The sequence below is a fragment of the Pogonomyrmex barbatus genome, unplaced genomic scaffold (assembly GCF_055798465.1).
Source record: "Pogonomyrmex barbatus isolate J1 unplaced genomic scaffold, ASM5579846v1 scaffold2, whole genome shotgun sequence".
Classification (NCBI taxonomy): domain Eukaryota; kingdom Metazoa; phylum Arthropoda; class Insecta; order Hymenoptera; family Formicidae; genus Pogonomyrmex; species Pogonomyrmex barbatus.
In genome coordinates, this window is record NW_028297116.1 from 22,745,526 (window position 1) to 22,884,233 (window position 138,708).

The following is a 138,708-nucleotide window of genomic DNA, read 5'->3' on the forward strand; positions in this document are numbered from 1 at the left end:
CGACAATAATACGACAGTGACTGTTTTCACTGCTTTTTCTGGAGATTCTAATTTCTGCAACAAATATGTATTTTGTGTCTGGCAGGCGAAAAAATATGATTTAAGAAACCTGTTGAAACCTGTTTTGATCATTGTTGCGATCCATTATCTTGATAAACGTTTAATGTCACGTCAACACGTTACGCAAAATTTCATTGAAATTAATTAGTCGAAAGAAGATAAATTTTCAATAAAAAGCATGATTAAAATTTCATTTCCCGCAAATTACATTTTTCAATTTTATTTTTACCTAAAATAAGGACGATTTCCTGTTATTCTGATATCGATTAATAATCGATTTGATAAATATTACAAATTGATTACAATTATATTTGCGATAAAAATTTGTGATATCGTTTGTTTCTTAGGTCTAAGCGCCTGTGAAAGGAAGTCCTTCATATTCCTGAGGAAGGAATTGCCGGTACGACTCGCCAATATTATGAAGGAGATTCACTTACTGCCGGAAAATCTGCTAAAGATGCCTAGTGTGGGTATTGTGAATAATTTGTACGCCACCTCCTTCGAGGAAATCCTACACTTTGAGAAAGTCGATGTCAACGAGACCACTTTAGACAAGTGAGCATGTGACTCAAGTATTCTTTTCTGAACGATTCGCAATGTTTTTCAAATGACACTTTACATGGAAACCTTGGACTTTTTACAGATTTTGCCAAGCTCTGATAAAGATACGGAACAGACATACTGACGTCGTTCAGACAATGGCACAAGGTGTTTTGGAGCTGAAAGAGTCTCACGACGTGGATGTTCAGACTGAGAACAGCATTCAGTATTTCCTGGACAGATTTTTCATGTCCCGCATTTCAATTCGTATGCTGATCAATCAACATAGTAAGTTTATTAAATGTTTTACGAATAAATTTTAGTATGAATCGCAAATTTTGCTTTATTAATGGGATTCTCTTCGTAACGTTTCAGCGCTCCTTTTCGGTGGGCAATTGAACGGGCACAGTAGACACGTAGGATGTATAGATCCGTCCTGTGACGTGATCGGCGTCATTAAGGACGCTTATGAGAACGCACGGTTTTTATGCGATCAATATTATTTGGCTAGTCCGGAATTGAAAGTTAAACAGCATAACGGCAAGTTTGAACAAAGTTGATTATTGATTATTAGTGTTAGTAAGTAATTTGATAAATGATTTTCTATAAAGGTAGACCAAGCATTATGTTTGGGTACTGTACGATACAAATATCAATCATCAAAAAATAAAATTGTGGAAGTACTGGTCATAATCGTCGCGCGGTTCGTTTTTCCAGAGCTTGAACGCAGTAGTGAAATTAGGATTATTTATGTGCCGAGCCATTTGTACCATATGCTCTTCGAACTCTTCAAGAACAGCATGAGAGCCGTGATGGAGCATCATGGAACTGACTCGGACAATTATCCACCGCTTGAAGTTTTGTTAGTGCGCGGTAAAGAAGATATTTGCGTAAAGGTAGGACAATGGCTTACGTCAGACGCGTAATTAGAATAATGGATAATGGACTGAATAATGGATAATTATCTCTATTTCATCCGTACTTTAGATATCTGATAGAGGTGGCGGCATTCCTCGTTCAGAAACGGACCATTTGTTTAAATATATGTATAGCACCGCTCCACAGCCGAGCAAATCGGATGCTCATACAGTACCGCTTGCAGGATACGGTTATGGGCTACCATTATCCCGGTTGTATGCCAGGTATCTCCATGGTGACATCGTATTGCTCAGCTGCGAAGGTTACGGAACAGATGCTATCATCTATCTAAAGGTAATTTTTTAAAGTTAATAAAAATGCACGCATTTAATGAGAAATTATAACATTTAATTTTTCTTGGATACATTTTATTTATGAGCAATGTTCTAATTGAAAGCTTATGTCCTCAGGCATTATCTACCGAGGCGAATGAATTGTTACCGATATTTAATAAGTCCTCATCGAAATTTTATCGCACACCGGTACCCACTGCGGATTGGAGCAGTCAGTGTGGTGGTGGGATGGCGACGAGGCAGCTTAGTATGAGTCATGCTCAAGGCCACAGGCTGCCACATGGGATGGAGATCACTCATTTATAGCAGAGCGCGATCGATGCGGATCAGAAAACTATTGGGTGAGTAATTTATAACAGTGCGACGTACACTCATCGATTCTTCGTTTTCTACGCTGAATTTACTCGGTTCTTTTCTAGGGAACTCAAGAAGATTTTCTGTTCGCATGTTGAAAAGGATACTTTAATAGGAAAGCAAGATCTGCATTCAAAACAAGGGCAAATATTGACGGAGTATACTCTACAAATACAACTAATTATATTGCAGATGAGATATTACACGTATTGGCCAAAGACAATATTGATAATCTCTTCCTTGTGCCGTAATTGCATTACATATCAAATCAATTATACAGATTTGATAATCGAGGCTTTTGTTTTTCATCGACACAAGCAAAGAACATCAGATTACCTACTATATATTTTAACAAAAACATTATCACAGGGTTTACGGTTAATATTAAAAAAAAGGAGAGAATTTTTTGACAAATCTTGAAATAACATTACTATTTGTTTTATAATAAAGCATTGCATCCAAATAATTGGATTACGTTTATATTAGGCTTTCTATAAGCATATTTGATTTAAAAATGTTGATTAATGTTGATTAATGTTGATTATTACAGACAATATCAGCATTTGAATCTGAAAAAGCATTTTTTGTTATATTGTAGCAATGTCGAAATATATCCTGGACGGCGTTCTATATTTGAAAAAATATAGTTTTCATTTATATTATATATTAATAATATTTGTAAATTATATATTTGTAAATTTTATTATATATATTTTTTTCTTAAAGATTTTAAATGAGTATTGAATACTTGTTTATCTATTTTATCTTTTTTTTGTTCTATATCTTATTTCTTTTCTCTTGATTTTAGAAAATAAAGAAAATAACTTTTTTATTTTATTAAATAAAGAAACAAATGTTCTTGGAAATATTTAAATATATTTATTTTATTAAGTAAAGATACAAATGTTCTTGGAAATATTTAAATATATTTATTTTATTAAGTAAAGAAACAAATGTTTTTGGAAATATTTAAATATATTTACATTAAATATATTTTAGAACGTGGTCTAGGAGAAACAGGTATCTACTTCCAATCGGCTGTATGAAGCACGTAACAAATCGCAGACTGTGATGTAACATGAAGTTTTGATTTAGCTGCTAGATAAAGATTAAATATCTATTAGTATACACGTGCACAAAATAGTTTATAGTTTATAATTTCGCGCGCGTGTACATAAATTAAATTTTATGGCTATGTTTACGCCAATTGTTCCGAACGACTACAGAGAGAACTGAACGAAGAGAAATACTCTCCATCTCCCGAGAAAAATATTTTATACCGTGTGTGGAAAAACTATATAATCAACTTAGCCAGTCAGCTAATTTTTAATTATATATTTTCTATGAACAGATCATATTTATATACAAATCAGAAAAAAATTCTTTTTTCACGAAGAAAACTTTTGGTACAGATCTCACATATTCTGAGGTATTTGTATCTCTTCTGAAAGCATTATGTTTTTTTTTTGTGCGAATAGTACATTACGGAATGGAAGAAAGAAATCAATGTTAATAGTATAATATTTGTTACATTTTCTAAGTGCAGATTACATTTATACTATAAAGATTGAAAAGTGGCGCCCTCTAAATTTATAAACATTATAGTAAGATAGAATTATTTAAATATATATATATATATATATATATATATATAAACTCTATACTTTTTTATTTAATTTGTAACATGCTTATGATCATGATGATTTCCTAATCAATTGGCGAAGAATATATTCGATTACCCAGATACCTCGGAGCGATAAACATTAATTTGTAAGTTTATACTGTATGATATGTGTTGGGAGAAGAATGTTGCAAGTGGAATGATAAGTGAATGCTATGTACGTTTTCTACGATGCAAGTTTTTTCAAACGTAATGTCGAGAGCGTAGAAACTTATTCCTAATGGAGCTAGTACGTTGAGCATGCTGTATCGCGCGTGACATATATAACGTCTCAGAGAAGATAATATTAACGATTAGCAAGGATCTTATTTCTCTGAACGTGACTCTAAAAATAAATTAAACGAAGAATGTTATGTATATATAATACTACGTTGAATGCGCGAGCGATGAATAGGAGTACATAAAATTTCATTAGATATTACAACTTGAAGAAGTATATTCGTGCACGCGCGACACGGATGAAAAATCTTGTAAAGCATTGTTAATAAATATCTCGCAACAAACGTGAGGCGTACGGATTATTCTGAACCATGACAAACTGGGTCAAACCACTTGATCCTTAACGATGGGTTTTTGCTAATCCTTAAGTACGCGCGACATCCAAACTGCGTCAGATAAGGGATCGTATGTTATCAAGGCAAACGATGAATCTAGGACATCTTAGTATACGGTGCTGACGGTTCCTAAATTATTCATTCCGCGTATGTAAATTAATTGCCCGTGTCCCGTTACTCATAGCGTGTACTGTGATTCTGGAAAAATACGGTGCGTATATAAAAGCCGAAAGATGACTCGTCGGAGCGCACATTTCATAGAACGCAATTCAGAAAAACGGTACAGGCGGCTCATCTCTGCTCCAGAAAGGTGTAAGTACAAACTGATATCTTCTAAATATTGCAAAAATTTATTTTTCGATTGAGTTGATTTCTCTTCTTAATTCTCTTTGAAATAAAGAAGAAACTCCCGCTCTTTTCTTTTATTTATCCGTTTTCCGCAAATAATCAATCAGAGATCCGAGATTATAAAATACAATTAATAAGATAAATATAATTAAGATTTATAAGATTCGCTTCTTATTTACAAACAGAATCGGAGAACAAAGAGAAAGTACGTAAATAAATCGTACGTAGAAGATAATTTAAAAAAAAAAGTATTATCTTAATTTATAATTAACTGAAAAATCCGGCTTACCAAGATTTCATTCATTGTCTTCTGTCAAGAGTTCATGATATGATTAAAAACGATGCTATCAAGCGTGAAATACCTAATTGACAAAGAATTTACGATAAGATGATAGAGAATTAAGAGTACACACTCGATAAGAATATAAATATACATATAATAATTCCGTAAAATATATACAAAGACAGTTGATATTTGACCAAAATAATACAAAAGTCTTAAATAAATAACCGAAGAAATTCAATGTTATTTTATTTACACGGATGATTTTATTTATTAAGTAATATAAAGATATATCTCCTGATTTTATTTATTAAATAATATAAAGATATATCTCCTGTAAAAAAATATAAAGCAAAATTGTTTATCAGAAAGTAAAATTATATATCGATACAAATAAAAGCTTTGTTTGATTCAGCGATTAACCACATCGATTTCATCGCACCTATATTACTGCATATTATATTAAAAGCATTAATTAACACACTAAAAGAGAATTTCATCTTTCTTTAAATCTATATATTTTTTTAGAATTATGAAAGTATGAAAAATTGTGTTATTCTTAGAAAATCGATAATACTCTTCTTGAATATACGGGATTAAAATATTTTGTAAATATTAACAAATACATTTTTTTTAAATACAAAGCAAGTTGACATTTTTTTATATTAACTCTAATAAAATATATATAACATGTATTATTATTACTATTATTATTATTATTATTATTATTAGATTTATAATTCACCATTTATTGTACCATTCTTGTTTCATTTATTATAAAATATTTTTTCGTGATACACGCAAAGACGCAAATAAAATATTATTTAGAACGTGGTTCACACGCGTATTCGACATGCACAATCAATTTAAACCTTTGATGAAAGCTACCGGATTGCTAATTGTGACATGCCGTCTCGTGACTTATTGAGCGCGCCGCGCAGGATCGATGTATGATAACACGATTCTTTTTTTCAAGTTAATCCGATAGACGAGTGGTAAAACCCAACGTGATCTTCATTTGATCGATTGGTGTGAATTTTTCTTAAATGTAATGTCCTAGATATATGTATTGATCATTGGTGCCGTGTGCATACAGTGTTTAAATACAATGGATGAAACAATAACTGCAATCACTGTTACTTGCGCTCCTCCTGTCTCGCAAGGGGTAAGCTGATCTTCTCGAGAGACAAATGACGACTATCGTCGTCGACTATCATATTTTTCTACAAAAAAATTATTGTTTCCCAATAATTGAGAAAAGTGTTTGCAGCATTTATTAATTGTGTCAACCAAAATTAATTTTGCACGTTGAAATTATGTGAAATATTTTGTACAGAGCCATCATGTGGAAGATAATAGTGTTGTGCACGATCGTGGGCTTGACGGCTGCCCAGAAGGCTGCCTTCAACAATTACAAAGTCTTCAGACTAATCCCAACTTCGGAGGCGCAGCTTGAAATTCTACGCGAATTGGAAGAAGTTTCCGATGGAGTAAGTAAATTTCTTTTTAATTATAAATACGTTTTTAGCAGATACGAAGATAAATTAAGAATGTTTGCTTCTTGCTTGAGGTACATATCACACGTAGAAACCTACTTGAAATTTACGCGAAATCAGTTTTACAAAATTCACAAGAGATATTATCGAACTTTCAAAGGGGAATTTCAAAAATTTTACAAATTTAGAAACGTTTAGAATCATTTATTAGATGGTTTGCGAAATTAAGAAAGAAAGACAAAGGAATAATGCTTTAATAGCGTTTTAACTTTAAAATTGATTTTCAACTCTAACACTAAATTCTTTAAAGTTCTCCTTCTGGGATGCACCGAGTTTCGTAAACAAACAAGCGGATCTGATGGTCGCTCCACACAAGTTGCCCGAATTCTACGAGAAGATGGGTCAGATCGGGATCCGCTATCAGAAGTACATCGACGATGTCCAAGAATTGATCGACGAGACCACCCCTATGACTCGATCGAAGTCGTTCGATTTCACCAGCTACCATACCCTCGAGGAAATCTACAAGAATCTGGATGATTTGGTCAAGCAATATCCCGACAAGGTGCAAATCGTCATAGGCGGCAGAACGTACGAGGGTCGTCAGATCAAGGGCGTCAAGGTTTCCTTCAAGGCCAACAATCCTGGAATCTTCGTCGAGGGTGGCATTCACGCCAGGGAATGGATCTCGCCGGCTACCGTCATGTACATTCTCCATCAGCTGCTGACCAGCAACGACCCGGAGGTCAGAGCTCTGGCCGAGAGCAACGATTGGTACATCTTCCCCTCGTTCAATCCCGACGGATACGTGTACACGCATACCACGGTAAGCCTCGTTAATGCGTTTGTTAATGCGATTATGCAGCGCGGTCTATTAATTTGCGAATTAATTTTATCGCCATACTTTTTTCGGAATCGTGAACCAGAACCGAATGTGGAGGAAGACGCGTAAGCCGTACAGTCTTTTCTGCAGCGGCAGCGATCCCAACAGGAACTGGGACTACAGATGGAACAGTAAGAATTTGTAGAACTTAAACTTTTTTGGAAAAGAGAAGTCTTTTATTTTAAATATATATTTTTTCTTCGTATATTCTTCATTTTTGTTTAACGTTATTGCAATTTGGCATTTTTCAGCCGGAGGTGCCAGCAGCAACCCGTGCTCCGAGACCTACGCCGGAAGTGCACCGTTCTCTGACATAGAGACGAAAAGCATGTCCGAATACCTCAAGTCTATTTCCGATAAATATTACGCGTATTTATCATTCCACAGCTATTCGCAATTATTGATGTTCCCGTACGGCCACACGACGGATCATCTTGAAAACTATGATGAATTGGTGAGAAATTTAAACACAATAAAGCAACATTGAAAATTTTTCATTTAAGATAGCATATAAATTAATGAAATAATCATTTTTGTATTTTATTGTCGAATTAATTAAATACCAAAATTTAATTCTTAGATATGAAACATTTTAAGATAATAAAATTTATGAACAACTTAGCGTTGTTTTATTACACAGAATTTACTTAATTTTTATGTTTTTTTCAGTACGCTATCGGCACAAAAGCGATTACGGCACTTAAACAAAGATATGGCACTTCATATGTAACTGGAAATATTGCCGAGACGATCTGTAAGCAAAAAGATTTTAATTCGTACACTTTTATTTTGTAATTATCTAGAGTGATTTACTGGAATTAAAAATCTCTTTGTTTCTATTATTTTAAATTGAAGCTCTACTCTATTAATTATTCCGATATTAAAGTTTTAATTTAAATTATATAAAAATTGATATTTTTAAAAATTTCTTTTTGTTTTTATTAAATCTAGACATAGCTACTGGAAGTACTGTGGACTATGTTAAAGGCATTTATGGCAAACCTATCGCTTACACGTACGAATTGCGTGATCAAGGCCGGTATGGCTTCTTGTTGCCTCCTGACCAGATTATCCCGACTGGAGAAGAAACCATGGATTCTCTCGTAGCAATGTTTAAAGAAGCAAAAGCACGTGGAATTCCTAATTAAAACTAACTTAATTTGTAAATAGTTTATTATTTCGACGAGATATTCTTTTCACAAAAATTGCTAATCTCTCTCTTTTTCATTCTGTTTCAAAATCTAATAGTAATGATGATAAATTTTAGTAATTTTGGTATTTTTATAAAAAAAAAAACTTGAATTTTCTTTAACGATATTATTTTTAAATATTTTATTAAAATTATTATATATGTAATTTAATTATCACTATCAATTTTATTACGCTTTAGACGAAACATTTTTAATTGTATTATAATTATATTGTATTATAATTATGTACTAAGATTCAATATCTTATGCGCTAATTCAATTATGACATATCGCAGACATGAAAAGAGAATATAAAAATTATTTGATAAATCGATATATTAATAATTTAGTGCATACATAATTTTGACAATGACAATTTGATATATTTGTCAGAAATTTTATGTAATTATTTTTAATAGGCAAAAGATCTATGTATTATGTATGTAAATATATGTATAATAATATATATTATAATTTTTAAAAGTATAATAAAATACGTATTACAATAATACAATATACACTGATATTATAACATTCCTCCAGACATTATTATGTGATTTTTACCCGAGCTGATAAAGGCAACATAACAGTAGCGCTGAATAAAACTAATTATATCTCTGAAATGGAAATGGTTGTGTCTCAGATACAACCATGTATAAAACGGTCAAAAAAGACCCTATCAAAAAACTATCCAATGATGTTCGAACACTTACCTCTAAATGGAAAAACAAAAAATACATCGATATTCCAAATTATAGAATTATAACAACTAGCGATGATATTCTACCGAGGGCGTATGAGTTGCTAAAAATTTATAAATCGGGCTACGAATTATTATAGCCTCTATTAACAATCCACTATACAAATTAGCTTGCTTTATACATAATATTGTTACTAATAGCATAAATGAATGTCCTAGTTACATTAGAAATAGTTTCCATTTTGTCAACAAACTTAATGGTTTCCATATGGAATCAGACCACGTTCTTGCTTCTTTGGACGTTATTCACTAATGTTCCAACAAACTTAGTTTTAGAGAATATAACTAAAAGATGGGATCTGATTTCTAGAAAAACATCCATTCCGTTAAATGAATTCATTTTTTGCTATTAAGTTAATAATTAGTTCGACGTTTTTCACTTTTAATAATAAAATTTACAAGCAAATTTTTCGCCTCCTCCTATGGCTCTCCACTATCATCATTGCGGATTTAATGGTGCAGGATTTAGAGGAGACTGCGATACGACGTTTATCTCTCCAACTACCCTTTTATTATCGGTATGATATAGTTTTCTATGCACCATCGTATATGCTAAATACTGTATTAGGCATTTTTAATTCGTTACACGAACGTTTAAAGTTTACGATGGAAAAGGTCGATCGCCGTCTGAGCTTCCTCGACACTTTACTCATTATCGAGAATGATAAAATTGTTTTTGATTGTTATCACAAACCCACTTTTTCAGGAAGATACTTTAATTATATTTTCCACCATCCCTTAGAAAAAAGATATATGTAAAAGGTAAAAGGTATATATGTAAAGGTATATATGTAAAGGTATATATGTAAAGGTATATATGTAAAATTATATATGATCTCGTAGACAAAGTGGTCTTATTAGCACATCCACAATTCCATTCAAAAAACTTAGAAAAGGCTATATATCCGTTTTATTGAAAATCCTCTAGAATTTATAATAAATACTGTCAACAATAGATTAAAATATTTTTTTTACAGTAAACAGAAACCTATTGAGTCCAATAAATCCGATAAATTAACCGCGAAAAAGAAAGTCTACTTTACCGTTCCCTATGTAAAAAATGTCTCTGAGAGTTTTCGAGCACTGGCTAAAAGATCTCACAGTTGCTTTTTCTTTGCCAAATATACTAAAAAACTTTATTATTATTGGCAAAGATAAGTTAGACAGATTATCACAATGTGATGTTGTCTATAAGATTAGTTGTAATGACTGTGATTCGACTTATGTTGGACAGACGAAAAAACAATTGCAAACGAGACTCCACGAACATATCACTGATAAATAAAAAAAGTGGATCTCCTTCTGTTATCTCATTTTTGACATTCTTTTGATTAGAATAAATGTTGAAATCTTAGATAAAGAACCTAATCTCAGAAAAAGATCTATCTCCGAAATGATGGAAACATATAAAAAAATAACGGCAAAATTTAAATAAGCAGAGTGACACGGAGTTACTCTCAGATACATATCTTTCTATCCTTAACTTTCTTTCTCTTAACTCCCTTCCTCTCTCTTGTTTAGTTCCCTATTTCATTTCTTCCCTCCTTTTTGTTGTTATATTCTCCCACTTCTCCCCCTCTTTTTTCCATTCGCTCTTTCTCGGAGCCAATTTTTCTTTAGCATTCGCTCGCGCTCGCGCATCTACAATGTATTGAAGAGATCCAATTCCACAATTTTCTAATAATTTCTCTCCATATTTACCATCAGGTATGACCGAAATCAGATATGACATCATATATAATTTAATCACATACTCTTTATTTATTTGTTTATTTATTTACTTTTACTTTTTATTTATTTATATTTATATTTATATTTACCTTTTATTTATTTATTTATTTACTTAACTTACAATTAAACCATAAATCAGTATCTGACTAATCTTTTTAGAATGTATAATTTCGTTTTATTTATTTATTTTTTTTTTTTACTATTTTGATTAATTTCAGAAAAGTATTTGTCAACTTTTGATTAATTTCAAAAAACTATTTGTCAACTTATAACAATCCAGAATAATTTAATTATTGATTACATCTTTCTATATTCCCTTTTATATTCCCGCGTCATTTTTTAAGGTTTGACTATTTTGACATAACAAGTTCTTTTTATTGTTTGCATCAATTTAATTTTTTAATATAAAAATCTTTATTATTTCTTCCGTATGTTTAAATCCAGATTGAAGATGTTTTTAGTCACACCTGATTGTACAATTGCCATATTGAAACATCCCCCATGAAGATTCTTGTTTGCGACTATCTGCGCTATGTGGAGTAACAAATTTATATTATCGGAAACTATAAGGCCTGTCATTTTTTTATTTTAAGTCACTCTGAATATATAAATGGTTATTGTAATTGAAGCTTATATACTGATGAAGACCAGAATAAAGATCGGAACGTTTGTTATGTTTATATTTATAGCGTTCACTCTTGTATTTATATATTAAAAGAATAAATTAGCAACCCAGCTAATGTCACCCAGCTTGGCTCGTATAGTCCTTTTTTGTATATATTAGATGTTTATCTACTGAGTCCGATTTGTAATTTTTGAATCATTATTATGTATTAAACAAAAGAGAATTTTAAAAGTAACAATTCTCAGAAAATTTCAAGATCGTAAAATTTGAAGATTTTAATGCAAAAATTGAAATTTACAAAAGTTAACAAAATATCAAAAGAACATAATCGGCAAGAAGGTTACGTTATTCAAAATTCTAGGAATTTTTCAAGATTCTAAGAATCTAGGATTTTAAAAAATGTCAGAGTTTAAAAATTTTCTAAATTCTCCTGAGAGAAACATTTTTATGATTCTTGCAAATATCAACAATTGAAAAATGTTTTTAATAATTATTTTATAATATATCGTTAAACATGGCAATCGTAAAATTATACATTAGGTTTGTCGCGTTGCTTGCATTTTCTGCACTCGTATTTCTCATTCTTTTCTTTTCTTTTCCAATAATCGTATATATATCCATCTTACTTTAGGTGCAAAGTACTAGTGAGTACAAGCAACGAGAACAAGCATATTTATTCCTATGAATATCCACATTCTCAAGTTGGTCACAATGAAATCACCTTGCAGGAATTTAGACTTTAGACTTTGAGCCACGTTTGAAGGACTGTTATAAATTTATCATTGGCAATTTGATTAGAAAGAATTAATTAAAAATAGTTGCATTGTATTAAGATTTATTTATTCTTGTTGAGTTATTCTTGTTGTATTAAGATGGCACGTGTGCTCGTAGGTGTAAAAAGAGTAATCGATTATGCAGTCAAGGTAGAACATCTTTATATCGTACATCTTAAGTAAAAAAAAAAAAAAAAAATGAATATATATTGTTCTTAAGCTTTATATTTTTCTTCGGCAATATCTAATAAAATGCAACAAAGTTAATAAACTTTTTTTTAAGAGAGATTCAAAAATGCAGGGCTGTAATATTATTAAATTAAAAATATATATGTGAAATATAATAAATCAAATATGTTTATATATTTTCACAGATTCGTGTCAAGCCTGATAAGACTGGAGTAGTCACAGATGGTATTAAACATTCGATGAATCCTTTCGATGAGATAGCTATAGAGGAGGCAGTCAGAATGAAAGAGAAGAAGCTAGCTCAAGAAATAATAGTTGTCAGCTGTGGCCCAACGCAATCACAGGATACAATTAGGACTGCGCTCGCTATGGGTGCAGATCGTGGAATTCATGTAGAAATATCTGGTCCAGAATATCAGACATTACAACCTGTTCATATCTCAAAGATACTAGCCAAGCTAGCCCAAGACGAGAAAGTGGATTTAGTCATACTCGGTAAACAAGCTATAGATGATGACAACAACCAAACTGCACAAATGACCGCTGGTGTTTTGGATTGGCCATCTGGGACTTTCTGCAGCAAGGTAAAAAGAAACAAAGATTTCTCTCATATCACAATGATCATCTAAATCTTTTCTTTTTAATCAGATTGAAAACAATAATGGTGAATTAACAATCACGCGTGAGATCGATGGTGGATTAGAAATCGTCAAGATGAAAACTCCTGCAGTTTTGAGCGCTGATCTTCGCCTAAACGAACCGCGCTACGCGACTTTACCAAATATCATGAAGGCCAAGAAAAAGCCTATTAAAAAAATTACTTCAAAAGATTTAGGAGTGGACCTGACGCCGAGAATTGAGATACTCTCTGTCGAAGATCCGCCAGTTAGGCAAGCCGGTGTTATTTTACCAGATGTGGACACCTTGATAGTCAAATTAAAAGAAGCTGGCCACATTTAGGAATAATTAAGAGAGAAGAAAAACGAAAAATGTTTTAATCTTTATATTTTGATAACTTGTTTTGTATATAGCATAATGCTTTTGTACATCATCAGAAATTTGTATATGATATATATATTTCAATATAAATTTGTACCACTGTGTACGCGCGTGTGCGTTGAGGAAAGAAGACAAATGTAATTAATAATATATATTTAATAAAATGTCTATATATATATATATATACACACACATACACACACACACACACACACATATGTATGTATATATATATATATATATATAAATGCTGGCGTTTTTTTTTCAACATGATTGACAAACGAATATTCTATCTATTTTAAAAGCGGGATAACGTTAAACATATTTCTAAAACGGTATCAGATCTAAGTATGTACATATAAACGGTAATTTTCTGTAAAAGGTAACATCGATAACGGTATTATAAATATATTTTCATTTTGTGCATCAGAATTTATTATGATGCAACGCAGATATTATTGAATTAGATTCAACGTCACACTTAATTGACACACGTTATATCCCTAAATTCTTCAAGAAATGGTAATATAAAGCTCATGTGTGTAATGTTTATCTATCGACAGAAATGTGAACAATATGTATAGAAGCACCTTATTGACTCCTCTGTACATGTCTATCTCAATATATAATATTACGTTAAAGAGTAAAATATCTTATATGTGCAACAAACATGAATACTACAATCAGAAAATATTATTATATATTTAAATATATAAATACTATCTTTTTTTCTTTGATTAGTGCCTCATCTAAGTCTCGGCAAGAAAATGTGTCCAATCAAGACTAGTATATCGCCTATATATTAGATATTTAGCAGATTGGTATAGCACGATACCAGTAATATACATTGGCTAGTATTCGTTCTATATTCATAATTAAAACATAGACTATACCTTGATTGATCTATACCCGTATTGATCGTAATCTGAACTAAATATTCAACTGTCGTGCAATCGACTAGCTTTTATCATATTTATCAATATCATCGTATTAACGATATATCTTTCCAAAAAAAATTTGTTTCCTGGATTCGTTGAATATTGTTGCAATATCATTGATATTAGATAAAATCCTGCGTAAAAATTCATTGTATCGTAACAGTCTTTTATATTTATATAGGCTTTGTGAGGTGATAAAAGCTCGCGTAGCGTAATTCTTTACATTAAAACTTTCCAATCGAATCTGCTATTACTGGTATGGGTAATTGGTGGGAAGGGAGGAGGATGAAGCTGCCAACCATCGATATCTTGACGTGCAGTCAAGCACGCTAGATAAGGTACCCTTTGAACTAATCTAGTGACTTCAGCTGCCGGAGGTATCCTACCACCGGTCAATTGCCTGGTGCAAGCAGCCAAGGAAGCAGCATGTGCTACTATCAAAATATTGCCAACTGTACTTTCTATAATCTTCTTGGTCAAATCGTAACTGCGTTCGTAATACTGCGCGGCATTCTCTTTCAGTGGGAGATCCTTAGCCTTCACGATCGGATCGTAATCAATGTCTATGTTGAAACCCGCCTTTATCAATTCCTCGGAGGTCATCCAGACAGGTATTCCGTTCGGATACCATGCCAACCATTCTATGAGGCCTGGCTCTACTTTGATTGGAATGTTAGATTCGAGTCCCTTTAAGATATGTGCGAGCGTTTGGACGCAACGTAACGACGGTGACGTGAAGGCTACATCTATCTTAATATTGGATGATTTCATGGCTTCGCCTACCAGACTCGCCTGCATCTCCCCAACGGTCGTCAACGGACTGTCATTTTGAAAATCTTGAATATTTCTGGATGGTACTTCCTTGGGCATATTCAAATCACGGCGCACATAACTTCCGTTCGATTCGAAGCAATACGGAATCCACGAGCCGAAGGTGAAGTCCACCCTCTCCCCGTGTCGACATATGAAGATTTCTCTGGACGGTGTTTGAGGCGCTTCTGACGCTGCCATCTGTTCGAAAGCGATAAATTAAAAGTCCGCTGACAATTTTACGACGAGATATATCTTCAGAAAATAATTACCGGCTCTTCCGTGATGGATATCCCGTCGGGTGCATCGACGGAATCACTTGAAGATAGAACTGGCGGTGGTCTCCTAACTTTCGGTACATCCTCCTCTTCCGTGCTTTCGCATTTATTGTCGGCAATGATCGGCACAGTGGCATGCAACGTCCACGAATCCGATTCCGCGGTCCTTTTGGTATGATTCAACGGTAAGTGGCCCGATATGCCGGTCAACCAAGAGATCCCTTCCACCCAACCGTCCGTGGACGCATTGCACGCTCCTTCTGGAATATAAATATAATCGCCTACTCTTAATTCTAATTCGTCGTGCTCCCGTGGCACGTGAGCGTGCGTTACTTTGTGCACATGCAAATTCTGCAATCTCGAGTCTCTCGAATATAATCTCAGTTCCCAATTGGCCGATATGTTTGGTCCTAGTTTCTCGACCATCAAGCGGAGAGGATGAAATAACATGTTAGGAAACTGGTAAGCCAGTGTAAGATGCAGAGACTTCACTCGTGGTTCGGCAGTGATACCTAGAGCAGCGAGTTTATTAACATATCGAACAGCGATGTTCTTTAGCCACTCTGCATTTACATCCTTGACGAAAAGACCCATAAAATTATGCGACACATATGTCTCCAGCTCGATATGTTCGTGCAATCCATCCTGATGGACCACATTTTCAAAAGCATTTGTCAATTCTTCTGTGAACTCATCGGGAGCCTATGGAAGTATTTAAGAATAACAAAAACATATTCAAATGCAGATTTTGTTCAAGACAAATAGTCTTAAATATTCTAAAGTAGCTTAAATATTATAAAGTGTACATATAAATCAAATGTCTTACATCAAAGAAGGGAACAAGAGTAATATGCGGTATAAAATTGTGCGCGCTGTTCCATCTTAGATCTTTACTCTCCGACCAAAACACCTCAAGCTGCTCGGCTAATGGTCCAGTGGGACAAGCGTATAAAACGTATTGCCGCTGTGTATCAGAATCCAAAGTCGGATCTCTCACATGAGCGAGTAACCAGTCTGACGCTAATTGCACACCACGGTGTCCCGTCGCAGCCAGCGCCTTCTCCCTAAAAATTTTATCAATGATACCGAGCATAGATATAAATTATTGCAACATTCTCTTTTTTTCTATAATATTCTATAGTATTCTACATCAAGCGTGCATCTTCGAGTACTCAGAACCATTTAAATCCTAATGAAAAAGGAATTTCGTCCGGACTCCGGGGACAATCCGTCTCGTCCAAACGTTGAGTTTAGGGACAAAGTGTGTCTGTTTGATCAAAAATTAGTCATGCGAAATAGCGCCAGCCAAGGCGACGCTTGACAGCTGTTTGTTTACGTGATCGGGCGACGCATAAAATGACGCGCCACGTGAACGACGCCGTCAGCCACCGACCCTACATTCCGCGTGGCGATACGTACGCCCGGTGCTTCGGGAAGCCCAGCTGCAGAAGCGTTTGCAACGGCGTCAAATGCTGCTTCGAAATTTTTGTGGGAGTTGGATTTTTCCGCGGCGGCAGCGTCGCCATGACGGCACATTACTGCGTCCGCCGCCCAGGCTGGCCAATCCGCGCGACTCTTCGCGATACGAAATATGAGAGATCGAATACGAAAATTTTCCGAATGCTCGGTCGTCTATCATTCGAGGCGAGTAATTCGCCAAGTGGAATGTGACAATGTACAATATTCGGGGAATACTTCAAATTGTAACTCGACTTAAAGAATTCTTGGATCGCTCATATTGAACATTATATCGCTGATATCGAAAAAAATATCGGATAACAATAATCTCGTGGAACAAGCAAGATATTCCTCGCTTATCGTGAATTTTTGAACGAAAACTAAATTCGATTTTGATAACTAGACGGCAATCGAATATTAAGTGACAAATTTTCAATGTAATTAAAGATTAAACAATTAAATTAATTATCCTGCGATATAATCTACGAAATGTTCGATATTTATTAAACAAAATTGTGATAGCTTGTGAGAGTTTTATCAAATTAAATTTTAATAATATTAAACGATTTCAGAAATTGAATATTATTTTATATTTAATATTAATTATTATTAATAGAATATTCATAAAAAATTATTTATAAAAAATTTATTATTAATTATATATATAAAAAGCTATTATTTTTCATTTACCAAAATGAATACTATGAATATTATTTTTTTTATATTTTTAATAATTGAAACTTTATGTTCAGCTCTTCTTCTTCTTCTTTCATCTATAAAAAAAATATGTAAGGAAATGTGAAGTAGTCGATCAAGATATCGAATATCATAATTTGTATTTCGTTCTTCTTCCTCCTTCACCTCCCATTCCGCAACAACTTTAACAATAGCACACAATCGTCGCGATTATTATCTAGAGTTAGTGTAAAAGAAAGAGAGAAAACAGTGACACGTAGATTTTATATATATTTTTTTTTTGTTTTGCATTCGTTACGGCATCCTGTTACAAACACTCTTCACGCTGCGGTATTTCAGTACAGAAGTAATAAAAAAGTTATAGTGTATACATATATATATCTCTCTATCTATATATATAATATTTATATATAAAATAGGTAAAGTAAAACGTAATATACATGTTATTGTTCGTCTCTCATGGGATTCTTCGCTCGCGTTCGCAATTCATCGTACATTCCTCATACGTGATGTCCCAGAAAAATTGATTTGGACTCACGATTGTACGCCGTTCGATCAGATTCCAGACATCACTGAACGGTGACAATATTAGCAATTTGCAATTTGCAATAAGGAAATCTTTTCTATACTTCTTAAAAGTTCTTATGAATATTTCTTAAGCATCTCTTATCCTTTCTTCCTTCCGATCAATACAGTTAAACCATAAAGATTTTACTTATTGTTACAATGCTATATATTTTAACACAAGCTTATGGCTCAAATAAAACAAACATTTCGTATAATTCGTGGCGTGTTAATTAAAGCAAGGAAGAATCGAAACACATCTAAAGCTTACATGTAATGTCCTGATGCGATATATCCATTAAAAACAAGCGAGTAGCATGAATAAAATAAAGGATCTTTTCATTACTTTACGCGTATCGCGTATCGCGAAGTATGATTTAAGTACATAGAAATATTTTTCTCGAGAGGTTCTCACTTTAATAAATTAAGAGAGAGAGAGAGAGAGAGAGAGAGAGAGAGAGAGAGAGAGAAAGAAATATTATTTAAATAATAAGTATTATTAATTCAGATAATAATAATTAAAAATATAATTATTATATTTTTAATTAAATATAATAATAATTACTTAAAACTCATCTCTTTATTTAAAAATATTCAAATTTCATTCAACAATGTACTTCGATACTTCATTTTATTTTATCCATACTGTCATGCGCATCTGTTCACACAACTAGATTCACGCTTATTAAAACAATAACAATTGCTTTCTGACTTGACAGTTTTCAACATTGCACATGTTAAGTTGTAAATCCCTTTCTGCAACGGTTTACAGGTTTATCAAGATTGCACAGCAAACATAAATCACTCGCAATCTAACAATCAACAAACAAGTTTATTTGCACATTGTAAGTGATCCATCACAAGATCACGCGATAATGGCGACCGTCGCCCAAACGCGATCCAAGCGTCCTCCTCGTGTTATATTTAATTACTTCTAATATCTCAAGTTTTTATCGCAGATTCAATATTTCATAACGATACGATGTTTTTCATCCTCGCAAATCGGATATTAATTTCCCGTTGATCTGAACATCGCTTATTGTAACGTAACTAATCTAGCAAAGGTTGCTTCCGATCTGCTTTCACCTGAGAAGATGAATCGAAGCTGTATACCGCAGATTCTGATTATTCGCCGAGAATCACGTGTTTCTCGCATATTTCTAACGTATTGCGATGAAATCTATTTAATAGATCGTAGTACATAATTAAATAATCCTTTTACCGGCGACAGTGAGATGAAACGCTAAAACAAAGCGATAAATTATATTCGCTACTTTGTAATTATGTCATTAATAACATCCCCTTGTTTCATCATGCGCGAGTACTCGAGACTGTTGTGTCATTATCCACAAGTCAGTGGGAAAAGTCTGTATTCGCGTGAGAAAATGTGCATCTACATTGGAGAAAATTTTGGTTTTTTACACATTAAACTTTTCCTATAAATAAAGATTGAAGCTTACTCAAAGAGTTTCATTAAAAATATATAGAACACTTCAAAATCGTTCAATTCTTTACTTCAGATTAATCTTCGTGAAAATGTAAAAAAAAAAAAAATTTAATAAAAATTTTGAAACGACAAAATAATAATATCGGAGAATATTCTCTGTGTGAAAATAGATTTTTAACATATTATTATACAATCCTAAAAAGGAATTAACGTAACTACATTTTTGCACAAAAATATTTCGATGTGTACTGTCGTTTCAAACTACAAAAAAAGCTAACGCGCGTCATCAGCATGCGCGATACGTGGGCGAAATTGATGTCCAAGAAATGATGTCGATAATTCAAGGATTATCAATTAAAGAAGAACTGCTACTTCTCCATTTTGGTGGATCTCCGATCATTGCAAGATGATGCGACGGAGATTTCAGACACAAAATATACATTTTCCATGTTCGTAATCGACGAGTGTCAGCACTCCAGTTTTCAAAACGCACTGATAAGTAACAATGCCGTGATAATCGCAAAATAAATTTACCTGAACTCATAAAATCCATATGTAGAAATATCCACGATATTAAAAATGCAACACCGTTCTACTTCTAAAAAAATTGTGACGTAAGATTCTGATTTGCTGTATTATGATCTGCTATATAAATATCAATTTGAATAATTACACATCTCATTTCTTCAGTAAGATCAGGATACGTAAAGAAATTAATTATTGTAGAAATTATTCGAAATTAAGTTGCACGGCATCGTTCGGTGTAATTGAAACCGAACACTCGGCGCAACTGTCTAAATGAGATAGATATTGCATTTGTATGCGGTGTCAGTCTCATAATTGGCAGTGAGCATTCTCGGAATACGCTACCGTTCAGAGTGTGAGATATTTTTCGTTCTGGTTATTCGGGTATTTATAGTGCGATTCAGATTAGAAATACTATGATAGTGAGCACATGGGGGTGGCGCATCCGAGGGTGGCGGATGTCACAGACATATATATATATTGTGTATATATATATATATACACAATAGACTTGGATTACGGTGTATATATATATATATATATACACCGTAATCCAAGTCTATTCCGCCATACAAAACGATTGACTCGAATATCCGAATATGCGTATTGACCAAACTGTTCATTTGCCGCGTAACTGGACACTTGCCAGATATACGTGCTGCTTACAAATGCGATTCGGGCATCTAATGCTGAAGTTAAATTATGTAGAATAATACTTCTTCGAAGAATAATATATTCCTAATTTTGTGGTTTAACTATTTAAATAAAATCTATATTGTGTACATCTAAAAAAAAGTACAAAAGTTGAATATCATATAAAAAAAATATACAGAGATCTTGAAAATCTAAGAAAAACAAATTTAAATGATTTGAAGTAACGTAAACCAAGAAAAAGTGCAGTCTCAGTCGTTCTTGTTTTGTCTAAACGATGTCTTAAAAGTTTAGATATTAAAGTTTTATCATTTAAAATTTGATTAACACTTATATTGAAGTGATATTGAATAGTCACAATTGACAAATGTACACAATGGCAAATATTTTTTATATTCATCATTTTAATCATTTTAATGTTTTAACTTGAGGGAATGCTGGACTTGTCTGTACCGACAAAACGCAGTAATTTTGTATTGCTTTCATTTTTTATTAATTTTATTGATTTGGAAATTCACAATTAAAGTTTATGCATTAATACGTATCTAGCATATGAATTTGGTATCAACAAGAAAAATTTTTTAAATTTAGATTTTTTTTATTATTTGATACTTTAAAATGGCGTCCAAAGCTGTCAAGTCGCATCAATATTTGCTTTATATAAAAATTTTACAGCCTGTACCTACTGATATTGCTAGACTAGAAGATTACATGAAGAAACAAAGTTGAATTCTTAGAACTAAGCTAGATACCTAATGTAATGCAAAAAAGCAATACAAAATTTTGTTCATGTGTGTACAAAAATGTATATATGAATATATGTATGTGTGTATACATAAATGTATCTATGTATGTTAGATGTGCATATGTGTGAACGTCAAAGTTCGCTCGTCAGTCCAGAATCCCCTTAAATAAAATATTTCATCATTGACCTAGAATCAACGTATTCTATAAATGTATATTTTTTTCTAATAAATTTTGTTACTCAATCTTTCTATCTCCTCTTTAAAAATATTCTCGCTTAGTCGTTAATTTAATTTTATACTCTCAACTAATTGAAAAATGCGCGATTAACTAGCCGATTTCCTTTCTCGATTTTCTAGTTTTTCTCGTACGAAAGTACATGAGAAGAAGAAGCGAAGAATCCCATCGCGATGTCATAGGGGTCATAGTTGTTTGTAATCCGCTCGAAAACTTGAATTACTCCATCCGGGATGTTATCCCGGATGTGGAAGTCGGATCACAAGTCCGGAGATATCGCGCACGCGTACACGCGTGTGCGAGAATCCGATTTCCGTGATTTATTCGACAGATTCGTGCGACGATTTCCGTCTGCGCCGAGCGAGAAAGCGGAGACTCAATTACTACTTTCGTCATCGTTGTCGAAGACTCCGCTCGGAAAATTCCCGTGTCATTCCCGATCTTTGCTCAAGTCGGAAGGCAAGTCGCCGCAGGCGGACAATGTCGCCGCCGTCGCCGTCGTCGTCGTGGGCGACCTGGAAGTCATCCTGGAGGTCACCGGTAAGGATAATCCCGCGCTCATCGCGACATTTAGCGGTATCGTGATGAACGGCTGATTCGACTGCGACGAGTTCGCCACCGGTGCTATTGTACCTACAAGAAAATCGCAAAGGGAAATCAAAGATAAGACATACCGTCGCAATGAGAAAGAAGCGCGACGCTACGTTTCTTTTCCCAATCAATCTTTTCTTATCTCTCTTCTACTCCAGTCGCTTTTTTCACTCCGATCCATCCGCAAACGCGTTTTTGAAAAACCATAGCGTGCGCTATATTCGCGCTTTGAAATCAAAGATTAACAAGGAGGATGTATTTATACTCCGATATTTTTCTTTATATCGCACTAGTTCAATTAATACATCTCCACACGTAAAAGCAAGGAAAAATGAAAATTGAAATTTCGATGCAGCCGCAAGTGTCACACGTAGCATTTACTAAAAATTACAGCGTAAAGCTGAAAGAAATTAAAGATAATTATGTCGCGATAAAATTGATCCTTGGCAAATAAATTGGATCGTGTAACGGTATTCCTCGTTTCGTCATGTACCGTTTGTACCTCTACCGTGTTCTCCCCCTTCCCCCCATTATTTTTGCGTCATCTCGACATATTAACATGCGCGCGAGATATGCGTATCTTATTTTCACGCCATTGGTCGTAACGAGCAGCTTGCTCTTTTTGGTTCGCGTTATGCAAAATTGTTAGTCATAATCTCGCGTCCGATACGCAATTATTCCCCGGTACCACCGCCGGTGATTCAGACGAGGAGGAAGATGCGCGCGAGCGATTTCCGCGAATTCACGGCAGCCTCCGACGAAGAGCCGATCAAAATCCGCGTCCCGCGGAAGGGCATTTCGAAATGCGTGTCGCGCGACATTGCGTAAGCTTCGCGTTTGCGTTCCTCCGCAACGGCGGCGACGGCGACGGCGACGGCGACGGCGACGGCGGCGGCGGAGAAGGAAGCTTTACCTCCGTCTTGAGACATCTCCGTCTTGAGATGCACCGGTTGCCCGTTTTGTCCTATGCCGAGCAGGACCCCCGGACTGGGCGAATAAATGACACTCTGAGGCACCTGGTACATAATCCCTGCAGAAAACGAAGGCACATTTCCTAGGAAATCAAAGAGGAATTGAGCGTGTGAGTGCCGTGGTTGCAAGCCGTCGGTGATGACCGCGGCACATTTCTCGCGAGGAAGTCTCACGAAATTCGCAATTGCAAACGTACCCTCGGTACAAAAGTACACGCGTTATTTTAAATATATTTTAAATATTTTATACAGGTTCCACTATCGCACAAATTGCGAGATGACTATTTTTCTGAGCGGAGAATTGTCAGCGATATACGTGACGAATAATAAAGTGACGAATAATGTAAAATAGAAAGAGGCTCAGTGTATATTTGTACCTTATTTGTATCGAAATTGTGAAATGCATCGACGTTAAAGTTAAACTTGTTTTCTGTCCCTCGGTACAGACGTATATCGTCGAGAAAAACTTAGGAATGGCGGCCGAGCCGAAGCTTCAAACCAGACCACCCAGGTGCGAGAGAATCTGCGCTCTGATTCATCATATCTCCATGAATTATTGCATTACGCGTACCTCTTAGCAATATGCGATAATTTTTCAAGGATTGAATATTGAATCAGCGAAAAAAAGCAATAAAAAATAAATCTAATTTGCGCGTGAAATATGAAATCTGTTGGAAGTATCATTGGCAATCCTGGTATCGCTCAAGTTGATCTGGATATTCGATAATAATAAAATGTAAGAATTAGCGTCAGTAGCAAACCTTAGCAAAGCATTATTATATCATTTGTTAGAAATAAGTAATAAATTCTCCTAACAAATATCTCTTCCTATAATACGATCCCTTTCTTGAATTTTCTATGCATAGCCATTTATTGGTCCTTATAAAATCATGATAGAATTAGTATTCGCTATTCGCCACAAAAACTGTGCGTTAACGCCGCATCCAAACACGCTCTTGAGAACAATCCTATACAGATAATACATTTACGCGGAAAAAACGTCTCGTAATGCCTCTCGCACGCGCTTTCTACGTATTCCAAACAAAACAAACGCGCCTAATTAAAGAAACAGGTAACTCGCGCGATACACCATCCATCCATCGTTCATGATGATGGAATCTCTCGCATGCGCACCTTATAACGCAAGGATATATTATGCATTCGTCGTCCTCGGACGGGGTGCGTAATAAGTTGGCGGTGATTATTATCGAATTCGCGTGAGGATGGCCGGGAGCGACGGCCGTACCGCCACGTGAGGAGGCCGCGGATTCGCGCGCGTGGAAAAAAAGCGCGATCGCGAACACGGCCGCGGATCGGTTAAGCAGCGCGGTAGAATGGCATCCACGCGACGCATTAGCATCGATATTTATGTGTACACCTGCATCCGCGCAAAGAGCGCGCGCGGACGAACGGAGCGGCTTTCGACCGGATCCTACTTCCCAGTTAGGCAGCACGGTTGCCGTCTAAGTTTGGTCATCGCCGTGCCGCGCGCGACTGCTTGCGTACTCCCTACACGGATAACCCCGTCATCGCTCGCACGCCTTTCGCATTTTAAACATCCTCGCTCCCTCTCTCCCTGTTCTTCTTCTCCTCCTCCTCCTCTTGCTCCCACCTCCATCTCCCTCCCACCTTTTCTCACGCTTCGCTCCCTCTTTCTCCGTTTTCTCCCCTCGCGTCTGTCCACCACCGGTGGTATGCACGCGGCGTGCTTACTTGCGTGCGTGCGTGCGTGCGTGCGTGCGTGTTTACCCTGTCCGCTCGCTCACCTCCGTCTGACCAGCTGTTCGTTATCAGCGCGCGATGAGGTCAAGCGCGACGCAAATGGTATCGACGACAATTAGACGCGATTAGCATACATACGGCACGAAGGAGGGCAGCGGCAGATCGGGAGAACTGCGAACACCCTCGATTTCACGTCGGGGCGGTCTCGGGTCGTTTCTCTTTCTAATCACGATCTTGATAATTGTCACGAAATTATTTTCTATTTTTCGAAAGATCGATAACACGTCATCTGGCTACGAAGAATTTGCCATAGTCAAGCGTAAATCTGTGGTTTATGTTTTGTATGAGACATATAGCGCACCTTCGCGGTTTCCAACATAGTACAAAACGCGTTGCATTAAAATTTCTAAAAATCATTACGTGGGAGGCCTATCTCTCTCTATATGGAACAGCGAAAGATATTATGAATAATCGCAGCCGTGAATGACAGAAAATCGACGTAACCGCAGAATTTAATCCAACTGAAAACCTTGCACGAACTCGGCCGGCTAATGATTGTCGCGAATGATATAGTTTACTTCGCGACTAATGGGACTGATATCGTTCGAAAACATATATTTCATACCTGATTCGCTTCAAAGACAAAAAGAGTTCCCGCTCTGTGACAAGACTAATCCTAATTTTTTTTTTGAAAGCGTACTCATATCAGGACCCAGAGAGGGGGACGAGAAGCCAGGTTTTGAGAAGAATTTTGATTCAAGCGCATCACCGCCGTACCCCAACGATCCTCGCGGACTTCACGACGGCCGCGTGTGAGACTCACCCGAGTGATTGTTCTTGATAGGATCCTTCGAGTCGCCGTCACTGCTCTCGCCGTCGCTCTCGTTGATGCAGACGTCGGATCTGGGCGACGCGTTCTCCTCCTGAAACCAAGAAGAGCGGCGTTATTGTGCATCCGCCTCGAGTGCGAGTCGTCGTCGCGCGGAAGCGGGCGGATATCGGCAGGGGATCTCTTTTTCTCGCAAAAGAGGGGCGGGAGGAAAGGGGTAGTTTGAATGCAACGTACAAGCAAAAAATCTACCAAATGTACAAACGTGTATACAAACGTGCGTGCGTGCGTGCGTATCTACCTACCTACCTACCTACCTACCTACCTACCAACCTACCTACCTACCTACCTACCTAGCGGACGCAAGGAAAGAAAGAGAAAGATGCGCGAGCATCTTGTCTGCGCTCCTTATATGGTCATCTCTCGCGGACTCCACTCGTGCGATGCACTCGCGGAAAAGAACGTCCTCGCGAATTCGTTCGCGACCCCCTCGACCGGGGGAGCGCTCGTCTCGCACGGATCTTTCCCGCCCTGATGTTTCTTCCTCGATCTCGCTCCGCGGCGAGATGATAAAACAACAGTTCAAAGATATTCCCAAGTTTCGAATAACGCAACATTCAGTTTCTTTAATTCGATTAAACTACTGACGACGATATAATTTTGTTTATTTTTTTTATGAAAACTGATTACTACATATGTGAAAGCCTAATGATACATCTTACGGTTGTAATTCTTTCTTCAAGGTTCTACGTAGTTGATGGATTAGACCGCAAAATGTTAATTTTTCTCGGTTGTATCGTGTACTCTATTGTTAAGAATAATTCTAAGTTAAAAAAGGGCATAATGATCTCCTCGCAATTTATGCCAATCGCCGTCTAATTCAACGATACACACGGTTGGACAATACGCGCGTGTGAGAATCGCGTATATGCCAGCTCGTCAAGTCGCCTTCAGGAAGTCGGGAAAGTGCGGTACCAATTGGAAAGCTCGAAAAGCCGCGATGACAACGGCTCCGCCGCGCTTTCTCGCTTCCGACTACACGCGCCGTTTCTCACACCGCTTTTCCTACCCCGCCATTTATCGCGATGCAGGCAGGAGGATACGCGTGTATGTGTAGAGAAGGCGCGACAAAAAGCAACATTCCTGACTCTTAACTCGGGCTCTATATAAGTGTCTGCCATCGCGAACATTGCCTGTATATGGCGACAACCGGGCTTTGACAAAGGTGACCGTATATGGAACTCCGCTTCCACCTTTCGTGCGTGCGTACGTGCGTACGTGCGTGAGTGCGCGATCTTTCTCCCTCTCCCTCCCTCTCTCTCTCTCTCTCTCCTGGAGTCTCCCTCGCGGAGACATCTCGGTGCCCGTTCTCTATTCCTCTCTCTTTTCCTCCCTCCCTCGCTTTTGCCCTCACTCTTCTTCTGCTTCTTCTACTCGCGAGAGGTGCGATATACCTGGATGCGCGGCCTCTTCCTCTGCAACCCTACCGAACGAGCGAGCGAACAAACGACGGCATCTATTAGCGTTGTTACATCCGTTACATCATAAATCGTGCTTTGACCTCGCGCGGCATGCGCTGCCTCCGGGATACCAAAAGTTCCGCGCACATTTCCGGTTTTGGGAGAATACAAACGCCATCTGTGCGAACAAGAGCTTGAGGAAGTATACCCCTTCGTGATTGAAAAAAAAAAATGAGTCAGCGCGACCGAATGTCTCGTAAAAGATTCACCAAAAGACATGTAATAGGTACTCTAAATTAATTTTCAATAATTTAAATTAATGACACCAAAATCATTTTTTTCTCCTTGAAAATGGAGAACATTCTCATGGCGGACGGGGCCATTTGGTAATAAAGAATGAGGATCTTCACAAGCTGTCATGTGTGCCATCATGTACCATCTTGACTTGCGTTGTTTATCCTTTAACTTTTACTTCCGTTTTCTTTAAACAGGTATCAGGCGCTCGTTATTCAACTTTTTCCCTCGATGATCGTAACACAAGGAAAAGGAGAGAGAGAGAGAGAGAGAGAGAGAGAGAGAGAGAGAGAGAGAGAGAGATATCTCTTTGTGCGCGCGCTTGATCCAAACTTGTATCTCTTGTGTTTGACAAGATAGAACAGTCAGAGAAAGATGTCACATTGATCGATGTAAAATGAAATCATGGAGACATTCAAACACATCATCATTATTTTGTATTTTGAAATACAGTATTCTGTTTTAATTATTACTTACTATTAATATTATCTTTATATGTGCTAAAAAATACGATAAAAATTATCTGCATCCACTGCGCATAATGTGATGCAACGCTCTATTATAGTGGACTTTTTATAGTCTCGATCTTCGTGAAAATTCCTCTTAGCATATTTTATTTTGATCGATTATCATCGATACTTCGCTACGAAATCACATTAGAATCGTGCACATGTATCGTTATTATTAATTAATCAGTAAAAGAAAGAAGTACATCAGGCAACCGTATATATCTCTGTTAAAAAGCTATCGAGTGTATATTAGTTGGAATTGAAACGCAAACCTACCTTGCACTTCTGTCCTCGCGCGCGTGTTTCTGTTTCATTTCCGAACATTGAACGACATCGTTATTTGCGAGAAGAATAGAGCCATGCAACAGCGATACTGGACTATCAATTATAACTTGCACGGCGGTCCTAACGCACCGTTAGAAATAAAGGAATCCCTAACACACCGCGGAATGTTTCTGGACCTCTAAATATATCCCGAACCAGATTGTCAAAAATAGGCATATGTCGGGCCCGTGGCCGAAACGCGAAATATAAGATTCTAACATCTTCTCGTTTCCGAAGCTCTTGCTCCGGAATCTTTTATCACGAGAGAGATTCAACGAGGGATTTTAATAAAATTCGCAGACTGTGAAATTATTTTACAACAATGACTATTCACATTCTCGAAGAATTATCAATAATTATCCGAAAATCTTTGATATATATATATATATATATATATATAAATTTATATATATATTTTTTCATAAATGTTCTTTTATATTTTTTTCCTTTATTTTCATGAGATCTTTTTAATATTTCTATTATTTATTTTAAAATTGAAAGCATATATTATCTCGCATTAATACACACAGAGATTTGATCGCATAAAGTGTCGCATGGACTAATTAAATTAATACAACTTGCAAAAGACAAAATTTTGAGAAATACCTACCTGGTCCGCGAGAGTAAAACGTGACATCGGCAACATCGTGCACAATCAAAATCTATCGGTAGAAAATCAAATCACTTGATTGCAGAGTCTATATTGTCAAAGACGAAAGTGTATGTATGAGTGTACGTACGTGTATGCGTGTGTCCATGTGTATACGCTTATAGGCATAAAAATATATAAATATTATCACAGTATTTTTTACAGTTACTATGCTATGTACAAAAATACTAAGATACATACTAATAATGTAAAAGAGCCGCATTATTCGCAAATTTATCGTTAAAATTGTAATCGATATTATTATTATTATTATTATTATTATTATTATTATTATTATTATTTGTACTCTCTGTATATCGAGACGCGCGGTAGATTACAGTTTCTATTTCTATATATCTATCTGATCGGTGCCCAAAAACATTCGCTCTTCTTTTTACTCTTTTATCTTCTTCTCTTCCTTTTTTTTTACGCGGATACACGATATAATACAGAACATGAACAAACAATACATACACACATACGCATGCACAGTGTTGATAAACGGATATCGGTGTGGGATGTTGAGTGTGGAGAGGTTTGGGAAACGGTGGAGTAAATTAAAAGGTAATCTAAATACTAACTACTTATTCTGCGAGAAAAGACAATCCAAATAACTACACATGCCAGTTACGGTTGCGATATACCACACGTTACACAGCAAACAATATAAAAAAAAAAAAAAAGAGAGAGACGATGGATGAGGCACGATGCTCCATAAAAAAAAAAGAATGCATAACAGTATTAAGCGTGCACCGCCGGAATCGCACTCACACCACCGGTTCGACGATTTTCTTTTAGTGGGGAATTTTTTGTTCCTCAACAAAATCGATGGAGATAAATAAATTGAATTTCTCTCGTGAAAATAACGAGAGAAAGAAAGAGTATTTTTCGCAACGCATACTCGTACAAAATACGAAAACGAGTACCGACGTCGCGATTAACGTCCGCTTACAATAACGACATACGTACACGTTGCTCTTTTGCCTTTAATAAATAAAAAAAGATATCGCCTTCAATAAATAATACAATTTAACTAAAAAAAAAATAATAATAATAATAATGAACAAAAAACGAAAGATAAAATGTAAAACAGAGAGCTGTTGAAACGAACGAGTACAAAAACGAAGTACTTGATTATTCTATTCCCACTGGGTCGATCACACGATGCCTAACGCTAATGTACACCTAATCTACGACATAACTAATTAATAACAATATCTCTTTTCCTCGCACTCGAATATCTTTCTATCGTACGGTGATTTTTGTCGATGCATACCACCGTATTTCATTTAATACGCCGAGCTTTGGACTTCGTCGAGCACAAAAATCTACTCATAGAGAGACCGACATTTATCTCATGGAATCTTATAATTCGCTCGTGATCTGGGATCATCGATGATGGATCAGTCTGTGATTTGCCCCGAGATGTAGCAAACTTTGCGTTTCCTTGCTACGCGAACGTTTCGCGAAACGGAAACTATCCTCTCCCTTTTTATGTTTCAACGATACAACGCGCCTCTGTCGGTTTCGCACACGAGAGCAAAGTTCTTAACCGCGCAATACTTGATGGGAAAAAAAATTTATCGATATGTGTATATTGGATACTTTAGATAACGTATCCATATATAACATATGGATATTATGTACACACATATCATATGTTATGTATGAATATTATATATCATATATAATGTTATACGTTACATATAATATGTTATATATGTATTTATACTAAAAACATATCGAAAGATTGGACTAGATTTACGCGTACGAGATTGGCTGTAATCGTAAGCCTATACGATCCCCTATCGCGTCCATCGTATTCAATAAAATACTATATGTGACTCTACTACACGCTCGCCGGCGCGATACAGCGTCTAAAGGGAAATTACGTCAGTGGTACACGCGATGCCCGAAGAGAAATTATTTCGGTATCCATAAGCCACGCGCGGCCTTGCATCGACGTACGTTAAAATAGTTATATCTCGGGAAAGAAGAGTTTTATAAAAAAAAAAAAAAAAATATTAAAAGCAAATATTCACAAGAAAACTTGCAATGATAAAAACATTAAAAAAAATATATACATATGTAGGAAATTAAATATAATTGTACAAGTATCTGCGAATATAAATGTATCCGTTTTCCAAATAAATCGTTAACTTCTTAATTTCGCAATATTTCGCAAGGATGTAACGAGCATGTCTATGTCGCGAACTGAAGCAAACAGCTGATCGGAAACAGCTGATCATGTATTGTTCTCATGATAATCGAGCTCGTGTTCTCTTGTGATTAGCGACGGATTTCGAGGAAGACACGGTCGAATTCGGCGAAGTGCGAGATTCGGTAGATACTCCGTAGAAAATCCGCTGCTAAAAGGAAAGGACGATTCCGAGAGCTCGCGCATTGCATTATAACGTCGTCTTGACTAAAGTGGAATAAAGTTCGATTATTGTACTTTACTCGATATTCATTTCCTACATATATTAAACATTTAACAAAAACGCGATTATTTGAATTGAATAATTTGGCCCCTTTGAATTCTGGCTTCCCTCAAATTAGAATTTTGTCTTTGTTTTAAGAACAAAGACTTATAATTATTCTTATTCGAATCAAATTGAAATAAAATTCGATTAACGCGTGCCATGCGACATTCCACACAAAAATCGCAGTAATCGTTTTTGTACATATCGCAATAATTACCTTTATGTACAAATTATGTACAAATTGCACAAAATTACTACATAAAGTTTTTTTTACACCGCTCGCATCGCTCTATCGGATCGAGAATCCACGGCGAGAATCGGCGCGAGACAAGTCTCCCCTTTTTTCCGAGTGTGTATCCGGATTTATAGCGAAGACGCGGGTTAGCTCGCAACGCGATCTCAATCTTTCGACCTTTCGACCTTTCGACGTTTCAAAACGTGAAATGCGGCGGGAACGGGGGACGGAGCGCGACGGGCCGACGAGCGGCAAGCACGTACTACCGTTGGGGGTGCGAGTGCGACATGTGAGGATGGTAGGCGGCGTGATGGGGCGGCAGGGGCGAGGGGCATGATTGCTGGTATGGGCCTCCGGCGAGCATCGGGCCCGGGCTCGAGCACGGCACGAGGTGCGAGCTCGGCGAAGCGGCTGCGGCCGCCGCCGCGTGTGCATGCGCTATGAGGTGCGCGTGCTGCGCGTGTGAGGGTGGCGCGTGCTGCGAGCCCGGCGGCGGCGGTGGCGGCGGTGGCGGCGGATGGGCCCCCGCGGTCGGGCCGCCCGCTGGCCCGCTACCGGGCCCGGTACCAGGATAGCCGGCGTGCAGCGAGCCACCGTGCGGCGAGCCGTACACCAGTTGCCTTACTTTCTGCTCGTCGTCGGCGATGTTGTACGTCAGCTCGGTCTCCTCGAAGCCGGTGGCCGACATCCTCTGGTCGCCCGACGAGCCCGACGGCGGCGGATCCGGGCTGTTGAGGCACGTCTGAATCAACGCCTTCCCGGCATCGCTGGTGATCATCGGTTGCAGTTTGCGCGTCGCGAACGTATACACATGGCCGGTCTCGCTTGCAACCAATAGCATTACCTGCGTGCCGGTCAGCGTCGACAGCTCGTACGCCTGCAAATATCGTCAAACCGACATCTCGTTAATTCTCTTTTGAAAAATCTTCTTCTTCCCGTAATATTTATTTCATATTTATTTCAGGATTTTTTTTCTTTCTTGATAAAGTACATATCATTCGTAGAATCAATTACTCGGAGTTCCACCTTCATACATAACAGAAATACAAAGCTAAGTGTATTTATTTTACAAATTTATTTATTAACAAATTTATTATAAACACGTTCTGTTTGATGATAATCTAGTACTTTGTTGTACGAGATATTCTTTGCGCTTTACGATAAATTATAATTATAATGTTTACTGATGAAATAATAAATATTTAATTTATTTCTTAAACAAGAGATTAAAATTAATGATATCACAAATATCAATGTAAATTAAATGAAAACGTGAGAAATGATTTTCAAATTAAACAAAAAAACAATACAAGTAATGACAATAAAAATTAAACGTTGTAAGCCACTTAGATAACATCACACGATGATTAGATAAACTTCTCAATAATAACCGCTGTACATTTTTTACTTTCATATAGCATTTTCAATATGTAATTTTTGTTGGCCTTAGTACCTGTAAATATTTACAAAAAGAAAATCGAAAAGTTTTAAAATTATATCTTTATTATATAAAATTATATCTTTTCGATATAAGATGAAGAGCAAAAACGGAATATTTACTAATTTCTTTATTGACTTTTACTGATTTACTTTCTTTTCTCGAACAATTGTTCATATAAGCGAAAATTCCGATGTCATTAAAAATTTAACAAAACATAATATTATCAATGTACAAAGTGATTTGATGCGTGCAGTTATTAAAATGTATACAAACAAAATACGTTCGACATGAATATCTAATTAAAATCTAAAAAAATTAAAGCTAAAAGTACTAATAATTAGTCACGTTCTTATATATATTTCGTTAATTATATATTTTTTCTAAACAGAGTAATCGCGTGTTAAACATGTGATCATAAATTTCATTATTTCCGGACCGATGTGAATCACTTTAATTCGAAGCTCTTAAATAATATAACTTTATGTCTTAACGGTTCTCCTTTTCGGCATTTTAAATTATAAAAAATTTATAACATTTCATTTAGCAAGATTTGTATTTTTATTCTATATATATTTTTCCGAAATATTTGCAAAAGAAAGTAATTGATAATTTGATGATATAAAAAATAATCAAAATAAGCATTGCTAAATTATATTTTTAAGATATTTGGTAACATAAATTATATCATAATAAATCAATTGCTTAAGTGAGAAAAAAGAGTAATTTCCTAAATAATCGTACAATTGATTCTATATAACCACATCATGAATATTTATAAATAATGTCAAAAAATTATAATAGGTATATTATTTGTAGATTATATATATATATATATATATATATATATATAGAAAAAATATTATTTCAGAATATTACATTACTGAATATTGTTTTTTAAGAGAAATTCTTCTAAGTTTCCTCTTAAAAAAACAGAAGGAAAAAATGTTTGTTTAAAATAATAAAGATTATAAGCCAAAGCAAAAGAAAAATATAGTTTAGAATTAACAGTCGGTTTTCTGTAGATTTTACTTAACAATCGAACAGTCAATTTTATTTAAATCTGTTTAGCATTTGAAAAATATAATGTATCATAAAAAGAGAGATATATCGATTGGTCTAACAGAAAGAATAAAAATTTATTTCATTTTGTACATGTATATTTATTTCTAATAATCAGACATAACAATTTGTAGTGAAGTACACTTAATTTTACAAGATTAATAAGAAAAATAGTATGTTAACAGATGCATGACAACAACTAATGAAGATAAAGGAAGATTTGAAAGATCTTGTTAGAATATCAATCTTTAGAGAATAGAAAAGTGTTATAGAGAAAAAAGGAGGAGATGGATGTTTCGATTTTGCAAAAAATAAGAGATCGCTTTAATAATTATATAAACATTTGCATAATTACAAAAATAAATAATAAAATTTGGCTTACTTATATTTAATTAAATGTGTATATTTTACCAACTGTAAAAACTAATAATAAGTGTTACTTTAACATTTATTTATCTATCTATAATAGTCGAGAATTAATTGCTCGATTATTTATGACCGACAAAAACATATTTCTTCGAATGTACCAATCAATTTCATGCAATTAATTTCATACTGGAATTTAGGAGATACATTCGAGATGGAACAGAAATAACGTTATGTCGGCAGAGACAGAGACGGAGAGAGAGAGAGAGAGAGAGAGAGAGAGAGAGAGAGAGAGAGAGAGAGAAGACAAAGATTAAGAACAGAAGCAATTTTGATTCAATTGCATTTTCCTTTTGTCTTCGATTAAAAAGAGAATTAAGATTCGCGCCTCCCCTTTGGATTGCAGTTTTCAGTGCGGAGATACATAAAAAGTTAATCGGAGTGAACGCAAAACTGGTAACTTGAAGTGCGAGCAATCGGCCCCCTTTAGCAAGTGCGTAATAGCCGCGAAAGAATGCACGAGTGCGAAACGCTGTCACTCGTAAATCGCGGGCGGGCGGGCGGGCGGGCGTGCGCGCGCGCGCGCGCGCACACTGGAGCCCCGGCGCGCAGCATCCTGTGCCCGTCCGTCGTTGTCGTCGCGACACAATCGGATTGGAGAGACAACACGCGAGAAACGCGTTGCACGTTGCGCGTTTCGCGAGAGTTCTGTCGGTGTTGGCCACTATTTTCACAGAGTTTACATACACGCGTGCGCACTCACCTTTTCCTCTCTTTTTCTCTCTCTTTCTCTCTCGCGGAAAACTTGAAAGACGCAAAAGAGAAAAGAGGTACGCTGCGCCCACACGAGCCCCCACGAGCGGTCCCGCATTACGCGGAGTGCGCGGAAAGCCGGTACGACCAGAGTAGATCAAAGTTTGCACGATACAAACCTTCTTCATGATGCCGGTCTTCCTCTTGGAGAAGGTCGTGTACCTTCTGAGCTTATTGTCAATGTACTCCATCTTAATCTTGACTCGACCCTTGGTCTTCTTGCCGTTCGAGGGGGGTGACTTTTTCGGCTGGCCCAGACTCGTGAAGGATTCGTCGAGGTTGTCGGGGACGCAATCGCCGGGCATGCCACCGCCGGCGGACATACCTTGCGAGAGCGACTGCTGTCGCGCGGCGACTTGGTTCGTGCCGTCGTCGCCGCCGTAGCAGACATCGGATGTGGAGCGCTTGATACCCCGGGGAACGGGGCCGACGCCTGGCGTCGCGGCGCCCGCAGCTGACATCATGGTGGCGCCGCCGCGGCCTAACTGGGAAGCCGCCACCGCTGCGATTTGCGAGGTGGACGGTCGGCCGTAGATTTCCGTGCCAGCATCGATCATCCCCATGCTGTAGCCGAGACTCGCGTACCGACCGTCTCTTCCGCCGCTAGGGTTGTCCATCACGGCGTCGGCGCGCACATTTAATCCCTTCCCCACGACGGCGGCGCGTCTTCGCCACGGAATCGCGTGCGGAACTCGGCGCAGGGTCTACCGCCACGTGATCGATCATCTAGAGGAACACGGGACAACAACGCGCACTGCACGAGCGCTCCCCGCGAACTGAATGCGCGAAACCGAGTATCGTAACTTGACCTAACGTGCCTAACCACGGCGGTGGCGGCGGCGGCGGTGGCGGCGGCAGCGGCGCGGCCTCCGCGTGTCGCCGCGCTGCGCTGTGCGGTCCGACGTTCCCCCACCATCGCCTACGACGCCGTAAAAAACTAGTCCGCCGTAACGCTGTGGCCGCGACCGGGTGAGGATCCGTGTCGAACGACACGCCGAAAAATCACCCGGGTTCCCTACCCTCCGATTCGCTCGGCGGTTCGCCCGCACGCGGCTCCGTTTCCGCGATATTCGCCCGCAAATAAGGCCGCGCAGTGGTACATCGCGCGCCGAGAGGGCGTCCCCTGTTGCCATATTTAGAAGTAGACGTTACCATATTAGGGAAAGTTTGCCAAATATGGTGAACAGAGGTGGTCCTTCCTTTTCGAATGATTGTACGGCGCGCCGCTACGAAACACCAATCCAACTGACAGTAGCGGCTTCCTGCACGCCTTTCCGGCCCCCCCTGATCCGTATTTCTGCACTTATACGTGACCGCAAATCGCGCCAGCCAGCGGTCCCAACCAGATAGCTGTTATGGGATGTATATATACATAAACGTGCGCTTCCGAGTTTATTGTCCCGCCATCCCGTGACGACGCGTCCTACCCGCTCTACGTGCAAACTTTCGGCACCACATTAATCAGGGGAGGACGGAGGGGGGCTTGGAACGCGTGCCTCTAGGCGATATCTCGTTCACGGGAATTCTAATGAGACGTTAACGATGCTATGCTGTCACATGCAAACCTGCGATCGAAACATTCGATACGTTTCGTAATTGACTTGAGATTCGAATATTATCTCGTATAATGATTTATATCGCACACGGAATTCTCGAGTCGTGACACATGTTTACGACTTACTGATGACGAGAGTATAACTTATGACTTTTTCATAAAACAGTATACTTGAAAGTATATCAAGTATATATACTAAAAATAATATCAAACGATTTAGTCAGACTCAAGTCTTGTTATTACAATATAAATTTCATCCATTTCTAAAATGAAAAAAATCCTTATTGTTTAAACCTCACTTGATGATACATACATACATATTAACATAGACTATCTTAAAATACTTTCTTACACATATCAATTACAATAACTATGTATTTTGTTGGCGCGTGTATAATTAAATAACAATATTTATATCATTAGACCATGAAAGGACAATCAATTTGGCTTCTTCATTTTTGATGTCTTATTTTGTCAGACACATATTTTTCTAGAATTTATGAGGATTGAGGATGCTGATGTTGATGTTGGTGTTGATGTTGATGTTGCGGCTGCTGTTGTTGTAAAGCTAGGTCACCATTCGTTATCACATCGGCGCAAGCCATAAAAGCTGCATGAACATCAAGAGCATACTTCACTTGTGCTCGCACCGTCATGAGGAATTGTGGATAGGATAGCGCTGGTCCTTCCTGTGTACTCACTGTGTCGGTGCGAGTCGTTATAACTGCCATTGGTAGATACCGAATTGAACTGGAGTTCTGTGACAGACACTCCATGGAAGTCTTTAGATGTAGCTCAATTTGGTCACAAATGGAGTAAAATTCTTCCATGTTCTTGTTAAAACGATGATCCGGCTGTTCTATACCTTTTCCTACATCAACCAAACTGTTTTGATGTAACGTCTGTGCTGCAGTTTTAAGAGCTATGGCTAGTGACTCCCTCAGGGGAGCAACCAAAGATTTCACTTTGGAAATATTATCCAGTTTGTCCTGTGTCTGCTGTTGCTGCTGTTGTTGTTGCTGCTGCTGCTGTTGCTGTTGAGTTTGCTGTGCCTGCTGTTGATTCTGAGCCAATTGAGAATTCACCGGCTGTCCCATTTGTGCTACTCCCATCGTTCCCGGCTGTTGAATCGGCGGGATATTCATCTTGGTCCTGTCATATTTACAAAATCATTTTAATGATTACATGTTCAATATATGTAACTAATATATAACAAAAATGGAGACAAAATAATAGCAGTACGAGTTAACTGACATATAATTTTGTCAATTTTATTTATTAAAAAACACGTGCTCCTCATGCTGTCTTACCAATTTTTTTTAATTTGTTAATCGAATATCAAACGAAATTAGATTTATCGGACAACAGTTGCAAGTTCACAAGTATACACAAGGTATTCCAACTTAGGTTATTAGGTTAGGTTAGACGCGTGAGTTCACGGCGTACTCGAAACTGCGCGCATTCGGACGCTCGGTCGCGCCGCTGTGTATCGCGCCTTAGGCTCGCATCGTCCGGTGCGAAGCCTTATTGGCGGCTGCGACGACCAATCGGCGCGCGGCAGCGAGGGACCGAGTCGAATCACGCATGGCGTCCGGGGGGAACCGACGCCATCTAACGACTGGCATTCCTGCTCGCTCCCGCTGGTAAAGCCAGGGCCATCGTCGAAGAAGCGCGGAAGCTCCTCGTCGCTCTCGTCGGTTCTGTTGTTCGGCGGATCGTGTGCGCGTTTAACCCGTGCTCGCCTATCGTGCGCCTATCATCCGCCTTACGTCGGCTACGTCGTCGCGTTGTCCCGTTATGGCGCGTGCACGCTGTGTGAAATGATAGGCGTGGGACGGGGCTGATTTCAGTGCCGGCCAAAGCGTTTGAGCGAACGATCTAACCCGTGTGTGCGTTGGCAATACAACCAGCGGCGACGACTAATCTCCCGGAACACGGGGGACCCTGCATCGTGCACTGGCGGATTCCTGTTACACGGTCGCCCCCACCCCGCTACGCGGTAGGATCGCAGGTAACGTAGCGAACGCCGAGTGCGAGCGCGATCGTACGATCACGAGCGCGCCGTCCCCAAACCGCCGCGGCGCCGCGCCGCGCCACACCGCGCCACACCGCGCCACACCGCGCCACACCGCGCTGCATCGCGCGCGCGTTCCGTCCCGCCAGCTGCGTCCCCGCGGCGAAAATTCGCCCGTGTTTATGTTTACTCCTTTAATTACCCCCTCTCTACCCTCCACCCGCCCCCCTCGTGTCCACTCGTCTCCGCTAGTCGCGCGTATCCCGCCTTTCACGATTTTCTCGTCACTTCGCCATGCGCTTCCTCATCCCCGCATTTCTCATTATCTACCTCTCTCTTTCTCTCGTTTGCTCCGTCTGCATTTTTTCCCTCTTACCCCGCGTTCCTCGGGTTATTAGCGGAAACAAACGTTTCCATTTTTTTTTTTATCGCCAGATTACGTCCGCGGTAACGCGCCTAGGTATCTACTCGGCCTGCTGTGGGAATGTACAGAGAGAAGTGTCCGTAATGTACTCTCGCTGTGATAATTTGTGTTATATAAACTTTGTATTATCATACAGACCTTTTTTTTTCTTGTTTCTTAATTGCTTCGATACGTTCATGAATAGCAATATGAGACTTACAGCATACTCAACGGAATAATCATCAAAGGCAAATTATCAATAATTGTAACCACAATGATTTTGTTATGCACAAGTTGATTGCACGTTTAAAAGGATTATAAATATACATTTCTGTACAATCAGCAGTACATCGTTGAAATACAATTCGACATAAATAAATTGCAGAAAATTATATATTTGGTTATAATTACTAGTTTTCGCCAATTTTATATGTAAGTAGGAAAAATTACTGCAAGCACATCTGTCTTAAATCAATGATGTCACAGGTACATTGCTGTAATCTATCAGCTACTCCATGCTTCCTATAAATGCCATGGCACAGAAGGTGGTACCGGGATCAGAGTCAGGATCGATGAAGCCGTTGACTGGCAGCGGACTAAGCTATGTCACGCTGCAACCACCCAGTCAACCGCTTAGTCTAGTGCAAGATCACAGACCCTCGGTATATCAGACCCCGCCATATATAGGAAGTAATATGGAGAAGGAACCGGAAGCTGAAAAATTGATTCCAAACGGCGTAGAGATCACGAAAACTGAAACTGAGCAAGACGTGCCTGCTGTTGTAAAGCAAAGTGAGTCCAACAGAAACAACAATCTCAGTCCTGAGACTCCTGCTCAAGAACAACCATGTGAGATGCAATCGGAACAGGTGCTAACATCCTTAATGGAGTTTCCATTGAATACTCGTAAGTAGCACATTATTTCTCATTCTCTTTCCCCTCTTTGTTTTGAAATTGAAAAGTTTTCATTTGAAATGTATAGGACCTAATGATATTACATGCACAAATCAATATTTTATATCAATAAATTATTGTTGCTTGTGGCTTGCATTATGTGCGATGTAAATAAAATTTGATATTACGTATAAAACAAATAATCATAAACTCATATTTCTCTATACTCTTATCTAGCGGTATGTACACCAACACAAAATAAAGTTGAAGAAAAGAAGATTCCTGTAAATAATGGATCAAAGGAATCGGATGGCAAAGCCGTTAACACTCCTGTACATATAAAACAATCTCCACATAAAACAGAAGATACACAAGCAAAGAACGAGATTCCAAAGCCGAAACCTACAAATCAGAGTACGAAAGTATCGAGCGATAACGCCACTGCAACATTAACTAGTACATATAAACCTGACGCAAAAGTCACTACCTCCCCGAAAACAACTAAACGAAAATCTAGAGAACTGAAAGATTTGAAAGCAGCATCTACTGTAGTTACTGACGGAGCAAGTAAACCTAAGAGAAACCGAGTTCAAACACAGCCCTATCAAAGTCCATTACCGGAGATTGCTTTATTGGTTAAAAATCTTAATAAGACTCCTGGTTCTAAAGCTACAGATGATAAACTCATTATGTTCTATAAGTAAGCATTTTATTCAATAAAAATTTTATCGTATTTTATATATATTTTAATATAAACAATTTAATATTTTATGAGTGCGAATTAATTATTGAATATTTATTATTAGAAACGAATTTTTGGCTGTGAGGAATGCAGAGGGAAGTTTTTATGTATGTCAAGCGATGCAAAATATTTACAAATCAAGCAGACGCATTCGTATACGTTGGTTATCACAAGATACAAATAATGGTGAATTTTATTCACCCGATTTCTATGATACCATAGGTATTATCACATATTTTCATTTATAGCATTATTTACGGTGATATATATCATATTTGTCATTTTTAATTTTAATTAATTTTCAGATTTCGATTGTATATTAACAAATCTGAACCTAAACAAAGTCGATAAGCAAAAATTCTGGTTAACCAGAATAGAATTACTACGCACAGAAAACATCTTGAAACGAGCTATCGATGTTGAATCTGGACTATCTGAGAAACCTCGAGTTACAGAAGAACATCCCGATGGATGTAAGTAATCATAACATTGTTTTTACGATACAATTTTATATCGAACGAGTAATATGTAAATCACAATGCGTATTTTATTTTTGCAGTGGATCTGTCGCTCTATAAAGATGAGTCGCAGCTGAAGAGAAGAAAAGGCTTGCAAAACGAAAAACCGAATCGTAAAAAGTCTAAGCGAGTCGCGAGTTCTACGGATGACGACGGCGACGAGGAAGAATCGGATCGCAATCGGAAAACATCCAAAACGAATCGCGCCAAGAAACGATCGGTCAAAGCATTGGCGATTGCTAAATCTGTCGCGAAGGGTAGCAGCAGGGCAGAGAGAGCACTAAACAGAAGCACAAAATCTGGCAATAGTTTAGGCAATGATCTTGCTACTACTGCTGGTACAACTACCGCTGCAGCTACTGTTACCGTCACGACTAACGCTACAGCTGTTGCTGGTGCTGCTGCAGTAGTCGCTACTTCTACCACTGCTAGTGCTCCTGCAACCGCTGTTACTACTACGACTACAACAATCACTGTCAATCCCGCTATCAACGTTCCCACTGTGGCGGATACCAAAAATAATGTAGAAATGAAAAAATTGGATTTAAAAAAAAACGGCAAGCAGCAAAGTAATAACGGCACCAGGGGAGTTCCAAGAACAAAACTCGGAGGTATGAAATGCGTATTATGCATTAAAATAAATTATCTAAAATAAATTATCTCAAAAATAAATTATTTCTTTAAATATATTTCTTTGAGCAGAAAATAATTTAAAAATTTGAAATTAATTTTTAAAGGTTCTGCTCAAGCCACACAGCAATCGAGTAAAACGGCAGGACGTCCAAAGCGTGTAGCCGCTACCACTGGCGTCGTTTCGACTGAAGAAGCACCTTCTCCAAGGAAGAAACCACGCGGTCGGGCATAAAACTAACTTAACGTTGCTTTTTTTACGCTACAGTTACAGCCGAGTCTGTATCGTAGGCAATATGTACGTGTGGTACACCCCACTTGAAATTGCAATCAATTTGTTATGTAATATATGTATGGATCTCAAGATTTTTAAATGTATCATGTCCTGCGATAATATTATAGTCCAATGATACGGGATCAACGACTTGTATCTCTGATTCGTCAAGTCGCATTTGAAAAAAAAAAAAGTAAAAAATAAAGATAAGGAAAAAGAGACTCAGAGATTTATGTGTGAGCGATATTGTGATATCATACAAAATTTGTACATATCGTCTACGTCTCAGACTCCTTCAGGAGGAAGAAAGTCACGAAATGTGCGGGAACGGTACCTTGAGTTGAGTAATAACTAATCTACAGGGTGTCACATACTAATGCACTCTTGCAATAGTCTATTTTTGATGTTGTGAGTGAACCGTACGTGATTCAGTTAATTTTAATGTACACTTTCCATTGGATATGATATATATATTATGTACAAATATACATGTCTGGAAGAGGTAGGAGTTATATGTAAAACAGAGAGAAAGAGAGAGAGAGATTGAGAGAGTAAGAGAGAAAGAAATATGAAAAAATAGCGTCAACAAAGAAAATGAGAATCCCGAAGTATTACCGATTCTCCTGAACTAATTCACGGTCGATCGATCGGTAAAGGCTTTCGAAGTACAATACATTACTGTACATTATGCTGAATCCTTGCTGTTAAAAAAATAGCACATAAAAATGGTCCAGCGCCTATATAAAAACAGGCAGAGTAAAGAAGTGCCCTGAATTGTCTCCTTGTCAAGCCAAGGATTCGCGAAAGACTCGCGAATGGAAAGTAGCACGTTGCTTAGTTTGTTTTTTCAATTTGCACTTGCGACGACCCGTTATTGTAAAATCGCAGGGTCTGTAATTGAACAGAGATTGAGAGATTGAGAGAGAGAGAAAGAGAAAACGAGAGCGAGAGAGTGCCACATTATTATGATTTTAATTACATAGATGTAATTTTAAGAAGATACAACAACTTATTTAGAACGATAAGTTTTAAATTTTAATTGTATAAATCTTGATTTATATACATGTTAATTTTAATCTTTTTTTTTCGAGTTATACAATGACGAAGTGTATATTTAATATCATACGATTATGATTTATATATTTCGCCAAATTTATATATAAATTCATAAATATTTTAACGTAGCGCATATTTTATATCCTGTATGTTCGTTGACAAGAACGCAAGCTTGTATCAATGTATTTTCTTTTCGTAAAGAAACCGTTAGAATGTGTATCGTTTGATTGTGTAATGTGTAATGAGACATATATGTTTCTCTTTTTATACACTATGACAGTAGAGGTACGAGAATCTTGCGAAACAGATAGATTATTTCTAACGTTCCGAATGATCGGCAGCTTTGAGCATTAACGAAGATGTGCTCGTTCATCGTCGACCGCGACCTTTTTTTTTTTGACTAGGATCCCATGTCAGGATATGTGTAAACGTATTTTATACATCGGCTGTTGAGAAATCGTCTCTTGCTTGATTTTGCCCGAACACGTGTACATAAGGCGATTAGATAATCAAAATTGTGCATACGAGTGTTACCGTCGAGGGGGGTCTCCTTCGTGGCGTTTCAGAAGTGAAATTAGGGCGTTCACATCGCAATTCGCTTAGCACGTATCACGCGACACCCGCTTTTTTCATTTAGCCTATTACGCAGTTTTTCTCGATAATTGTTTCTCGATCATGGGCGTTAATATGTTGAACGTTGAATGCAAACACACGCGCGATTCCGCGATGCCGTTTAAGAAAGGAAAAGAACAGGCATATCGACCTCTGCTCGAAAAAAAAAAAAAAAAAGATAAAACGAAGATAGAATACAATATAATTATAAATAAATGGTTAAGGTGGAATTTTTAATTCTTCGAGATGGGACACGCATACACGAATAAGATATCACTCCTGTCATATATTTGGTCCATTGCACATTGTATTTGAGAAATATACGCATACAAGACATACTGTATAAATTTAGTCAAGAATTCTAGTAACAATACGTACACGACAAACATATACACACGTACACACACAAAACTGTTTGCTCATCTTATTATTGCTCGATTTCGCTTTAGAAACGCTTTACGCGTTTTTCTTTTCCCCCCCCCTCCCCCCCCAAAAAAAGAAAAGATAGGAGAGTACAAGCGCGATCGTCAACAAAAAAAAATGTGCAATCAGTAAATGCAATTATCCAGAACCGTCGACATGAAGATGATAATTCTTCATTCGACACGCAGCTTCTAGATATCGTTCTTTATCATCCCGACCCTCGTTAAGTGCGACTAAAATACGTTTAATGAAATGTAATTCAACGTTGCGCGAGAAATTTATTCCTTCCCCTTCTCCCCCCCCCCCAAACTCCTCCGATTCGAAAAGAGATTTCCTCGCCTGTGTTGGATCCTCTTCGTTCTTACACGTATTCGACTTTCATCTTGAGCTCGTGCTCCGATAGCTCCTGACGGGAGACATCGTCGACGCTCGCATCTGAAATGAGAAGATGAAACAACCGCCGAGTTGGAAGCTGAGTGAAATCCCGCAAGATGCGATCTATGGGCTATGGGAGACGTTTTCGACTCGCGTAACGATTAAGTGTCTTAACGTTAGCTCTTATTAGATATATATATATATATATATAAGTGCTTCGGATGCTGGTTTGCTAAAGTAATCAAATAAACTAACTGTACGATGTATATATCCGTTGACATATATCGCTCGTGGTATATGCATACATAGGAGTACTCTAAGTGATCATATCTTTCTCGCACACCGCGTCTCTTTACGTTCTCGACTTTTACTTCCTCTCTTGTGGCGGTAAATCTCTCCCGGAGTACCCCCTCCCTCCCTCCCCCCCCGCGGTGTACATATTTCTGATCGGACGTTCGCGAGAGCGGATCGGTTTTGCACGGTTCTCTTCATCATTCTGGATCCCTTTTTTTTCCTCCCTGCTCTCGATCACGGTAGATAAATAAAAATTTTCGAAACAAATTACGAACAATTCTCGTTCCCTTTTGTTCGACCGCTTAATTTTAGCCTGGGCGATCTTGCGGTTTTACGTGCGCGTCTCGTTAATGAGTTAAGGGATTGTGCATTATTAAGAACCCTGTCACGCGCGCGAATTCGAAGGTGAACATCCCGCAACTATCATCCTTAAATTACTTCCGAAATTTGATTTGTAAATTTTATTTCAGATTTACATGTAAGATAGAATCGAATTGATCGTACGAATTTTTCAATTACGATAGAAAAATGTGCAGCACACAACCGTTTACGCGACGCATGGCAGGATTAATAATAACTCTTGACGTGTCGAAAAAAAGAAGAGATAATGTTTGAACACCGTTAAAAATGTGGGAACGATATGATGATCGAATTGAATAACTTTCTGTGCGTCGTTATGTGCTTGTACCCAGTTTCGCCGAATGAGCGCGATTTGCGCATTCTCTCACGCTATCTTAAGTAACAAGAATTTTTATATACCTGTAGAAAAGAAATGCCCTCCCTCCTTCACCTCGGGGAGGCGTCTCTTCCTTTGATTTCGATGAAAGTTGATTTTGGTCTCGTAGAATAACCATAAGAATAAGATAAGCATTTTACGAACGAATAGAGGGTGAGATATGTATTACTTCACGCAGTTCACGCTCTCTCGATGGCAAAGCGAAAAAAAAATTAACGCAGACACACACAAAAGTGTTTTGTACAAAGGTCCTTTGGTTATGTATGTATAATAAAGTGACGTCCAGAAATATATTTGCGGAGGATTGTCTTTTTCGATGCGCGCGGCAAGACGAATACGATCCACTTATTCCTTAATCGACTTGAAAATACTCGCTTTTCTGCAAGAATCACATTATTCACAGAGATAATCTTCAGATCGGATAAATGTTAGATTTATTTTTTAGATCGATCGTGGACGAGCAAGTCTTTAATCGATCCTAATAATGTTTACGGGACGCGTTACACCACGCGCAAACAACTCGGTAAATAAATACGACTGACGTAGTATAAAAACGTGTTTTAATAAATATCAATAAAAAAAAGTTACAGAAAATATCTACAGAGATTACAAATACCAATATATAAAATTACATGTCCCGCAACATGATTATCTAGGACCCTTACATTTGTCAATATGTCTAGTCTTAACATTAATCTTAATTATAATGTCGATCGCTACCGCTAAAGGTAATCATAATACTCTTCATTGTGACACCCGATTCAGAGAATATTGTCAATTTTTTTTTTTTATAGTTCCGTTTACGCGCGCATTTTCTAACACGCATTAATAGTAAATAGTATGCCATTCAACAATCAAAATTTCTGCGAGTTAAAACGACGAGACTGAAAAAATACAGACTGCCTATTATGAGATAACTCTTGCTCGTGCGACGAGTACAAAGAATAGGAGATTTGCTAAAGGGGACCAATATTCACAAGTATGAAACGAGTTCTAGATTACAAGGCACTAGTAAGAACTCAATAGTCACTCTTTCTAAATATCCACTGTACCCTGCGGATAAGCAAAGAGCTTTTATTTGTCGTAATATAGGACTAGCAAGATATACAGGGTGTACCACCGCTAAGGCATTACTCTTCCATAGACAGATAGTAAGAATGTTGCTTCATCTTTTTTAATTATACAATCTTTAAATTTTTAACATTTATATATTTTTTCGAATCAACTTTGAAGTAAAAGTTTTATCAATTTTATCTATTCGTGAGCGCGAAATTATCTATTAACCCATCTCCTTTTTTAAAGCTTAAATTACTCCTTTATAATTATTTTTTTTTTTTTTATTAATATCCCGAATTTTTAGAGAAAAATTCACTTTAAATGATCGAGAAATCCATTATTGAAATATGAATCGATAGAAGTGAAACGCCCTGTATATGAGAGATTCAAGCATTTATTTACCGAAATTGTGCGTTTGCTCGAATGTACGGGTATACAAGCACCATCAAAATCGCGTTCGTTTAGGAATACTACGTTTGGTAAAAAAAATTATTACATAACCCTCCGGTTATACAGGAACATTCGTAGCAGAGTCTTCGTGTTTCGAACGCTTCGCTTTCTCCGTTACGACTTTAGATTTTTACTCTTAATCGTAACGCTTGTATACTGAAAAAATTCTCTTTGGGATATTTTTCTATGTACAACGATGAATAGTTTTATCGCGCTCGAGAAAGAGCGATTGCATTCTTCTTCTTTCCGCCCAAAAATGTAATTTTGTCCTATAGCATACAACAGTCTATGTATGATTTTTCAATTCCGAAGAATATGATCGCAAATGTAGTATACATATTTTGTTATTAAACTGCAATTCTAATCAGGTGATGTTTCGTCTTTTTCATAATGACATGTTCATAAGCCTGAGATTCATAGTAACTATGTCTCTGCTTAAAACGACCTGCACAAATTAATTTATATTAAACATATGTCTTTCATAAATCCTTTTTTTAAAAAAAGTGCAGTTAGTAAACGGAGAGATTGTGTCTTGCCTATTCTCAATTAACTTAAAAATTTATAAAAAAGATGACATGCAAAAATACTACATTTTTTAATAACCGAGGAAAACTCGGTTGCTTAAGTGAATAAAAATACATGAATTATTCATCATCGTCAATCGTTACAAATAGATAAATAATCGAACGAACGTAGTAACAGTTCGCCTTGTTCACGAAGACAAAGGAAATTCTATGAATAATTCAAAATACAAAAATGATTTCCTAAAATAATCAATACAGCATGTATATACGAGAGCCCAAAAACAAAACACACCAGATCGAGCTCTCGCGATACAATTTGAAAAAAGCATCATTCACGACGTGAAACGCTAAGTCGTTTTCCTGACGTCAAAATAATAGTAACATAGATACAAATTACACATCGAGAAATCCCTTCTAAAATTCAATTTCATTGATATTGTAAAGATTTCTAAAGCGAAAAGATTGGAGACTTCGAATTACGACTGCTAATTAAACCAAAGCCTCGTTGTGATAATGATGATAGTGATGATGTATGTGCTCGTGGACGTGTCTTCGGCTAGACGTGGCTGCCACTGCGTTCTGCGAAAATTCACGTTCGAGCCAACGCACAACCTGCGCCATGGCTCGAGCCTGATCCTGCTCCCGCGTGGCGTGTTTCAACTGATGCTTCTTGCTCGCTCTACCGCACTGTTGCATATGAGCGAATTGCGCATCGTTGCGCTGTATGTTGCTATGATTGTTGGTGATCGTTTGATGATTGACCGTTTGCTGATTGTTGTTAGGCACGAGATTAACAATATTGCGATGAGTGTTGTTGCTGCTAGTGGTATGTTGTGGCGTGTCGTTGTAGACCGTTGTCGGTGCGAGTACGTTACGATTAAACAACTGCGAATACGACGTATAGTTCGGAGAGGAATGCGTCACGTTGTTGCTGTTGGTTGTATGTTGCGCGGTCTCGTTGTAGACCGTCGTCGATGCGAGCACGTTACGATTCAGCAACTGCGAATATGTCCTCGGCGTTGCGTGCCGCGTTTTCCTCAGATTTGCCGATCGCGACTTGGCCGGCGTTTTAGGAAACGACACGGAATGATGAGTGCTCTCCCGAATTGGTTTGTGATAATTCGTCGCTGTTTGACGAGGCTCCAGAGATGTGTGACAGTCCTGATTATTATGATTCGTGGTTTCTAAGTGGGGACTGTGAGATGGAATGCGCGGTTGATCATTTTGGTGGCGTTTCCTGCAGGCGGAAAAATAGATCTCTAAATCTTTAATCAAGACAGGATATTGCTTTAAATATCTTAATTTAATTAAATAATATTTAAGAAGGTATTCAAAGATCATCGATGAAAAAAGAATTTTAATTATCCACTATGCATTATATAAATAAAAATACACGAAATATTTAATATGCACTATTTTTGCAAAATTAATCGCTGCAATTGATTCACCTTGATGTGTGAAAACTGAGATTATTTTTTTCCATGTTAGCCTGAATAATCTCCAGTAATTGTTGTCTTTGTAGAGCGCCGCTGCGTTTCCTCTGATTCGCCGTAAGAAGCGGCGTTAATGGCGAGAACGTGGGGGAAGTGTCACTATCATCACTCACATCACCCTCCGAGCTGTTTGAATAGGGAGATGGTAAATGGGGCACCGGACCGACTCTTCTACGCAGCTCCTCCTGCTGTACTCGATTCGTTCGGGCGTTCTCATCGTCATTCTCGCTGTGAGTCTCCACTTCTTTTCGCTCAGTCTGCAATTGAAATGGCAAATAATAAAACAAATGTAAGCGCGATGTCAAAAATATCACGTCAATTCAAACGTATTCCTACTAAACAAAGCGCATAATTTATGAAGATACGCAAATACGTAAATGTTTTATCATTTATACTTTATATTTTATACTAAAGAAAATTTTGCCTTATCTAATTAACAATCGATTCAATCTGTCAAAAGATAATATCTATAAAATATCTACAATTATATTTTTAATTTAAAAATATAATCGTTAAAACTTTAAGTTATAAATTCTAGTATAATAAATTCTAGTATAATAAAGATTCGATGGATAGATTATATTATATTAATTATATATCAACAACCAAAATCTCGCGAGAGGAAACTTCGCAAAGAGCATTCCCCTTTTTACTTCTTCATTTTTCTTTGGCATCCCGACGCGCGTATCGCGAGCGCATGGCTTGGATGTCGGCACGGCCGGCCACGGCGGCCGCCACTGCCGCCGCCGTCGCTGCCGACGTATATACGCAACGTAGTTCACACGAGGAATGTAGGTCTCACCTGACAACGATACCGCGTTGCTCTTCTCCTTCTAGGAACTCTGCTCGCACCATTCCGAGCGGTAGTGGTAGCGGCAGCGGCAGCGGCTGCGGTGGCGGCGGTTGTCGTCGCCGCGTGGCTGCACGAGGCGGCGTGCTTCAAATGGCAGCAGGACGACGAGTTGTGCTGGTGACCGCCGGGCGACGTCGTAGCCTGCGGCGTCTGCGTGGCATTTAGGCAGGTGCCGGCGGCATTGCGCGGCGCCTGGCTGCTGCTGCTGCTGGCCCGCTGATCCGGCGACACCGTCAGTTTCACTTTAATCGTCTTGCTGCCGCACGGCGGTACTTGGATAGAGGCGCCTAACGTGTCGTAGATGGTGGTCACCAGACCGGCTATGTCGTCCTTGGTGATCTTCCCATGTCCGTCAAAGTCGTACAGAGTGAAGGAGAACTCTTGCCGCCGCCGGTCGCCCTCCGCGACCGACACGTCGCACTCGAATTCCTGCAACGAGAACAGGATCGTTTGAATAAAAAAAAAAAAAAAAAAAAAAACTCGAGTACACGACTCTAATAAATACGAGTAACACATATTGAGTCGTGTCGAAAAGGAAATCTTGATAACAAGCGAATATTTTATGCGCTTAAAAGATATTATACATTTCTCTTTCGTTTAATATCACGAAATCGGAATTTCAAAGGAAAAAATGCCAGATGAAACAATTGCTGCAGAAATATTTACACCGCGAATTAAAAAATATAATATAATAAATGTAATATTAACTGCTGAATATAAATTGCTGAATAGTACTTGCAAAAGTTGACAGAAAGCAAATTACAAATTTTGATGGAAAGTTCATTTGAACGTTCATTTGATCAACGTGCGCGACGCCGTGTTCGCTAGCAAAAGTAGCTTTCCTACCTAAGATAAGTACATAAATCAAAATATTTCACCTCAAAACTAAGCTGTTTCGTTGTACCGCAAGTAGGCTGTTCATCATTACCGGTAGGTCCTGCAGGCACGCTCGAGCCATCAGTCGCGACCTGCGGCGACTCCGCGGGGGAAATTAAAATCGGCCGCGACTCCGTCGTCGTCGGTGGTGGCGAGACGTTGCAGGTCGCTGGGACGCCCGTCAGCAACTCTTCGGAATCGCTACCTTCCGTATTGGTCCCTACGACTGAACAGATAACAAGGAAGTTTCGTTATTCGAAGAGACTACCAAACAAGACTTTTGATTTATGCGATCTTTCTTCGAAAGGGAAAGAGAGATGAGATTAGATTGCTTACGTTTGTGTTTTTCTATTATTTCGTAAGGGCGCATTATGTATTTCTCGTTTTATTATATGTCGACGCGCAAACGCGCGATTGCTGGGCGCGGCGCGAGCCGGGAACGCGATCGGAAAGCCGCTCTCCGGTCGCTCGCTCGCTTTCCCGTCGCGCACGATCGCGATTTCTGCCCTCGAGCGAGAGAGGCAGACGAGCGAATAAAAGGCGGCATTTTAACACACGCCGCGCGCGGCATCCGCGACCGGTGGCGTGTTTGGTGTACAGGCGGTATTTTTATGCTTCCCCGCGCCGACGGCGCGTCCCGCCGGGGAGAAAACCTTTCGGCGACTGGTATAACCGGGGAAGCAGCTGGAATTCTCTAAGCAGAACCGTCGAATCTCGGTTCTCTCATAATATCTCGGAGATCTCGGCATTCGCAAAAAAAAAAAAAAAAAAAAAAACGATTTCCACGTTTACGTGTCATCGAAACTGGTGAAACAATCATTATTCTAAACTTTCCACGATCATCGTTTTCTTTTTTCTCTTTTTCTTCTTGAAAATGTCACGTGAGAAAACCTATATTTTTACTTGCTTTTCCACGAAGACTCGATTTTTCTCTTTTCAAGCGAATCTATTATTTTTCAAGGACTGCTGTTACAGAGAAAATTCGTGTCTTTCAATTCTTGACAATATCGCGCCGCGAGCGATCATCGCGCGATGTTTAAAAAAAAAAAAAAAAAAAAAAAAAAACGCACGGAAAGAGAAGAACAGAAAATGTCGAAAACCATTCGTTTTCTAAATTCGCGTACTCCCCCTTTGAATGGCATCTCTCGGCTTTTACGTTCTGAATCGCAGGCTTCGGTTTTATCGTCAACCATTGTGTAATGGGCCGTAAACGCGTCCTACCTAACGGGCACAGAGCGCGGATGTGCGATAGACGCGGCTGTTAAACTCGGACTCAACAGCGGCAGAGAGACACGTACATGTGGTCTCGTGCGTACATACGCATGACTCGTGTGCGTAAGAGGTGTGCACAAATCTACCTCCGACATTTGATACCCGGGACTACCACGCGCGAAAACTGACGAAACATCCGCGGTACATTGTTCTCGGAAGTTGCAACTTGACACGTAATCGTTAGTTAATCTTTCCGAATTGAAAAATATACACGTGCAATATGCAAATGCACATGCACAAATATACAACGCAGCATGGATGTGTTAATTCACTACTTTTCCAACTCTTTAATTTCTAATATCACCATTATTTACATCTTATTCTTAACAATTGGACTTGCACATATTTTCTCTCTTTAACAACTTATTCTAATATATTCACATTGAGTGAATAATTTTAATAACTATTTCGACACGCAATTGTTATCTATTTAAATGATGAACGATATTGAGACTCGTAGGCGTATTTCGAAAATTTTTTCAGATTCACGATATGATGAGCAAATAAAAAATATAATAAAAATATAATTATTAAAATATATTAAAAGATAGATATTGCCAAGTAAAATTTCGTAAAACACTTGATGTCTTCACATTTTTTCGCATATGTTGTTAGAGTCAGTCGAGAAAGTTAATAATTATATAAAGTATGTATTAACAATGATTTTGCAGTTTTGAGGAGACTCGTCAAACTCGTGTCGAGAAATCGGAAAGACGTAAGAACTTGGAGCAATTTTGTTTTGTCGCTAAATGCACGCACCGCAATTTCCGCGCTATCTTCAACGACGCGTTACGAGACAAGCATGTAGACTATAGATAGGCCGAAAGCCAAGAAAAGTGTAAGTATGACGTAAGACCACGTGGTATCCACCTCGATAATATCTTGGCATTATCCAGCACTGACGACGGTCATTCTTTTGCGACGAGACGATTGATTGTAAGAATACAGACGCCACCGCTGTGCTCGTCTGCATTCTTTTTTTCTTCGAAATCTCCTTTACTACCCTCCGCCACTTTTTAACCAGGTCTCTCAGGTATCCGAATGCCATAATTCGATCTGGATGAAACTTACTTAAAATTTCCACGAAAAACATACCATCTTTATAACATCATCTTCTGAAAAGAATTTTAATGATTTTTCCAACGGATGGAATTTTAATGATTTTTCAAACGGAAGAAATTATATCGCGTTTAAAATGAAATAATTAATTTTCAAAATCTTTTTTTTACATTTCTAAAACCTGTTTTCTAAGAATGCACTTGATAAGAAAATGTTAGAAAAGCAAATAAACGAGTTTTCCTCGGATTATCTCGCCAGACTTCAAAAAATATCGAGTATAATCTTAAAATTTATAGGAAACCACCTTTTGTGAAAAGATAAGTAAATTAAAATAACCGGCATTTTAATATCTAAATTAAATGTGGGTCCAAGAATTTTTATATTTTCTGCAAATCTGTTATATATAAAATTCTTTAATTCTACTTTTGGCGTTGACAAAGTTGATAAAAATAAAACAAAGTTGATAAATAATGTATTACGATATGTCACGTTGATTATTACGTTCAGAAAAAGATTAAATTTAATTAAATAAGGATACACAATTAATTCATCTTCATATGAGACATTTACTTTTTGACTAAATAAATAAATAAAATAAAAAAGACATGAACACGTAAAGACATGAAGACTGTAAATTGTTTACAATAGCTCGTTAAAGATTTATTAAAAATTCGTTCAAAAACTATTATTAATCGACACCAGCAGGGAATTTAAATGAGCGTGTCGAACATTCTTTTCCCTTTTCATGGTCGATCCGAACGGAGCACGAGTCTCAATATCGCGCGTGTTTTGAAAGGAAGGCGAGATCATTACCAGAAAAGGGTCTGTAGCCAGCGAGGAACCTTGCTCGCCACCACTTTACCAATCCGGTAGCCATGGAACCTTCATGCGTGCGTGCATGCGTGCGTGCGTGCATGCGTGCGTGCGTGCGTGCGTGCGTGCGTGCGTGCGTGCGTGCGTGCGTGCGTGCGTGCGTGCGTGCGTGCGTGCGTGCGTGCGTACGTGCGTGCGTCGTGCGTGCGTGCGTGATGGGTGCGTGAGTGAGTGCGGGCGATCGTCGTGATCCCTCTACACTTTACTCCCCGCTCTCGGGCCGGCGGCACACTTTGTTCTTCCTTCGTAACTACCGACACGCCGTCCTGGATGCATGCGAGTTATCCGTATTGCTCTCCCCCAGGTACTTCCGGTTAGGCGTAGCTCCTCGTGACAACAATCCGCCCCGCACCCCGTGCACCTCATCGATCTGTCATCCGGTGGTGATCCGGAAACCATACGAGGGGCACGAATACACACTCCAGGGTCGCCCTTATGTACGCACCATTGAAATTCCGAGCGAGTACATAGGACCGTTGCTGCCGTCGTCGTCGTCGTCGTCGTCGTCGTCGTCGTCGTCGTCGTCGCCGTCGTCGTCGTCGTCGCCGTCGTCGTCGTCGTCGTCGTCGTCGTCGTCGTCGTCGTCGTCGTCGTCGTCGTCGTCGCCGTCGTCGTCGTCGTCGCCGTCGTCGCCGTCGTCGTCGTCACCGACGCCGACGCCGACGCACACTGTACACACGTGCTCGTGACGGACTCCACCAAACAAATCTGACAGATAAATGTACATGCGAGCGAGCCAACGAACGAACGAACGAACGAACGAACGAACGAACGAACGTATGAACGTGACAATCTCACATCACTCGCTCGAAAACGTCGCGCGACACTGCCGGAAGGATCGTGCGTTTTTGTCACTCGCGCATCGAGGTGAAACGAAGCGCGAAGTACGGAAATCCTCCTCCTCCACCACCACCACCACCACCGCCTCTCCTCCTCTTTCTTCTCTCGCAGCTACAAACTTAGCCGTCTCGCGGTTCGGACACGACTACGGGCGCTCGTCCTCGCCTAAAAGCACGTTCTCCGTGATTCCCCTACCTACCCGCGCGCCATACCACCACTACCACTGTCATTGTCGGCACGGCACCATCGCGTCGCAGCAGCCACCACCATACCAGCCGATTAGGCAAGCGGGCAAGCAAGCGGGCAAGCAAGCGGGCAAGCAAGCGGGCAAGCAAGCGGGCAAGCAAGCGGGCAAGCAAGCGGGCAAGCAAGCGGGCAAGCAAGCGGGCAAGCAAGCGGGCAAGCAAGCGGGCAAGCAAGCGGGCAAGCAAGCGGGCAAGCAAACGGGCAAGCAAGCGGGCAAGCAAGCGGGCAAGCAAGCGGGCAAGCAAGCGGGCAAGCGAGCAGGCAGACAGGCAAGCCTGTATTCCTCGGCTCGTCGTCGTCCAGTGCCGAGCCGAGGATACACGGACCCTGAAGATAGGAGGCGCGGCACGGCTCTTCAACCTCTACCTACCTACTCTCCTCTTCTCTTCTCTTCTCTTATTTTCTCTTTCTCCTTTGCATACCCGTTCATCGAAGATCCCAGCACCGCAGAGTCTTTCTACGGGGAGAGAATCTCGGTATGAAGCCCCGTTTACACGACCCAGAACTGTAACAGTACTCTGGCCATACGTAATTACGGAGATACACACGTCATATGGAATGTATTTTTCAAACTTGTATGCCTTATATAAAAATACAAGAGTAATTTCTTTATTTTCATACCGAGAATAATCAAGTAAATATGTGTAATGAATTAGAATTTTCATTCGACAGGATATTCGTAATTTTTAAAATTTTTATTTATATATTATAAAAGATTTTTCTCTAAAAAAATAATATAATATTCACTTAGAAGTATAACGTAATTCGATTACAGATAGCGCGAGACGGCCTTAACGATGAGGAAGGATTAACTTCACGCGGTTACTCCGAGTTTTGGTGCCGACAAGAGCCGACGCCGACGTCTGGCGTCGTCAGTCTCGAAGATTAACGCAAATTTCGTCACAATCGCTGAGTGACAACGGCTTTCCCCGTTATCTTCCGGTGTTCCGAACCAAAGTTGCCGAAAGCCGAAAGCCTCGCTCGTCAAACTCGTTGATTTATTGCGCTCGATGTCGCATTTTCAAGAGACATGCCGCAGCAAGTCGATCTTTGACTATCTCTGTGAATTAAAAATTTTAGTCACTATATATGAATTACGTTATCATAATTTCTCATTGACATAATTATCACTAATTGAAGTTATTACATCAAATTTATTAATCCTAATTGGAAACAGAGTTCTCTTTCCCTGGATCCACAAATCAAATTTTTTTTATATAAATATCTTGTAAAATATTAAAGAAATATTCTTTTTAAGTGATTCTTTCATTTGTTAATTTACAATGTCGTACAATACTTGATAATTTTTTCACCAACTACAGTGGCGAAAAATAAAATGAGAAATAAATTGGATATATTTTCCGATATAAAATATGATACTATTTACTACTCGGGATCGAAAATTGATCAGAATTATAATAAAAAAAAAATCACACGTTATAGTATAATAACCCAAATTTAACTCTAGTAGTCAAGGATCGGTATAATTTGTTATTTTTCTTTCTACCCTTCGCATATATTTGCGTAATAAATAAGCATCATCCCCTCGCCTCTCCTCCCCCCACTCCTCCCAAGTGTGTAACATTACGCGTAAAGAAACTTAATCTCGCGATTGTTATTAAAAAAAGGAAGAAGGAAATCCTGAACTTCCGGTTCATTTCTATTGAAGGAATCGATACCCTCGTCATTGAGATCACTTCGATGTTTACGTCGACGACACGCACGTCATCGTTCACAAACGCGCGGTTGTGTTGTTTCGACGCTTCAATGAATCACGAGTCAAACGGAGAGAGATGAAAGACGACGATGGAAGGAGAGAGAAAGAACGACGAATTGGGGCGGTGAGTGGGTGGGTGGGGAGAAGGGAACAAAGGGTGACAAGCAAATTAGAGAAACGCGCTCCGATTTTGCATTCTTCTTTTCGTCGAGAGAGAGACGCTCTTTATTTACATCGCTTCACCGAGGCCATGCTCGTCCGAGTGGTGCTGCGCAGCACCACTCGGTATAAAGTTCGTCCGTGTCAAATCGGAGATACTCTTTTTGGAGACTGTACCCGCACGCTATTATCTCCTAGCGGTGTTTCAGAAGAAACATAGGCGTCGCCGCACCAAAGGAGTTTTCTCGGAGCTTAGCGTTTCGGACGTATTCCTTTCTATACACGTGATTACCGTCCACATCCCTCGTCTATCTTTCTCCATCCATCGTCCTAACCATTGCCGTGCGCTACTGTTGGCAGCACGCTCGATCGAAATAAAAAAAGAGAAGAGAAACAATTAACTTGGACAAAAACACGACAAGCTCCCTTTGTATACGGCATCCCGCGCTCCGATCGCGTAAGCGCGAAATTAAATATTATACGTCGCGAGATACATATATACCTACCGACACCTCTATGCTTTTACATAGCCCCTCGTCAATCCCTTCTCACGTTTTCTATGGCGTTTAATGTGATTTCAAAAAACAAAACAAACGAATCTTTAACAAAGCAAAGTATCACGTGTCTCGCGTTTACTTGTTTTACTTGTTTTCAAATATTCCTGTTCTTTTTTTTATTACATTTTTTGTGAAGGAAATTAATTTCGTTGACAAATAAGCAACATGATTACGCGTGATTACAAGTGTACAACTTAAACTTTGAATTTAAAAAAAACCTATATTATTAACTTCGATATTAAGTAAAACTTAAAAATTTTTCCATTTCAGAAATTTTTTTCTTGTGTATTTCTAGATGTAATTTTCTACATTAAAATTCATTGTTTCATTCATTTAATCTCGGCTTAATCTCTATTCAAATGTATTATTATTCTCTTGCTCTTTTACGTTAAAAACCGTGAAATTTGCGACGTATCGAGAGGAATACCCGCAGAGTTGTCGTGTTTGAAAATGGTTTGTACAGACCCGACCGGCGTAATGGCGAGATCGAATAACGACAGAATCCCTGTTGCGGATGCAGCGTGGCATCTCTCTGAGAAAGAGACAGAGATCGACCGAGAGAGAAAGACTCGAGTAAACACGGCGCATTTCCGCCGTTCGGAATTTTCTATTTCGTAGAGTAAGAGCCCCCGGACGTCGGCGCCACTGGACGGCCGGCCGGCCGGTCGGTCGGTCGGTCGGTCGGCTCGAAGCATCCCCCTCGCACTCTCTATACAGAAAGGCTCTCTCTACCCGCTATGCTACGGCGTGCTGCGCTGCGCCGCACCGCGCCGCGTTGCGGTACGGTTTGCCGTGCCATCCTCAGCCGCGTAGCGTGGCTAGTTGTTTCTTTTCTTTATTCCTTTGTCGGAAAGTCGGCGGCAAGTCTCGTTTTTAAGAGGCGGCAGAGAGGGTCGGGTGAAGGGAGAGAGCGGCATGCGGTGCGACGAGGGGAGGACAGAGGCAAAAGGGAAACGGCGGCCAGCGAGCGAGGGTTGCGAGGGGGATGGGAGGGAGCGGGATGGCGGCTCGGTACAGCCCGGGGGAGGGGAGGGGAGGTGCCGCGCGACTCGCGCTGTTCGCTGGTAAGAGGAAATAAAACGCGCGGTTCAAAAACGCGGATACAGACTAACCTCGAAATAACGCCGGCAACGCGCACGAGACTCTCTCCTTTTCTCTCCCTTCCCCCATTCCCTCCCTCTCTTTTTCCCTTTCTGTTCCGCGGGTGTTGAATCCGAGTCATCTATTAATAATAAACTATTTCCAGATGCGTCCTGTGTGCCACCGTCAAGAACTCAATCGCCTCTCTCTCTCTCTCTCTCTATCTCTGTAACTTCGGTCGAGCGCTTTGATCTCCTCCAGTGATCACCTGACGTGCGTCAGTTAGATCACAGAGAAAAATCGGGATCCATTGTAATTTGAGCGCGCACGATTTCGTATCAATCATTTCAATTGGCGCATTTTTAATCGGTCGCGAATAAACGCGAGAGCCATCCTCGCCTCTCTTCCGAGACGTATCGGGAACTGAACTCGACGATATTACATCAATTTCAATTATCCGATCGCAAAACGAAGAAGAGATAGATATGACTAGACACTACGCATCAGCGTCGTTAATTAGACACTTGGGGATGAAGGATCATCCCGTGGATCAGACGATGTCGTCGATCGGTCGTAAGATCGACGGATCGATCGGCCGCGGCTGATCGGTCGCGAATGTCGCGCACGATCACGTCGATTAGACGACGGTAACGGCGTCAAAAGGGCGAGGTAAATATTTATCGCGCGAGGATCGACGTAAGGGGGCAGGAAGAGAAGCGAAGGGAAGGGAAGGGAAGGAAAAGAGTCGCGGGGGAGATGCACGGAGGCTCAAGACGCGCCGGGCAGGATACAGAGAAGGCTATAATACAGTTTTGCCGCGAGCGAGAGCGCGGCGAGAGTGACTCGCGCCGGCCAACCGGCGTCGGTCGGTTTTGCTGGACTCTCTCCGCGCGATGCGGCTTGCCGGATGATACCGGGTGGGAAGGAGGGAGAACTCCGACATACGACAGTGAGGTCGACGCGGAGGAACGAGCGAGCGGACGCGGTAGAACCTCGGTCGTGTTACGGCGCGGGGGAAAGGAGGAAGCGGTCGGTGCGTTTGATCTCGGCCGCGGGCGCCGACAAAGCGTTCGTCCACTCTCCTACAACGGCGGACCGTCCCTTGGGTGCGCGCGTGAGAGCGACGTCTGTGTAGTAGTGTGGAAGGAAAGAAAGATAGGGAGAAAGAGAAAGAGCGAGCGAGAGAGAACGTGAAGCCGAAAGGATGAGAGAGAAAGAGTCAACCGTACAGCAAGGACCGCACCACAAAGAATGAGAAGGATGAAGGAATCGGAGCGGTTAAAGTGGAAGAGAGAAAAGAAAACGAAAAGGAGGAAGATTGTGAGCGGTTACCCCGGCAAGGGAAAAGGTGGAAAGGGAACGGGGGAAGGGGAATCATGAGGGATCCGTTCCACGATTCATCGTGCTGTTGCGCTCACTCTAGCATGGCGCTTTGCCGCGCCACTCCCTCGCGACGGCGGTACCAACACGTTCGCATACATACATACATATACATATATATATATATATATATACATAAATATATATATATATATATATACACACACATACATACATACATACATACATACATACATACATACATACATATATACACACGCCATCGGCTTTGCTATTAATAAATAATGTTCTCCGTAGTTCGCATTACAACTAAAATTCCTTCCCACACCATCGCCGTAGTTGTCGTTGTTGTCGTCGTTGCAGAGGATGTATTCTCGATTTCGAACACTCGACCGCTCATGAACTCCTCTCCTTCTGTCCCCGGCCAACACGATGGACACGCGGTCTGTCACATCGGAGGGACGCATTAATGTTCACAGCTTCTACTCCGTGTGTGTTGGATGTATATATGTGCGCGCATTTCGTGGGATCGCCACGAAGGAGAAACGCGTCAATTATTTCACATCGAGAAAAAGTTGCATCGGAGAAAAGGCGAGAGAGAGAGAGAGAGAGAGAGAGAGAGAGAGAGAGAGAGAGAGAGAGAGAGAGAGAGAGAGAGAGAGAGAGAGAGATGAGTTCCCGTAACCAGCAATGATTTTCTATGGCCTTTGACGAGTATTTTCTTTTTTCGCAATATCATCGAATCCATGAGATATTGATTCGTCTCTAACGTAGAATAATTGTATTATATTGGCGTATACATTAAAACCACATTATCGTTTTATTTTCTATTCTCTATTCATTTTCTCATATTTAATATTGCGATTTAAAATATTGCAGAGAAGGTTTGACGATTTACGAATTCAAATAATATAGGACAAAAACGATACGAAACTCACTACCATATAGATGCTGAAATTTTGTTAATATCGGAACGCCATACTAATTGGCAATCTTTGGCCGTTTAATTATCGCTCAGGAAAGATATCGCGTATAATTATGCGTGATTTAATTTGTGGGCACAAATAACCGAATTACAAAATCCCGATCGATGACCCGACGATAGCCGTTCGAATAATGTATGTGACACACAAATGATAAGGGGAGGCCTTTGAAGTGTCTCTGGTTTCCGCGCCCAATAAACCGACAAAAGCAGCCGCCACGCATTATAAATTACGGTGTTCATTAGGAAGGCAATAGTTGTGCGCGCGGTAATAAGAGACGCATTAAGTCCGAGAGCCCCTATATATACATACGTGGCGCGTATCGAAACGAAAAAGACGAAGAAGGAAAAAAAAAAATAGAAATGAGAAGTTGGAGATACGACGAATTAATGCAGATGATTCAAGCGCGGCTTCCTCGAACTCGAAAATCGGAATCGGCGATAGAGCTTGCGATAAGTCGCGGCGAAAAATCCAAGGGGCCCGTTTCTTACGGCGACATCGAGACATGGTTCTCGAACGACCACACTCCTCGACGAAGAGTGTTTTCGTTCATTGAAGACCTTGTGTTCGTTTTACTTTGGCCGCGGAACACGACCGTGGTCGATTGGACCGTTCCCCAGTCGAAGAGAAGAAAAATAGAACGCCGGCAAAAACAAAGAAGCGATCGATATCCATGGAAGATTTGTGGAAAATAACCGCGATAAGAGCGCAAAATTCGGAATTATAAACACTTTAATGTGACAATAATATCGCTTTGCGAATCGACTCATAGTTTTTAAATTAATAGATTAAATATATACAAATAAAATATATATTGTAGGTTTAGATATATAGATAGATAAATAAAAATCCTAGAAAATTGATATTCCTCAAAATATTACGTAATTTATTTTTGTAAAATAATTTAGATATACCTAGAAGGGAGAGGTGGAATTTTCCAGGAAGGCGAAATTTAATATTTTTTTGTTTTTCTAAACCTCTGAAAAATTTGCTGAATCCAACAGAAATATGATCAGCGTGCCCGTGCGCTCAAAATCTCTTCCCCGAAGGCGGATGTAAGCTGACTCAGAGTTGCTAAGTTTTTTCTCTGTCGAAGAGTGCCGTTCGTGACCGGTTCTAATGTTACGGTAATTCGTTCTGGTAGTTCCATCTGGCGACTGGAATTGTTACTTGAAGTTACTCGAGTATGCCGGCATGTGCAGCTGTATATACGACATTTTATCGGAAGGAATCCTGGAATCCAGTAAAAACAGAGACCTTTATAAAATCCCATTTCATATTTACTTTACTTTTAAAGACATTTCCGGATTTATAACTTACACTTCCTTCAATGAACATACATATTAGGAGATTTAGATAATTTCCAGCTAATCCAATAATTATATCAATTCTAATTAGAATGATATTTTCTATTTGCATTTTACGCCCAATTTCAAACAAATTGAGGAGAGGTAATAGCATTACTATTTTCTATTATTATTTTTTATTTTTTTCCAATACAACCCATAAAATTAACATTAAATTTTACCTAATTAACCATATTATAGTTTGAATATTTATCATTAAAAGTTTTATTTTATTAACTTGAACAGAAGTATAATTGAGCCACCTTTTATTTATATTGGACAAATTTTTCAATTACTTACTTTACTATTATATTTTATTATTTCTCTAATTAATATGTACATATTAATTGGAGAAAATATTTTTAAAAATTAATTAAAATTAATAATCTTGAAATGAGATTATTAATTCGCTTAAAATAGTTCCTTTTGCAAAAGGATTACAAAGGCTACGAAGTACGTTATTTAAAATTAATTGAAATTACGTTAATGAATAAGCCACATTGGAATTATATATTTTCATTTTAGGGTAATAGTCACTCCCACACATCATTTGATCATATCATAACTTTGGAGCTAATATGAAAATCTAAATTTATACAAACTAAGGAAGGGAATTTAGGAATTAATAATTAAAATTAATTGAAATTATGTTAATGAATAAGCCACATTGGAATTATATATTTTCATTTTAGGACAATAGTCACTCCCACACATCATTTGATCATATCATAACTTTGGAGCTAATATGAAAATCTAAATTTATACAAACCAAGGAAGGGAATTTAGGAATTAATAATTCCAATAATTGGAATTAAAATTCCATTCTAGGAATTAATAAAAATTGCACCATCTAAAATTCCAAAAATTATCCAAAATTGATGAATTACGATTCGAAGCATTTTTAAAATTCGAAAATCCGAATCATAAAAATATAAATTTTTGAAAGTCGATAAAACATTGAAATAGCAATTTAACAAACCGAAGCTTTGATTTTTCTTTCTTTCATGATGAGCGAGATCTATAATTACGCGATATAATATATATAATCGGCATCATATTAGATAGATAGTTTCATCTTGTTATCAAAATTGTAAGTAAATATAAAATTATACATATATATTGAGATACATTTGAATAGAATATGAGTGAGAAGCATCGATTCATTCTTCCATTGAATTCATAATTGATGAAATCGGCGTGTATAGAACGAAGAAATCATTTGTTTTGTAAATTAGGGAGGAAAATCGTATGACGTATTCAGTGCGACATTCATTGACCTTTCGTATAACGTTGGACGTACGATGACGGCGTGGTGATGAACTGTGACATAAATTACAATAATTCCGCGACGGCCGCCGGCTCGCGGCGTCCTGTAATTCGATGCTTAATGACAGTGGCAGCCGTCGAGGTGATTCGCGTAATTTTGCGATACCGGTTCGCACAAAATTCCAAACCGGTATTACGATGATGAATCGCCAAAAGAGAGGGAGAGGGAATTCTAATAGTTTAATAGCGCGGGTCATTTCTTCCGTTTTATATCACGTGTTTAAATCACAAATGCGTCGTAACGTATTTATTATTTGTGACTCGAAATTCCCGTCTCTCTCTCTCTCTTTCGCCCACGGTCAATAATGTTAATCGATTCAAACGGATATCGAAAGAACGGAGCTTCGCGTGTGCGTGTTAATAAATCGCTATATAAGGAAATTACGCCGAGATGTCGACTCATTAGCCACAAATACGTTTTTTCCTCCCGTTAATCGCGGCTTTCCGACTGTTGCTCCGCAGGTTTCACGTTAGTTTCATCCTGAGTGAAGCGAGTAAAGATATGTCCAATCTACGGATTTAAAAGATTATTCTATCTTATTCGCGATTAAATCGTATATAAGTGAAAATATTGCATATTTTCATTACACAACAAAATTTCGTAAAAATTATAAAATTTGTAAAGTGCTACATAATATATGAACTCGTTGATATTTGTGTAATTATTAACAAAATAAATAATTTTTCGTTGCAAATGATTTTATAGTTGATATATTAAAGTAAGTCGTTTATTAATTAATTTATTAAATGCGAATTACTATGAGTGCTTATTAATTTTAACGCGAATACATAAGCGCATCACGCAAAAATAAATTCGCACATTGATTACGAAATCATGTACTTATCACATATATGTACATGACATATCACATATACATACTACATGAATTTTTTTCCTTTAGACGATAGAAGACGATAGAAGATGAAAGCACTGCTATTCACCGTTGCATTATTCATAGTCATCGAGATTGAAGCATATCCGGGATGGGTGAGTTATCCTGTCCAAATGGAAAGAGGAAATAATGGAAATCCTGGCCGCGGTCCACCTTGGGCATATCCGCAACAGATGCAGATTCCAAATAATGGATACGCTTCTAATGTCGAGTGGGTGTGCCAAAGCCCGAAGACAAAGGACATAGTATGTATTATGGTGATATTTTCTAAGTTTCGGCAAAAATTCTTTTATAAATTGATTATTTTTTAAATTTATATTGCAACAAAAATAGAGAGAGAAATGATACTTGATCTCTCTACCTAATTCATTGACATTGAAAAATATTTGGGAATGACTTTTGAGGTATCCCAAAATTAAGGAAAAATATTGCAAAGAATAAAAATTGCGGGATGTCATATGCATACGAATTATATTCGTGGTAGAATGTAAATGCAATTTGAGAAACACATATGTTTCATGTTTTGTAGATGATTATTGCTTCCGATGACACTCAACAACAACAGTCTACAGTACCTGGTAGAGGACCGTGGTGGCAATGGCATAATCTTCCACCAGGACATCAAAGAGAGCATCATCAACACGGAAATCGTTGGACTCAACCGATTATTATCGTTCAAGAAACTGGAAAGACTGATAATAACCAAGTATCATCACCACTTCCGACCACAACGGAAATTCCTAATAACATGCAAACGCAATCTCCTCCTTATCATGGTGGAGAAGGATCTATCGACATTAGATTCGGAGAAAAATAATTAACGAGGCTTAAGATAAAATATAATATTTATATTTTTTTAAAAGAAGTTATGGGTTTTTAGATTATATAATAATTGTGTAAATAAAAACGAACATAATTATATGTATATATATTAAATGATTTCTATTTGGACCCACATTTATTATATCACAATTAACGATTAGAACTACATCAATTAGTAAATAATAATCTATTTTTTCAGAGAGATCAACAAATGTTATAATACTAGTTTATTATTGGATATATATCATTTATATAATAATATATATTTTGTACATAATTCAATTAGAAAGAATTTTCAGTCGACAGACATCACAAAATAGTTTTGAGAAGAAATAATTATGAAAACATCATCTTAAAAGTTTCACATAAGATTTGTAGAGTAAAATACGAGTAATATACGATTTTTACTTATAATTAAACATAAATAATATATAACATATACATATATATTTATATATATATATATATATATATATATGATTTGAGAAACTCTCTTAAAAATACAATCAACGTCAAGCTAGAGTTATGTATCTTCATCGCATTTATTTTAATGAGATGATTTACATAAAATACATTTAAAAGTTTCCAAAATTTGAGGATCTCTGTATGCTATCAAGCCTCCACGATTAGAGAAATTTGTGCCGATAGGTAAATAATTCACGCTTAAATTATCCGAATCTGGATGCACGATAAATTCTTTGAATTCGATGATGCCTCCGCCAACTGATGATAGAAGAGCTTGTGGTCCACACGTGTCCCACTTGTAAGTGGAACCCTTCGACAAAATGTAAGCAGCCGCTTGTCCAACAGCGACGCTCAGTATTTTGTATCCTGCTCCAGTTACCTCCAACAATTTGAATCCGTTGTTTAATAATTTTGATTTCACATCTGCATCTTCGAAGCGACTGAGTAAAATGATTTTATCAGCATTACACGTGTTACTTATGGAAGACTTGGCGATGCCACCTCCCAGAAAACCCCAGTAACATTTTCCCATCCACCTATTTAACCAATACAGAATATAATATTTTTGATTTTACTTCAGTCTTACTTAAATATACCAACAATAAAAAAATTTAATATTTAGAATTTATTAAAAAATTATTGCTTTATTTTATGTATATACTTACTGTGAGTCCGTATTGACGCAAAAAGGTTGATTAACTACACCCAAAATTGGTACTCCTGTACTTTTCTTGTATGCTCCAATTAATACAGTGACGCAACGTAATCCGCTCAAATATAAACCAGTCTCCTCGTCCACTGTCTCCGTTGCGCTTATGTAATCCGCTGTTGAATCTACAAAAGTTCCACGAATTGCTCCACAGGCATACATTATCAAACTACAAAACAAACAAAAATTCTTACAAGCGTTGCGTCTCAGTTTATGGACCAATTATGATTCTTAGTAACAAGAGAGAGACATAGTTTTTACCATACAATACTGTCCGACTTTTATATTTTTTCAGTCTTGCCCTGAATTAATGTAAATTTACTAAATATCAATCAAATATATATAATACGGAATAATCTTTTTGCCATATTTACCGATTGGATCTATCCAAATACCAAGGTCGTCCACATTGACGTCAAAATCATTGGGGATGTCTAACGTGATTGGCACATTTGAAAGCTGAACGTCTTTATGGACTTCAGCAGCAAGCAGCTCTGCTGCCACGACATCATTACCCATAACTTTCGTCAGCAGTTGTGTTGTATCTTTGCTGCATGAGCAGACTTCAACGATAATAGATTCCCCCAAGGTATTGCTAAACACATTAGTCTCTTCACCTTGCACCAACTTAGCCAATTCTGGAAACTGAATTTACAACAATGAGTTTAAAATTTAATAAATCCAAAATATTTTTGGTATATTTTTATTAGCATTTTATATTGTATTTATATTGTATTTAAGATTTCTTTATACTCACTTCAATTTCTATGTCATGTCTGATAGTTTCCTGAATGAGAACATCGGCTAAAGTTTTGAAATCCTGGAAAAAACGAGGATTCTTTTCTTCCAAAGATTTTTCTTGTACTAACAATTGAAAGAGAGCTTCCTTCTGGCGGCAAGTTCTGGCAATGTTTGCTGCCTTCTCTGAAGCTTGTAAAAGAACTTTTAACAATCTGCTGCCGCTTTTCATTTTTTCTAAGGAAAGTCTGCACGGAATATCTGTAAAAAAAACTAACATTATGCTTATATTATTATTATTATTATTATTATTATTATTATTATCGTACATGTGTATTATATACATATATTAAAAAAAGAAAGATTATACCACATAACACAAGAAACCTTACAAGCTCTATTGGATGTGTACGTACGTGTGAAAATTAAAAGTATTGATTTTCTCTATAAATATAGCATACGTAAAGTGCATTAAAATGATATCGATAATCATTTCAAGATAGCGTTATTATCTCGAAGTATTAATAATTTAATTCCATTACAAAATCGTATAGATAAAAACATTAAAACAACGATAAATAAATACACGCACGTATATATTCTCTGAAGTGTGCTAAAATTTTTAATTTAATTGAGATATGAGAATGTGAAATATCAAAAAGCACTTTCCCCCCTCCCCCCCGTAAGTATCTCCGTGAGTAATCGCATAAATTATACGAGTGAAGTCGTAATTTTATCCTGATTGAATAACAGTTGTTGATGGAATGAAATAGATAGGAACGAATGTTTACCTATAGTTTAATATAAACGAATAATGCGTGGAATAACACTTTACACACGGCGCGTACTGCACTGCGATTACTTCCTCAATGACATGCGTGGACACGAGTGTACATCAATCGAGATATCTTATTTGCGCAGTGACAGAAGACACTGCGGAGCAGCACGCCAACTTATTAAAGGTCCGAGCACAATGGAAGGCATCGGGAACATAGAATTAAACATAGAGAATTAAGAACAGAAAATTAAACTTTTTTCAACATAATTCTGCGCTTCGGTGCACAATCAAGGAGTACTAAAAATTCTGTATCTTTTGAAAAAAGTAATTATCCTATCTTAATCTTAACTCCGATTCATTGAATGTTAAATTCGCATTAGCGCTTATAAAACGAAATTTTTAATTATATATAAATATTTAATGTTCGTTATTATATATAATATCTAATGTTCATTATTATTACAATTTCAAAGTATATAATATCTGATTTTTTGAGCTAACAACATGATTCATTTGGAGAAATTTGAAAAATGGAATTACTAGAAGCGCATATTATAATTCTCTAATGATTAATCAAATCCGTTTGCGATCTTAAGCATAAAATTTTATTTTTGTAATTAAATTTTTTGCCATGTTATTTTTCGGCTATGTGTTGTCTTATTCTAAATGCCAGAAATCATAATCAAATCTTTAGGGAAATATCGTAAGTCAGTTGCCTATTCTGCTCCATGCGAGTTCACCCAAAAGTTTATTTACATGAAAGTCCAGAATCGACAATTACCTATAATGAGTACTGGCCATTGTATTGGCCAATCTAGCAGCTGTCTTATGATCATAACTTTCCTCGATTTTCCTCTGGCTATTGTGATCAGTGATCAAACTTCAAAGATGCTTGGCTGCATAAAAACCGCGTTTATTATATTTTGTATGCAACTCGAAGAAAATAATAGGATATATCACATAAAGTAGTGGAGACACTTTATAATTGTATTCATTAAAATGTGGAAACAGTCGAGATGCTTGTACAGTAGATGCACTGTGCGGGGAAGAAAAGCTTTTTCTAGCAATCACAAAACTGGAGAAGTAGCTACGAAAGTGACCGACGCGAATTCGGACAATTCGGAACATGCGCTTCCTAAAGAAGTACGAGTTGTCATATGTGGTGGTGGAGTCATGGGAGGAGCTGTGGCATATCACTTGTCCCTCATGGGATTAGGAGCGGAAACTATTTTAGTAGAAAGTGGCAGGTATAAATATTTTTAAATGTATTTTTTAAATGTATTTTTTTAATATATATATATATATATAAATGTTTAAATGTGTATATATATATATATATATATATATATATACATATATATTTATTGTACTAGTGTGTTTAATTTTCTTTTTATGATATAACTGTTTATATAGATATAAATATTTTATATATATTTTGTATATAAATAATTATTTTATATATTTATCATATTAGATTAGGAGGAGGAACGACGTGGCATGCGTCAGGATTAGTGGGAGCCTTCAAACCCAGTCTGACGCAAGTAAAACTTGCTCAGGATAGCATTGCTTTATATGAGGAGTTGGAGAAGAAAGGTCTCTCGACAGGATGGAAGCAATGTGGTAGTCTTTCTTTGGCACGAACCAGAGACCGCATGACCTCGTTCAGGCGAATGAAGGCACAATCTGTGTAAATATTTAGTAGACATGATGATACGAGGGCAATTTTATTTTTTAATTTATTAATATCTTAGGTCGCGCGATATCGAATGCCACTTAGTTTCGCCAGAAGAAATCCAGGATCTATGTCCATTGTTGCATGTCGAAGATCTCATTGGAGGATTATGGATTCCAGGAGATGGTGTCGGTGATCCATATCAAATCTGTTTGACTTTGATTCAAGAGGCACGACAAAGAGGTGCCGTAACATTTAAATATTGAGGTACGAAGACTTGATTGTGAACTGCCTTTAAAATAAATATTTCTCCTTCTAGGAGTTACAGTATTTGAGAATTGCGCAGTTACAAAAGTTATTAATCAGAATGGCCAAGTAGGAGCGGTGGAGACAACGCGTGGCACCGTCAAATGCCAACATTTTGTAAATTGCGCTGGATTTTGGGCGCGGAATGTAGGTAAACTCAGTGAGCCATATGTCAAGGTCAGTACTCGGTACTTAACGCAAAAAATTTTCTGATGGAAAATAATATCTCATTTGTTTTTTAGGTACCACTGCATCCAGTAGAACATTATTATTTGCATACTAAACCTATTGCTAATTTAGACCCGATGATACCTGTTATACGTGATTTGGACGGATATGTCTATTTTCGAGAAAACGAAGGACGATTGTTAGCCGGTGGTTTCGAGCCAGTCGCGAAACCAGCATTTGAAGATGGCACGATTCCTGGTTAGATATGAATAAAATTCTTTTTAATGTTAATTTGTATCGAATTATATCTAATTATTCGTTTAATGATATTACTAAATTATTTAGAATTTTGATAATTATATGTATTTGTATAATGTGATTATAAATGTGTTTATAAAAAAGCTCATTTTATTTATTTTAGAAAGCACTGACAAGCGGTTTTTACCAGAAGATTGGGATCACTTTCACATTTTGTTGGAACAGATGTTACACAGGATTCCGAGTTTAGGAAATGCAGTTCTCGAGAGACTTTGCAACGGACCCGAAGCGTTCTCTCCAGATTGCAGATGGATCGTGGGAGAGGCGCCAGAAATACGTAATTATTACATTGCCGCTGGAATGAAAACGGTTAGTTGATTGGCTGGCTTAAATTACATCGACACTCGAAATTCTTCGATATAGATGATGGTTTTCAAAGGTCGGAATATCCGCCGCTGGCGGAGTTGGTCGCGCAACAGCGGAATTGATAGTTAACGGCTCGACTTCGTTAGATATGTACGAGTTAGACGTCTCACGTTTCCTCGGGCTGCATAACAATCGCAAATTCCTACGCGACCGAGTGCGAGAGGTACCTGGAATGCATTACGCGCTGCAATATCCGCATCTCGAGTTCAAAACCGGGAGAAATCTGAGAATGTCGCCGATTTATCCGAAACTTAGAGATGCGGGCGCCGTTTTCGGCCAGGTCATGGGCTACGAGAGACCATCCTGGTTTCAGCCAGACGATGACTGTGGTAATCTTCACAATATTTTCATAACTCTTTTAACTGTAGGTAAAATCCGTTGAAATCCGTTTCGATTATACAAATATGCTTAACAGATTTGGAGTTTCCCGATGGTTTCCAGAGATACAAGATAGCTTATACAAATACTTTTGGTAAGCCTCCTTGGTTCGACGCGGTCGCGCAAGAATACGCTGCGTGTAGAGAGGCGATTGGTCTGAGTGATTATTCCTCCTTCACGAAAATCGATTTATGGGTAATTATTCAAAGTACACATCTCTTTGCGGTAAGATAAAATTAATATCTTTTATATTTTAGTCGAATGACACGGAAGTCGTAGATCTGCTGCAATATTTGTGCTCAAATGACGTAGATGTGCCTGTTGGAAGTATTATTCATACCGGTATGCAGAATCATCGTGGTGGTTACGAGAATGATTGCAGTTTAGCGCGTATCGCACCGAATCAGTAAGTTGTAATAAATTCATATTCGCGAATTGATAGTTCATTATTGGTGACAAAATTGCGAGGGAATGATGATTCTACACGAGAAAATAGTCGAGGATGTAATTTTTTAATATAAAATCTTAATATAAAATCTTTTATTTCTGAAGACTGTTAAAAATAAAAAAAAAATTAAGTTATCTCATTGTTCCATGTCATTAATAACGCAGATTCTGTATATAAAATAAAATATACCTATACCTAAATACATCTGGAAATTTTTTGCGTTAGTTACATGATGATTGCCCCAACTATTCAACAAACACGTTGCAAAAACTGGATCCATCGTCATCTGCCGGCAGATGGTTCCGTTGCTGTATCTGACGTCACGTCGGCGTACACTGCAATTTGCATAATGGGACCGGCCACTAGACAGTTGTTGACTGAATTGACGGACATAGATTTAAATCCGAAAAACTTCCCATTCTTCACATTCAAGGTAATGCGACTGAACTAAAAAAATTAAAATCACGTTATTATCTATTTGCTTTTTATTATTAGGAACTAGATGTTGGGCTTGCCAATGGCATTCGTACAATGAATTTAACGCATACTGGAGAACTTGGCTATGTTCTGTATATTCCAAACGAGGTAAAAACTCCAAACAAGTAATCGTTATTCTACACTATATACTATTTTAGCTGTATCCCGTTAAAAATAGATTTCTTTCTGATTTATAAATTGTATCTAAAGTTTACAAACCTTACTACTTTACAAAAGTTTATAACTTTTTGAACTTTGTAATTTCAGTTTGCATTACATGTCTATACAAGGCTAATAGAGGCCGGAGCGAAATATGGAGTGAAACATGCTGGTTATTATGCAACGAGAGCATTACGCGTTGAAAAGTTTTATGCATTTTGGGGACAAGATTTGGATACATTTACCACTCCTTTGGAATGCGGAAGATCGTGGAGAGTAAAATTTGATGTAAATATTTTAAGGATTGATATTTTAAAGAAATTATTATATATAAACTTATATAAAATTTTCATTTTGCAGAAGGAAGTCGATTTCATAGGCAGAGATGCTCTTTTGAGGCAGCGCGAGCAAGGAGTCAAACGTAAATACGTGCAGTTACTGTTAAACGATCACGATCTCGAGTTCGATACCTGGTGCTGGGGTAGCGAGCCTATTTATCGAAACGGAAAGTATTGCGGAATGACAACAACCACGGGCTACGGATTTACATTCAAAAAACAGGTGAATTTAGTCCTTTTTTTTTCTTGCATGCCTCGTACGAAAAAAAGAGAAATTTTTAAGATATATAAGGATGTTACCAATATTTTTTTTTCGAAATATTTTATCAAATATCCACAGGTATGTCTTGGATTCGTGCAAAACTTCGATTCGAAAGATCTGCCGCAAGAGGTGACAAATGATTACGTATTATCGGGCGATTACGAAGTAAACGTCGCGGGAATCATGTATCCCGCAAAGTGTCACTTGCACAGCCCGAATTTACCGACGAAATTCCCCGATAAAGAGAGGGATGCTTATCACGCCACGCGCGACCAACAATCTTTGTAATCTCTCATTTAAAAATAATATTTTAAGTGTGTACAAACGATGTATATAGCAAAAGATTTAATAAATCGTTTAATAGATATCACTCAAAAATTACTACATCGAAAGATCTAAAAGTCACAGTAGAAATCCTTCAGGACAAAGAATCGCGTAAATAAATTACATTTGGATCTGTCGTCCTTCATGTCATTATGTAACTACTTTTCTCTTAAAAATTCATATATCTACGTATATACTAGTATTCTACGCTATATATATTTTACAGATTTTAAAATGTATTGTAAGCTTATAATAGTAGTTCCTATCAATATCTCTGTCCAGAAACATCTATCTCGCATTGCACAGTATATTATTTTATGTTCATACACTTCCCTCGCAATCTACAGATCCATAATCGTACACGTGCGCGAGAAACACCCGTCATAATTGCATTTGTTGAACACCATTTGTTATTTTGATGAACTCTTGTTCCACCACGATACACTTTATTATGTATATATACTGACATTTGTGTCATGTGTACAATATCGTTTATATTATATAATATACAATGTGAAATACATCGTCCGAAAGACACGTTTAATGAGGTGTGTGAGGTTTTGCTCCCCTTAATCGACGTTCCTTTCTTATTAAAATATTAACGCAATAATTGTCTCACTTACGCACTATATAAATCGGTACACACTTATTTACGATTATTCAGCAACTATTCACCTCAAAAACTTATACGCGATAATAGTTTATCCGTACATTAACAACACTTTTTACACACATTACTCAATCATTGACTTTCATTTTACTATACACAGCAACTGTCGAGGTTTGAACGCTCTATCACTCTGGAATCTCCGTCTCCGTCGTGGGCACCTGTTTCTGCACCATACACGATCTAGCTACGGACTCGAACAATCTGAAACAATAATAAATTGCATTTAAAAAAAAAAGGAACAAATTAATTACAACAATTGTTTTCCAATATTTAATCCCTGTAAGTAAAGAAGCAAGACTTACTTTTCAATTTCCGGCGCGCAATGTACAAACTCGTGTGACCAGAATTTATACGTCGGATTTTTGATCAGTTCGATGAAGGTAATGAGGAGTCCCCATGGATGTGGTCTGTTTACAATCAGTCTTTCCAGAAGAACTCTAGTGATCTGCTCCTGTATCGCTTCCGTATTCGCTTCAGCGAACAAATAGAGAATCGTACAACTAAAGTAATGCGTATGACTGTTAGGGTACCGCAACTGATTTGCTATGGCGTTCAGAAACAGATAACGACCCTCGGTGTCGAGATCGACGGCAAGGTTTTGAAAGATATCCATGTGTGCAGAGTGCGCGATAGTAGACATATTAGGAGCATGACCCTTGCTGCGAATGAATGCTATTGCCTGTGTTCCCACATAGAGCACTAGAGCATTCATCAGTTGAATATTATAACGCACTCCAGCCTCTTGTGACACTTGCAGATTGCTGCGAAGCTCGGATAGGAAGGTGACCGGCGCGCGAGCTTTTAGATAGGAATCGAGTTCTTTCTTGAAATTTAATGGCTGTATCGTAGATGCAAAATTGGTAAGAACACGCGGGGCATGCGCTATCTCCTGCAGCATGTCCACTTTCAAATTTGGTGTAAATGGATCAGGCAGACGCATGTTTCTCGGGAATGCACTCAAGATCAGATTTCTCATCTGTATGCAATTCGGTGGTATCACGTCGCAAAATCCATAATGATAATCGCAAAGGAACTCGGGGAAATCGTGAAGCAGCACGAGCAACACACGAAGCGTTCCTTTGTAGAGACTTGTCACAGGCTTTGCAAGCTCCGCGTTACGAAGGTATGGCGCAAGATATTTGAACAAATCGATGAGAAGCTGCGCATACATCCCCCAGCACTTTTGTTGCGGTGTAATGGCTAACATACGACCGATGAAGACACGGTGAGAGACCAACTCCAACCATGCATAGCAAAAACCAGATGCCTTTGCTGGTCGTAGGATGTGCAGGGTGTGACAAAAGGCGGTCAGGACTTGAAAATTCACGGCCTCCAAAACCGGCTCGGGCGCGCACAACTCCAAAAACAGCATAATAAAGATCCTGTGATATGGTAACTGTTGGAAATCGGTGCCGCGTATTTCGTGATCTTGTAACAGCACACCGGCCACGATACCAAGCACCTTGTTTAATAGATTTATCTTGGTATGTGTGTTAGTAGCATCACCTGAATGCTTTACTAGAAGTGCTACTAGACGTACGAACGCATCCAATGAATGGAAGCATTTTGCACGCATGATCGATGGAGCCGCTGCAGTTTCCGTGAGAGCTCGGTAGCAAAGATCGACGCACATCTGTGTGCTTAGCTTGAAGAATCTCGTGATGAGATCGTCGGTTTTCAGGATCCCATGGATATTCATTTGATGTACAAATATGCTAAACGCTTTCGTGGGATCTCGCGCATACTGTGGATTGTGGTGCATCTGCACCCATTCACGTAACAGATATTCCGTTTTCTCCATTAATCCGGGTGGATCATCAAAATCACGAGCCTGTGAAATATGAACACATGTTAATTATCTGTTAAGATTTGAGATATACTAAAATACATATATCGTATTTTGTTAATATTTGTCAGTATCGTAAATTATTAAAAAATATTTTTTATTTACAATAGCAGATATATTTTTTTCAAATGAGTAGAAGCTGCAATATTCATAGTATCAGATTCTATCTATCACATTTTTTTTAAATAATTAAGACAAATATCAACAATTATCGACAAATATCACAAACATAATGTAAAATACTGCTGAATTAATCTACTTGGATTGAATAATCTGGACAATCTACTTACTCTCACCTGCAGGATTCCGGAATGAATATGTGCCGTAGGCCCTGCTGGAGCTCGATCTACCAATACGCCGGAATCGGCGTGATTGGCGCGTAGCGAATCTACTAATGTTGTCAATCTATACAGTGAAATTCTGAAATATAAATTTTTCTGTGTATATGTATTCTGAATATAAGTACAAAAATGAATATGACAGAGTCATTTATACTATTCTATCTTTACGATCGTCAAATAATGTCATCATTAAAAATAATATAATAATACCCTTCTGGTGGCGTTCGATGATGCGCCATTCGAGCCATTATCTCAATAGTATGGAATAAGTCAGTTTCGGTAACATGAGTCGCTTGTCTCTCGTCAATCAAATAGAGTTGAACCAACTGCATAGCGAATGCTGTTGCCAAGGCGTTTCCTGTTTCTATAGCCTGCGCTAAAGCTACGTCGTATTGTGGAAGACTAATTAAATGAGATCTGCAAAATAATATCCATAATTAACAATGTTTTCTAGACGTTCTCCCCAAAACAATACAAATCGATATCGTGCCTTATGAGGTAGTCCACGGCTTCGAAATTGTATCGGTATTCTTCTCGGCACTCCGTTAGACAACGAGTTACGTGCTTGTTGGTCCATTGCATACCGTACGCGCGTTGATCTTGAAGACATTTCAAGATACGTAAGTGTAGTTCTCTGTAGCGCTGCGCTAGATTTTCAGCTTCAATGGTGCCGCTGGTAAAAATAGGCCCATCTAGTAAACCTTCGACCGCCTAGAATAATCATTACCGGTCATGCTTCCATCTTACATTGCGATCTTATAATTTAATTGAATATCAAGTCATTTATGCGTAACTCACTTTCTTTAATAATGTCATAGCTGCACCGGCATCTCTTGATCTTCTCGTAAGTATAATCGCATCTAAAAGGCTATGAAGGGCAGCGTTCTGCGGTGGAGGTGCTGCAGGTACCATAGCAGCCAATAAAACTTCAACTTCCGCTGCAAGTTTTTCCAACATTGTACCTACTTCATCGTTGCTAATTGTTCCATAGGCTACTTGTTGCGCCGTAGCAACCGCCACAGCAGAGTTTGGTGTAAATGCAGTGAGTGGAACTTCCTTTAAAACATAAAAAAAAATAAAGATTTTTATTATTTAAGGAATTTTTTGAATATTTTAATAAATGTCCATGCAAATGTCGAATAAATGATACTTACAGAAATCGGTTTCGGTACGAAAAGCGTTTGAGTATCCCGTTCGGAAAGTGGTAGGAATCCTGGAATATTTCTGGCAAATTCTTCATACACAGCCATTTGTTGAGGTGTTACTCCACCAACTTTCAGTCTTATCTGCTCCGGCATTCTTTCAGCTTGATACTTAGCAAGAGGATCACAATATCTTCTTCCTTCTTGCCGAGCAAGTTTTCGTACTTCAATTTCATTGAGTAATCGTTTGTCTATTTCGGGTATCGCTTTTTCGATAGCTGTTTTTTGTACGAATGCACACGCTAGTTCCATATTATCGGTAGCTACTACATTTGCCGCTTGTTCAACGAGTTCCTTTTGTTGTGGGGTTATACTAATTAACGCGGCGAGAAAGGCTTGTTTCAAATTCGAACTGATCGATGCCAGGACCTATATGTGCAAAATGATAAAAAGTTAATCAGCAACTCAATGATATTATAACTTGTTTTAAATGTCAATTTGTTTTACAATTATATCTTTAATTATTAGAGATATGAAAACGTTTAAAAATAAATTATTTTTTATTGTATTGAATTCAAATTAAGAATCATTTTTGCAAGATGAATTCAAGATTAACTATATGACTTTCTTATAAAAAGAAAAAATATTTTTTATTATTTATGTAACAGTTTTTTCTTCGTCTAAAGTTACTTAATGTTTTGTAAACTTTCTTTTTATAATTTTATAGCAATAGTTTATGTGGACTCTTACCTGATCACGACATGTAATCATAGCCATGCCAGCAGTTAGATTACGCGCCATATGACGGGCTGCTGTGCGCATTCGCACTTCCTCTGGATCCAAAGCAAAATCTTTTCTGACAATTTGTTCGCTGGTTGTAAGCGCTATTTTAATGGATCTATCAACAACAGGATGGATCCATTCTTGTATAGCTCTTTCAACCGCAGGGCGAATAAATTGCTTCAAATGAGGATGCGTTTGGAATAATGGTAACTGAAATCATTATACATCCATAAAATATATATTATATATAATTTAATTGTATCCTAATTATGTTTATTATTTAATCTTATTATTCGTAATGTATATTTAATAAAGATAATCAAAATTCGTGGAAAAACTCTTCCATACTTGATTGTTGATAGTGATGTGTTGAGATATATTAGCAATGCCTGTTACAGATATATCCATGTAATTAAATCTTGGCTCTGGTGGGCCAGCTGGCAATGAAGGTGTAGTATTTGCGGGTGGCACAGTTTGAGGATTGATAGTGCCACTCTGCGTTGTGGACCCAACCAACTCTTCTATAGGTCCCTGAGACTGCTGCTGATTGCTAGTAGTTTCCGATTTTTTGTTCGGATGCGACAACTGATATTCTAAATTGCGCAATTTTTCAGGATCTTTCAAGTAGATGATTGGTTTTAACTCCTGCGCGAAAACCAATATAGAATTTTATTAAATAATAAATAACGCTGCACAATTAGTATTGAACGAGCATTTAGCGCACTTACTCCAACATCGATGCTTAGATTCTTGCAAAGTACTTCTATTTCGAATTTTAAATTCAATTTCAAATCAGGTTCCTGATGTAATTCGGCTAGAACGTTCATAATTGCCATAGTCCAGGGATTGGGTGGACGAAAGACACGACTCTTGGCACAACTCTCGAGCACTTTGGCAACAAAGGGTACTACATAAAGTAGCTCTTGTTGTCCTTTGTGATATGCTTCAACGAGTAAACTTTTTAAATCTATGTCTATCTATAATTAAAAAGCAATAAAATTTATACAGAGCATATAATATTACATAATATAATATATTTGCAATAATGGTATACTTGTAAAATAGGCTTATTCCTGCCAAGCGTTAACATTCCGAGCCAATGTCCTAAATTCTTTAACAAAGACCGATCAGAGAAATTAGCTATTCCTTTATCACTCCGTAAAAGAACCTGAATTAAAAGATTTATGTAAAAACTTGATACTTGAAAAGAAGTATCAGATAAATAAAATATTCGCAAAATTTATCATTTTATTCACCTTAATATTTCGGAATGTTTCTCTCGTAACCATCTTGTTCATTTCAGGTAATTTTATACAATCCAGAAAATTTGAGTACAGAGCATGAAAATTCAACTCTATGCTAGCACGTTTCATTACTAGATACTGCGCCATCCACGGCCAGTATTCCTCCGTAACAATTTCGCGAATCTCGTCACATTTTTGTTGTAGATTCAGTTGGCTGAGATTATTAAAGATAAAAGCAGTTTTATCCTGCAAGGCCTCTGGCGGTGTCGTAATTTTCTCTTCCTTATCCGTTGCTACGAGCAACGTATCGATATTAGTTGCATTAGCGACCGAGGGCATAGAAGGCTGCGAAAATAAATATGTTGCATTATATATATGCACGTATGGCGATCCTTATGTGTTGAAAAGATTTCGAAAATTTTGGTTATCAAACTCACTCTAGCAGAGAGAGACGTAGTCGGGGTCGTAGACGGTTTCGCTTGCGTGGTGCTAGTTGTAATAGTAGTCGTAGTCATAGTTTTATATGTAGTTGTAACTGGAGTTAGCATATCCGCCAAAGTTTTCGGACCCTGCGGTCTCGATGGTTCTCTTCCAGTCAATCCAAATTCTATATATTCTACTAAATGAGGTGGGAATTCGTTGTAATGTGGAATTGTTCTGACGTGCTCACAATAGGTCTGGTATTCTTTCAAACGATTCTTGAAACGATCCAAAGCCGTTATACCGAAATAGTACATTTTACTACCTTCTGGTTTTTTAAGTGCATCAAGGACAAATCGTAATGCTAACCCAAGTGTCATATAACTGTTAACAAGTCCTCTTTCGATAATCCCACCGAACAATTGTGCTGTTATTTGTAATTCTTTCTCCGGATATTGTGGAAAAAATCTGTATTCTTCAAACAGATTTCGCAGCATACAATTAAACACCTCTCTCTCCCTTCTGATACCGGAGTCTTGAAATTTTTTCAACATATCAAGTACTTCATCAATCGACAAAGTCGGATGCGGTGGATGATTGTATATACGTTGAAAATAACTATTAGCTTCATCCTCGACCTCTTTGGATACATTTTGTCCCATATCTGGAAATAAATTAGAGGTTTCTTGCATTCTCGCTTTCTCAATACCAGCTGGCGGTCCAAGACGTCCTAAACCACCTATTGTACCACCGGGGAGTACAGACGGTCCCTGAGTACCAACTGGACCCGAGTGTAATTGTGAAGATAAGGGCAACATGGGAAACGGACTTGGCGAAGGTCCCATTAGTCGCGATGGAGAGCCAGGTGCTGAAACGAGAGGACCTAGCGCTCCAGGCAAATTAAATGCGGAATTACTTGGAGGTCCAAGACCCGTGCTAAGACCCATAGAAGCAAGGCTTGTACTAAGATTTCCAAGAGGATCCACTTGTTTCGAAGAAAACAACTGAAAAATAATATAAATAGTTGTACATATGAGTAGTGAGATAATAGTTGTACGTGTGTGATTTTATTTTAATAAAATTGTGCAATATTCATCGATAAAAAAAAATAAATGTAAGCACCTGGTTACCCAAAGTTGCCGGATTAAACGATTCTAATCCTCTATGTCTTAAAACTCCCGGCGGTGGTGGTCTGTTCATAGTGCTCTTGCTCAGCATTAGACTACAATTCTGCACCATTGTCATTATTAGCTCCGAGAGTTCTTGAGAAACACTTCTATAATACATAAAAACAGAAAAATTAAATGTAATTCTTGTCGTACGTTAAATGTTGATAAATTTATCGATAAATTTAAAAGAAAATATACCCGGCGCAAACTTGCAAGCAAGCTAGTATCGTAGTGAGCGTTTCCTGTGGTAGTTGGCTTGCCTTGGGAACTGTAGGATCTTCCTTGATACCAGGGCCCATAACTTGAGGACAGCGTCGTTGTAAGAATTTTACGCACGCAGTGACAAAAACCTCCCCATGGTCCCTAATTTTGTCCGTCAACCATTTTTCTAATTTCAAATACTCTCGTCGAGATGCCAAACAGGCAAGATCAATAACAAACTGAAACGATTGCGAATTAAGTAAAGCGGATAGTGCCTTCAAGTCCTGTGCGACATCTAAGATTCGCGATAGTCTTGTTTGATCGTGATCACCACGCGTATACCAATCTGCCATGGCATGCATTATAATTGTCTTTATCTTGGAGTTATTGACATGCCACGCATGATGCAATATCACAGCAGAATTCGGATGATTGCCAAGAAAAATCGGCAATAGCGTAGTGAACAGTTCTTGTCTCAATAATGTGAGAGGTGGATTTATTTGCAATAATGCCAAGACAAGTACATCCGGGCAATGCTGAACTGGCCACTTGAATATCTCCTGTACAGGATTGTATAAGCCTCTTTCAGCCATATGTAGAAGCAATTCCACTATATTCAATGATCGCCATATTTGCCCTTCTTTGCTATCACCCTCGGGAGCTGCTTTCAGTACATCCACTGTTACCGAATGGTACGGATAATCGGCAAAGCAAAATATATCTGGACATTTGAGAATTTGTTGAATCAGAGAGAATTGGCCTTCAACATTATCCCAGTGTCGATAAAAGAGCTCGACAGGGAACACGTCAGGCGGATATCCTTGATGCTGTAAACCTAACTTGAGGCCCGTAATCAATAAATTTAAACCTTGCCTGTCCTTAATAACAAATTCTGGATGATCTAATTTCACGATAACTTCATTCCAAGATAATGTAGATTGCTGAAACGTAAACGGATAATCGTAGTTATATATTTGATAAATCTTATATATAAAATTAATAAACACAATTAATTAATAAAACAATTATAAAAATGTGACAAAAACTTACTAGCTCTTTTAACGTTTGAATAAATACTTCAACGTTCCATGTTGTGGAAATGGTACTATCCGATGATTTCTCCTTGTTGGAATCTTGCGAGGTAGTCGAATTACCCCAAAACGTTTGTAGGCCTCCAGCATCATCGAGATTACTACAGCTACGTGCCATCTGCGCCAACACGCGAGCGACGCATGCCGGCGATATTTCTCTGGCACCTAAACCTGTTAATGCCGATCGACATTCTTCTACACTATTGGTGAAACTATATCCCAATTCCATAATCAATTCTACAAGAGTGTTGCTATCCTGGAAAATACATTGCAATGTTAGAAATTATTAAACGCAATTAATTAAACATACAGTTAAATGACAATAGTTTACCATTTGAGTGACAGCCATGTTTAATTCAATTTTGAATTGCAGAGTTTCCTCGTCTCCTGGATACAGGAATGGTGCTAGCACCACTGGCACCAGTTCACGAGGAAAGTCACGTCGTAAATGTTTGAGGAATTTCTCTTTTGTTTCCAAAGGTAAGTTATATGGATTGGCAGTATGAAAAGCTTGGCTAAGTATCAGATGAAGAACCTGAGGCAAAGAATCGTGCAAACCACCTTCGTGATGCTTGTTACTTGTCTCAGAGTTTATGTAATTCTTTATCAATTCAGGTAGCTGCTTCTGAGTATGCTCTAAGGCTAAAGCACGAATTTCAGCGTTTTCCGAATGTTGTAATGCAATCGCAAATGCGACCTCTTGCACTAAGGTCAGGCCAAGTGTTTTCTTCAAATTGACAAAAAACTTTTGAGAGGGATTTAATGACTGAAAAAATATATATAAAACGTTTAGTGTTTGATAGATATAATTTAAGCGTACAATCTGCTTACAGCAATAGTAATAGATAACTTTTTATAAATACCTTTTGATGATGTAAAGGATTATCTATTGCAAAGCACAAAGTAGATATAAAAGAAGGTTTGCTCAATAAGCTATTACACTCCTGTTTCAACAGCTTAGCTTGAAAATAATCTTTTGCACTTGAATCTGACAGCTCACCCTTGGAAAAGTCAACGCATGAGATCAGACAGCGCAACAAATGTCGGTCTGCCTCTAGACCATGCCACTGCACCAACTGCAGAAAAATGAGAATTAACTCATTATTTAGCATTTGATCGATAACATATAAACTCATGAATTATATATCTTGTTTTATTTATAAATTGTTATATTCAATACATGTAAGATTTAATTTATACTTTTGTACTACTTTTGTAATAAATTTATAAAAAGGTGTTAAGAGATAGAATGTAAAACGTAAAATGATCGAGCAAGAGAATAAAAAATGTTGAATCTCATTATGAGGTTAAGACAGAGTAAACATCTTACCGATCATATACATATACAAAAAATGATCGCACAATTCGAAAGGATACGTTAGGATAATAAATAGATGGATATTAGTCAAGCAGATTTTCAAAACATGTTCGATACAATGTGATTTGATATAGAGATCGTAGACGCGCGCACATACGCGATTTTCACATCATTACGTAGCATAACATCCACGTTGATATCGCGCCGTGTATTGGCGGGAGATCGACAGTGAACGAGACAAAAGGTATACGAATATATTGCTTTTTGTTCTATAAATTAAGATAATCGGTAAAAGAAATCAAAATAATCCGTGAACAGAGGAAGTGCATGGGAGTATGGGAGGGAGGGAAGGGGAAGGGAGGGGAATGATATTAATTTTTTGAAAGGTGCTACAAGATGAGAGGAAAAAGAGGAAGATTGATGATTTCTGATTCTTGAAAATTAGGTGAAAACCGATTCTAATTTTTCAAGTTGCAGCGCAAATACTCACGACCGATATCTCCCGACAGCTGTCCTCGAAATTTTTCTTACTCAAATTCGCAACCAAATAACTGATTTGTGACAAAGTAAAAGACAACGAGTCCAGGTTCATAGTTCCATGAATACGACCTCGAAAGCTTCAAACGCGTTTGAAGCTTTCTTCGGTATCCACGAGTTGCCGCCGCTGCCGCCGCCACCCCGGGTTCTCTCCTCCTCGTTAAAAGCACGAAAGTTACATTGGCGCAATCCTATGGCCAACATCGGGATTGATATTATTGAGATACGATTTCACAGCAACGTCATGGCGAGCACAACACGGACGGGAGCTCACAAAACACACACGTAACCACTAGCTGCTCTTCACACAAGAATTGATCTGAAAGAATCTTTCTATCTTTTCGATCGATCGTCACCGTCGCCGCCGTCGTCGCCGTCGCCAACGAATTCGCACGAACTCCGTAGTCTCTCGTTGTCGATACACTGTGTACACAGAAGCCACTATTGTTCATACTACACAGAGCATCGTCATCGCCAGTGTGCAGTCTCTTCGCGATCGGATTCGTCCATGATGATGCACAAAAGAGAGGAAAAAAAAAAGGGAAAATTCAAATGATGCACGAAGTCTCAACGTGATATCCGCGCTCGTCCGAGATGATCCAAGATAATGACGCACCGTGCCCGCTATCTCTCGTCTATCGGAACTTGAATCCTGAAACGCAATATGGCACCCAGTATTAATACATATGTAACCGTTTGCCGCAGCAAAATTTCACGCGCACTCGCGCGTATTATTTTCCTCTCGAGATGCGGCGTATCTCCACGTGATAGATCTCTCTTGCGTTCGCGTATCGTAATATCATTCTTACCCTGGTGCCCGGACGGTGCTTTATCCGTATCAGCGAGAGATCGGTCAGCACCAACTTCCTGATGATGAACCGTGAATTATGGGCTGTTACGCATGTGAAATTGCCCGATCGCGAAAACACGAGAACACGAGGCTGCCATTTTACATTGTGGCACCAGAACGAGAGGAATCTACAAGAAAGTCACTAGCGCAAAATCAAGTGAGAGAGATCCGATAGCACACAACGCTGATGGGAGAATCCCGTTTGGCCACGTCCCGATTGATCACAACCACTCATAGGGGTCGGTGCCTAGAATTTTTCCACTGTGCAAGCGCTGTGAGTGGCTAGTGGTCAATCGGGACGTGGTCAAACGGGTGTCACCCAACGCTGATTAGCCAATTAAGGGCCTCTTTCACCAATCTTTGGTTAAGTTAACCGACGGTTAATCCGCAGAAGTGTCAACTATAATTCAATGCTCAGAAAGTAATGTAAATCTCGAGCTACAATAGATGATTTAAGCCTTAAGCTATAAGAAATGGACGAATCGTAATCGAAGAATAGGAGAATAATCGACTATGATTGGTCAATTTCTTATGGCTTAAGGCTTAAATCATCTATTGTAGACCGAGACTTAGGCCCGATTGCATTAATGCTATTTTGACTTTAACTTTTAAGTCTGTTGCATCAACGTATAAGTAATACTTATAGTGTTCTAAGTTGTGTTTATTTTAAACGATAGTTTCAGTACCGCTTAAGAAATATTAAGGAACAGAAATCTGTTACCATTGGTCGTCACCATTATTCGCGCGTATTGTATAAATTATATATTGGAGGTTAATCAGAAAAATAGATTTACATTTCGATGTATTAAAAGACGATAATGAATTAGATGCATTTGATCTAGTTATTTACGGCATACCACGAAATATACATGCGCTAATTATTTTGAAAAATATAACGATTTAAATTTTTTTCGAAGATTTCGATTACAGAAATATTTTGTTACTACATATACTAGAACAGATTGAAGATCGTCTAAATTATGCACATATCAGATAAAAATATCATATTCTTATTATTATTTTTTAATATTTATTATTTTAAAATATTTGTAAAATCTCATGCACACTTTATTACAAAATTGTATTACAAATTACAATATATAATAGTTATAGTGTATGTCAATTACAATAATTAATTGTGGCAAAAAACGAGTAATTTTGTAATTTTTTAGAAATAATCCAGTAATTCATTTGTGATAGTCTCCCAAGTATTATTTTTGTCCTTCCACGATATTTTATCTGTTTTTTTGGATTCAATGATATTTTTATATTTGCTAATAATATTTATGAGAACAGCTTTTCCTCTGCTGTGTAATTTGTGCTACGTACTCTCTTTTTCTCTGATTCAATTTCCTCAGTCATCTATAATTAATAAAAATAGAGATATGACACAACTAAATTTATATTAAATTAATTACAATCAATGTTTGTATTGTAACGTTACAATCTTACGTTTTTATTATTATTACAGATCAAAGAAATTCCTCTTTCTTTCTCCATCTTTCTTTATCGAAAATTTTCTATTTTCACCATTCTTTTTTTCACCATTTTCTTAGACACATCAATTTTTCGCAATTTCTTAATATAATAATTTAATTATTAGCTTAAATTATTAACTTAATATTAGCTTATTATTAGCTTAATTATTAGATTAAAAATAAATATTGGTTTTTTTCTTGTGTCCTTGCAGTATTTATGACTATATTACAAGTTATCTTAAATTATCCAATATTGAAACATGAAAAATTACTATCAAAAGTTCCACGTAACCAAGTAATATTTTCGTGGCATTCGTGCAATACTAGCAAATTTTAAGTAACACTTATTCTAAACGCACTTTAACTAAGCGAAGAACTGGAATGACGTTGGTGGAATCGGGCCTTAGGGTGCGGTCCACTTAGCACTTCGAAGCGTTTCAATAGCACATATGACGTCATTAATACGTCATAGATTTTCACTTTCAATTCGCTCCCAATGCTACTGCTTGGAGAAGTAGTGGCTGCATTCCGATATTCACTGCCAGTACTGAAAATATATAGTTCATGTATTATATTATAGATATTAAACCTCTCCAAACAGTAGTATTAGGAGCGAGTTGGAAATGAAGTGTACAGTTTGAATGTACAAAACGCGGGAAAGCTTAACGGACAAAAGCATATATCATGGTAAGTAGTGTGTGGCGATTTAATTATTTTTGCGTGTAATGCATGTTTCGTTTCTGTTATTGTACTAATTTTTCAAAATTATTTTTATTGTGTATTGCATCAAATATTTAGAGATAAATCATAAAATTAGGAAGATATAATAAAGGAAAAAGATATAATAAAAGAATAATTTATAACATAGAAGTTTCTGAAGAGGAGGCTGTTAAGACTAACTAAAGTAATGTTATAATAATCTATAATGATTTACATGTAATTTTATTTTAAATAAGTTAAAAAAATAAATGTTTTTTTATTTTTTGGGATATGTGCAATTACTTGTTGTTCTGAAATTTTCGTTGTCTTCATAAATATAAGATAATGGTTCTAAAAAAGTCTTAATAACATAAGGTAATATAACTTTTATCTCATCAAAATTTATGATCGCAGAATATATGTTTGTAAATACAATTCCGACTATTTTAACGCTTCAAACCGATTCACTTGCATAGTGTTGGCAATATTAGTAGCATTAATGGATCGCACCCTAAGTGTTCTTTAACCTAATATTCTTTTCATGTTGTAGATATCTTGGTAGATGAAATTGTAATTACAAACAAGTGTAAACACAAAAGTATAAAATACAAATAAAGATTATAAGAACACTTATCTATAATAAACAGTTTAATTCTCAGTCGTTGACAATCGATGATGATCGAGTTAACCGTCGGTTAGCTTAACTGAAGATTGGTGAAAGAGGCCCTAAACACAATAATTAGAAAACTACCGCTAGGTTGTGTCCGTTTCTTGCATGCAAAATTTATCAAACTTTCTATATAAGCAAAATCATATTCAACATTTAACATCCATTTATTATTTACGTATTTTTATGTCTGCGCTTGATGGAAGACGTAATTGTCCAACAAGGTAGTTAACGAAGTGTAATACCTCGGAAATAGTACATTATATAAAATGTACAATGTTTGATATATTATTTGATACGTTATATAAGAATCAAAAGAATCATAACTTATATTTTTAAGAAACTTTTCATAACTTATTTGTGCTGTAAAAAATATATTAATTTCATCATTAGTAAAATAATTAAAAATTATTTTTCTAAAATAAGAGATAATAGAGAATATAGAGATAATAGAGAAAAAATAATAAAGACATTTTTCAAAATTTTTTAGTAATAACAATTTAAATATTTATGAAACAGAATTTGCTCGATTTCTGTTGTTAATTTGCCAACAAGTTATGTTAACAGGGTGTATTCGATTTCTGCTGCGTCTCTGTCACACCTGATAAAGCAGATCACGCCATACACTTGCCGCAATTTTGTCGTCACGTCGTGTTCGATTTTTGCTGCGTTTCTGCTGCCAGTATCTGATATGGCAAACTTTGCACGATAGCTGCTACATATCTGCTGACACAATGGGACAGCAAGCAATGCTCGATTTTTATCGCATTTTTGTCATTATTCTATGATGAGAAGATGTATCGCAAAAAACTAAACTTAATTGGGAAGCAGCAGCTTGAAATTTGTTGCGAAGTCATGATCGGATCTGCTGGCACAGTGCTAGCATACTGCTGGCATTTTGCTATTTGGGTAACGAGTTATAATAAAATTTGATTCATTTACGTGTAACGCATTTTTAATAAATAATTGTAATAAATAAGTGTGATAATGATATTGTTCCTGATACAGTCCTGAAATGTATTTTAATAATGACATATTCTGACTCAAGTAGCAAGATGTTATCATTACGATGATTTAAGGTCATTTTTCATCATTCGTTGTCAGTGTACTAAATAATGACGTAAAATAATGTAACATTTGTCACAAAATATTATCGGCATAAATATATTATTATTTAATCACTATTTTTTCGACATTTTTAATTAACAAAATAATGAAACATTATTATTAATTAATCTTTCTTAATTAACTATAATATATAAATAAGAAAAATATTTCCCATATTTAATACAATTATTAACATTCATAAACAAATAAGCAAAATATATACAACAATTTTCATAAGGAAAATGATTCTCATAACATAATATAGGTTCACGACTCTATATATGTAATTAAATTATCTACAAGAATTACATATGCAATCGAGATTTTAAAATTAAGACTATTTATATGATAATATAGTAACATTCATTAATCGGATCTATCATATTTTATGTTAAAATTCCGTGTTCACTTATATCATCATTTCAGTTGCAGGTTTCATCCCATTATAGAAGTTAAACAGCATCGAGCAGAATCCCAAGTAGGATGGATAACCGTTTTAAAAATATGCAATGATACAAGATAAAAAATGTTTCATTACTTTCTCTGTTTTTTTCATTTTTTTTTACTTATTTTCCGTAAGAGATGTCACGTATATTATAAATTTTCACGATCTATATGGTCTGGGATACTCTTATGCATGCCCATGATACTGTTCTTAAACTATTTTCATCCTGTGGCCATACTACGGGATATTCTCCAGTACATACTAGGGATTAGGTTAGTGAGTGGTAGTAACGATCTAAGTACATTCCACAGTATATCGCAGTACGTATTTTGAATGTTCGGAGAATATTTCTAATATACTTGTATGATATCCCATGGAACGTTCTCAGAATAGAGAGTGCTATTAGGGTAGTAACATTCATTAACTAGATTTATCATATTTTAAGCTGAAATCCTGTAATCACTTATTTCTTTATTTTAGTAGTAGGTTTTATCTCAATACAGAGGTAAGCGACATCGAGCAGGATCTCCAAGTGGATGGGTGACCGGTTTTAGAAACATGCGATGATAAGAGATGTTTCATCAATTTCTCTCATTTTTTTATATTTTTTTATATTTTTTTCCACTTATTTTTCGTAAGGGGTGTCACGTATATTGTAGATTTTCAGTACTAGCAGTCAATATCAGAACGCGATCGTTTTCAAGATGTCATCCTAAAGTCATCCTGAAGTCATCCTAAAGTCGTCTTAAGAAAATCCTCAGGATAGTCTGAGGCTGAGTGGAGAAACCTGAGACGTCCTGAGAAACATCTCGAGAACGTAATGAGGCGCTCATTTGCTAGTCCACAGGATATTCTGTTTACATTTCAGGATCATAATAGGTCTTCAGGATATCCGGCTCATCTAACAGGACGTTCTGAGAATGTCCTTGTGTTAGGGAAGTTAAAAAAAATAAATTATTTATTTTTTGAGATATGTGCAATTACTTGTTCTGAAATGTTTTCGTTATAAATATAAGAGTGATAGTGATTCTAAAAAAATCTTAACAACATAAGTTAATATAACTTTTATCAGAATTCATGATTGCAGAATATATGTTTGTAAACAATTCCGACTATTTTAACGCTTGAAACCAGTCCACTTGCGTGTGGCAACATTAATAGTGCTAATGGATCATTTTACGGAAATAAAAGCAAAAGTATTTGTAGTATTAAATGGACTGCATCCAATATCGCGATTCATAAACGAAGGATCTTCAAGGAGTTCGAATTCCGATTGGTTCCATTATTTTTTCCGTCTCTTATATATAAAATACATAATAGAAAATAATAGAAAATTTATTAATAATAGAAAATTTAATGTTTATTTAAGAAAATAAAAATTATTTAGTAAAAAAAATGCTTTAATGACGATTTGATGAAAGATACGAATTCAGACTCGTTCCAATATTCTATTATATATAAGTATTTACAGTACATATATAGTTAACGTATATATATATATATATATATATATATATATATATATATATATATATATATATAGTATATCGAAAAGATATTATTATTTTTTGTGTTATATATATGTGTATTATAACTAAATGCTGAAAAGTTCTAAATAGTTTTAAGAAAGAGTATTACATATAAAATCTTGCATAAAGCTTTTATATATCTTTACTATTTTGCCTTTCCAAATCTATTCAGTAATAAAACTATAATTTAATCAAAATATTATTATCAGTCATTAAGCTTTAAACACACACATACGCACGCACGCACGCACACACACACACACACACACACACACACACACACACACACACACACACACACATAAATATAATTATCAATAACAATAATTTATTTTAACAATAGATTTTCATACACTATTATTAAATTGAAATTACACATTATTATGTGAAAGCCAAATCAGTTTTTAAAAAACACAAGTATACGAAATAATAATGAAATTGATGAAATATTTATTGCTTTTTCAACATAAACCAGAGAAGATTGATTTCTCAGGAACCAATGATTTAGAAAGGAAGAAAGACGTAACAATAAATTTTTATTATTTTTGCCGTTTAACTGAAAAAAAGCTATTTAAAGAAAAATGAAACAAGATAATTTTTAAATTAATTAATAAAGCAAAATACAAAAAGCTCAAATATTTAACATCTATCATATAAAAATTAATATGACAAATTAATGATAGCTATAATCTACATCATGATAATGTCCACAAAAATTAAATAAATATCTCAACTTAGCATTAAACTACATACTAATATTTACATCTTAGGTAAGTTTCAAAAATTTTTCTCAACCTCTTCCAAACAGTCTTTTGAAATATTGTTATATAACTGTCATTATATTTAGTGATGTACTCTCAGAAATATCCTGCAAAAGCAATGGAAGGAACACGATACTCATTATGGGAACATTATACCAAAATAAGTGACACTGAAATAAAGTGTAATCATCCCTGATACCCAAACCGAAAGGACAGATTATGCACAAAGTCTGTTATAAATTTTTGATGTTAGAAAGCCAATAAATTGCTAACAGATTCTGTAATATCTGACAATGTTAGTAAACTGCTGCCAGAAACCTGACAGAATCTATTGACATTCTGTGCCGGCAGATTGGCAGCAGAAATCGACTAGACTCTGCTGCAATCTGTCGTCAGATTGGCGGCAGAAAGCGAGCAGGACCTGCGTGACACAATTTGATGGCAGGATCTGCTCAAATTCTGCTGCCAGTCTGTTGACACAGAATGTCAATAAGTTCTATCAACGGAATGGAAGCAGAATGAAACCTCAGATGAAGTCAGTTTGCTAACATTTTCTTATTAAATCTGTTGCCAATTTGCCGACATTCTGCTAACATTTTGCTGATTGGGATTGTAATCAAATTTATAAAAGCACATATATAAAAACAAAAATGAAAGTACATTTACGTAAGCATAACATAAATATTTACAATTTAGTGTGGATTTAGTGTGGAAAAATACGAAAAGTAAATCTAACTTAATATAGCAATATTACACAAAAAAAGAAAATTACACTGCAATATGCAAGATTTGTAAAACATTGATAAAACATGGTTATGATATAACATATTTAAAAAGCCATTTTTTGAAAAAACATCAAGAAGAAGTAACAAAAATACAAAAACTAATTTCAAACAGTTGGTTATCATCGCATTTCGCAGACATAAAAGATTGTATGGCAAGGTGCATTCTTTGCGATCGCAAATTAGATATATTAATTGGAATAGATCTTTTAGCGAATCACTTACATATGTTTCATGATATAAGTGAGAATTCAAGAAATGATAACAAAACTGTAAAGAATAATATGAATATGTGAATTACTATCGTTGAAACATTCGTGGGCGTGGGCGCAACATTATACATCAATAAGCAAAAATGAAATAAAATGTAATCATTGTAATAAAATTTATAAAGGTTTAGAAATTACATCACATATGAAACAACATTTATATAAATATCATAAAATATCAAATGTCAACGAGTGGAAAAATTTCGAAACAACTCACAACTTAACATGGCAATATTTCACTAAATAAGAAGCATATGCAGCAAAATATATTATTTGCAATCAGCGGATAAAAAATACACTTGATGTGGCATGATTTGACATCTCATAAGAAAACATAAATAATAAATAATAAATATATAAGAAATGATTAAACGTACCTGGCTAATATGACATTTTGCTATCAATAATAATCATATGATAAAATGCATTCACTGCAAGCGCAAATTGTCGATATTTATGGGAATAAATAGCTTAGCGAATCATTTACTAGAGTTCCACAGAATAAGTTACAGTACGCGAACTAAAAGAGAAAATGAAGAAAATAGTGCAGACATAATGATGCAGCCATTAGTAAATGACAAAAGCAGCGCAAATGTAAGTTCTCATCAGAATGATTACGCGCAAGCTATGGAAAATAAGAAAAGACAACGATAAATCTTATGAATATTATAAATTCGTCTTTTAAAAATGATTTAAAAACATACAATTTATATACAATGTATATTTTAAAAGCTTGACATTTTTTATTCGTTTATCATAATATTCATGTAAACATTAGTCATTAATTCAACATGCGTGTGTTATAAATGTATAATGTAAAAAAATATCTGCATTAAATCAAATTATTATAGAAACTTGTTAATTAAGATTTGCAATTATTTCATTAATATTTAAATTTATCGTAATAAATTGATTTACGACTTATATCTGCCAACCAATTCACACTGTTGAAATGAATTAATTATTACAATTAACATGTACTATATGTTGTTATTAATTATTCTATATTGCAGATCTTGTTATGAATCAATTCAAGATCAGCCAATAATGCAGACAAATACTTTGGAACAGATGTTGCGATCTGATAAAACATCAAATAATGACAATTTAGCAGATGCTTTAACATCTCAAGATGTAAATAAATGTTTAAAGTCTGATGAAGAAACTGGAAAAAATACCGTAGGTTTACAAATGTAACATATGACAAATGATACGAATGTTACAAGTTCAAGATTATCAAGAGATATCCCTGCCAGACACAGCAAGTGAAGAACAATGGTAAAAATTCTACCATCATTGTTTTATCTTTTATATGTAATTCATATACAACAGAATATAGCGCATGTAAATTGAAAATTGTATATTTGTTATTCGTTTATCGTCATATTTTTTAAATAATTAAAATATAGTTAGTTTAAATAGTCAGATATTTTATGTGCGCGTTTTATTTATACAAACACTCCGGATATTATAATTATTAATCTTATCACTAAAAATAATTATTTAAAAGGCTGTAATAAATTTTGTTAATTTCCAATTATTCTATAGCTAAATATTTCGAGATCACCGAAAATTGTTATGAATGATATTCCAAATATTCTCAAATTCTAACATTATTTAAGTAGATGATCAACTTATCAAACCTATAAATAATAAATTTTAATTTTAAACTATCGAGTATAATTTTAAATTATCGAGTAGTTCACATAGTTAATACATATCTTAATTGTTTTCAATAGTAATAGAAGCGTAACTCTAGAATGTAGTGTTTTACTTTTTGCATCCATTTATGTACAATTAAAGATTCCATTATGGAGCGATTCAGAATTGCCAGTCATAGGAAGTGAAAAAAATATCGTAGGTTTACGGATGCAACATATGACAAATGAATCGAATATTGCAAGTTCAAGAATTTATAAAGAGGCATATCTGCGAGACAAGCCAGTGAAGGAGATCGATGGTAAAAATTCTATATGTCATTATTTTATCTTTTATATGTAACTCTTAAACAAATTAATATAATATGTGTATAATATGTGTGTAAATTAAAAATTGTATATTTGTTGTTGGTGTTACGTCCTGCGCACTCCATAATTCCTCCCTTTCGAAGGGCTTTCGAACAATCTCGAAAAATTCGTTTCTCGGCGAAAGTTATATTGCCTATTAAACGTTTTTTTTTTTCCTTAAACAAATAGTCTCGGCGCCAACAGGACGGAAAAGTCTAATAAAGATAGAAATTTTCCTAACGGGCCCATAAAATAGGATAATAAACAATTAAAATTCCATCACGTAACGGAAATCGTAAACCTTTTTTTTTATATATTTTTATTTCCCCCTTCTCAAAAGTCGGGAGCGGGAACTCAATCCCGGAAAAGCCGAGAAGTATTTTTCGAGATACCTATCACCTTAGTTGTTAAGTTAGATTTAATACGCTGAAAGGCCGTAAAATCTAAAATCCCAAAATTCGATTAGATATAAGGAACACGCCCTGGAATCTCCCGTATCTCCAAAATCCTACATAAACCACAACTCCGACCGCGTCTCTTTCTCTGCAATCGCAACCTCTGCTCTTGGTCGTGCACTATAGAACTTCGCCTGTGTTCACCGCTACATTCTTTGTGACTTAATCGCGACTTAACCCAGAGTGAATGAAATTCGGCGGACGAGTGCGGATCATCGAACCAACCTCAGAAGACGTCAAGTAGTAAGTCAATTTATACATTTCCTTTTTCGGTTTCCTTCCGCGCATGGTAAATTTTCGTAATCTTCATTAAATCTCCGGTAAATTTAATAGTAAACAATCAAAGAACAAATAGAAAGACTGCAAAGCGTCTTCGGCGTGAAGCAAAATTGCAGGCGCGGAGCTTGTTGGATCAAGCTTTCAAAGACTACTTAGAGACAATCAACTCGAGTGTCAGAACCTCACGACCGCCCGAGACAAGAACACGCGCTCCAACGGAAGAACCCTCGCGCAGCTTACATACCACCGTCGCGAGTTCCAACGCCTCACGCACTGTCTCCCGAATTTCCGCCGCGAGACTCACGCTTCGCACTCCGTCCTTCGAGGAACCTCTCCTTCACTCTCGTGAACCTCAACGCTTCGCATTCCGTCCCCTGTCTCCTCTCCCTCACTTTCGCGAACTTCGATACCTCGCGTTCCGTTCGCCACTTCGCCCACAAACCCCATCTTCACCAGCGAGTTCCATGTCGAGCATGGAATTCATTCAAGAAGTTCCACCGGTACCCTCGATGGTCTTCGGAGAGGAATTTACGTTCCAGGATATCCTATCCCAGTTCCCTATAACCACCGAAACTCTTCCTCCAGGATCATTTACCTTAGCCCCCGAATCCGTTGACCTAACCGCACTGCGAAACTACGTAAGCACAAATCGCCCGACATCATCTCCATATATATCCTCCGAGTATCCGTTTTTAGTCCCTGTCCGATTCTTTTATAAAATGTTCCTTCCATCGACCATTAAAATTCGCGAGCTTAGTTAAATCTGCACACTTCTTCCTCTCTATCCCCGACACTCTCACATCCACACCCACACCCACCCACCCACCCACCCACACACACACACACACACACACACACACACACACACACACACACACACACACACACACACACACACACACGCACGCACGCACGCACGCACGCACACAATGCTAAGAAATAGTTTCTTGTATATAAAACATTAGTCAAGAGTTGTATTTTAATTATGAGTGTAAGTTAAAAGTCGAACTTTCAATATGATTTGTTTTCTTATTATATAAAAATAATATAATCTATTGTCAAACCTAAGCAATGATTTGTTTATCTGTTGAACTTACGTTTTAATTTGTTTTCATGTAATTAATCTTTTCCCCTCAGGGACGAGAAGACCCTGTAGAATTTTATTAAAATTTTTATTTATGAGTTTGTTTACAAATAAAATAAATATTTTAATTTAGTTGGGAGGATTATTATATTAATTAAACTATATAAATAAGATGATATTAATTTATAGATTTATGTAGAATGGTTTTTTTATTTTAGTAGAATTAATTACCTCAGGGATAACAGCGTAATATTTTTGGAGAGTTCATATTAATAAAAGTGCGACCTCGATGTTGAATTAAGATAAAAATTAAATGCAGAAGTTTAATATTTAAGTCTGTTCGACTTTTAAAATCTTACATGATTTGAGTTTAAATCGGCGTGAGCTAGATCGGTTTCTATCTATAGAAAATTTTAATTAAAATTGTACGAAAGGACTTTATTTTTTAAATAATTTAATTGAAATAATAAATAAAAATAATATATGTATATATAATTGTAATTACTTTGGCAGATTTAGTGCTTTAAATTTAGAATTTAAATAAATATAAATGTTATTTATATAAGTAATAATTATAAGATTTTTTATATATATATATATATATATATATAAATTTTATTGGTATTTTACTTATATTATTAAATATTTTAGTTGCAGTGGCTTTTTTGACATTATTGGAGCGAAAAACTTTAGGATATATTCAATTACGTAAAGGGCCTAATAAAGTTGGTGTCGGAGGTATTTTACAACCATTTAGTGATGCAATTAAGTTGTTTAGAAAAGAATTATTTATTGTTAGTAAGTCAAATTATATAATTTATTATAGATGTCCGGTTTTAATTTTTTTTTTAATAATTGTTATATGAATTTTTTTTCCATTTATTACTAATTTTTTTTATATGAATTATTCAGCGTTATTAATGTTTGTTATTTTAAGATTGATAAGGTATATTTATATAATAATTGGATGATCTTCTAATTCTTTATATTCTATAATAGGGTCTATACGATCCCCTCAAACTTAAAGAATGTATTTGTTTTTATTTTTGCTTAATTAAATTTCTATGTTAAGATTAAAATTTGTATTTTTTCATTTAAATTAAGATCTCGACCATTCCAATTACCGAAGATTCACAAAGTCCGATCTCGAGTTAGAAGGATTAAATTCTTTGATTCGAATTAACAGACCAACGTTCACGCCATTCTCGAGAGGAGCGTTATAGCGTCGCAACGTGACGTTGACTTCATTTCGGAGTTCCTTAACGCGTGAGCTACTCGTTCCGCCTCGATCGCCTACCGCGTGAGGAACGAGAGGTTGCCTGTATGTCTTTCCTCTAATCTCTCCCTATTCCTAAATTCCATTGTTTGAATAACAAACTCCTCACTTTTTAAATAAAGAAATCCTGGACGTAACAGAACCTAAGAGAGTAAAAATTGGGGGCTCGTCCGGGATAATAAAGTGCGATCTGCTTTGAATGCGGGAATGAATATAACGAGGTCTAAAGCCGATAAAACGGTAGTAACCAATACCAAGCTGCTATAGAGTCAAAGCAAAACTAAAACAAGTGAAAGATATCTATTAGATTCGGAAAAAATTAACGGAGACCAACTGGATTTGAACTCGGGATCCTTCGTCTACCAATCCGACACTTAGTCTGCACGACCACGACGGCTCCTCTCTGTTAGCTGTTTATATTCCGAATCTCTTTTATGACCGCTTACGGTCGTCTAATTCTTACAGTTCGACCATTCTGGCCTATTACATTCGTCCCGAATGTACCGAGTCTTCCTCTATCGGATTTTTATCCGAAACTTGGAGCTTCTGCTCCCGACTTTCGATCACTTTCTTGAACGACCGACACGACTCCTTTGGAGTACTACTCCGCGACTTTTTTCCCGTTCATTTCTCTTGAACGACCGACACGACTTTGGAGTACTAACCCCCGACTTTTTCCGTTCACTCCTGAACGATCGACTTGTCAGGTAACATAGGTTGAATCTTCTCTGAGGTAACATAGGCTGAATCCCACTTCTGAGATTGAAAGATATCTATTAGATTCGGAAAAAATTAACGGAGACCGACTGGATTTGAACTCGGGATCCCTCGTCTACCAATCCGACACTTAGTCTGCACGACCACAACGGCTCCTCTCTGTTAGCTGTTTATATTCCGAATCTCTTTCATGACCGCTTACGGTCGTCTAATTCTTACACAAGGATCTCGATTCCTATACACTCCTCAACTCCCACGGAAACATTAAACAAAACCGACACCTTATCAAATTCAATTTCTTGACTGATAGAGATGATGAGATTGCCGAAAAAACGCGTGGGCTTGAATCCGATAATTCCGACAAAACTTTGCGACAACCTAAATTCGATATTCGTAATACAAAGATGTTTCAACAAAACACGCTTGATACACTAAAATATATCGTAGACGCTATTTCGTATTTTGATGGCTAAAATATTCCATTGAATTATTTTATCGAGGGTTGCAAAGAAGCGAAATCTATGTTTCCTGATGAAACCGAGCCTCAATTTGCTAAAATTATTAGAACGTGTATAATCGAAGAAGCACGTCGAACTATTCAGGATCTTCTAAAACTTTAACAGTGTTGCCCAACTCACTAAATATTTAAAACAAATTTATAGTCCTTCGACAAATGTCTATCAACTGCAAAGGGAATTGGGATGTATTTATCAAGGGAACGACGAAGACGTAGTTACATACGCGAATAGAGTCAAAATTTTGGGAAAGCAAATACTCGAAGCATATCGGAATTCGGGACCTTCTCTTTTCGAATAAAATATTAAGGCTTCATTAGAAAAGGACATGTGTAAATGCTGTAAGAATTAGACGACCGTAAGCGGTTATGAAAGAGATTCGGAATATAAACAGCTAACAGAGAGGAGCCGTGGTCGTGCAGACTAAGTGTCGGATTGGTAGACGAGGGTTCCGAGTTCAAATCCAGTCGGTCTCCGTTAATTTTTTCCGAATCTAATAGATATCTTTCAATGCTTTATCAAGGGATTAAAGCCGGAAATCGAACAAAGAATGTTAAGAAATTCGCAGATGTTAAAGCAACCATCGCCGATACGCATAGAAAGAGAGTTACGCGCAATATCAGATTTACGAGGCGGTAATATTACGAAAACGCAAAATACTAGTTTACAACGCGAGACTTGCCAAATTTGTTATAAAGATGAACATTTAGCCAGTTATTGTAGAAAATTCATTCAAAATTCACAGCAGAATTATGAAATACTAATTTGTCAGATTTGTAAAAAACGTGGTCATGATGTTAGTAAATGTCGAATGGGCGACTCACAATCACGTCGAACCATTAACGTAATACGAGAAAATACAATCGTCTGTCAATTGTGCTCTAAACTCAGTCACAGCGCGAAATAATAATTCGTAATAATAATCAAAGTAAGTCTCTCTTGAGAGTCTTTGTCAGTGGTGCGATAGACAAGGACATTCAGTTAATAACTGCTGGAAAAAACAAAATGAACAACGCGCGATAGAAAATAAATTAAGAATTATTTGCCAAAATTGTAATAATTCAGCGCATACTGCTAAGGATTGCAGATCCAGAATGGATCGAAATATGAACAGTAATAATACACCATTTTGCCGATATTGTAAAACGCAAAGGTATCTTCTCGAAAACTGCGAATTATGCATTGCAAGTAATAATCATAGAACGGTCAATAGTTCGGTAAGTTCCAATGGCCCCTCGAAGTCGGGTATGCAACAGAGGTCCGAACGGATTTCACGCCCATCAACGGCCGCAGCACCTCAGTAAAGAGCGTGCTAGACGCCCGGTTTGTGACAGTAAATCTTGACAAACATAGTTGCGTACCTACCATTCAGGTAAATTTAGAAAAAACGGCCCCATGTATAATTATGTTAAACGCTGGTTCCGGGGCAAACACAATCAAAGAAAATTTTGTACCAGTACATAACCATAAATTATACTAATATCTTAAAACTGAATGGAATAAATAATTACCCCGTCTTCATCCTTGGCGAAATTAAATTAACCCTTTTTGATTTTAATAAATTTTCATATAATATCAGATGACTTCCCAATATCGCAAGCCGGAATATTGGGCAATCCCAGAGAACGCCATGTGAAAGAAGGCTTTGATCCATGATATAGAACGTATTAGGTGTACAAAAAAGTTCTGAGCTTTAGATTTCATACAACCGAAATAACAATTTAAATTTTATATATCTTCCCGCCCTTTTGCGGTTTTAAAGCGTTGACATTTGGCCTTCTAAAATGCCATACGGTTTGGCGTTTGATGCACATAACCTCAAAAATCAATAGTGTTCATGATGGCAATAACAAAAGAGCATATTCGATTTTCCATTCACTTCGCGTTTCATCTGAAGAAAAATGCTGTTGAAGCCACTGCAATGATTTGTGCTGCTGATATGGAGAGAACGCTGTAAGTCATGCTACATGTAAAAGATGGTATCAAAAATTTCGCCAAGGAGATTTCAGTCTTGAAGATGAATCGCTGGACGCCCTCAAAAGATTGAAACGGACGAATTGCAAGCACTGCTGGATATAAACTCTGCGCAACTGAAAAGGAGCTTGCAGAACAACTTGGCGTTACGCAGCAAACCATTTCCGTACGTTTATATATGATGGGAAAGGTTCAGAAGGAAGACAGATGGGTTCCGCATGTTCGAAGACAACAAAAATCGTCGGCGTAACACTGCACTCACTTTGTTTTCAAAGTTCCGGAAAAAAGATTTTCTGCACAAAATCATTATAGGCGATGAAAAGTGGATTCTTTATGATAACTCTAAACGTAGAAAATCATGGATTGACTCTGGTCAACCTTCGACATCGACGACAAAGCCTAATATCCACGTCAAGAAGGTTTTGCTCTGTATCTGGTGGGATTGGAAAGATGTGTTGTATTACGAGTTGTTACAACCGGGTGAAACAATCACGGCAGACCGCTATCAACAACAATTGACCAATTTGAGCGATGCATTAGAAAAAAAGAGGCCATTTACTGGCCAAGGACGTCGTAAAGTGATCTTGCTTCATGACAATGCTCGACCACATGTTGTGAAAGCGACTCAGGACCATATCTTTGCATTAGACTGGAAACTTCTCCCGCACGCGGCGTATAGCCCAGACATGGCGCCTTCCGATTACTACTTTCCGGTCGCTGCAGCATCATTTGGCTGATACACATTTCGTGAGATTTGAAAAAATGCATTGATGACTTTATCGCTTCGAAGCCGGTGAGCTTCTATCATCAAGGAATTTGCAAGCTATCCGAAAGATGGCAAAAGGTCGTTGATGCAAACGGGGAATATTTCGCTGATTAATATTTTTTTGTTTGTTTTTGAATAAAGATTGAATTTTACAAAAAAAAGCTCAGAACTTTTTTGTACACCTAATATTTCGCGGAATTTCGAGAAATGCGTAATTAATACAACCAATTGCTGATTAGAGTTTCTGTTGTACTCTCTAACAGAAATGCTAAACTAATTTGATTGGTTTTTGTAATCTGCGTATCTGGAAAAGTACACTTCATGGAGAATCGAGATTTTATGTACGAGTATGTGTACGAACAGTCAAGTAGATGTGAACCTAATCTGTGAGAATGTATTCAGAAGTTATTATAGACTCTGACCTGTTGTTATTAATAATATGGAAGCGATGGCAAAAGTAGAAGAAGATGAAACAATCTCAATAACAGAAAATTAGATGATATATTTTAAAATTGTTTGGAAACTGATGGTATACCAATAGGAAAAAGCTCGTCATGTGGGTGCGTCCAATATTCGCAAAAAGACGAAAATTATTACAGAGTGACAGTGACAATCTGGTCAAAGAAATGGAATTTGAAGATTACGAAATGTTCTACAATTATTGTAGAATGTTCATAGAAATGTTTAATCAGTTGTTAGATATTGTTGGGCCACGCATTGAAAAACATTATAAATTAATTAATATATATATATATATATTATTAATTAATTTTATATGATGATTTAATTAATCATTATTATATTAATTAATTAACTTATCCTGATTTGATCTTTTCATTTTGCCAAAAAGCTCTGATTATCTGATTATTCACTGTGTGTGTGTGTGTGTGTGTGTGTGTGTATTTCTTCCGCAAAAAAATTAGGAAGCTATTATTAGATTCAGCGTAACAATATAGCATAAGTAAACAGCATAAAGTAACTAGGCGGAATCTGATGTTCAACGATGTGATTGGCGCAAGTTACGTTTACGCAAGTTACGCCGCATGTGATGGCACCCTAAGAATATATGGATGGAGCTTGTTGCGCAGGATAGGTGAGATTAGCAATAAGGAGAGACTACATGCACTTCGGCTATTGGAAAGCCTTCTTTCACATAGAGTAGCGTTCGGAATTAGTTGAACATTTCCGATTTCGAGGGCGATGCCTACAGTTCCCCTATCACCACTCGAGTATCAGCAGCCGAGCCGCCGAATGGCTGTGCCTCAGGAATGTCGCCTTGTGAGTGTCGGTCCACAATAGGTGACTTAAGCTTTAAGACGTAAGAAATTGACCAATTATAATCTAATATGAAAAGAATAATCGACTATGATTGGTCAATTTCTTACGACTTAAAGATTAAATACTTATTGTGGACCGACACTAAGAAACATGCTCGTATGCTTTTCGCCTCAAACTGTCACTTAGATATCTTCTTTGCTAAATTATTTTTATTTTTATAAATAAATAAAACGTTGAATTTTCTATTATTAATATATTATATTGTGCTTTATTTATGTTCTTTCTTCAAACATAATATGTTAAATATCTCAAAAAATATAAAAGATACGGAAAAACATTTCAGATAAAAATTTTATACCTTCAAGGAGGAAAGACGATAATACATTATCAATTTCATTGTAAATAGCGCCACTTTCGAGATTTTTTTATGATTGCCATTCTTTTAAATGAAATCATACTTTTTGTTATGCAATATGATTCCTCTAGTTATTGTGAATATAAAAATATTATATATATAATATTAAGGCACAAATTAAAAAGTTACTAATTTAGAGATATTTTGCTTTTTTACTTACTTTTTTGTCGTATTTTGACATAAAACATAAAATAAATTAATAATTTTTTGGTAAACGTATCTTAATATTTTTGTGCACAGAATAATGAGATAAATCAATTAGTGTAAAGCTTACAATCTCGAATACTCATATAATATATAATATATTAATAATAGAAAATAATAGAAAATTTTTTGTTTATTTATAAAAATAAAAAATAATTTAGCAAAGAAGATATCTAAGTGACAATTTCAGGCAAAAGGCGTATGAGCATGTTTCTCACAGGGCGACGCTCCTGAGGCACAGCCGTTCGGCAGCTCGGCCGCTGAGATTCGAGCAGAGTGGGGAAACTGTAGGCGTCACCTTCGAAATCGGACTGAAATTTTCAACTAATTCCGAGCGCTGCAGAGAGCATGGATTTAAAAATATATGGACGGGGCAAATACTGTCAGTTAGAGCAAGGAGAGTAATGAGATTAGCGGAAAGGAGGAACTACATGCATATCGGGTCGATTCGGATTAACTTAGAATTATTCGACTCTTGAGTCTCAGCTATTCGCTTTGGCTGCGTCACAATATAAGTAGATACAATAAGTTCACTCTGTTCAATATCCGTGAAATAGTTGTCACTCGCGCATGACAGAAATGCACTCTCAACAATATGGCGATTCAAAAAAATTGTATATGCTATAACCACAGTATTGTGGTATAAATAATTTGTCAAGTGGTGTATATAAATTTATCAAAGGCCAACAATTTAAATACTCTATAGTGTGCAAAATTTATATAAACATAAATAAAGAAGTGGATATCGAACTGAATATTCGTTATATTCTGTTTTAGATATTATATATGGCGTATCTTCGCTTAGACTCTAAAAGAAGGAAAATTAAGTAGAGAAAGAATTATTAAGAAGTGAATTCGAAATTAACACACACCTACAATATAGGATGAGTCAATGAAAAGAACAAACTTCAAAAAATTTCAACCTCTCATTTCTTTTGTAATTGTACACACACACACACACACACACACACACACACACACACACATCATAAATGATCTTATCAATTAATAAATCTTTTTGAACTCTATAACTTTTATCTAAAATTTTATTTTTTAATATGTACAATAATATATCGTAAATATACATTTTTTATATTTAATAATTGTTTTTCATATAACTAGTGATGTCATTATGCAGCTTTTTTCCCATATATTATACCTGCAATGACAACATAACGATACAACATTGTCGTTAAGAAATTAGAGAATAAAGGCCATTGCACGTGAAACAATTTTAATCGTAATCGTAAGATTATAAGCAAATTGATCAATCAGAATCAATTATTCTTTTTATATATAGTCTAAAAATAATCGATTGTAGTTGATCAATTCGCTTACGATCTTGCGATTATCATTAAAATTTTGTCGCGTACAATGGCCTTAAGCCTACATCTGTAGTTATCCGAGTCGAATGAATTAGTAATAAAAACTCGATCTGAGTTCTCGGACCGAATTCTAGCATCGTAGACACAGGTCTTTAGGAACGCTACGTTCGACTTAGATATTTCTCGCCATTGTATAGGAAGAATCTGGAATTGGTAAACCTGCCAGCAACATTACCCCCTCACCTAAGCTTGGTTCCCGTCAGTTCTCGTAGCAGTATTTTGCAGTGCTGGGCGATACGTGAATGTGAAAATATGGCAAGTTCGTCACGGTAAGCTTCGCAAGAACTAAATATCATTTCTAATTATCAATTATTAAAAATGTAACAATCGTTATGAATCACACTTGAAAATTTTATCGGTACCGCTGAAGTAAAGATCGTACGCAATCGTTCGACTAGTCGTATTTTGTTTCTTGATACTGTACAATGCAAAGCGCACTTTTCATCAACATGGGGATTGGGGATAAATTAATTGCGACAAGACTAAACTTTAATGTAAACCTTAAATCGAAATTATAATTTGCATAATTGTAAAGCTATGTTACACTTTGACATATTAACATTTGACTAGATATAAAATTGGATTAAAGAATTCAATTGTCTGTTGACATTGGCAATATCATTTGCATAAAAAAAATTCATATTTAAATCCTTTCTTAGTCGCGTATGATATACACGAAATATTTATTTTCGAAATGGATGTTTTACAGGAATGCTACAAATAAGGTTTGTTGTTATGCACATCCAGATGCCCCACTTATAGAAGACTATAGAGCAGGAGATCAGATTTGTTCGGAATGTGGATTGGTTGTAGGGGATAGGTAACTCTAAGACTCTAGAAATATAAGTTTGTTTTAAAATTTTTGATATTTACAAGCTTCTTATGTTTTGTAGAGTAATAGATGTAGGCTCGGAATGGAGAACATTTAGCAATGAAAAATCAGGAGTGGATCCATCACGTGTTGGTGGCCCAGAGAATCCACTTCTCAATGGTGCGGATCTATCCACAATGATTGGACCAGGAACGGGTGCTGCATCTTTCGACGGCTTTGGTACTGCTAAATATCAAAATCGACGGACAGTTAGTATTATATTTCATTTTTTTTTATTACTTTACATAATATTTTACATGGTTGCAAAAATATATTTTAGATGAGCAGTTCTGACAGAGCTTTGCTTAATGCTTTTCGTGAGATTAATGGTATGGCAGATCGTATTAACTTGCCAAAGACCATTGTGGACAGAGCCAATACATTGTTCAAACAAGTGCATGATGGCAAAAATTTGAAGGGTCGTGCAAACGATGCAATTGCTTCTGCATGTTTGTATATTGCCTGCAGACAAGAAGGTGTGCCACGTACATTTAAGGAGATCTGTGCAGTCAGCAAGATAAGTAAGAAGGAAATCGGTCGATGCTTCAAACTCATTCTCAAAGCTCTCGAAACTAGCGTGGATCTCATTACCACGGGTGACTTCATGTCCAGATTTTGTTCTAATCTTGGCCTTCCAAATATGGTACAGAGAGCTGCTACACATATCGCTAGGAAAGCTGTAGAAATTGATATAGTACCCGGAAGATCACCTATCTCGGTTGCTGCAGCGGCAATTTACATGGCATCACAGGTACACAAAATTGTAATTACACTGCATTCCGTAATTATGCGAATGTTGTTTTATTTTCATGTATTTTTATCCTTTTACATAGGCATCGGAAGACAAAAGGTCGCAGAAAGAAATTGGCGACATCGCCGGTGTTGCAGACGTCACGATCCGACAATCGTACAAATTGATGTACCCACACGCGATCAAGCTGTTTCCAGAAGATTTCAAATTTGCCACGCCGATTGATCAGTTACCGCAGATGTAAAACTGAGAAAAAATCTCGTTTCCTTCTTCCGAAGTATGTTTAGCCGTTAAAGGGATATTTGTTTTCCATCACAAACGTAACGAATGTATGTAATAATTTTTATTTACAAGGGTACACATTCCTGATTAATTTATACTTTATATTTTTTTCTTTAACGCAGAAAGTAGCAATTGATCTTTTTTTTTCTTTTTTTTACTTCGTTATTAAAAAATGTTTTCTGAAAAATACTTAACTGAATATTTAACATTTATATTCTATTATATTGCTTATAAGATATAAAAAGTGCCTTGTGTAATCCATGTTTGTTTTAGCATACAATTCAACTGTTATTTTCCTTTATTTATAAATTGATAATTTATGATATAAGACAAAGTCCATTTTGTACCACTCTGGCAGATAAGGTAGTTATTTTTCCAGCAACAATTACAAAGCAAATTCTTATGTGATGGCCTCACATCATTTAAGATTGCGTTCGTAAGATTCGCGTACATTTAACGGTTCATAGATAATGCAATTAATTACTTAATATACAATTTTTTATAAATTGTACTATGATTTTCTATGTACATACAATTAATATACATATTTAATTATGTAATTAATGCACAATACATATTAATTATATAATTAATATTTATATAATATCCACATATATTAACTTATGTAAGTCCTATACAAATTTAGAGTATATATTTTAGGAATATATATTATAGGGGATATAAAAGATATAGGGAACAGAAAAATATGTATATATGTATATGTATCTGTGGCGAACATGTTACACTCCTTATTTTCTATATAAAATCTCTTATATTCCTTTAATAGAACTGGCCCTGATATAATTGATTTCAAATTTTCTTTTTTTTCATATGCACAATAAATTATACTATTATAACTGACTGAGGACTGAGATACTGTACAATAAGAATATTGTATAAAATTTATTCTGTGATATTTAAAAAAAAAATGAAAAAAAGTAACACTATCTTGCAAAATGTCTGATTCGTCAATTTATATCCAACGCATACAACGTTAAGCATATAAAGATATATAAGTTGATAACACACATGTTGCTTTACTGATTAATTCCTCCTTCCTTATCCTTAAATTAGTAATAAAGTTGAATTTATTTCTGTCGGCTTCTGACATTTTTGAATAAGTAATTTTAATAAAATATGATTGTGATATAATTGTATAATCTTCCTCAGTTCAACATGTTTGTTTCCTTCTATTCAACAAGGACGGTCTTTACAAAAGTGTTTTTTGCGATTTGCAAATGTATTTCGATAGTTAACTATGCATAATGTTTCCTTAACATACGAATTGTACTTAGCACTGCAAAAATTCGGCTATATGAAGTGCAATTAAAGATATTTATTCTTCGCGTTTTGTTTGATCTTTCTTAATAAAACTTAAATGTTTATTTTATTTGAAAACGCTATTAAATAATATTTTTAATATTGGAAATATTTTCCTTAAAATCTCTTAATTCCAATTTTTATTTTGACATCGGAATGAAAATTTATTGTGTGTGCGTCCTTCATTCGCTTCCTTGTTCTCACGTGGTCGCGTGCAAGAATGAGTAAAAGAAGAATAGTAGAAGGGGAGATTTTTAGTTTGGGGGAAGGCAACTGCCTGGAGAGAAGACTTTAGAATAGAGAGGAACTCGTATATGTATAGTTTTATATATATATATATATATATATATATATATATATATATATATGCGTGTATGATAACTTAACCTAACATGATAATTAAATTCTAATCCAAAGTTCGATATATCCATTTTTACATTTGGTACATATTAGAGATCTTGTAATTTAAGTCGACTAGTAAGATTTATTGCGATATTTTTCTGATTTATATACGTATATGTATATGTGTGTACGTAAATCTAATATATCTATGTCACAGAGAGAGGGAGGTATAGATTAAGTTAGAAAAGGTTAATAATTTTGAAATAGTTTGATTGATAAAAATTTATATAATTTCTTAAATGATGCTTGATCTGAATGAATATATGAACAAATATTTGAACGAATAGCTATTTTTCCATTAAAAAAGAATAAGACGATTTATTTGTTAGCTATTGACAAAAAAAAGTCTAAGATGAATATAACGCCTCCTATCAAACCACCACGAGGAATTAAACCGACGAAAGAAACGGTAAATAAAATGTTCTCTTGAATTCTATTAATAATAATGAGATCGTTGATTATCGTTAAATGTATTTAAATCTATGGCTTTTGCATATTTATTTTATAGAGTGGTCTGCTGATCTCTGTAATCCGAGCATTATCAGCAAGCGAAACGAATGAACAACGCGAGATCGAGAAAGCCAAGTTGGAAAAAGAATACAAACGAAGCGATCAACGACTGGAAGAGTTAGTCTCCTTGCACGATCAGGATCTCATGGAAGTTATGAAAGTATATATATAGATATATTGTATTTGATTTTAGTAAAAAATTCGAACGCCTATCTATAAAAGTGTGTTCTATCATATTATGCATTATCCTAGATATTCAGTGCGCTTTCAGAGAAAGTTACTTCGTCACGAGAAAAGATTCATGCGGTGAAGGAAAATCTGAATGCTTGCAAACAATTGTTGAGGTGCAAACGAGAGGAGTTGTTGAATTTATGGCTGGAAGGAATAGAACATAAACAAGTCTTACATCTTCTGAAGGATGTGTAAGTTGTACTTGCAAATATATCTGAGATTATAAAAGCTAATTCTGTTTTTCAACATCAATTAGATATAAAGATGATGAATCGATATTTGATTAATTTTAGGTCATCAGATTCGTGTGGACGTATGATATCCTTAACAGAGCCTGAATTAATATCCAATACATTGCATGATCCCTTAACAGATCAATAATTAAATATAAATATCATCATTCTATATATATAAACTTACGTTATTATATTACGTTATTATAGATATTAATTAAATAATTATGAATTTATAGATTTACATATTAAATAAGAAACATAAAATCACAATTGGATAATTGTTAACTAAACATGTATAATTTCTATATGTATATAAAAATAAAAAACTCTCTATATTTGTTCTTATTTCATACAAGTAAAAAAATTAAAATTTATTTTAATTTTTCTGTTGTCCAACAGCTACATATACTGAGAATTTAAATGTCGCGGTTTTGCAAGATACCAATAATTGAAAAAATATTTTAACGTCAATAATCAGGGAAATTACTAATTTTTCACTAATCCTTGATACAAATTCTTGAAATTTTAAAAAATTCTTAGAATTTTAAAATGAATGCAATGATTTGCTGATTATATTCTCCGAATATTTCAACGATTTTAAAATTTTTTATTCTTTATTTTAAAGAATTTGAGGATTTTCAAAATCTAGAAATTTTAGTCAGTGCAACTTTCTTGCTGGTTATAATTCTTTGATATGTCGTCGACTTTTGTGAATTTAGATATGTACGTTTTATTATATTTAAAAAAAATATAAAAAATATAATAAATAAATTAGAATACATCGGTGACCAACAATCATAACGGATGATTATTTAAACCGATGCCTCCAACTGCAAATCTATTATTGGTGTAATTTCACGTATGAAGAAGTATCTATGGCAATTTTAAATACCGATGAAGTATGGCCACGGAAAGATGGCGCTTTTGCTATTTCCATAATTCTATATCAGCTGACACATGACACGGATGTCCGAAGGGCGATCGCGAGGATTATATGATTCCGACCGAATTCCGACCATTCCGACTTCTCCTGTGCTTATGAGTAGTGTAATCGACAGTACACGGCTCTTACGACAGGCCGTTTTTTAATTATTTTATTTTCTTTACACGATCGGTGATTATGTTAATTATTTTACACGAAAACCCGCGTGATTAATATAGACGCGATATTCGACAAGTAATTAATTTAAACAAAATGAGCGCTCAAAAGACGGTACCGAACGGTGTAAAGTTCCTCATCGGCGGCACCTCAGGGTTTGTGTTCTTTTTTTTTTACGTTTCTTTCGAATACATGACATCTGTGACAACTTCAAGGCGACAATGCCAGAACAAGTGTACATTATTTTTTTTTAATAGCTATATAAAAGGATTTCGTAATCGCTCAACTAAAGGTCGAAGGTCAAGATTCAAAATTCATCAAACTTGTTTCTCGTGAATGTTACAATCGACGTTATTGTTAATGACTAAACACGGAGAAAAAAAAAGATTAATTTTTCACGATGATGTAATATATATGTACATATATATATATCTTATCGATACTATAAATAGATTTGTATTCCTGGACAAACCAATAGCTCGTTTTATATATTGATAGCGCGCTATAAAAAAATTCTATTCAATTTTTAATAATTTACAAGAAATAATATATAATAACTATAAATTAATTTTAACGTCAATTATTTGATAAATTAAACTTTATTTAGTGATCAAAAAGTAAGAAATGTTTAATTGGTTAAATTTTTAAAATAACTTATTTTTTAATTATTAATTATTATTTTAATTATTTTTTAATTATTTCCACGATATATAATTTTTGTTATATGAAATTTTTAATTGTATTAGAGAAGATTGTAAATTTCCCCTAAAATTAATAGATTCTCTAACTCTAATAGATTCAGATATTATATTTTTTTAGTAAATAATCAAAGAAAAATGTAATATGTTTAATTACAGTATGGCAGCGACATGTTTTGTACAGCCATTGGATTTAATAAAAAATCGCATGCAGTTGAGTGGTACGAAAACATCAACATTAAGCGTTACATCGGCAATTCTAAAGAATGAAGGTGTTTTGGCATTATACTCAGGTTTATCTGCTGGTTTAATGCGCCAAGCCACATATACCACCACTAGACTCGGTATATATACTTGGCTTATGGAACTTTCTTCGTAAGTTCATCTACAATAAAATTTTCATACAAAATAAGAATCCAGATAAATATATTACAAAAATATATGATTTAGAAAAGATGCACAACCAAGTTTTATCGTGAAAGCATTACTTGGCATGACGGCTGGTTGCGTTGGAGCATTTGTAGGTACACCTGCTGAAGTAGCTTTGATTAGGATGACAGCAGACGGCAGATTACCTATTGGTAAATTTTCACATCTTTCCTCATAATAAGATTATTATAACATCCATACATATATTATTTAAAATTTAATCATTTCAAATGCAGCTGACAGACGCAATTACAAAAACGTATTTGACGCATTATTCCGTATAATTAAAGAGGAAGGTCTTTTTACATTGTGGCGTGGTGCCATTCCTACTATGGGACGAGCTATGGTTGTAAACGCAGCACAATTGGCATCATACTCTCAGGCAAAACAAGCATTGTTGGACACAGGTTTATAAATACAAGATTTGCATAGCTAATTAGACATATATTATAATAATAGTAACATAAATATTACTATTTATATCTATTTATATCTATATATTTTTATTGTATATTTTATATTTATATTTATTGTATATATTTTATTTTTTTAAATAGGATATTTTGAGGAAAATATTGTATTACACTTTGCAAGTTCTATGATTTCTGGTTTAGTCACCACTGCTGCTTCTATGCCTGTAGATATCGCTAAAACAAGGTAAATCCTATGAATAAATTCATAGTTTTACTTATTTAATTCAATTAATTTTTTAAGTGCAAAATTACTAATTTATTGCTTCTTTCAGAATCCAAAATATGAAAACAATAAATGGCAAACCAGAGTTTACGGGTGCAATCGATGTCCTGACTAAAGTTATAAGAAATGAAGGCTTATTTGCATTATGGAAAGGCTTCTTCCCATATTATGCACGTCTAGGGCCACATACAGTCCTGACGTTTATTTTCCTCGAACAAATGACCGCTGCTTATAAAACATACTTGGCATAGTTGTGTGCCCTTGCAAAAAATTGTTATCGATAATTTAAAGAGTCTTTGAGAATCTTTGAGAGTCTCTCAGAATCTTTGTTTTTTTCTTTACTATTTATCAGATATTTTCAGAAACATTATTTTTATTGTAAATCCATTTTTTTAGCATATTTATCATCAAATGTTACGCACATATTTGCAATATTATTTTATAAATTTTATATAAACATATAGAATTTATAATTTATCCGATAAAAATTGTATCCATAATAGTTTGTATAAAATTGTTCATAAATTTTTAATTTTTGAAGAGTGCATTTTTATAATCGAAGAATTGTATAATATAAAGATGAATTTCTATTTCTATATAAGTTTATGTGTGTACTCACAAAATTTTTAATCTGCCATACAATTTAATATATATGTAATATGCTAAGATGTTTTATCATTATTTTGTAGAAAAAGAAAAGCATTATACTCTATGAATATGTACAAATTCGCAGCTCGCCTGATACAAATTGTAGTCTAGATGTATCATTCAAGCTAGCCTTTTATTGTTATTTTATATAAAATTTGTTTTATAGATATATACATCTTATTAATATGTATGAAATCTGTATGATGAAATGTCATTATTGTTACTAAATATAAAATGTGAACGAGTATTATAGTAATGCATTAAATTGCAATAAAATATTAATACAGAAAATGTATAAATAATATTGTGCATTACTGAAATAACAAAAATTTTAATAATAAAGGACTATATTTTGAATGTAAATTTTCTACTGTATTTTAATATAAAATATAACAAATAAATATTTTTTTAATAAATTGCAGATATAAGATTTATAGGATTATACATATATGACAATTTTGAAGAATTAAGTTTTTTATAACTTGTATAAATTTAAAATGGAAAATACTGTTTCTTCTTATATACAAATTTATTTCTTTATCACATTGTAAATTTCAGCGACATAATTTGTTGCAAAATGAAATAAGATCATGCAATGTTGCTAAATTGATGATAGAACTCAGGGACATTTCAGTTAACTTAATTTGCATAGAACGATGCTAACGCAATCGTTCAAATATTGAATTTTTACATTGAGTCAAATCGAGTATAATTTTTATATCAATCTTTCATCGCTTTGCAGCGCAAGACAGATGACGAAAAGTAAATATGTTCTTTGGAGCCATGAGCGTTTTTGACGGGAAAGAATAGGCACATTCATTATGACACAAACATTTTGAAATGCAATTCACTTGTTATTGTGTGTTATTGTGTTACTAATTGACATTTAATATAATATAATCCTAATAAATTAAGTGATAAAAAGAAAATAAATTTTAATAAATTTTCGTGATTGAATTACACGATACAGTTTCTCCACTTCTTTTGAGGTTATATTCCTTGGTGCTATTAACAACTTAATATTTACATAACAAATAACTAAAATTCAAAACATGTTACATATTAGCATCATAGTTTAAATTGTTATAAATTGAATTCAGCAGAGGAATAAATAAAATGAAATATATGAAAAAAATGTAATATTTTATTTAAAATCATACTTCAAAGTAAGAATAATTTTATATAACTATAATATGTATTTGTTTCAGTATGCATTTGTCATGATTATTGATTTATAAATTTTTATAATTTTTATATGGAAATTTTTAGATGATCAAACTAATATAATTATGTCAAAAAAGAAAAGAGATCATGGTTGGGGAGAAGATGGCTTTGAAGAATGGGTAAGTATACATTATTAATATTTATTTATTTATCCACATACATACAACAAAAACACATTTAATTTGTTTCTCGTTTTATAACAATGTATATCTATCAGGGCGGTTACATGGCTGCGAAGAAAGCCAAGTTAGAGGAACAATTTCGTGATACTGCAAGCAAAGAATTTAAGCAATCGTCGAAACTATTTGAAGGAATTGCAATATTCGTGAATGGCTATACAGATCCACCATCAGATGAACTTAGACGTCTAATGATGATGCATGGAGGAATATATCATCATTATATGCGTCCTAAAATCACAACTCACATTATAGCATCTAATCTACCATATTCTAAAATAGTGATGTACAGAAAGACTCAAAATCCAATTCCTATCTGCAAACCGCAGTGGATTATCGATAGCATAACAGCTGGAAAGATCTTGAATTTTCAAAACTATTTGCTTTATTCTAACAGCACTAATGTACAGCCCCAATTGATATATAAATTAAATAATCAGGATAAATCTAATACTGATTTGATTATGCATGATAATCAAGATACTGACAAATCAACTTCAGCGAGCAACGAAGCTAATATGAATATTGAAAATTCATCAAAACAAAATGAGTTTAACAGTATATTAAAACAAGACACAATCAGTTCTTGTCAAATTCCAAATACAAAAATGAATGCACAGTCGACAAAGGATGCTGAATTTCTATCAACATTTTACAATAATTCGAGACTGCATTATATTTCTACTATGGGAACCACTTTTAAAGATTATGTCAACGACTTGAGGAACAAAAGCAACGGAGTATTTTCTGGTCTTGAGCGTTTAATAAAACTAAAAAGTACCAAGAGTATTTCAGTTGATTACGAATCGGGTTCGGAAGATGAGACAGTTTATTTTACAGATAAAATTGTAAATAAAATGGACTTTAAGCAAGAATCTATTATAATGCATATTGACATGGATTGTTTTTTTGTATCCGTGGGAATCAGAAATAGACCGGAATTGCAAGGCCTGCCAGTGGCGGTAACGCACGCAAAAGGCAATACGTTCTCGACAAATTATGACGGTAAGGAAGAGTTTGGATCAATGTCAGAAGTAGCTTCGTGTTCGTATGCAGCGAGAAAGGCTGGCATAAAGAATGGCATGTTTCTGGGAGAGGCATTAAAACTGTGTCCAGGCTTAAAGACAATTCAGTATGATTTCGAGGGTTACAAGGAAGTTTCGTACATATTGTATGACACAGTGGCATCTTATACCTTAGATATCGAAGCAGTAAGCTGCGACGAAATGTATGTAGATTGCACAAAAATTCTTCGAATATCCGGACTCACACCGTTGGAGTTTGCCACTATAATTAGAAATGAAATAAAACAGAAAACGGATTGCCCAGTATCTACAGGATTCGGCAACAACAAGTTGCAGGCGAGATTGGCAACGCGAAAAGCTAAACCGGATAATCAATTTTATCTAAGCAGTAAAAATGCAGAAATATATATTCGAACTTTTAATATAAAAGATTTACCAGGTATATTGATTAGTCAACATTGTTACTTCATAATTTTTTTATTTTTAATCATTTCATTATTTTTATTTAATTTTTAATGCTCTTTTCGCTTTTATTCTCAGGAGTTGGCGGAACAACGACGTACAAATTACATAAAATGAATGTATATACATGCGAGGATTTGCAAAAAATTGCGTTGGGAGTTTTGCAAAAAGAGTTTGGCAAGAAGATGGGAGAACAGTTGTATAAGATGTGCCGTGGTTTAGATGATACAAAGTTGAATCTGGAATACGTCAGAAAATCTGTGTCAGCTGAAGTTAATTACGGCATAAGATTTCGAAATAATGGCGATGCTATCGATTTTTTAAGTGAATTATCCGCGGAGGTATGCAATCGATTGACAACGGCTCGTGCAAAAGGCAGATGCATCACACTGAAACTGATGATTAGAGCCGAGGAAGCACCGAAAGAAGCACCGAAATTTATGGGTCACGGTCTTTGCAATTATGTAACTAAATCAAAAAATCTTATAACGGCTGTTGATGACATCAATATCATTAAAAGGTGAGTTTTCGTTATTTTTAATTTATATATATATATATATATATATATATATATATATATATAAAGAAATTATGCAAGTATATATCTTATTATTTAGGGAAGTTATAAACATTTGGAATCAGTTACATTTAACACCTGAAGATATGAGAGGAATTGGAATACAAATATCCAGACTAGAAATATGCAAAGCTAAACAGACTAAAAATAACTTAGTTAATTTCTTTAATAAAACGAAAAAGTCGGAACAAGTCATAACAACATGTGATAAAATATTAGAAGATATCGATAAAGATCGATGTGTCCCAAATTTTAATAAAAAATCTAAACCGGACTACTCTGAAATACTTTTGGTTACAGAATCATCGATGGCAATAAAAAATATTTGTGATACAGAAATTAGTGATTTGTCGCTGGAATCGGCAAAATCTTCAGAATCTACCGGTGTAATAATTCCAGTCAATGTTCAAGTTGAATCGTCAATGATTACAACTCAAACAAAAAATAGAAAGCTATATGATCCTAAGACATATAAAAGTATTACCAAAGCAAAGGATGTACTTATGAAATCCAATAATAAAAAAATAATACAGAAACAGACATCTCAAGAGAACTTTTTTAGACATGTAAAACCAAATAGCGGACGATTATCGAAATATGAGATGCCTCCAATACAAGATATCGATATGTCCGTATTAATCGAATTACCCGCAGATATAAGAAATGAAATACTTGACGAATATAAAGAAAATAAAAAAAAATCTCAAGTTATAATGAATACCGCAAGTACAACTGATCTCATAGATGACGTTTCGCACGACGAAGCAAACATACAGAATTGTTCGCAAGTTGATCCGGACGTTTTATCAGCTTTAATGGAAAGTGACTTACATCCCGATGTGCAACGTGATGTGCAAATGTATTGTGATATGAAAAAAGAAGCAAATAGAACGAATTTCAAAGAAACAAACGAAAAGAGCAAACAATTGCAAGAAGCAGCTACGTCTTCGAAAATTAATAATACAGAGAATGTGAAACTTATTGTAGATAATATTTGTATAGATGATGCTGGACATACACTACAAAGGAACACAGCATTGCATGCAGGGAACCAAAAGTCCGACAAGGACGATGCCATCAAAATGAAATCTATATCATGTCAAACTAATCGTACCGAGATATCACATAATAACGCTGCAATGAATAAAGCCGATACCTTTATTTTACAGAATTTAAATATTTTACATAACAATGAGAACGTAGATAAACATCAGGAAATGTTGATTAATCTCGTGAATCATCTCTTCACCCTTCCATTACAACAGGTACCGCATAATTATTTCGTAAAGACAAATTATTAAATAGGAACTGAGTTTTTTCGCATTCTATTTTTGAGATCTGGTGCACGTAACTGTTGCAATTTCAATATTAAACAGCAAATTGTACAAAACTATTTCTTAACAAATAATATACAAATTGTTAATCATTATTGCCATAATATTGACATATCAGATGCATCAGAAATTATTTCTTTCCTATATATATTTATCCGATTTTGAATATTAGACAAAAGACGGTGAATTCTGTTCTTTGAAAAACGTGATATTTTTTTGTGTTTAATAATTGGTGTTCAGATCGCTCGATCTGTATAGAATTAGTAATTATAAAATGTATTTAAGATGTAAATGTGTGAATATGATCATGCTGAAGATTGAAATGGTAACTGTGACATTGGCAGCAACAAGTAAAGTTATGGAAGATTCAAGTCTGATAATAAAAAGTGTCAGTAATATCCCATGACAATTGTTAGCTTATCACAGTACGTTGCGCAATACGGTTTTATTTTCGATATTTTCAGTTTTAGATTTACCCTTATCATGTACATTCTAAAATGACAACTTTGAAAATTTTATTCTAGTTTGTAAATGAACGTGACATGGATTATTAATGCACTTCACACGTGAATATTTCAAATAAATACTAATAAAATATTCACCTTAAACAGTTAATTAAAGAGAACAGAAAAAGAAGAATGGATATTTTTAACAGAATTAGGAAATTTCCGATTAAATTATCTTCAATATTCCTGCGGATAATGCATTCAAGGTTCTATACGTTTTAATATAAAATAGAGCAAGAAATTTTCTTTCGATAAAAATCGTTTAGATCACATTATCTTTTTTGATAATAATTTTATCATTACGTATGTGTAGATTACTATTTGAAAAATTGCATTAACATATATCTTTATCTCAACTGAATTAAATATTTTTATAGGTAAAGATACAAATACAAACATGGGTTACCAAATCTAACATCGTGAACGAAGTAGACTTCTTGTCACTTGCAACGTTTCTTAGCATGCTTCCAGAAAAGAAACGCATCGAAGATTTGCACGTCTTGTTAAAAACAATGTACAGGTAATCTATTCTTGAAATGTTTGAGTTACACGTTTTCCTTTTTATATAACAATTGGATAATAAATAATATACAACGCAGATTTCAAGGAATAGATCGCTTTACTCGCTCTTTCATGATCGATAAATAAAAATATTCGGCATACGATAAAATATTACATGTCTATCTGGTTTCTTAGATGTACAACTAAAACTGGAAACTGCATTTGGCATAGAACATACAGGAGAACCGTGAAACATGTTCAACGTTATATGCAGATTGAGTACAACAACAATTTAATGGTACCGTTGATCAGATGCAATGATCCAAAATGTAACAACGACAATTGAATACGAAATCTCGTGAATTTAATAAATTAAATCTTCTACTATAATGAATGTGTAATATAAGAAAATCTATTTACAAGTAAATGTGATGCCTTTAATTCCATTCGAACGTAAATGCCATCTTTGTCTAAAGAAGCCAGTAATACACGACTTTAATGTATGCCTTTGGAAAAGATTGCTCGGTTTTGTATAAATTAGTAAGAAGTCATCAATCTCGAATTCGTGTATTTCTTTCGTAATATATTTATATATTTATATATTTTTTTAAATATATTTTTTCGCTTTGTAATATCGTTACGCGCGCAAGGGATGGTGAAAAAATAGAAAGGGGCCAGATGAGCGTTTACTACTCCCATTCAGTTGTTCCCGGCGGTTTAGACGTTAAGTCATATAAAACTCGTGAGATTCCGGGTACTGTGGATATTTCAGTTACCATCTTTTTCACCACCTGTGAGACATAATTGGTTTTAATTGCATATATAGCCTTAAGCATATTATTCTTAATGTATAGAATATATGAAAAATATATGGAAAAATTATGTCAACTTACATGTATTGGTAGATCTTTGCCAGGAATGGCAGGCATGCCAGTCATAAAATCATTAGTACAGAATGGCCTAAGCACAACAGAACGTTGACATGATAACGTTCGACATGCCGTGTCGCGGTCAAAATGTATCGGGATTAGAACAATGGGCATCTGATTAATGGCTCCCATACAACCATTAGAAGCCAACACTTGATTAGCTAAGTGGTCCGCCTGTCGTAGTGTTGCTATCACATTCGAAGTGAGGTACGTAGGCGTGATATCCTGGATCGGATGATGAAGCTGCGGTCCGAAAATGTAGCACACACGGTTTACATTATGACACACGCGTGGAATTAGTTTTGCAAGGAATAACATATCCTCCCATTCCACACCCTCGGATACAGTTTCCTCACACGATAAACCTACTACATAACTATAACTTCTTCGATCACCCTATGAAGATTGAAAAATATTTAAATATCTGGCAAAATTAGAAATCAAATATTTTGTTATTGATAATTATCTCTTAATATGATTTTTTAATACCTGAACTCCTACGCTACGAATAGGCAAGAGAGTCGCCGCGATATGACGATGACTTGAAACCCTGCGAAGTTGCTGACGTTCTACTTCGCTCGTTGCGCCTTCGACGCGATTTAATAATGCATGTTTCTTCTGAAGCATCTGCTCATACTCGGCCATTATTTTTACTATGACCTACAAATAAGCAAAATTACAATTTATATCAACAATTCATGTCGTTAGAGAATTTTAGAGAAACAAATGTGGAATTTCAATTTTTTATTTCGCGCTCACATTACCTGTGTTTCGGAGAAATCCTTTTCTATGTATGGTTCATCTGCGCAAAGAATTCGTACCGCGAGTCCGGGTCCTGGAAACGGATGACGCGCGACAAGCGCCGCCGGCAATCCGAGATCACATCCCAATTGCCTTACCTCATCTTTATGAAAATCTTTCAAGGGTTCGACTACATGTCCTTGCGCTCGTAGTACTCGTACCAATTCACTGTCGTTATGATGCGTTTTTATGGCATCCGCTTTACCTAAATGGATATAAAAGATTTGCATTCATGCAGCACGAAAAAATTTTGAAGAGCTTTAAACAGATATTTACCACTGACTAAGGCGCTTGCACTTTCTATTAAGTCGGGCCTGAGAGTCCCTTGACCGAGGAAAATGTCCTCTGGCTTCAATCCCATTTCTGTCATTGCTTCGTTCGCAACTCTTATGAAAACATCTCCTATAATTTTTCGCTTCTCCTCTGGGTTGGTAGTCTCGCACAGCATCTTAGTTAATCTGGTTCTCGGACTACTCGCGGCGCCGCATATTCCTTTGTTATTTGTAACATTGGCATTCATTGCAGGTGCAACGTTATCCAATGGAACGGTCGTCGTTCCTTGCATGAAATAGCGTCCAGCATTTACTACTCTTAATGTGACACACAATTGAGCTAAACTTTGTTCCACGAATTGCGTTTCTCCCTTACGCATGAAGCCGTTATTAATGTGTAGAGCTATAACTTGTTCCTTACTTAAAGCTTTTTGTAACAGAGCTGCGCACACTGTAGAGTCCACCCCACCGCTTACTAATAACTACAATTTAAATTAATTTAAATGAAATATCTCTTTCGAAATATCTCTTACATATTTAAAACATTGCAACTTAATATCACTTTAGAGTTTGATTTATATTATAAATTATAAATTAGAGCGCTTAATTACGTACCAGAACTTTTTTATCGCCTACAGTATTTCTGATATATTGGATACATTGCGTCTCCCGATCACGGAGCGTGTAATTACCCGTAAGGCCAGAGATACCGAATAAAAAGTTATGAAGCATTGATTTTCCATTAGGCGTTAAGTCCACCTCTGGATGAAACTGTACGCCATACAAATTCATCTTATCGCTTGCTATACCTGCTATAAAGCTTGACGATCTGGCAGTAGTACGAAAACAGTCGGCCACCCTATCTATGCTATCTCCATGACTTAGTAGTACCATCTGTTCCTTGTCCAAGCCCCTAATGAATAACAAATTACTTATCTACTTATCTACTTCGCATGTTTCGAATATTTAAGAATATTTTTATTATTTAAACAAATAAATACTATTTAGTTAGTAAATATCAGTCAGTAAATGTTTTTTATATTTTAATATTTTACGATTAAAATTTACGTACTTAAATAACAGGCACTTGGTATCAACTTCAATAGGAAATTGACCATCCTCTCGAGTCTCTCTCCTAGTTACACTACCACCGAATTCTTTATTCATCATCTGCATTCCGTAACAGATACCTAGTACAGGAATTCCTATTCGAAAGATATCAGCATCATATCTAGGTGCATCTTCTGCATATACTGAACTAGGACCACCAGAAATTATGATAGCCCTGAAAAGATGTTAGAAATGTTAGAGATAATTCAAATTTGCTTTACATATAATTATGACAGCAAAGTTCATAAAATTAGATATCTTACTTATATCCTTTTTCTTGAAGAGTAAATGCAGGTGTATCAAGTGCCAAAATTTCACTATGGACATTTAATTCACGAATCTTTCGGTCTATTACTTTTCCATATTGTGCGCCTGCATCCAAAATAGCCACTCTTTCATCAACAATATCCATGGTTACTTCATCGGCACCATTATTTCTCTCAGCACGAAACAGCAATCCATCAGCACTTTTTTCCATTTCAATGTTACGTTAATATTAATAATCTTGCTATGTTACTAAATCTGCAATAATTTGGAAAGAAAAACATGGAATATTAAAGAATAGTAATAAATCATAACAGGATCATGATTCATCATTTAATTAGGAAAATGCTATACTATGATAAATATATTTCTAATTAATTGTATTGAATAATAAGACAATCTTCTTTGATTATTCTTTCTTTGATCATTTCTTTAAATGTTACACAGTCCTTATGATTATATAATTAAGCTTGCTCAATATTGTTTTCGCTCATTATCTTTATGCGTCAGAGATTTTGATAATACAGGAATATATTTACGTAACAGAACTAAATATGAGATAATTAAACTGGCACATATTTTAACACACATTTTAGATCTAAACAAAATTTTTTATATTGTTTTAAATTCTATTTTATATATTTTTTTAAATTATAATGCTTTATTCTAGCGCCAAAAGCTTGCAAAATACAAAGAAATATTAATCACTTGTATTTTAAAATAGTATAATTTTCTGATTATTTCTTAATACATTCAATAATAAATCTTTTTTGAAATATTTCAAATTAATTTTTCTTATTCTTTCATACTTCTAATTTTTTAAACAATCTTAACGTTATTATTAAACATAAGAGTACAATAATTATGAATATTCATATACTAAGAATCGTCCATTCCATATCACGAATTTTCTATAACAGATGGTAGCTTCGTATAATATTCATATTACTAATTGTTCTGTCTTAATTATACGAAAACTCAGTGACAGGTAAGAACGTTACTACCTCACATGCTATCGAACGTCTCAACGAACCGCCGTACGCTTCGATTATCATCCTCCAGCTCGACGATTCGCTCGACACACCCTATATATGTCCGAAAACACGCGAAGAATCGCGCTCGTGAATTTCGGCGGCGCACCGCGTAGCCGCCAGTTGGTTATTTAACAAAAAACAAATCTTTTACCGGGCATGCGAGGGGCGCCTCGGCGGTACGTTCGCGTAGCGAATCTGCAAACTATAGGTTATCTCGAGCGTCACCGTTTGGCCGGGGAACTATCGTTCGGCTTACCGGATCGTTCAACGAGAGACACCGCTCGCGAGGATCACCGAATAAAGCAAAACTAATTGCAGAAGAACAGAATGGACAGACATCAGACGAGGCGGCCATTCGATCGCCACAATGCAGCGCGATCGTTGACTGCTTTCAAGTAGCGGTCGCGCAGGTGCGCCAATCCTCGCGTCGTGAAATCCCCAAAGCCGAGGCTCGCCGAGATCACCCATAATTCGATATTACGATATTAATTTTGTTACATAAAACCTAATTTTTATTATATATATTTTGTGTATAAAAATATAATTTATACGTACATATGTTGTATATTATTGTATATTATTTGTATTACAAATTCTTTGTATGTCTAAATCCGAATATGCATCAGCGCGACGCGTCAGTTTCCATTTTATGTAAATAAAATATATAATCTCAAAATATCTCTTTTTTTTCTTCTCTCTCTTGAACATAATCCTACATTTAACGCCAAGTACAACGTGACTAGGGTATTTGGTTGCAAATTATGAAGTGCGAATGAAGCGCTCACTTCACGCGTATCGCGAGATAGCAACAATGAAATTGCAGCCTCGTGGAAAGCGACGATAGGAAGGAAAGACTTCACGCTTTCTCTCTCATCTAATATAAATATTCAATTTCGTTAAATATTTTATACTGAGAAAATAAAATTTCAAAGAAGGAAAGAAAAAAAGATATTATTTTTTTTATTAAGTTCGGATTAATTTTCAGAAAAAAATTGATTTACATTTTTGCTGAGAAATCTAATTGGAGTAGAAAACTTAAAAATTGCGATTAATATTATATTAAGAAATTCAACTCCAGATTTGATGAAAAGTTTGTTAAATTTTTTTGATAAATGATCGAATGAGAGTGATAGTAGTTATACGTAATCCCCTAACAAAAGACAATCCGTTATACTGATTATTCTGTATTATACAAATTCACATTACATAATTTATAGTTTCGTTAGCACATTTGTGCATAATTATATTATATTCTAAATTACACACATTAACATTTCATCCTGATTCATTTATATATTGTAAAATATTAATGAGGCAAAAAAATATTATCTCAACTAGAGAACGAACTTAAAACCTTCCAACTTTCTACAACAAGTGTTTTTGCTAGTACAACTATTAATATTTATTACAATAATTAGATTACGTAAACAAGAAATAAATGTTTTAACACAAGAAATATATACAAAGTATATACAATCATGGCATAGATCTTAGTGATTAATAATTATATTTATAAGTTTACATAAAAACATTTATCGATCCTTAAATGTTTATATAAAATATTAATATATATGAAAATTAAAAAATGCACAAAGTGCGTTCTCTTCTGTAAATTTTATATATACGTAAAATATAATGTAAAACACACATATAGTAAAGCAAAATATTTATATTTTGAAACATATTTTTTTCGTCAAAATATCAAGATAAGTGATTTTAATAATTTCTCTTTAGAATTTTAAGATTATTAAAAAATTTTAGTTGGATAAAAACAATCTTGTATAATGCAGACAATCTTATCAAGAACTTCGTTAATTGGATTTTTCGGAATGAACATCTTGACATGATTCCAATCTGTCTATATCATAGATCATTTTCGAACTCGATGCAACGCAAGATAATGAATAAATCGCTTGGTTGTCAATTATATCACTCGGGATAGGAAACCATCTGTGACTTGATGGATAATTATGTAGGAAACACGCTCGGCGTTATTTCCGAGTAGTACTCTGATGCGGAGCGAAAAGTACAATTACGTGTGGCATTGTATGTACACGAGCCATGGTAAAACGTATTATAGTATTTGCGCAGCTTAAAACCAGCAATTTTCATAGCAGCTTGTTGAGAATTCTCGGCTTCAGAGAGACAGCTAAAACAACAAGTTGAATATGCAGGCCGCTCTAATGACCGTCTTACACGAGCGAAATAATTGAACGCTTGTGTCTCACGTCGCAAGCTCATCAATTAATTCCTCCGGGATTGGGTCTTCCTTCCATCCGTCCTATCTGCCTGAAATACATGTGATTACAATCGATCCGACATCTAACGATCTATTTACACGATATTTACGTAAGGGGCGATTCACCAAGGATAAGTGCAAACTATAAAAGATGTATCTAGCCAAATAAGATGATCAGTTTCACGCGGTACGAATTCTTAATAACGATAAAATATGAGTAGATCGAGTCTCTGCTTGCTGGCCATTCTGGCCGTCGTGGTGGCCGCCACCGCCGAAGAATTGTACTCTGACATGTTCGATCACATCGATCCCGATGAAATTTTGCCGAACGATGAGCTTCGAAATCAATATTACAAATGCTTCATGGACACCGGCCCGTGCGTAACGGAAGATCAGAAATTCTTCAAACGTATGATCTTTCTCATCAATTCTAAACTAATTGAACTATTTGAATTTTGTAACAAATATATATTTATTTAATATTAAAAGTGACAGCTCTATCAATGCCACCGTTAATAGTAAAACAATTATTATTTCTATCTTTTTTTTTTTTTTTTTTTTTAATAGATCATTCGAATAGATAGAAATTTTGTTTTACAGAGCATGCCGCTGAAGCGTTCGCAACGAAATGCCGAAAGTGTACGGAGATGCAGAAGAAAAATATGGAAAAGATAGTCGTATGGTATACCGAGAACCGTCCCGAGGAATGGAATGCTATGATACAAAAGTTTCTGGATGATGCGAAAAAGATGAATATTACGCCCATTGCCTAATGTTGTCAAACAAACAACGTTTTTCGCGGCGTCATGTATACTTAATTGTGAAATAACAAATAATCAGCATCCGTGTAGTTTTCCAAGATATGAATAGCTGTAATATATAGGCACGTAGACGAGAGCGAGATTTAGCGGTATTGCATGTACAATTTTAACTGACAATAAAAGCCGTTTCGTGACGGACTGAACGTGTGTACTTCTCAACGGAGTGCATCGGTAATCCGAGATCATAAATCATAGTGCGATATTTACTGCCTATCGTCGAGTGTCTCTCCGCGGATCTAATCGCGGAGTCAAGGAAAAGAGCGATAACAACACGTAAATTCTCGTCACATGCGTCTTCACCTCGTCATCGTCGTCATCGTCGTCGGTGGCATCGTCCTTACGCATGCGTCGGAAATGCATTTCCTCGCAGAGCGCAGGGGCGGCGGAGGGGTGACACTTGCTTGATACTCTATGTACCGGCGAAAACGTTTTGGCTAGTCGCGAAATAATGCTCGAAGAGGAGACGTTTATGTTCAACCGTCAACATTTATATAATTCCGACTAAGCGTTCCGCTTCCGAATCCGTCATGAACCGCCGACCACCAACGAGATCGATACAAGTGGTGGAACGGGGTGGCCATGGCCTGCAAGGGTGATATTGCATCGTGACGTGTACATGTCATTAAGTTTGGCGGTAAAATCCTTCTCGAAATTGACGAAATAATCTTCACAAGACCGTTACGGTGTTGACCGTCACGCGATATCTATAGCTATTGATATTTCGTCAACTGATAGTCATTTCACCCAACAGCCGGCAGTCGATCCACTGATCTCGCCGATGGTAGAATACACGCCTAAGCTGAGGATCGCGCGAGGATCCTACATGTACGTCCCGTGTACTCGAGTACTTCGCAGTGCTTGTTCCAATTTATCTTGAAGTAGCGATGCTTTTATTTAGTGTGACAATTTTGACACTGTAAATTCTCCCGCAGTGCGGCAGCGAAGTTCGATTGATGCGAAACGTTCCGGATAAAAAAATCGAGACACGATCGAGTTCTTTCTTCGCGTCAAAGTGAAATATTAACTGATTTAAATTTCCGTAGCATGTAACTAAACACGCGAGCATGACGTAATGTGAGCGAAGGAAATAAAAAAAAAAGCGGACGTAACAAATCCGTTCCAGATAAATGCAATTCACACGTCATGAATAATAATTTCATATAGTAAAAAGATAACAATGTTGTGTTGCATTTGTGTTGGATCATGATGACTGGAGGGGATACTTAACACGGAAAAATAGAGATTTGTGTAAAGCTTGTGTGTAAACACGAAAGGACACCTGTTTTATGGGCGAGCGCAATAAAACAGGTATTTGTGCTATTGTTTGCCGTAAGATATTTTGAGAATGTATCCACAATTTTGCGGGTACATTCACTCCCCTCCTCCCTCCCCCCGTTCCATTCCGAGAAATGTGACGTGTTGTCGATTTACATTAAGATTACTTAACATGGTTTTTCTCATATAAATTATTAAACATTGATACATTTTGTATATGTGTTGTAACAAATCATCGCATATGATTATCTACAATCATATTATTGCATGCAATAATCTATTTCAATCATAGCTCTATAGCGAAATAGGATCGTTTAAACATGAATAACAGTTTTATTCGATGTAAAGCGAGACGTATTTGATTTTTATTTTTTTATATTTTATACTTTTTATTCGAAACAACAAGCAGCTGCATCTTCTAATAAATAATGTACGTATGCATTTATTTTATTTTTTTGCACTTTTACACGAAATAATTATTTTATAGGAGCTATTAAATAATCCAGATAAAAAAATAAGTAAGTCAGTAATCAGTGTAATCAGAGAGAATGATAGAAAAGTTTATTTTTCATCATATGCGCAGAATCTTGGGACAACCATATGACTTTAGAAGAAACATGCAAATCAAGAGAATTACAAATTATATATTATATCAGCGCTATTTTAATATTATTATATTATTATATATAATATTATATATTATTTTATATATTATATATTATTATTATTTAATATTATCTTCATCAAGATTTTTATTGAAATTATCAATTTTATTTTATCACTTAGAGATGATAATACTAATGATAATTCCTCCGATAATTCCTAAGTGTTTCGTAAGCTCATGACAGTCTAACTGCAAAAAATATTGCTATAATGAACTTATGAAATACTTAGGAATTATCAGATTAGCCCAGTATTAATTATTATTTTAGAAATGATAAAGTATACTTTATATAATATAAATTTCGGTAAAAATTCAGACATTGACATAATATTAAAATTATATTCAAGCATTGATATAATATTAAAATAATTAGATAAAATAATATTGCTGTAATATATTTGTAATCCTTTCGATTTAGCATGTTTCTTTTGAAGCCATGTATTTAATCACTTTTACGAATGCGATATCAGAAATAAACTTTTCCTCTTTGAGTATCATATTTCATTTGTTGAAAACATTCACTTCAACAAACATCATTTAATTCGAAAATAATCATACATATTTATAGAAATATATTTAAATAAATTCCATTGCCTTTATCATATCTTTTGTACGTGTAAATATTAAATTTTAATACAATGACAAGATAAGATGTATCTGTTTCAACTAACGAGGAACAATGATAATGATTCTCAATTATCTATAGGCAACACTATACTCGAACATATTCTGACAAATCGATTTTATCTCAATGTAGCGCAAGTCGATGAGAATATCCAGAAAGATGAAAAAAAGATTATTGTGGTGCGGCTTTGCTTTCGCCGTTGTGCTCCTCATTCTAATGATTTCAACCGAGAGCAACATCATTCAAAGGATACCATTCCTCGATGTGACAACGGTTAATAATATTAAATGCTACGATGAAGTCTCGACTACAAAAGGCATCGATAATTTCGATCCAGAATCAAGTATAAAAATTACTATCTACTTTTTCATACGTATTAAAAGTTTAAGAAAATTAGATTCTTTATAAAAATATATAATCCTAAGTATAAAGTATAATGTTTATAAAACGGTTAGAGGACATTCTAAAAGTATGTGATAATTAGATTAGAATTTGGATTTTATTAATATCCATTTATCAGATGTTGAATTTGACACGTTTGATTCTTAAATCAAATATGTCAAATTCAATATCTGACAACTGGATATTAAAACACATATTCTAATTGAGAATTTTTTTCTGGATTGCGAATATTGCGAATATTACAACAAATGTTATGCTTAAAAATCGCAATGGATTAACATATTTTAATATTTTATAAATATATGACATATTAATATATTTCAGGTATCGGCAAATTAATGTTAGGCAAGAACATCTTTTTTCACGAAACTTCTTGTTTCGGCGAGGAGGGCATCGTATTAAACGCTAGGCAAGCGTGTGCCGTAGAATCGGCGGCGCGGATGAATCCGTCAATGACCGTGTACTTGTTACTTGTCAGCAAGTCAAAGTTCTCGAACAGGACGCGTGAGATAGTCAGGCATCTTCTCAACTATTCCAACGTCAGGATTCGTCACATCGATCCGCAAACATATGTAAAAAACACACCTTTGGAAGTGTGGTACACCAGCGGTGCTTTAAAGAAGAGTCACTGGCCGGTTAGTCATATGTCCGATATGCTGCGCTATCTGACTCTATGGAAGTACGGTGGTATCTATCTGGATTTGGACGTAGTGGTCACCAGTTCGCTGGAGAATCTGACAAATTTTGCCGGAGCCGAGGACTGGGACGATGTCGCCGCCGGCGTCATGGGTTTCGACATGTCAAAGTTGGGTCGACGCGTAGCTGATGCTTGCGTGCGCGATCTTAAGAAGAACTTTCGTGGCGATGTTTGGGGTAACAATGGACCTGGAGTCATCACGAGGACGTTGCAGAAACTCTGCGCGACGATGTATGTGAGTATTGGATGTGATTCGAAAAAGATGACTGGAAATTGGAAGAATTTACGTTCCAAAATTTAGAATGAATTAATGTTATTTACAATCACTTCAGACATAAAGTTATATATGTACATTATAGATAATACTTTTAATTTTACAAAATTATATCGATTATATTTTTGAGAAATTTCTTGAAGAAATTAAAATAATAAGAAGTTTGAATATCTTTAGTTTCTTTAGATTAATTTTTACAAAAAAAATTAAAAATATTTGTTTTGATAAATATTAATAATTTAGATGTGTTTTTATTAAAAGAATTTTAAAGGCAGATTTAAATACAGATGAGTTAATAAATCATTTAAAAATGGGGAGGTTGAATTTGATCATCTGTTGAACAAAGTGATATGTGATGAATATTAATAGTATAGTTAAAATGATAAATTATAGGATAAATTTTGGGTACATCATTTCACGGCATTAAGAATTATAGGCATAGACTTATAGATACTTAATTCTTACTTAAACAAAGGAGATACAGTGTGCACAAAACAAAGAACGAAGTCGTAGCGAATAAGAGACAGTCGTTCCGTCTAATTGAATTCGCTAAATTTGTTCGACGGATATGGTCCATTATTCTCTTAACGCAGAATCAAAGACGCGGATTAAATATACAGATCAAATACGCTAAAGATTCGTTTTTTATCTATTTAATCAATTCTTGTCAATGTGTCACAATGCAAAGAATTAAATTATTTATATGATAAATGTATATTATATATACATTTATCATATAATGTATATATACATTTACCATATAAATAATTTAATTCTTTGCATTGTTACACATTGACAAGAATTGATTAAATATAATAGATAAGATATTATATATACATATTACTGTTAAACTTATTGCACACACATATATATATATATATATATATATATATATATATATATATATATTACTGATAAAACTATTATAAATGAACAATATTGTTTCTTATACATTCCTTTATGCGTACAAAATGTACTCTACATATCAGTATCTCGGAACGCGCGATACTATATCTAACGCAAATAGCAAATTACAAACACAGACACTTTTGATAACGGATATAGTGCTATAAATTCGATTTTTTTTTTATTTATATTACGAACTGTAAACGCTCGTATTCTCATCTTATATGTTCATAATTATTACTATCTTATTTTTTCTTTTTTATTTTTTTATTATATCTTTATCTGTGATACAATCTTGTGCTCCTACTATCATTTCATGATTATTCTTAGTTTCTTTTAATTATTATTGAATCGTCTCATTAACATCAATTATCTTTTCTAATTAGTGTTAAACTTTCTCTTGCAACGGATATAATATTATTCGTAGTTATTTATTTACTTTATAAACAAAATAAAGAATTGAAATTAATTAAACTTTGTTTAATTAACAAAATACTTCAGTATTATAGATTAGAAACTAAAAAAGCATATTTATATTTTATAGGCGCGCGATATGACACCCGACCGATGCCATGGTTTCACGGTATATCCGCCGTCAGTTTTTTATCCGATTCATTATAAAAAATGGAAGAAATATTTCGAGACGAAAGACAGCAATGCGACTTTGAAGACGTTGAGCAAGGCGAAGGCGATTCACGTGTGGAATAAATTGAGTAAAGCCGAAAAAGTGCGAGTAAACAGCAACGTACCGTACGCCATTATTGCGCAGAATTATTGTCCTTATATTTTCAACAATTGTGGTAAAATATTTTAAAGCCAAGTATAGAATAAAAATTGTAACGCTTATTGACCGATGAAGCACGGGAAATACATTCCACATGCGACATTTGCAAGATAGATTATTTGATAGAATCGAAAAAAAAAAGACGATGACATTTGTCATGTCGGATAAAATGCATTTAACGAGACAAAGGCTGATTTAGAAAAGTATTCCAATCACTCTGCTTTTTCCGTGAATATATATGAAGAATATATTTATAATGTCTGAGAAAAACAGTGCCATTTTAAATATATATTACCAAATAAATTATAAATATTTAATTAATAAATATTAATAAATTACTGTACAATATGATGAAGCTGTAACGTGGACGTATACGAAGGTACATTGAAGACAATGTAATTTCGTTGTTAGTCAGATGTTAATGCCTACTATACTGATCGCTTGTACATACAATAACAGAAATAACAGATTCTTGTTCTCCTGTTATGGAGACAGAAAAATCTATTTTTACATTAAAGAGACTCGTCAAACGTATTTTTCCCATTTGAATAAAAATGAAACAATTCTGTTCATTTCCATTACATAAAGTTTTCTAAGATAAAATGCATAAAATAACTTAAGAACTTGAGAAAATTTAAAAAGATATTATTTAAAAACCAAGATTATTAATTTCCATAATATTACACAAATGTAGTTATACAACATTCAATTTTATTTACATCTTAAATTGATATCCGTTTTATATTAAATACGTTATAAATTGTTCTAGTCGATATAATAGTGTTGTGTCTAATTATAAGAGCTCCATATATCCGCCTCTTATTATATAACGTCAGCGGGACTGGAATTGATAAATCCAATGGAGTCTCGATCCCTAGTCATAAAAAGGAGATGTAAGTAAACAAAAGTTGTATTGGAGATATCGTTTATACGAGAATTGTGCAAAAGTATCAAAATATTTCGAGCATGAGTTCCGTCTATCAGAAGACCGTCCCAAATGTAACTTCTTAGAAAAATAAACAGAAATAGCTCTTTCAAACTTAGGGATATCAAGGAAGATTATTTGTTCATCATTCTGATTTCCACGGCTTTCGCGAAAAATAAATTTAACATCATTAAGGAAATTTAACATCATTAAATTTAACATCATAAATTTTATTGAATAGAAAAAAAACGTTAATAACAGCAAATTAATAAAATATTCTTTTTTTAATTCCAGTCAACTTTATCATTTATTCGTATCTCTTCCTTTAAAATAGCCCATTGGCAACAATCAATCTTTATTGGATTTATAATTCGATTGAATTTATATGAGAAGATGCGAACATACGAAGCTCATGGACGCAATAATAGTATATTAATTGATAAATTAAATTTGTTAAAATGGAAACAATATAAGAGTATAAAAAGAGGCTGTTTAACAATATGTAATGTATGTACTATTGTTGTTGTCATCTGTCTTGTAATATGTAACAAAAGATGCATATTGGATAATTGTTATATATACAAAGAAAAAAATGGATCCATTAGTACAAATTAAAAAATAACCAATTGTTGCTGCAATTGTTGCAATACGATCAAAGAATTTGGCATATAATGATGATAGTAAATTTTATGAATTAGAAAAACTTAATTAAAACTAAACTTTAGAAAAGTTTAGTATTTAGTTTCAAATTAATTTCCTCAAATTCTTAAAATAAAATGGATCGTTGTTATGGATCGAATCTTTTGATTGTATTATAGATATAAATATTAATGTTATTGTTATGCAATAATAATTCGCTATATATAAAAACAAGCAGTTTAAATATCAGATCTTAAATATCATAACTTTTCTTATTTTTTGTAAATGACTTTGCAAATCATGAGCGATGATGTATTAATATTAGATTCATTTCATTTTAGCTTTTCGTCAAATTCAATGCAAACGTTGATCTTATGGCTGTGCAACATTTTATTTTATGATCGAAAATAATGACATAAAGGAACATATATGCACTTATGAATAAATTTACAGAGATTTTTATCTGCACAAACGCAGATATAAATTTATGTATATGTAAATATAAATACGTATATATGTTTTTCATTAAATTCCGTCATTAATTTTCGTCTCTGTTTATTTACACATTTGTTTTGATTTTGATAGCAATTGTGTTATTTTTTTTTATTTTGTAATTTTGTTAAATAAATTCCTATTTAACAATAATAAAAATGAAAAATCAGGATATTAATATATAAACTCGTTAATATTGTTGCAAAATTTTTGGTTACCTAGATTACGTTTGTTTAAATTGAAAGTATAATACATCAAATTTAAATATTAGAAAAGTACTTGAGATGATAATTCGGTTTTAAGAACTGATATGATCATTAGCCCAAATTCTAAGATGAATTCTGATTCACGAATCAATGCAGTCTGCAAGTTATCTATATTGGAAGTCACACTTGCCCAAATATTTTCTGAAAATCCACATCATTTTTCAAAACCAAACTATCACTCTAGGCACTTTCCATTCACTTTCACTTAATTAGAAAAACCTGAGATTGGAAAATATAATTTCATCATTTGTACAGTTTTATATACTGTAAAGCTATGAAATCCTGATACGTATGTATGTATGATACGTATATTAATGTAAAATAAAAAAATTAACAACCGTCACAAATATATCGATATTTCTACCAACAAGCAAAAATATTATCTACAAAAATAGGCACTCTATATTTCGAAATGGTCATATATTTCTATGGAATTCTATAAAATATATAAAGATGCTCATGAATGCAAAAACTTTCAGTGAATATAATGTTTATAAACTTTGTATTTTAAATATAAAATGATAAGAAAACGTTTTATAATATTTAAAATATGATAATTGATCTATTTCTACAAACAAGAATTTTTAGCATAAAGTCCTCGGAAAAAGTTCAAAATGTATTTTATGAACGAATATATGTGTACGCGAAAAAAATTATACGAAAAAAGTCATTATTCATTTACTTAAAATAGGCAATACGTAATTGAATTGTTTTATTCTTTCAAAAATGTTACTTGCCATCAACAATTGTCAAGATAGATGAAAATACATAAATGATATATTGTATGATTATATTATTTAATAAAATACATGTAAAAACTTTTATTGTTTATATTTTATCTCGCAATAATTTTCTCGTCTTTCTCGTTGTTTCTTAATTCTGATGAATGTCAATAATTTCAATATCAAAATAAAAAATAATTACGGACCAGAAGTAAATTCTATTCATCATTTTTCAATAAAATAAATAATTGAATGTTTGAAATATTTCTAAGAGAAAAGTGTAATAACTATCACTTGACGTCCGTTCAATTTGCCAATTGGCAAACGCATACTATGATCTTTGAATGATACGCTTTTGCGAAGATTATTAATACCAATGACTTGCTACAAGATCTATATATATATCACATGGTAAACTGTAGTTAAAGCAGTATGCAGCGAAGGCTAAGGTTCAGTCATGTGTGAGAGCAAAGTCTGTGCGAAAAGTATATTTTTCTTTACGAAGTTTATCGTCGAATACAAAATTTTGCAATTATATTTCTTAAATATTTGTTAAATGTCTTCTTCACGGAAGTATTTTTTATCTAAAAATTTACAGTATTCACTTTTAAAAAGAGCAGGTTAAATCGAATATGTAGGAGTTTATTACTATCATTTTTCCGTAATATATATATATATATATATATATATATATATATATATCGATTGATTCTCTCGCGCTTTGTAAACAGCTGTTGCGGAAAGAGCACATTTCGATAATTTGTATATTTATCATATATGTATATTGTACGTAACGGTTATCGCGGATAAGAAGGTTACAAGTTGTGTGAAAATTACTTCGTATTTTCTTTGAAGTATTTTACTAGTTAAATATTGAAAATAAATTATACACCTTTACAATTATATACCTTTTTCTTTATACAGTTATTCATAATTCACGAAGTGGACATACACACACACACACACACACACACACACACACACACACACACACACACACACACACACACACACACACATATATATATATATTGCAGAAAAATATATATATTGCAGCAAAAGAAATAACACGCGTCTTATAAAAATTTAATACTGGAAGCAATGATTATTTATTTTGAATAGTAAAAGCAATGTTGTTCAATGTTTTTAATACTCAAAATAATTAATTTTCAGCATTAAATTGGATTTTTGTAAAAACTGTAGTATCTAGTATCCTAAATTTCATCAATCGCTTTTTATTAAAATCATTTTATCTTATCTTTTCCGTTTTTGAAACGTAAATTACTCAGCATGATTCATCGTCAATGACTCGGATAATTAATTCTTTATAATAGAAATGCGATTAAAGAGCTCCGCGATCTTTTCTCAAATATATTTATATGAGTAATTAATCATTATGAATGTGTATCTATACCGGTAAAAATTTTTTTATGCAAGAACATATATAAATATATATAAATCTGTATAAATATATATAATTATATATGAAATATAGTTATGTTTTTATATGTTCTTCCATGTATAAGAAAAATTTTTTATCGGGAGGTATAGATAATAATTTTTATTAATATTAATTTAACTAATATGATAATATGATAATAATATGATATAATAATAATACATAATATATAATAATATGATAATGCATTAAGTTTTATTATTACTCTTTTGTACAAGTTGTCAAGTGTTTGCGCATATTAATAAAAAGAAAGAATAATTATCTTATTTAAATAAGATGAGATTCCCGAAATAAAATAATTTCCATTTTTATATCACAGAACATGATACGTACCTGAATATCAAGAGATCAATGATAATCGAGCAGTTACAAGTTACTTCACACGCGCTCATCATAAAAAATTATATAACAATTGTATCGTAGTACGGTTAAAAATTGTTTCGATATTACACATATCTTAAAAGGACCTTTGGCAAGAAATCAAATTTCAACATAAATAAACAGGAACAGAAGGTCAAATAGAATAATACAGACACATTGTATCAAATTTGATAGGTTTGTTATAAAAGAACATTGCGCGATGGATAGTTATCTGCAGCTATGAAGAAACGACGTGCGTTTTTTATATTCTGCTCCTTACTTGGATTAACCATCATCAGCTATGTGTTTTCAAGTGAACTATCAATGATATTGATTGTCATCAACTCCAATCAAGTTTACTGTTATTGGAGCAGAACCAATGGTATCATAGAACTCGGGCAAGGAGAATGGGGTTAGTTGAGCAAAATTTTATTTCCGATATCTCGAATATTGGAGAATAAAATAAAAATTTAATTTTCTATTATAAATAAATAAATAAATAAATAAATACATACATATATATATATATATATATACATATATATATATATATCATATATTTTCTGTTTTGTAAAGTCTTTTTTATCATTACATTCTTCTTAAGACGTTTTAAAACTTTATCTTTCTACTTTACTAACTTTATCTCTAACGTTTTAAAACTTTATCTTTGATAAAGCATGACTTATGATAAGTAATCTATTAATTGTCGTAATTCACATTTTTTACAATAGAACCAATGCAACCATGTTAAAGCTAATTTTTTTTTGAAGTTATAATTTTATTTATCAGAAAGAGAGAGAAATTTTATTTCTTTTTAAGAAATAAAATTATAGATTACATAAAAAAATACATCGTAAAATAATCAACTAACCAGTCTTAACCAAAGCATTCCCTTACTATCCTTGATCTATATGCTACTAATTCGTAATCATTTACGATTTATGCCAACTACTGTAAAATATTCGCAAAAATAAAAATGTCATTATAAATTGTAGTTATGTAATTTCCTATGATTAATTTCTCGAATAATAAATAGGAAATTATTAATTATTTAGTATTTTTTAAATATTTAATGAATAATTTAGCTTTTTTAAA

The 138,708-nt window shown here is 35.5% G+C and overlaps 20 protein-coding genes and 2 long non-coding RNA genes across 52 annotated transcripts in view; 14 read left to right on the forward strand and 8 right to left on the reverse strand.

Moving 5' to 3' along the window:
* Pdk (pyruvate dehydrogenase kinase) overlaps window positions 1-4,349 on the forward strand; it is a 16,407-nt gene extending 12,058 nt beyond the window's left edge. The window contains exons 2-8 of the mRNA XM_011643555.3: window positions 408-615; window positions 704-888; window positions 976-1,140; window positions 1,318-1,496; window positions 1,588-1,812; window positions 1,929-2,152; window positions 2,231-4,349. Of these exons, the coding sequence (XP_011641857.1) occupies window positions 408-615; window positions 704-888; window positions 976-1,140; window positions 1,318-1,496; window positions 1,588-1,812; window positions 1,929-2,117 (1,151 nt within the window). The 3' untranslated portion in view covers window positions 2,118-2,152; window positions 2,231-4,349. The remainder of the gene's footprint in view (window positions 1-407; window positions 616-703; window positions 889-975; window positions 1,141-1,317; window positions 1,497-1,587; window positions 1,813-1,928; window positions 2,153-2,230) is intronic.
* Window positions 4,350-4,489: 140 nt separating this feature from the next.
* On the forward strand, window positions 4,490-9,116 carry LOC105430162 (zinc carboxypeptidase-like). Of its 2 annotated transcripts, none has more exons than XM_089077107.1 (7): window positions 4,490-4,712; window positions 6,368-6,521; window positions 6,838-7,353; window positions 7,454-7,541; window positions 7,662-7,864; window positions 8,080-8,164; window positions 8,362-9,116. In XM_089077107.1, exons 2-7 carry the CDS (start codon window positions 6,375-6,377, stop codon window positions 8,556-8,558), a joined length of 1,236 nt encoding a protein of 411 aa, XP_088933233.1. In that variant the 5' UTR covers window positions 4,490-4,712; window positions 6,368-6,374; the 3' UTR covers window positions 8,559-9,116. The 2 variants fall into 2 exon arrangements, with proteins under 2 accessions (XP_088933233.1, XP_011641856.2); XM_011643554.2 differs by lacking the exon at window positions 4,490-4,712 and adding an exon at window positions 6,018-6,196.
* A 3,300-nt stretch (window positions 9,117-12,416) lies between these two features.
* On the forward strand, window positions 12,417-14,394 carry Etfb (Electron transfer flavoprotein beta subunit). Its single transcript, XM_089077114.1, has 3 exons — window positions 12,417-12,639; window positions 12,864-13,262; window positions 13,327-14,394. Exons 1-3 carry the CDS (start codon window positions 12,589-12,591, stop codon window positions 13,636-13,638), a joined length of 762 nt encoding a protein of 253 aa, XP_088933240.1. The 5' UTR covers window positions 12,417-12,588; the 3' UTR covers window positions 13,639-14,394.
* On the reverse strand, window positions 13,667-17,271 carry Epp (Ecdysteroid phosphate phosphatase). 3 transcript variants are annotated; one of them, XM_011643551.3, is made up of 4 exons: window positions 17,123-17,271; window positions 16,530-16,767; window positions 15,698-16,405; window positions 13,667-15,626 (listed from the first exon to the last, which is right to left on the reverse strand). In XM_011643551.3, exons 1-4 carry the CDS (start codon window positions 17,227-17,229, stop codon window positions 14,835-14,837), a joined length of 1,845 nt encoding a protein of 614 aa, XP_011641853.2. In that variant the 5' UTR covers window positions 17,230-17,271; the 3' UTR covers window positions 13,667-14,834. The 3 variants fall into 3 exon arrangements, with proteins under 3 accessions (XP_011641853.2, XP_011641852.2, XP_011641854.2); XM_011643550.3 differs by having other exon boundaries at window positions 17,040-17,254; XM_011643552.2 differs by having other exon boundaries at window positions 16,853-17,183.
* Window positions 17,272-17,978: 707 nt separating this feature from the next.
* bs (serum response factor blistered) lies at window positions 17,979-37,111 on the reverse strand. 2 transcript variants are annotated; one of them, XM_025219096.2, is made up of 5 exons: window positions 35,891-37,111; window positions 32,718-32,969; window positions 26,133-26,232; window positions 23,530-23,646; window positions 17,979-22,658 (listed from the first exon to the last, which is right to left on the reverse strand). In XM_025219096.2, the coding sequence occupies exons 1-5, from the start codon at window positions 36,386-36,388 to the stop codon at window positions 22,456-22,458; spliced, it is 1,170 nt and encodes a 389-aa protein (XP_025074881.2). In that variant the 5' UTR covers window positions 36,389-37,111; the 3' UTR covers window positions 17,979-22,455. The 2 variants fall into 2 exon arrangements, with proteins under 2 accessions (XP_025074881.2, XP_025074880.2); XM_025219095.2 differs by having other exon boundaries at window positions 23,530-23,670; window positions 35,891-37,109.
* Window positions 37,112-37,541: 430 nt separating this feature from the next.
* Window positions 37,542-38,881, reverse strand: LOC112552851 (mediator of RNA polymerase II transcription subunit 29-like). The gene is made up of 2 exons (XM_025219098.2): window positions 38,637-38,881; window positions 37,542-38,478 (listed from the first exon to the last, which is right to left on the reverse strand). The coding sequence occupies exon 2, from the start codon at window positions 38,469-38,471 to the stop codon at window positions 37,824-37,826; it is 648 nt and encodes a 215-aa protein (XP_025074883.1). The 5' UTR covers window positions 38,472-38,478; window positions 38,637-38,881; the 3' UTR covers window positions 37,542-37,823.
* An 81-nt stretch (window positions 38,882-38,962) lies between these two features.
* LOC105430161 (uncharacterized) lies at window positions 38,963-44,816 on the forward strand. 2 transcript variants are annotated; one of them, XM_011643553.3, is made up of 7 exons: window positions 38,963-39,337; window positions 40,230-40,649; window positions 40,875-41,337; window positions 41,444-41,601; window positions 41,685-41,852; window positions 41,939-42,508; window positions 42,635-44,816. In XM_011643553.3, exons 2-7 carry the CDS (start codon window positions 40,259-40,261, stop codon window positions 42,760-42,762), a joined length of 1,878 nt encoding a protein of 625 aa, XP_011641855.2. In that variant the 5' UTR covers window positions 38,963-39,337; window positions 40,230-40,258; the 3' UTR covers window positions 42,763-44,816. The 2 variants fall into 2 exon arrangements, with proteins under 2 accessions (XP_011641855.2, XP_088933230.1); XM_089077104.1 differs by lacking the exon at window positions 38,963-39,337 and adding an exon at window positions 39,514-39,991.
* Window positions 44,817-46,840: 2,024 nt separating this feature from the next.
* On the reverse strand, window positions 46,841-56,658 carry nkd (NKD inhibitor of WNT signaling pathway naked cuticle). 4 transcript variants are annotated; one of them, XM_089077101.1, is made up of 5 exons: window positions 56,210-56,658; window positions 51,552-51,775; window positions 50,623-51,102; window positions 49,776-50,077; window positions 46,841-49,564 (listed from the first exon to the last, which is right to left on the reverse strand). In XM_089077101.1, exons 1-5 carry the CDS (start codon window positions 56,502-56,504, stop codon window positions 48,817-48,819), a joined length of 2,049 nt encoding a protein of 682 aa, XP_088933227.1. In that variant the 5' UTR covers window positions 56,505-56,658; the 3' UTR covers window positions 46,841-48,816. The 4 variants fall into 4 exon arrangements, with proteins under 4 accessions (XP_088933227.1, XP_088933228.1, XP_011641851.2 ...); XM_089077102.1 differs by lacking the exon at window positions 56,210-56,658 and adding an exon at window positions 55,008-56,043; XM_011643549.2 differs by lacking the exon at window positions 56,210-56,658 and adding an exon at window positions 54,694-55,151.
* LOC148936763 (uncharacterized) lies at window positions 56,174-56,927 on the forward strand. Its single transcript, XR_016139326.1, has 2 exons — window positions 56,174-56,315; window positions 56,615-56,927. It is a non-coding gene; the product is annotated as an uncharacterized LOC148936763 (long non-coding RNA).
* A 6,420-nt stretch (window positions 56,928-63,347) lies between these two features.
* Window positions 63,348-66,177, forward strand: LOC105430158 (uncharacterized). 8 transcript variants are annotated; one of them, XM_089077118.1, is made up of 3 exons: window positions 63,348-64,478; window positions 65,251-65,486; window positions 65,771-66,177. In XM_089077118.1, exons 2-3 carry the CDS (start codon window positions 65,271-65,273, stop codon window positions 66,056-66,058), a joined length of 504 nt encoding a protein of 167 aa, XP_088933244.1. In that variant the 5' UTR covers window positions 63,348-64,478; window positions 65,251-65,270; the 3' UTR covers window positions 66,059-66,177. The 8 variants fall into 8 exon arrangements, with proteins under 8 accessions (XP_088933244.1, XP_011641850.2, XP_088933242.1 ...); XM_011643548.2 differs by having other exon boundaries at window positions 65,261-65,486; XM_089077116.1 differs by lacking the exon at window positions 63,348-64,478 and adding an exon at window positions 64,503-65,067.
* Window positions 66,178-66,586: 409 nt separating this feature from the next.
* Ipp (inositol polyphosphate 1-phosphatase) lies at window positions 66,587-68,926 on the reverse strand. 3 transcript variants are annotated; one of them, XM_089077109.1, is made up of 5 exons: window positions 68,767-68,926; window positions 67,995-68,236; window positions 67,612-67,882; window positions 67,194-67,362; window positions 66,587-67,064 (listed from the first exon to the last, which is right to left on the reverse strand). In XM_089077109.1, the coding sequence occupies exons 2-5, from the start codon at window positions 68,205-68,207 to the stop codon at window positions 66,611-66,613; spliced, it is 1,107 nt and encodes a 368-aa protein (XP_088933235.1). In that variant the 5' UTR covers window positions 68,208-68,236; window positions 68,767-68,926; the 3' UTR covers window positions 66,587-66,610. The 3 variants fall into 3 exon arrangements, with proteins under 3 accessions (XP_088933235.1, XP_088933236.1, XP_088933234.1); XM_089077110.1 differs by having other exon boundaries at window positions 67,194-67,353; window positions 67,995-68,248; window positions 68,767-68,924; XM_089077108.1 differs by having other exon boundaries at window positions 67,995-68,248; window positions 68,767-68,924.
* Window positions 68,927-69,548: 622 nt separating this feature from the next.
* Window positions 69,549-74,023, forward strand: LOC105430287 (pyruvate dehydrogenase phosphatase regulatory subunit, mitochondrial). Its single transcript, XM_089077097.1, has 14 exons — window positions 69,549-70,000; window positions 70,228-70,440; window positions 70,505-70,668; window positions 70,745-70,908; window positions 70,974-71,157; window positions 71,321-71,526; window positions 71,597-71,912; window positions 71,999-72,156; window positions 72,219-72,367; window positions 72,635-72,842; window positions 72,905-72,994; window positions 73,154-73,333; window positions 73,406-73,606; window positions 73,724-74,023. Exons 1-14 carry the CDS (start codon window positions 69,753-69,755, stop codon window positions 73,931-73,933), a joined length of 2,691 nt encoding a protein of 896 aa, XP_088933223.1. The 5' UTR covers window positions 69,549-69,752; the 3' UTR covers window positions 73,934-74,023.
* Window positions 73,976-85,685, reverse strand: Not1 (CCR4-NOT transcription complex subunit 1). Of its 4 annotated transcripts, none has more exons than XM_011643535.3 (20): window positions 85,541-85,685; window positions 84,685-85,383; window positions 83,740-83,952; window positions 83,208-83,642; window positions 82,836-83,132; window positions 81,783-82,726; window positions 81,538-81,691; window positions 80,433-81,419; window positions 80,008-80,340; window positions 79,806-79,919; window positions 79,480-79,728; window positions 79,100-79,396; window positions 78,719-78,961; window positions 77,981-78,397; window positions 77,625-77,882; window positions 77,317-77,537; window positions 77,037-77,243; window positions 76,776-76,905; window positions 74,942-76,470; window positions 73,976-74,840 (listed from the first exon to the last, which is right to left on the reverse strand). In XM_011643535.3, exons 2-20 carry the CDS (start codon window positions 84,784-84,786, stop codon window positions 74,765-74,767), a joined length of 7,206 nt encoding a protein of 2,401 aa, XP_011641837.2. In that variant the 5' UTR covers window positions 84,787-85,383; window positions 85,541-85,685; the 3' UTR covers window positions 73,976-74,764. The 4 variants fall into 4 exon arrangements, with proteins under 4 accessions (XP_011641837.2, XP_088933217.1, XP_088933216.1 ...); XM_089077091.1 differs by having other exon boundaries at window positions 80,433-81,079; window positions 81,155-81,419; window positions 84,685-85,614; XM_089077090.1 differs by having other exon boundaries at window positions 76,782-76,905; window positions 84,685-85,615.
* Window positions 85,686-86,627: 942 nt separating this feature from the next.
* Window positions 86,628-88,510, reverse strand: LOC105430154 (uncharacterized). The gene is made up of 2 exons (XR_968181.2): window positions 87,034-88,510; window positions 86,628-86,943 (listed from the first exon to the last, which is right to left on the reverse strand). It is a non-coding gene; the product is annotated as an uncharacterized LOC105430154 (long non-coding RNA).
* Window positions 88,511-105,789: 17,279 nt separating this feature from the next.
* TfIIB (transcription factor IIB) lies at window positions 105,790-108,604 on the forward strand. The gene is made up of 5 exons (XM_011643534.3): window positions 105,790-105,941; window positions 106,382-106,492; window positions 106,566-106,752; window positions 106,824-107,294; window positions 107,377-108,604. The coding sequence occupies exons 1-5, from the start codon at window positions 105,925-105,927 to the stop codon at window positions 107,536-107,538; spliced, it is 948 nt and encodes a 315-aa protein (XP_011641836.1). The 5' UTR covers window positions 105,790-105,924; the 3' UTR covers window positions 107,539-108,604.
* Window positions 108,605-109,091: 487 nt separating this feature from the next.
* Sec8 (exocyst complex component secretory 8) lies at window positions 109,092-110,608 on the forward strand. Of its 2 annotated transcripts, none has more exons than XM_089076409.1 (5): window positions 109,092-109,212; window positions 109,628-109,707; window positions 109,807-109,968; window positions 110,061-110,230; window positions 110,333-110,608. In XM_089076409.1, the coding sequence occupies exons 2-5, from the start codon at window positions 109,651-109,653 to the stop codon at window positions 110,418-110,420; spliced, it is 477 nt and encodes a 158-aa protein (XP_088932535.1). In that variant the 5' UTR covers window positions 109,092-109,212; window positions 109,628-109,650; the 3' UTR covers window positions 110,421-110,608. The 2 variants fall into 2 exon arrangements, with proteins under 2 accessions (XP_088932535.1, XP_011641835.1); XM_011643533.2 differs by lacking the exon at window positions 109,092-109,212 and adding an exon at window positions 109,255-109,486.
* A 611-nt stretch (window positions 110,609-111,219) lies between these two features.
* LOC105430286 (mitochondrial 2-oxoglutarate/malate carrier protein) lies at window positions 111,220-114,208 on the forward strand. Of its 2 annotated transcripts, none has more exons than XM_089077347.1 (6): window positions 111,220-111,389; window positions 112,232-112,447; window positions 112,523-112,653; window positions 112,738-112,908; window positions 113,059-113,158; window positions 113,247-114,208. In XM_089077347.1, the coding sequence occupies exons 2-6, from the start codon at window positions 112,233-112,235 to the stop codon at window positions 113,446-113,448; spliced, it is 819 nt and encodes a 272-aa protein (XP_088933473.1). In that variant the 5' UTR covers window positions 111,220-111,389; window position 112,232; the 3' UTR covers window positions 113,449-114,208. The 2 variants fall into 2 exon arrangements, with proteins under 2 accessions (XP_088933473.1, XP_088933472.1); XM_089077346.1 differs by having other exon boundaries at window positions 111,221-111,529.
* A 254-nt stretch (window positions 114,209-114,462) lies between these two features.
* On the forward strand, window positions 114,463-120,099 carry Rev1 (Rev1 DNA directed polymerase). 4 transcript variants are annotated; one of them, XM_011643531.3, is made up of 7 exons: window positions 114,464-115,011; window positions 115,115-115,188; window positions 115,287-116,712; window positions 116,814-117,255; window positions 117,353-118,577; window positions 119,530-119,672; window positions 119,849-120,099. In XM_011643531.3, the coding sequence occupies exons 2-7, from the start codon at window positions 115,135-115,137 to the stop codon at window positions 119,997-119,999; spliced, it is 3,441 nt and encodes a 1,146-aa protein (XP_011641833.3). In that variant the 5' UTR covers window positions 114,464-115,011; window positions 115,115-115,134; the 3' UTR covers window positions 120,000-120,099. The 4 variants fall into 4 exon arrangements, 3 of the variants coding, with proteins under 3 accessions (XP_088933462.1, XP_011641833.3, XP_088933461.1); XM_089077335.1 differs by having other exon boundaries at window positions 114,464-114,981; window positions 115,054-115,188; XR_016139373.1 differs by lacking the exon at window positions 119,849-120,099 and having other exon boundaries at window positions 114,463-115,011; window positions 117,353-119,358; window positions 119,530-119,750.
* A 105-nt stretch (window positions 120,100-120,204) lies between these two features.
* On the reverse strand, window positions 120,205-137,727 carry bur (GMP synthase burgundy). Of its 3 annotated transcripts, none has more exons than XM_089077340.1 (9): window positions 137,587-137,727; window positions 123,029-123,287; window positions 122,728-122,940; window positions 122,271-122,568; window positions 121,660-122,137; window positions 121,347-121,588; window positions 121,072-121,242; window positions 120,547-120,978; window positions 120,205-120,444 (listed from the first exon to the last, which is right to left on the reverse strand). In XM_089077340.1, the coding sequence occupies exons 2-9, from the start codon at window positions 123,241-123,243 to the stop codon at window positions 120,343-120,345; spliced, it is 2,151 nt and encodes a 716-aa protein (XP_088933466.1). In that variant the 5' UTR covers window positions 123,244-123,287; window positions 137,587-137,727; the 3' UTR covers window positions 120,205-120,342. The 3 variants fall into 3 exon arrangements, with proteins under 3 accessions (XP_088933466.1, XP_011641831.2, XP_088933465.1); XM_011643529.3 differs by lacking the exon at window positions 137,587-137,727 and adding an exon at window positions 124,320-124,479; XM_089077339.1 differs by lacking the exon at window positions 137,587-137,727 and adding an exon at window positions 124,034-124,298.
* Window positions 126,101-127,261, forward strand: LOC105430285 (ejaculatory bulb-specific protein 3-like). The gene is made up of 2 exons (XM_011643780.2): window positions 126,101-126,711; window positions 126,903-127,261. The coding sequence occupies exons 1-2, from the start codon at window positions 126,516-126,518 to the stop codon at window positions 127,073-127,075; spliced, it is 369 nt and encodes a 122-aa protein (XP_011642082.2). The 5' UTR covers window positions 126,101-126,515; the 3' UTR covers window positions 127,076-127,261.
* Window positions 127,405-135,894, forward strand: LOC105430149 (alpha1,4-N-acetylgalactosaminyltransferase 2-like). Of its 4 annotated transcripts, none has more exons than XM_089077343.1 (5): window positions 127,405-127,757; window positions 127,875-128,431; window positions 129,820-130,030; window positions 130,414-131,021; window positions 132,511-135,894. In XM_089077343.1, the coding sequence occupies exons 3-5, from the start codon at window positions 129,829-129,831 to the stop codon at window positions 132,778-132,780; spliced, it is 1,080 nt and encodes a 359-aa protein (XP_088933469.1). In that variant the 5' UTR covers window positions 127,405-127,757; window positions 127,875-128,431; window positions 129,820-129,828; the 3' UTR covers window positions 132,781-135,894. The 4 variants fall into 4 exon arrangements, with proteins under 4 accessions (XP_088933469.1, XP_088933470.1, XP_011641829.1 ...); XM_089077344.1 differs by having other exon boundaries at window positions 127,875-127,948; XM_011643527.3 differs by having other exon boundaries at window positions 127,405-128,431.
* A 126-nt stretch (window positions 137,728-137,853) lies between the features above and the next one.
* Window positions 137,854-138,708, forward strand: part of LOC105430148 (alpha1,4-N-acetylgalactosaminyltransferase 1-like) — a 3,263-nt gene continuing 2,408 nt past the window's right edge. The window contains exon 1 of the mRNA XM_089077345.1: window positions 137,854-138,025. Coding sequence (XP_088933471.1) covers window positions 137,854-138,025 — 172 coding nt within the window. The remainder of the gene's footprint in view (window positions 138,026-138,708) is intronic.

Excerpts from the sequence above, each read along its gene's own strand:
- LOC105430162 (XM_089077107.1), top strand. The coding sequence starts at position 6,375 with ATGTGGAAGATAATAGTGTTGTGCACGATCGTGGGCTTGACGGCTGCC. Across the intron at positions 7,354-7,453 it reads ACGTGTACACGCATACCACG|AACCGAATGTGGAGGAAGAC; the intron begins GTAAGCCTCGTT and ends ATCGTGAACCAG. Across the intron at positions 7,542-7,661 it reads CTGGGACTACAGATGGAACA|CCGGAGGTGCCAGCAGCAAC; the intron begins GTAAGAATTTGT and ends GGCATTTTTCAG.
- Etfb (XM_089077114.1), top strand. The coding sequence starts at position 12,589 with ATGGCACGTGTGCTCGTAGGTGTAAAAAGAGTAATCGATTATGCAGTC. Across the intron at positions 12,640-12,863 it reads TAATCGATTATGCAGTCAAG|ATTCGTGTCAAGCCTGATAA; the intron begins GTAGAACATCTT and ends ATATTTTCACAG. Across the intron at positions 13,263-13,326 it reads CTGGGACTTTCTGCAGCAAG|ATTGAAAACAATAATGGTGA; the intron begins GTAAAAAGAAAC and ends CTTTTTAATCAG.
- Epp (XM_011643550.3), bottom strand. The coding sequence starts at position 17,239 with ATGTGCCGTCATGGCGACGCTGCCGCCGCGGAAAAATCCAACTCCCAC. Across the intron at positions 16,406-16,529 it reads CTCTTGTTCCCTTCTTTGAT|GCTCCCGATGAGTTCACAGA; the intron begins GTAAGACATTTG and ends ATACTTCCATAG. Across the intron at positions 15,627-15,697 it reads TATCCATCACGGAAGAGCCG|ATGGCAGCGTCAGAAGCGCC; the intron begins GTAATTATTTTC and ends GCTTTCGAACAG.
- bs (XM_025219095.2), bottom strand. The coding sequence starts at position 36,388 with ATGGACAACCCTAGCGGCGGAAGAGACGGTCGGTACGCGAGTCTCGGC. Across the intron at positions 32,970-35,890 it reads AGACCGGCATCATGAAGAAG|GCGTACGAGCTGTCGACGCT; the intron begins GTTTGTATCGTG and ends CGATATTTGCAG. Across the intron at positions 22,659-23,529 it reads GGAGATGTCTCAAGACGGAG|GTACAATAGCACCGGTGGCG; the intron begins GTAAAGCTTCCT and ends ATTTTCTTGTAG.
- LOC112552851 (XM_025219098.2), bottom strand. The coding sequence starts at position 38,471 with ATGAATATCCCGCCGATTCAACAGCCGGGAACGATGGGAGTAGCACAA.
- LOC105430161 (XM_011643553.3), top strand. The coding sequence starts at position 40,259 with ATGCTTCCTATAAATGCCATGGCACAGAAGGTGGTACCGGGATCAGAG. Across the intron at positions 40,650-40,874 it reads GGAGTTTCCATTGAATACTC|CGGTATGTACACCAACACAA; the intron begins GTAAGTAGCACA and ends ACTCTTATCTAG. Across the intron at positions 41,338-41,443 it reads AAACTCATTATGTTCTATAA|AAACGAATTTTTGGCTGTGA; the intron begins GTAAGCATTTTA and ends ATTTATTATTAG.
- nkd (XM_089077101.1), bottom strand. The coding sequence starts at position 56,504 with ATGAAAATTCTAATTCATTACACATATTTACTTGATTATTCTCGGTAT. Across the intron at positions 51,776-56,209 it reads AGAAGAGAAGAGGAGAGTAG|TCGTAGGGACCAATACGGAA; the intron begins GTAGGTAGAGGT and ends TTATCTGTTCAG. Across the intron at positions 50,078-50,622 it reads CAACGCGGTATCGTTGTCAG|ACTGAGCGAAAAGAAGTGGA; the intron begins GTGAGACCTACA and ends TTTCAATTGCAG.
- LOC105430158 (XM_089077118.1), top strand. The coding sequence starts at position 65,271 with ATGAAAGCACTGCTATTCACCGTTGCATTATTCATAGTCATCGAGATT. Across the intron at positions 65,487-65,770 it reads GCCCGAAGACAAAGGACATA|ATGATTATTGCTTCCGATGA; the intron begins GTATGTATTATG and ends CATGTTTTGTAG.
- Ipp (XM_089077109.1), bottom strand. The coding sequence starts at position 68,207 with ATGAAAAGCGGCAGCAGATTGTTAAAAGTTCTTTTACAAGCTTCAGAG. Across the intron at positions 67,883-67,994 it reads GACATGACATAGAAATTGAA|TTTCCAGAATTGGCTAAGTT; the intron begins GTGAGTATAAAG and ends TTGTAAATTCAG. Across the intron at positions 67,065-67,193 it reads TGCGTCAATACGGACTCACA|GTGGATGGGAAAATGTTACT; the intron begins GTAAGTATATAC and ends TTGGTTAAATAG.
- LOC105430287 (XM_089077097.1), top strand. The coding sequence starts at position 69,753 with ATGTGGAAACAGTCGAGATGCTTGTACAGTAGATGCACTGTGCGGGGA. Across the intron at positions 71,913-71,998 it reads TCAGCCAGACGATGACTGTG|ATTTGGAGTTTCCCGATGGT; the intron begins GTAATCTTCACA and ends TATGCTTAACAG. Across the intron at positions 72,157-72,218 it reads TCACGAAAATCGATTTATGG|TCGAATGACACGGAAGTCGT; the intron begins GTAATTATTCAA and ends TTTATATTTTAG.
- Not1 (XM_011643535.3), bottom strand. The coding sequence starts at position 84,786 with ATGAACCTGGACTCGTTGTCTTTTACTTTGTCACAAATCAGTTATTTG. Across the intron at positions 76,906-77,036 it reads CATCGAACGCCACCAGAAGG|AATTTCACTGTATAGATTGA; the intron begins GTATTATTATAT and ends TTTATATTTCAG. Across the intron at positions 76,471-76,775 it reads CCGGAATCCTGCAGGTGAGA|GCTCGTGATTTTGATGATCC; the intron begins GTAAGTAGATTG and ends CATATTTCACAG.
- TfIIB (XM_011643534.3), top strand. Across the intron at positions 106,753-106,823 it reads AATATCAAAATCGACGGACA|ATGAGCAGTTCTGACAGAGC; the intron begins GTTAGTATTATA and ends AATATATTTTAG. Across the intron at positions 107,295-107,376 it reads CAATTTACATGGCATCACAG|GCATCGGAAGACAAAAGGTC; the intron begins GTACACAAAATT and ends CCTTTTACATAG.
- Sec8 (XM_089076409.1), top strand. The coding sequence starts at position 109,651 with ATGAATATAACGCCTCCTATCAAACCACCACGAGGAATTAAACCGACG. Across the intron at positions 109,969-110,060 it reads ATCTCATGGAAGTTATGAAA|ATATTCAGTGCGCTTTCAGA; the intron begins GTATATATATAG and ends GCATTATCCTAG. Across the intron at positions 110,231-110,332 it reads TTACATCTTCTGAAGGATGT|GTCATCAGATTCGTGTGGAC; the intron begins GTAAGTTGTACT and ends GATTAATTTTAG.
- LOC105430286 (XM_089077346.1), top strand. The coding sequence starts at position 111,471 with ATGAGCGCTCAAAAGACGGTACCGAACGGTGTAAAGTTCCTCATCGGC. Across the intron at positions 111,530-112,231 it reads CTCATCGGCGGCACCTCAGG|TATGGCAGCGACATGTTTTG; the intron begins GTTTGTGTTCTT and ends GTTTAATTACAG. Across the intron at positions 112,909-113,058 it reads ACAAGCATTGTTGGACACAG|GATATTTTGAGGAAAATATT; the intron begins GTTTATAAATAC and ends TTTTTTAAATAG.
- Rev1 (XM_011643531.3), top strand. The coding sequence starts at position 115,135 with ATGTCAAAAAAGAAAAGAGATCATGGTTGGGGAGAAGATGGCTTTGAA. Across the intron at positions 117,256-117,352 it reads GACATCAATATCATTAAAAG|GGAAGTTATAAACATTTGGA; the intron begins GTGAGTTTTCGT and ends CTTATTATTTAG. Across the intron at positions 118,578-119,529 it reads TCACCCTTCCATTACAACAG|GTAAAGATACAAATACAAAC; the intron begins GTACCGCATAAT and ends ATATTTTTATAG.
- bur (XM_089077340.1), bottom strand. The coding sequence starts at position 123,243 with ATGGAAAAAAGTGCTGATGGATTGCTGTTTCGTGCTGAGAGAAATAAT. Across the intron at positions 122,941-123,028 it reads CTTCAAGAAAAAGGATATAA|GGCTATCATAATTTCTGGTG; the intron begins GTAAGATATCTA and ends ACATCTTTTCAG. Across the intron at positions 120,445-120,546 it reads GCAAAGATCTACCAATACAT|GTGGTGAAAAAGATGGTAAC; the intron begins GTAAGTTGACAT and ends TATGTCTCACAG.
- LOC105430285 (XM_011643780.2), top strand. The coding sequence starts at position 126,516 with ATGAGTAGATCGAGTCTCTGCTTGCTGGCCATTCTGGCCGTCGTGGTG. Across the intron at positions 126,712-126,902 it reads AGATCAGAAATTCTTCAAAC|AGCATGCCGCTGAAGCGTTC; the intron begins GTATGATCTTTC and ends TTTGTTTTACAG.
- LOC105430149 (XM_089077341.1), top strand. Across the intron at positions 130,031-130,413 it reads TAATTTCGATCCAGAATCAA|GTATCGGCAAATTAATGTTA; the intron begins GTATAAAAATTA and ends AATATATTTCAG. Across the intron at positions 131,022-132,510 it reads AACTCTGCGCGACGATGTAT|GCGCGCGATATGACACCCGA; the intron begins GTGAGTATTGGA and ends TATATTTTATAG.